The sequence below is a fragment of the Rutidosis leptorrhynchoides genome, chromosome 2 (genome assembly GCF_046630445.1).
Source record: "Rutidosis leptorrhynchoides isolate AG116_Rl617_1_P2 chromosome 2, CSIRO_AGI_Rlap_v1, whole genome shotgun sequence".
Lineage (NCBI taxonomy): Eukaryota > Viridiplantae > Streptophyta > Magnoliopsida > Asterales > Asteraceae > Rutidosis > Rutidosis leptorrhynchoides.
This window is the reverse complement of record NC_092334.1, coordinates 367,316,395-367,460,573: the sequence shown is the minus strand read 5'-3', so window position 1 is coordinate 367,460,573 and position 144,179 is coordinate 367,316,395.

Genomic DNA, 144,179 nt, shown 5'->3' with positions numbered 1-144,179 from the left:
CCAATCCTGTTGATCGTTGTACTTTCTCCGCTGGCTGATTTTCTCTGCGTCAACCATGTTAATGGTTAAGTCGGCCTTTTTCGCTTTGTCAACTTTCTGCCACGCGAAAGTCTTAGACTTCGGAGCCTCTTCTGCGGCCTTTCCCTTGTCCTTTTTAGGTGGTTTTAGATGATCCAATTTGCCTGCGCGAAGCGCTTCCAGAACCCGTTCCATAAAATTATTACACCGATTGGTGTCGTGACCATAATCGTCATGAAATTCACAATACTTTGTTTTGTCCCGCTTGCCAAATTCTGTAAGCGGAGTTGGAACCGCGAAGGTGGCGCATACTGGCTCCGTTGCCAAAATTTCCTTGGGCGTTTTGGACAAACTTTTGAGTAGCGCATAGTTCTGATTATTGATGCCGCCCTGATTATTGTTTCGATAATTACCACTTGATTTCCCTTTATCATTCCTGATGGGACCACCGCTAGGATACCTTCCACGAGAGTTGTTACCGCGACCTTGATCACGCGAACGATCATCATCGTCCCTTCTCTCGTTGCGTGAGCTAGCTGTTGGAATGTCATTATCTTCGCCACTCCGCATATAGTCGTGGCATTCATTAAGTGCCTCAGCATAAGTTGTTGGGACTGTATGGCGCAGACGCCTTACCAATTTTGGATGACGTTCTGAGTTTATACCATGTATGAGTCCGGAAATCTGTTGCTCTGGTTTGAGATCTGGTATACGCAGGCACTCATTAGTATACCTTGTGAGAAATTCTCCCAAAGATTCCTTGGGCTTCTGCACGATGTCATGGCATTCAATGTGAGTGCGCTTGCGTGGTCTCTGATTCTGATATTGCAGTAAAAACTTCGTCCGCAGATCCATAAACCCGGCAATACTACCCGCCGGCAACTTATTAAACCACTCACGAGCAATACCCTGTAGTGTCATAGGAAATATCTGACACGCAACCGGATCCACCCAGCCTTGAGTGCGCATTGCGCCTTCGAAACGCTGTAAAAAATCATCTGGATCGGTCAGGCCATTGTAAGTACCCAACGTGCTAGGTATCTTTGGTGCTGATGGAAACGGGTATGCGGATATATGCGGAGGAAACTTGTCAAAGGTAGTCGGTAGCTCGAAGGGTGGTTTAACAGGATCCCCTTTCAAATTTGCAAAGAAACGCTTCATCATGTCCTGAACAAAGTCAGGTTGTGAAAATAAGTGAACCATATCGGGAGGTGCGGCCTGCATGAATTGACTTGCAAGATTTGCCTGCCCTTGAACATTTTGCCAAGGTTGACCCTGCATCTGCGGATATAACCAAGGCTGCTGCGTTGGAAAAGAGGGATAACTTGAAGACGCAGAGTACACAGGTGGCTGTAAAGGAAGCGAAACTTGTGGCGCAGATATCTGCGAAACTTGAGGATACACACTTAAAAGCCCAACTGTATGCGCTGTGCTTTGCTGCTGCGCTGTTATCGGTGCCCAATGAGAGTTTGCATCTGGGATGACCCCAAATCCCCAACTATTAAGTAACGCCTGCGCATCCGCAGGAGTTAAAAATTGTGAAACTGGGCGCGGTGGTTGCCAAGGTTGCAACGGTGTAAATGACGAATTCTGCTGAATGCTCTGCGTATGCAGAGGTATTGAAACAGCGGTACTGTAAATAGGTACCTGGCCGCAGCAAACCACATGCGGCCCCGTTGTTCCACCGCCAGTGCCTGCAAAGATGACCCTTGGATCCACTGACGAAAAGTCCAGCCGCGTGGTTGTGACTGGTGAGTTTGCTCTTGGCGGTGTAACCCCGTCTGAATATATCGGCTTGTACCTCTGAAAGGGTTCGCCGGATATAGGTGGAGGGTATATCGTGTATCCCGCCTGAGTAGCGGCCCCCGTAGTCATAACCGGTGTATGTTGACTACCAGACGGTGCGTTCTGAACATCTGTTTGGGTATGTTCCGATGATTCCTCGGAAGTCATGATACTGTTAAAGAAAAAATTCAAAAATTTTGTAAATAACGAGTCATACAATTCAAAACCTTAAAAGAAAAAGCAATTAAACAGTCTTGAATTAATTCGACTCTCAATGAAAGCACCACTTGATCATGCATATTTTAACCGAGGGGTTTAATATGCCTGCTCAATACGTAAAGAGGGGTTTAAGGATCTTAGAACGTGACTCTCCGGTCCGGCTACCGTGAATAACCCTGGCCGACATGATGATGTCGGCGGGGTGGCCAAGTGATTAAGTCCACCTTCGATAGCGGTCGCTGATCGGAAGGCCCCAAATAAGGTCGTAGGTACTAGCTTACAAAAGACTAACCTGTTAACCTTGAAAAGATGCTGAATGATGCTGCTTTACGTAATGTGTATCGTATGCGATGGTTACGTAATATGGTGTGTCCGGTAAACGATGATCAGGGTTTGTATTTATAGGCAAACCCTAATTCTAGAACCGTCCCAGATCATGATAATCTCATCCATAACTGACTCCCCCGAATCACGGATATAATTATGGAAAAGATATTTACTTGACAGCTAAGCAACCGCCGTACCAGGAACAAAGGCATACGCACGCCGCATACCGCACACAAGAACACGCATACGCACAATAGTGATTGTACGCATACATTCGCGGTGCGCCTGCGGGTTGCGGTATCATTAGATATTGATACACTATGTTTAATCATGATAAATGATAAGTAAACATTTCATTAAGTGTATTAACAATGAACTATATATGTAAAAACAAGACTACTAACTTAATGATTTCAAAACGAGACATACATGTAACGATTATCGTTGTAACAACATTTAACTTTATATATATCATACTAAGATATATTAATATATCATAATATCATGATAATGTAATAATTTAACATCTCATTAGATATAATAAACATTGGGTTAACAACATTTAACATGATCGTTAACTTAAAGGTTTTAAATCAACATTTACATGTAACGACTAACGATGACTTAACGACTCAGTTAAAATGTATATACATGTAGTGTTTTAATATGTATTCATACACTTTTTAAAGACTTCAATACACTTATCAAAATACTTCTACTTAACAAAAATTCTTACAATTACATCCTCGTTCAGTTTCATCAACAATTCTACTCGTATGCACCAGTATTCGTACTCGTACAATACACAGCTTTTAGATGTATGTACTATTGGTATATACACTCCAATTATCAGCTCTTAGCAGCCCATGTGAGTCACCTAACACATGTGGGAACCATCATTTGGCAACTAGCAGGAAATATCTCATAAAATTACAAAAATATTAGTAATCATTCATGACTTATTTACATGTAAACAAAATTACACATCCTTTATATCTAATCCATATACCAACGACCAAAAACCTACAAACATTTTCATTCTTCAATTTTCTTCATCTAAGTGATCTCTCTCAAGTTCTATCTTCAAGTTCTAAGTGTTCTTCATAAATTCTACAAGTTCTAGTTTCATAAAATCAAGAATACTTCCAAGTTTACTAGCTCACTTCCAATCTTGTAAAGTGATCATCCAACCTCAAGAAATCCTTGTTGTTTACAGTAATATATCATTCTAGATTAAGGTAATACTCATACACAAACTTTGATTTAATTCCTATAACTATAACTATCTTAATTCGAGTGATAATCTTACTTGAACTTGTTTTCGTGTCATGATTCTGCTTCAAGAACTTTCAAGCCATCTAAGATCCTTTGAAGCTAGATCATTTCTTGTCACTTCCAGTAGGTTTAACTACTAAACTTGAGGTAGTAATCATGTTCTTAACATCATTCGATTCATATATGTAAAACTACCTTATTCGAAGGTTTAAACTTGAAATCACTAGAACATAGTTTAGTTAATTTAAACTTGTTCGCAAACAAAAGTTAATCCTTCTAACTTGACTTTTAAAATCAACTAAACACATGTTCTATATGTATATGATATGCTAAATTAATGATTTAAAACCGGAAAACATGAAAAACACCGTAAAACTGGATATACGCCGTCGTAGTAACACCGCGGGCTGTTTTGGGTTAGTTAATTAAAAATTATGATAAGCTTTGATTTAAAAGTTGTTCTTCTGGGAAAAGGATTTTTCTTATGAACATGAAACTATATCCAAAAATCATGGTTAAACTCAAAGTAGAAGTATGTTTTCCAAAATGGTCATCTAGATGTCGTTCTTTCGACTGAAATGACTACCTTTACAAAAATGACTTGTAACCTGTATTTCTGACTATAAAATTATACTTTTTCTGTTTAGATTCATAAACTTAAGTTCAATATGAAACCATAGCAACTTGAAACACTCAAAACAGATTTAAAACGAAGAAATTATGGGTAATAAAGATTGGATAATTTTTCTTGTTGTAGCTATGTAAAAATTGGTAACAAATCTATATTAATCATATCCTAGCTAACTTATATTGTATTACATGTATTCTAATATATTATGTAATCTTGGGATACCATAGACACGTATGCAAATGTTTTGACATATCATATCGACCCATGTATATATATTATTTGGAACAACCATAGACACTCTATATGCAGTAATGTTGGAGTTAGCTATACAGGGTTGAGGTTGATTCCAAATATATATATACTTTGAGTTGTGATCTAGCCGGAGACGTGTATACACTGGGTCGTGGATTGATCCAAGATAATATATATCGATTTATTTCTGTACATCTAACTATGGACAACTAGTTGTAGGTTACTAACGAGGACAGCTGACTTAATAAACTTAAAACATTAAAACGTATTAAAAATATTGTAAATATATTTTGAACATACTTTGATATATATGTACATATTTGTTATAGGTTCGTGAATCGACCAGTGGCCAAGTCTTACTTCAGACGAAGTAAAAATCTGTGAAAGTGAGTTATAGTCCCACTTTTAAAATCTATTTTTTTTGGATGAGAATACATGCGAATTTATAAATGTTTTACAAAATAGAGACAAGTAATCAAAAATACTTTCTATGTTGGATTATCGAACTTAATATGCCCCTTTTTAGCTTGGTAGCCTAAGAATTAGGAAAATGGCTCCTAATTGACGCGAATCCTAAAGATAGATCTATTTGGCCCAACAAGCCTCATATGAGTTACGGATGCTTTAGTACTTCGATTTATCATATCCGATGAGAGTCCCGGAATGATGGGGATATTCTATATGCATCTTGTTAAGGTCGGTTACCAGGTGTTCAACATATGAATGATTTTTATCTCTATGCAGTTTGCGAAATGTCTGATATGAGATGTGTTATAAAATTGAAATCTTGTGGTCTATTATTATGATTTGATAATATGTAGGTTAAACCTATAACTCACCAACAATTTTGTTGACGTTTTAAGCATGTTTATTCTCAGGTGATTATTAAGAGCTTTCGCTGTTGCATACTAAATTAAGGACAAGATTTGGAGTCCATGCTTGTATAATATTGTTTAAAAACTGCATTCGAAGACTTATGTTGATATGTAATATTATTTTAAACCATTATGTAATGGTCGTGTGAAAAATGCTATATTTTAGATTATCATTATTTGATAATCGTCGTAATATTTTAAAGGTTATGGTTTGTTCTAAAATCGAATGCAGTCTTTGAAAAACGTCTCATATAGAAGTCAAAACCTCGCAACGAAATCAATTAATATAGAACGTTTATAATCAATATGAACGGGACATTTCAATTACTCCCCGAATAACGAATTTTGCAACCTTGGATATGACTTACATCAAGTATGACTTGCATCAAGTACTATATAACACAAACACAAAATATAAAGTCAACCTTAGAAAAGAAAGAATTCCAAATATCAAAACATGACACTTATAATGTGATGAATGAAGTATATATTACATATTACATATCGGTAACTTGACTTAATTATATATCGGTAACTTGACTTTATTATATTCGAACAATTTAAACGACATACACTATTTATCATCCAGCAAATTTATAGTGCACTGAAGCTATCAGAAGTAAGTATGCATGATTTTTGCACCATTTATCACCTTAATTCTCCTTCACATCTCCTTAGGAATTAGTTGTCCGCCTTTGTAGTATCTAGTGGTTGAGTTGCTTGTATTTTGTTCGGTTTTTCGTAAGCATTTTTGGATAATATAGGATTCCTTGAAGTGCCTATATGAATTTTCCTATCTAGATTGTGCACAAAAGTAGGCCTTGTCAGCTGTCTTTTCCCCAATGATCGACCTTCTTGTAACATCGTAACCACTTTCGACATTGTTGGTCTATCTGAAGCTGGTGACTGGGTGCACAATAAAGCAATCTCAATGATCTTCATGACATGTTCTCGTTCGTGTTGGTTCAGGTCCAATGTCTCATCGATGAGCTTCGAATGTATTTTCTTCTCATACAACTTCCACGCCTATTTATCGAATAGAAGAAGAACAGAGTATAGAAGTTATAAATAAATTTTGTTATGCTTCGAATTCCATTTGGCGTTCTTAGATTAAAATTAAGAAAAACACTAAAAAAAGGGATGGTATTTTTTTTTATTTTTTTTAACGGCAAAAAAAGGATGGTATTAACATGGGATCTTACATTTTCGAGAAGAAAATCAGTAGATTCAGATATCACTTCAGTACTTCGCCGACCACTAACAATTTCAAGAATCACGATTCCGAAACTGTAGGTGTCAACTTTATCGGATAAAAGACCACGAAGTGCATATCATTTATATATTTATTAATACCTATAATCGTATTTGAACAATTTCATATGTTATAACTTGTTATTATATGTTTCATTAGTAATTTAATTAAATGTATTTATTTTATATTCTTTAAATAAATAAAAATGTTAATTTAGTTTAGTTAAGTATATTTATATATGACTAACTTTTATTGTAGTAATGATAATAGTTTTAGTAGAAATATTGATAATAATAAATATACATCTATTTTTGTTTTATAATAATAATAGTGATAACAAAAATGATAGTTTTTATAAAAGTGTTACTTTTAATGATAATGATAAAAATGATAACTTTTAAAAATGTTAATTTTAGTAATAATGAAAATTGATAATAATAACTATACAAATATTGATCTTTCTAATAATAATAATGAAACTAATACTAATATTTAATGAAAATAATAATAACATAATAAAAGGGATAAGTTTAATCGTTCTCATAATACTATCAGTATTCTAAATCTTTCATATACTTCTATGCATTGTGTTATTATTTTTATAACCTTTTATATTCGTATGCTCATATTAGTATAATTATGATCATAACACAATAAATTTCCTTTTTATGCCACTATCATTATACTATACTTAAGGTTCCGATTTATGATAATTTAATAACAATATTAATAACAATACTAATAGTAATAATAATAACAACATTAATAATAATATTAATAATGATAATGATAATAATAATAATAATAATAATAATAGAAATAAGAAAAATAAGAGGTTATACCCTTTGAGAAGCTTTGTAAAAAAAAGATTGCCCATAACGGGGCTCGAACCCGCGACCTCCTGTATAACATTCCATGACTCAAACCATCTGCTCTAGCCCGTATATTCTGATTTATATGCAACCCAAAATTATAAAACTGGTTTTCTATTTCGTTTACTTCTTTTTCCTCCTTCAAAGATTGAATCGGCTAAAGCCCAATTAATCATAACAGATCACAGCCCAAGTAAATGAAACAGATAAAGGATACATGCGTATTTGTTGGCAGTCCCAAAAAAAAAATAGATTAATGTCGACAGGAAGAACTACTCATGCTTGGATTCCCCATCAGGTCATTATCATGTTTTCTTTTTATCACAATCATCGAGTGTTAAAGTCTTAAGCAAATCATCATTCCTTTCTTTATTATTATTCGCATCTCATCTTTCTTTACAGGTTCTTCATCAATTATTATTCCTATCTTACTTCTTTGTTCATAAAATAGAAATAAGAGGGAGTTGCCGCTGCAGTAATAATTGTTGACAGTTGTATGTTGGTTTGTAAATCAGAAAACAGGAAAACCGAAGCAGCCTGGTTCGCTGGTTTGTCGAAGAAGAAAGAAGAAATAAAAGTAATAAACTTATTAAGTTTTTGCAGCGGTTATGGCGAGGGTTTTGAAGGTGGGATTCGTAGGGTTTTTAAATAAGAAGGTAGCAGTAGCAGTTAATTAATTCGAGGGTTTATGTTTTAGGGTATGTTCGAACATGAAGTAAACATAAAAATGTACATAGCAGCAGTATTCGATGGTTTGTTGTTGTGCTTTCGTTTGAAGCAGCAAACACGAATCAAAGGTAGTTTGTGGGTTTTTGTTTGATGGGTTTTGGGTGGTTTGGGTTCAGTTTAAACAGAAAAAAAATATCGAGCAGTAGTAGTATGAATCATGGGATTGTGGTGATTGTATGTGTTTAAAAAAAATAAACAATGTAGGTGGTTATAGAGTTGTAGCAGTCGGTGATGGTGATCGAAGGTTATGAGACTTGGGTGGTGGTTTACTTGCAAGGTGGCTCGTGGTGAGGATTGTCAAAGGTGGTGAGTGTGGCTACGGTGGTTTGAGCAAAATGAGTTTAAGAACAGGGTACTGGGTGAAATTTCATCTTTTTCTGTTTTAATTTCTTTCAATTGCAATACAGATAGCCTACTATATTCTAGTTATCGAATAATTGATGTTAGTACAAGTGATTTAATTGGTTTGTTTGAATTGAGAATTTGAATTCCATTGATTACACCTTTTGCAGACAACAGGTACAATAATGAGAAATAAAAAGTGAAAACGATTGTTAACAGATTTGGCTGTATCTTGTGATTCTCTCTACAATCGTAATCGGATTATTAGAGTCAGTAACCAAACTTCATAATGTTTGATTGGGACATGAAACAGAATACCAAGATATTTGTATATGTAATTTGTATAATAATCTGTATTTTATGTATGTATACGTATTCATATATATCTATAATTGTATATCTTGTTTATATCTCTAAATCTGTATTTTATATGTACACAGCGTATTTATATATATATATATATCTGTATATATTATATATGTAACTGTGTTTATATATTTGTTTTAAATTCTTAATTTTTGAGATTTAACAAGTAAAAAATATATTAATACTATTAATAATACTAATAATAATATTACTAAGAATAATATTATTGAATAAGAAATTAGCAATAATAAATGATAACTATTAATATGATAATATTAATACTAATAAAAATGATGAGTTTTAGTAACAATAATAATAACTAATCATAACAATAATTAAAGTTTTATCTTTAATCATTCTCATAATAATTTTTCTATTTAATATCTTTAATTAGATAGTCATAACTTTTTAATTAGAATTGTAACAATAATAATTAAATTAATATTATTAATTCTGATATTAATGTTAACAGTAATAATGAAAGTAATACCAATATTACTATAATAATTATATTTTTAATTTATAATTGTATTTAATAATAATTATACATAAAAATCATATTGGTTTATTTATAGATTCGAATTTAATTATTTTATATTTTGTTTTACATACTTAGTTTATATTATATTTTACTGTTTCTAATTATTATATGTCTTTACATTTATATAGGATATATACATATTTATTTACAAACAATAGTTCGTGAATCATCGGCATGGTCAATGGTCAAATATATACATGAACACAGTTCGAAGGTTTTGAAACTTTAACATTACAGACTTCGCTTATCGTATCGAACTTATGTAAAGATTAAGTTTAAATTTAGTCAGAAATTTCCGGATCATCACAATAATAATAATAATAATAATAATAATAATAATAATAATAATAATAATAATAATAATAATAATAATAATAATAATAATAATAATAATAATAATAATAATAATAATAATAATAATAATAATGATAATGATAATGATAATGATAATATGTAAAAGAATGATAATAATGATAATAATACTAGTAACTACCTTTAAGGTTTTTCTCAAAAGAATGCCTCAGGCAGGGCTCGAACCCGAGACCTCCCGCTAATGTGACAACACCCTAAACCACTCGTCCGTTTCATCTTTTCTGTTAAAATCCTAGATGCAAATTCAATTAACCCGACACTTCTGTTTTCTATTTCCTCTTATGATCATACTCATATCACCATTTTAATCTACTCATCATCATAGCTATATCTAACATAAAATCATCATCGTAATTGTTCTTCGTTTATTAATAACATCCTATATGTTAATTTACTAAAAGAAAATGGGTAACAAGTTGCAGAAATCAAACGGCATCATCACATTGTTTCGTCATAATCATCACCTCCATTCTTTGACGTAATACAAGTCACGATAACATCATCTTAATCGTTCATTACCCTTTTCGTTTACCATTTTATGTACGTAACCTATCATCTCGTCATCAACATAATAATATCATAGTTATCATTATATAGCATCAATACCATTTCCATCGCTATTTCATCATTACTATAACATCTATCATTCTTAAATCATCTATCTTATTACTCATCTACATCATTATATCGTGTGTCAATATCATCATCATCCTATCAAAATAATTGTTTCATAATCATAATTCTAATCCTATATCATATATTGTACGTATCATCATCTTCATCATTAAACTCTTTGTCGTCCTCGTTCATCATAACCAAATCACTTATCATCTTCATCATTTTCTATATCCAATCGATCATGGGTTTAAAAAAAAATATATATACGAAGCAATGAAACAGATTGATCAGGTAGTAGCTCGACATAATCCTTGTTGGGCCAGAAATATATATAGTTGGGCCTAAGCTAATCTTTGTTGGGCCTTAAATAACTAACGGGCTGAAAGGACATACACTGGACGATGCAGCAGCAGGCCAACAAGATTCTCGGACCAAGTAAATCCAAATGATCAAGAGCTGGCCCAGGACAAAATAAAAAGTCCAACAGAATAATATCCATGAATAATTTAAGAGGGTTCGGTTTATAAAGAGAATACAGAAACGAATATGGATTGAAAAGGTGGATTAAAGGTAACGAATAAAGAACATGGTTGGTGGGGTATGTGTCGGCCAACAAAAGAAGAGAAAGGAAGAAATAACGTGCAACAAGAAATTATTTAGAAACTAATATTAATAAAGAAGTGTTCTTGGATGCTAACGTGTGGCTGGCTTCGTAAGAGACAGAAACAGAAAAAAAATAAGCGTAGCAGGTACAGAATTTGAAGCTGTAGCAGGTAGTTTGATCGAAGAAGAGGAAAGAAAGAAGAGAAGGAGCTGTGGTGGCGTTCTTGGGTTTTGTTCGAGTCAGACGAAGCAGAAAAAAATAGTAGAAACTGTAACAGTGCTTCAGTTTGTTTTGGGTGTCGATTGAAAAGAAAAAAAAAATAATAATCGAAGTAGTTCACAGTTTAGCTAATTACGGTGGTTGTGGTTTGTGTTGTGTTGTATCGAACCAAAAAGATGGTTATGGGTTGATCAAAACAAAAAGTAACCAGGATGGTGTGCAGTAGTGATCGATATAGATTTAATGATTTTGGTTTGGCTTGATTGAAACGGAAAAATAGATGTGATTTTGTAGAAATTTTGTTGCAGATTGATGAATATCGAAGGGTGGTTGTGTGGGTTTGGAAACTATACAAAAACAAAAGTACATACCAAGTGGGTTTAGTGATCTTTGGGCTGCTCCAACAGCAATTATATTCGAGCAGTAAAATAACTTCCACAGTGGTTGGTTAGGGTCGAATAATAATAGGATATGGTAGTATGTAAGTGATCAATCATGGTGTTTTCAAGGTGACAACAATTGTGGCTTCATGAAGAAAGAAAATTTTGAAGGGAGGTAGTGATAGTTGTAGATAATGGTGGTTGCAACACACAATGGCACGCGGCTGTGGTGATCTCCGGGGTGGTGGTGATCCATTGGTGGTTCAAGGTGTTCATGGAGATGGTGTTGTTATAGATTGTAAGGTGTAGTGGTTATATATCTATATCTCATGTATGTAAGTAGTATGTATATAGATAGAGTTAGATAATAGATTGGTCGGAGGAATAAAAAACAATAATAATACTTAATAATAACATAAACATAAAATATTCTAACTCAATCATAGCACAGTAATTTCATTAATCAATTAGGCACAGTAATTTAAAAAGCAATTGAAATTTGAAATAGGTAGCAGCCGTCTTTTTGGAGTCTTCTTCAACAGATACTAATTCACGGGTAAAATGATATGCAAGTGGGTGTTGAAAAGTGAGGCTTAATTTGCTTAGTAGATGATTCTCAAACAGAAAGTGATAGTAGTTGTAGTTTTAAATTGATAAAGGTACATATATAATAAGATGAATAATATCATTAAATCAATAAGGACGTGTGCAAGCTGTCTCATTCGAATTTATTCTACCGACATTTTTAATACGCTTGATATATCGTACTCCGTTGTTAATCAGTGGCGGATAAAAGTCTTTGGAAAATCTCACACTTTTACAATGAATATAGATATTTATTTAGTCATTAAGGTATAAAAATTTGGTCATTAATTAGTTACAATTATTAAATAAATATTAAATTAATTATTAACTCCCAACCCCAAGTAAAAATACTAAATGTTAAAACCAATCTAATAGATTCTAATTATATTTTTAACAAAGCTATGATTCATATAACTTATTTTCGGATCACCGTTTATTTTAAAATCATATTCGCTTGAATTTAAGTTGCTTAATATCATTCGAAACATCAACGAGTATTACAATCAATTAATAAATATATTCAATAAACTTTTATATCTAAATATAGATTCATTTTAAATAATAAATTTTATTGTATCTTATATTATTTTATTTAACAAAATTAATTCTAATAACCAAATGATATAATATTTTAAATTATATTTCGAATTAAAAAAAATATATTTATATTTTAAATATCAATATATCTACTTACAAATAGTTGTTCGTGAATCGTCGGGAATAGTCAAAGGGTAATTGAATGCACAATAAAAGTTCAAGATTTTAAGATTCAATTAAATAGCTTTTGCTCCTCATGTCGAAACCATATAAAATTAAGTTTAAATTTGGTCGGAAATTTCTTGGTCACTACAGTACCTACCCGTTAAAGAAATTTCGTCCTGAAATTTGATTGGGATGGTCATGAATGACAATAAGTATGTTTTCATGACTCATATGAGTTGATAAATAGAGTTTTATCACCATTTAGTAATAAGGATAAAACAATTTGATTTTGTGAAGGGTACGAGTGAAACTATCACCAAAGGGTGAAATGAGTAGATATAGATTTGTCATATCTTTTGACGTAGATATGATTGATTTCTAAGTTCAAGAGATTTGGAGAAAATCTTCGTGATAAGATTTGATTCTTCGGTAATCAAGGAAATTAGGATCCGCTTTTAATGTGATCTTCTGTTTTGATTGCTCTGTCGGATATTTTACTATAAATCCACCCCCATCGTTTCCTTAAAACTCACACCTTCTATTCTTACTCCCTCAACTCATACTTTAAAGCATTCATTAATATGCTCCATCCAGTACTGATTCTTGATATACTCCTAACTTTCATATCTATCATTCTTCTTTTTCATTTACCGCCGGAGGATTTTATTTATTTTTACTATTACCTTGGGGTTATAGTAATTTTAATTCTCCCGTGCCTTTACGTGGCAATACGTATTGATATGCACGGTTTGTAATTTATGTGTTGTTGTCGAGCTTTATATTTTCTTTTATATTCAGGAGTTCCATACTTTTGTCTCCTCTTCCCGACTTCAAGTCAAGCTAATAATGGTCCAGAATTCGTAGGTATGGATTTTGAAATGAACATAGTTAATGTTCTATGAAAGAAATCGTAACGGCACGATCTTGATTTGGTAAATTACTAGAATATCCAGAAAGATAGAACTATCAAGAAGATATGTTCTTAATATGTTTGAAGATTGAATAGAATGCAAGAGTCGTGTAAATGGCACATGATGATGGTACTGAGAATCATCACGTTCCATTAGAAACTCAACATGAATTACTGTAATATAATCACGTTGATCAAGTGTCATTATATTATGCTAACTCATGCATCAGTTCCCAACACTACTTCAAAAACATTCATATTTTAAGTTCAAATTTTTTTCAGAATTTAGAAACTAAAACAGTTTCCTTTCTGATATAACACTGATATCGCGAAAAGATAAATGATTTTAGATAAGAATAGTTATTAAAATTTCTTCAGAAATATGGAGGATATTTATAATGAAAGATACGATGATATCTTAGAATTTCTAATATCGTAAGATGATGAAGAAGGTTTGTTCGCAAGGGTTTGGAGTCAGAAGCAAGGTATTCGCTAAAGATTTCATCAGAAACAGAATCATCAGGATTCTTAATGTACAAGTTTAGTCCTTGTGATTTGTTCACAGTCTCCTTCATAATTTCGCATAATCTTTTGGTACTAAATTTTCTATTGAGCTTTTCCAACACTCCATTCTTTATCATCATACATTCGATTATTAAGGTCGTTTCCAGTTTGCTGCTTCCTCGGCATTCTTGACATTCTGAGTATTAATTCGTAGGCTGGGTGCTTATCAGAATTTCAGAATGGAAGATCATAATTCTAAGAGATAAATGTTATATGTATACATATAACTGTTGATGTAGGTGAAAGGACCCGTTCATATACATTATAAACGATTCACAATAGTTGATTACATTGCGAGGTATTTGACCTATATATGATATATTTTACAAACATTGCATTCGTTTTTAAAAGACAATCTTTCTTTACATCAAAAATTGACAGGCATGCATACCATTTCATAATATCCACTATCCAACTATAAATTGATTTAATAATAATCTTTGATGAACTCAATGACTCGAATGCAACGTTCTTCGAAATATGCTATGAAAGACTCCAAGTAATATCTTTAAAATGAGCAAATGCACAGCGGAAGATTTCTTTAACACCTGAGAATAAACATGCTTTAAAGTGTCAACCAAAAGGTTGGTGAGTTCATTAGTTTATCATAATCATTTATTTCCATCATTTTAATAGACCACAAGAATTTCATTTCCAGTTCTCATAAATATACGTCCCATGCATAGAGACAAAAAATAATCATTCATATGGTGAACACCTGGTGTGAAGACCCGTCCTAATCCATCCGGACGAAGTCCATATCGATTATAAACGATTCACAACAGTTGATTACATCGCGAGGTGCTTGACCTCTATATGATACATTTTACAAACATTGCATTCGTTTTTGAAAAGACAAACTTTCATTACATCGAAAGTTGACAGGCATGCATACCATTTCATAATATATCCAACTATAATTGACTTGATAATAATCTTGATGAACTCGACGACTCGAATGCAACGTCTTTTGAAATATGCCATGAATGACTCCAAGTAATATCTATAAAATGAGCAAATACACAGCGGAAGATTTCTTTCGTACCTGAGAATAAACATGCTTTAAAGTGTCAACCAAAAGGTTGGTGAGTTCATTAGTTTAACTTAAACAATCGTTTCCATCATTTTAATAGACCACAAGATTTCAGATTTCCATTTCTCATAAACATACGTCCCATGCATAGAGACAAAAATATCATTCATATGGATTGAACACCTGGTAACCGACATTAACAATATGCATATATAAGAATATCCCCATCATTCCGGGATCCTCCTTCGGACATGATATAAATTTCGAAGTACTAAAACATCCGGTACTTTGGATGGGGCTTGTTGGGCCCGATAGATCTATCTTTAGGATTCGCGTCAATTAGGGTGTCTGTTCCCTAATTCTTAGATTACCAGACTTAATAAAAAGGGGCATATTCAACTTCGATAATCCAACCATAGAATGTAGTTTCACGTACTTGTGTCAATTTCGTAAAACAGTTATAAAAGTTGCGCATGTATTCTCAGCCCAAAAATATAAAGGGTAAAAAGGCAAATGAAACTCACGATACTGTATTTTGTAGTAAAAATACATATGACGTCATTGAACAATGCAGGGTTGGCCTCGGATTCACGAACCTATATCAATTGTGTATATATTAATACGTATAATGTAAGTTACAAAATTTCATTTATTAATATGTATTATTTATATATTATAGTTTTGTAGAATTTATTCTAACCTTTATTTTAAAACGTATACTTATATTATATTTTAAGTTATATTTTATATATATATCGATTTTATGTATATATCTATAATGATTTACGTTTATATAAATAGTGACATTAATATATTTATATACATATATTTGTGGTTAGTATTGTATTTATGAAATTTTATTAGTTTGTTATGTGAATTATTAATACAATCCTAGTATATACCATAAGTATATATATAGTGTACAAAAGATTTATTTGTTAAAATAATAATTTAGATAATAATGATTTACTAATAATAATAATAATTTTATTAATAATGATAATACTAATAGCAAAAAAAATGAAAATGATAACTGTTAATGATACTAATAATAATAACTCTAAAATAATATTAATACTAATACCATACTTATGTTAATAATAAGGGTTCTAATATTTATAAAATGATAAATGATAATCATAATAATACTAGTAAATATTAATGATGATACTGATAAATATGATATTATTAATTGTAAATGTACTGATGATACTATTATTTATAAACCGGTACAAATTCTAATATTGATGATAATAATATATTTTTATTTCCTTCATAATAATAATAATGATAATCATAATCATAATCCTAATGATGATAAAATACTAAAATGATAAGTTTATTACTAATAATAATATTATTAATACCTATCATAATAATAATAGTAATGTCTATAATACTTTCAAATATGATAACAAGTATGATACTAATAATAACAATAACAATAACAATCAAAACAATCACAATAATAATAATAATACTAATAATAATTAATATATAATAACAATAAAAAAATTAGAAAAGAAAACTACCTCACATGAAAAGAGTTTCAAAAAAAAAAGAAACTACCGTCCTCTGGACTCGATCTCGTGACCACATGCTCACACGCAAACACTCTCGACCATCCCACCAATTCTGATTCTCTGTACTAATATCGAATTTAAATTTTATATATAAACTGTTTTTCTTCTATTCCTCTTCTTCTCCACAAGTCTCATGGATTCAACAAAACATCAATAACCAAAAAAAAATAAAAAATCGGGGTTCCCTTTAAAGCTTCAAAACATTACAGAAAAAAAAATAATTTGGGTTCTAAAATAAAAAAAAAAAAACACTAAGGCCTACTGCAGCGTCGGTTCTTGGAACAAAACAAAAAAAATTGATTTCGTAATAGATAACATTATAGATAATGTTTATAACACGAAATAGTTTTCTAAACATGTATAAAAACTACTGGAATCGTCAATTTGATCAGAAACATATACACGAACGCGAATTTGTCTCAAGAACAATTGTTGACTTTTTTTAAACTAAACTTTGACTTCAAAATTCAAGATCGATATAAAGATTTGAGAGTTGAGATTTTGCAGATAGATTCAAAGAAAGATTTCTAACCTTTCTGCATTTTTAGATTTTGAAACTTTATTCGAAATTGAATTAAGAGAAAAAAAAATTGGAGCGTGCAGAGAAGAAGAAAACAAAAATATCGCTGTGCTCTTTAATCCCATTGGATTTCCTTTTTATTTGATTTGCAATTATACATAATCATGTTGTAATAATAGAGATCGGTTGATAAAAAATGGAGAAAATGTCAACACAGGTTCACGAGTTGGGAGCAGGAAAGAAACAAAAAAAATAATAATAATAGAGATAAAGGATACAGAGGTCAAGCGTATAATATAGATCCCTACTGCTTTTTTTTAATTAATAATAATAATATATAATAACAATACTATTAATATCTAATAATATTAATAAAATTAATAATAATGATAAATATAATATTAATGATAATAATAATTGTAAAAATGATAATAATAATAATAATAATAATAATACCATACTAATTATGATAATATTAATATTTTATCGATAATAATAATATTAGTAATAATAATCTAATTTATACATCCAATTTCATCTTTATATGATATAAAGTGATATTATGAATACAAATATTGATATTTGACGATACAAATAACATTACTACAACAACTATATTTGTATTTAAATTTAATTTATTAATATCATCTATTATTATGTAATATTTAATAATTATGTAATATGTATTGTAACATATACTGAATATTATATATTTATGCATTTTAATAATAATATATTATAATATTTATTTACATACTAATTATATTATGCTTATGTATGTAATTATGAAAAATATAAATGTTTTATATATGTAAGTATTATATATATTTATTAAAATAGTACATTATTTCATCATAGATATATTATAAATTTCTACATATACATAATATAATAATTATGTATAAAATCATATATATATATATACATAAATATAACTATATATAAAATCATGTTTTAAATGTTGAGTAGATGATTAATTATGTATATTAAACAATTAACTACAAAGTATAACATTGTACATTTAATATTTTGATAACGTTGGTAAAATATGTTTGAATCATTTATATACAATATACTATATATATTCAAAATGAAAATCTTTAGTTATTAAATGTTATCTTTTATAATAACAAAATTACTTAATAGTTCATTAATACTAATATAATTAGTTTTATATATAATTATTTATATTTACATTCTTAGTTACAATTAAAGGTTCGTGAATCGTCGGAAATAGTTAAAGGTCAAATGTTATCATGAAATAGTTCAAACATAATGAGACTCGGTTTAATAGACTTTGCTTATCGAGTCGAATCATATAAGATTATGTTTAAATTTGGTCGGAAATTCCCGGGTCATCACAGTACCTACCCGTTAAAGAAATTTCGTCCCGAAATTTGAGTGAGGTCGTCATAGCTAACAATAAATATGTTTTCCTGACGAATATGAGTTGATAACTTGAGTTTTATCATCATTGAGTAATATTGATAAAAATAATTCGATTATTCGAAGAGTGCGAATGAAGCTATTCACAAAAGGATGAAATGAGAAACAAAGATTTGTTTTTAACTTTTGACGTAGTCAGGTTTGAATTTAGAAAATAAGGCGCGTCTTAACTTTTGACATTGCCTTGGTTGAATTCCGGAATTTAAGGGATTTAAAGAAAATCTTGAAGATCTATAAAATCTGATTCTTCGGGATTTATGGAAATTAAGATCTCTTTAATTAAATACGGTGATCTGCCCCGATTACTACGTCTGATATTTCCAGTATAAATTAAGCTCTTCCTTTCCATTATTCTCACCATTCTTATACTTTCTTTCTTAGTTCATACATCCAAAAGATTCTGAAAATGATTAATCCAGTTCTGATCCTTGTCCTCATCCTTACTATCGCAACAATCATTCTCCTTTTCCAACTTCCACCAGAGGAATCTGCTTTCTTCTACTTCGCCCTCGGGATTATAATGTTTTTAATTCTCCCGTGTCTTTATGTTGCGATAAACATTGATATACACGGTTTGTAATTTATGTGTTGTTATCGGACTTTATATTCTCCCTTATATTTCAAAGCTCTATGCTTTTGTTTTCTCTTCCCGACTTCAAGTCAAGCGAATAATGGTCCAGAATTTATAGATATAGAGTTTCGAATGATTATAATGTTCTAAGCATGAAGGAACGTGATAGCACGATTTGATTTTCAAATTTATCAACATCACGGAAGATAGAACCATCAAGAATACATTTTCTTGATTTGTTACGGAGTTAAGTAGGATGAAAGAGTTATGTAACATGGCACATGATGACGTTATGATCTGTGAATCATCACGTTTCATTTAGAAACTCAGCATGACTTACTGTAATATAATCACGTTGATCAAGTGTCATTATATTATACTAACTCATGCATTAGTTCCCATCATTACTACAATAACATTCATATTTTAAGCTTGAAAATTTACAGAATATAGAAACTAACAGTTTCTATATGATGTAATACTGATAGCACGAAAAGATTAATGATTTCAGATAAGAATAGTTATAAAAATATCTCCAGAAATATGGAGGATATTTATAATGAAAGGTACGATAATATCTCAGAATATCTAAGATCATAGGATGATAGAAACTATTGTCTGCAAGGGTTTAGAGTAAGGAGCAAGTTATTCACTATAGACTTTAGCAGACATTGAATTATTTGGATTCTTTGAAGTCAAACTTATTCTTTGTGATTTATCCACGGCTTTCTTCATAGTTTCGCATAATCTGCTTTTCGGTACTATATTTTCTATTGAATGTTTCCAATATATTGATACACAGGAAGCACGAAGAGGTATATAATTTCGGACGAGAATATTTATGAAAATATCCTCAGAAATATCAAAGATATTGATGATGATATTTTGGAATTTCTAAGTTCGACGGTTGATGGAGAAAGATTTTCCGAAAGATTTTAACATGACTTCGGAGCAAGATATTCTCTAAAGATTTCAACGGATCCAGAATTACCTGAATCCTTTGAATATAGGATTTGGTCCTTGTATTTGTCCTTGGTCTCCTTCATGGGTAACTCAATCTGTTTTTCAATACCCAATTTTCTATCGAGCGTTCCTAACACTCCTTTCTTTATCATCAAACTTTTGTCCGTTTAGACCATCTACCATTTTTCTGTTTCCTCTGCATTTAATGCTATGATATCTGAATCATCGGTTATTAATCCGAGGTGGTTTCAGGAGAATTGTGTTTTTAGATGATTAAACGCTGATGGTAATATGATGGAATATGAAAGGTTACCTGGTAACAATAAAAGAGCACGCGTATATATAAACGTTATAATAAGGTTGTTTCGTACGAAAAGTCGAAGTTGACTTGTTGGAGCTGTGACAAAATTGGCTAATTTTGAAAAGGGATCGCAAAGTTGTTTTTGTTAATAAATGCCAAAGGATCTGACGCGGCTACGTGTTGAACTTTTACACAATTGCCGAGAGTTTCTCAGGTGCATAACTATATGCATAAATCTTTCCTTCCGTAGATAAAGTGCGGTTGATTCATCCTATCGATTGAGGTGTTTTCAAGAATCATGAAAGGTTTGAACGCAGAATGTAATCGTGAACATACAAATGAGGTTTAAGACGAAATCAAGTGGCAAACTTGAAGAATTGTTTAATTTCATATGTTATATTCAATATTTTAATTCATTTTAATTGTCCAATGTTATTAGTCCACAGTCGATAGTCCACAGTTGACAGTGCAATCATTCATATATAGTTTAATATATAATATTTGAATTAATTAATACGTATCGTGACCCGTTTACATGTCTCAGACTCGATCACAACTCAAAGTATATATATTATTATAGAATCAACCTCAACCCTGTATAGAGAACTCGATCATTACTGCATATAGAGTGTCTATGGTGATTCCAAATAATATATATAGATGTGTCGATATGATATGTCAAAACCTTGTATACGTGTCCCGATATTTAAAGTGCGTAAAATAAATAACAGAAATTAAATGACGATAAATAAAGTGCGTAAAGTAAATAACAGAAATTAAATGACAATAAATAAAATTGCGAGAATATAAATTGCGATAAAATAAATTGCGATAAATAAATTACGATAAATAAATTGCGATAAATAAAATGTAATACGGAATTAACAGTTAGCTAGGAACAGTTAGCTAGGATTTTGTTAGCGTGGTTTCTTAATAAAATTTAATATTGTTAATTAGTCTGTTTCTAATCAATTTTTATTGTGTCCATTATTTCTTCATTATGCCACTTGTTGGATTCTGATAGGTCAAAATTCAAATATGAAATTGAATTTGAATAAAAATAGTTATTCTTTGGTGAACGGATAAGTATCCCGGTGGTTGTAAATAGGATAGTGAATAACTGTTGAATCAGATTCGAAGAATATACAGTGTAACTTATTAATGTGAAATTTAAATATTCCTCGGGTATTACCTACCCGTTAAAATATTTTTATTATTAACAGTTTGTACAAAAGAATTTTTAATTACAATCTTTATGAAAACATATATACATATATATTTTCTTCAGATGTAATCATGAATTTAATGAGTTAACATGATATTAAACTCATTTAGTTTTCAGTTGGAACTAGAATAAATAATCTCTAAAACATTAGAGATTACATAATCACCATGTCGAACGAAGATAACTGATGTAGAATGTCATGTAGAATGATGATTATACTCGAGGTATAGATTGAGATGTTGAGGCATGTGATATTGAAATTTGGGTTGTTGGTGGTACTGTTGGTGCCGGTGATTTGGATGAAGCTGGTACGTTTTGCACCATATTTTCCAAGACTACAACTTATGCGCGAAGTTCGTTAACTTCTTCTATTACACCGGGATGATTGTCGGTTCGGACGAGCGGATGAATGAGGTTTAGAATCTGAGATAGTATATGATCGTGATGAGATACTTTGGAAATGAGAGAGAAAATGGTGTCTCGAACAGGTTCGCCGGTAAACGTTTTAGGTTCATTGTCAAGAGGTGAATTTGGTTAGTGGAAATGATCGCCTTCTTCGCGTTTCCATTGATTAAGTCGACTACGAACCCATCTCCAATTCATTCAGAATAGATGATGGCTAATTGATCGATTCATTCCGGTTACTCTGCTTTCGGAGCTCGAGTGGAAATCCATATCGAAATAGCTGTCGGAATAACTATCGAAATAGCTATCGAAATCTGATGGACTCGAACTGGTTGAGGGATTCATCTCGTACGATCAGATGAAGGATTTTCGATAAGAAATAGATTATAGGATGTAGATTAGTACCCTGCAATACATAATTTACATATGCATATATAATACTAAAATCCCATAAGCTATGGAGGAATCTACGGAAGCTGTCAGGCAAAGGTAACAATAACAGATACGCTAAGATATGAATTTAACTATACACTGTCTATGCAATAAAGGCAGTAAGACGTGTCTTAGACTTTAAGGATGATAAGCAAATAATTTTTCGACACTAAATGATAAGCAAAACTTTTGACATGTAAACACGGTCGAAGTCCAGACTCATTAATGCATTCTAACGACTATCAGTTAGACTCACTAATGCAAGACCTGGTTCGCTAAGACCACCGCTCTGATACCAACTGTGAAGACCCGTCCTAATCCATCCGGACGAAGTCCATATCGATTATAAACGATTCACAACAGTTGATTACATCGCGAGGTACTTGACCTCTATATGATACATTTTACAAACATTGCATTCGTTTTTGAAAAGACAAACTTTCATTACATCGAAAGTTGACAGGCATGCATACCATTTCATAATATATCCAACTATAATTGACTTGATAATAATCTTGATGAACTCGACGACTCGAATGCAACGTCTTTTGAAATATGCCATGAATGACTCCAAGTAATATCTATAAAATGAGCAAATACACAGCGGAAGATTTCTTTCGTACCTGAGAATAAACATGCTTTAAAGTGTCAACCAAAAGGTTGGTGAGTTCATTAGTTTAACTTAAACAATCGTTTCCATCATTTTAATAGACCACAAGATTTCAGATTTCCATTTCTCATAAACATACGTCCCATGCATAGAGACAAAAATATCATTCATATGGATTGAACACCTGGTAACCGACATTAACAATATGCATATATAAGAATATCCCCATCATTCCGGGATCCTCCTTCGGACATGATATAAATTTCGAAGTACTAAAACATCCGGTACTTTGGATGGGGCTTGTTGGGCCCGATAGATCTATCTTTAGGATTCGCGTCAATTAGGGTGTCTGTTCCCTAATTCTTAGATTACCAGACTTAATAAAAAGGGGCATATTCGACTTCGATAATCCAACCATAGAATGTAGTTTCACGTACTTGTGTCAATTTCGTAAAACAGTTATAAAAGTTGCGCATGTATTCTCAGCCCAAAAATATAAAGGGTAAAAAGGCAAATGAAACTCACGATACTGTATTTTGTAGTAAAAATACATATGACGTCATTGAACAATGCAGGGTTGGCCTCGGATTCACGAACCTATATCAATTGTGTATATATTAATACGTATAATGTAAGTTACAAAATTTCATTTATTAATATGTATTATTTATATATTATAGTTTTGTAGAATTTATTCTAACCTTTATTTTAAAACGTATACTTATATTATATTTTAAGTTATATTTTATATATATATATATCGATTTTATGTATATATCTATAATGATTTACGTTTATATAAATAGTGACATTAATATATTTATATACATATATTTGTGGTTAGTATTGTATTTATGAAATTTTATTAGTTTGTTATGTGAATTATTAATACAATCCTAGTATATACCATAAGTATATATATAGTGTACAAAAGATTTATTTGTTAAAATAATAATTTAGATAATAATGAGTTACTAATAATAATAATAATTTTATTAATAATGATAATACTAATAGCAAAAAAAATGAAAATGATAACTGTTAATGATACTAATAATAATAACTCTAAAATAATATTAATACTAATACCATACTTATGTTAATAATAAGGGTTCTAATATTTATAAAATGATAAATGATAATCATAATAATACTAGTAAATATTAATGATGATACTGATAAATATGATATTATTAATTGTAAATGTACTGATGATACTATTATTTATAAACCGGTACAAATTCTAATATTGATGATAATAATATATTTTTATTTCCTTCATAATAATAATAATGATAATCATAATCATAATCCTAATGATGATAAAATACTAAAATGATAAGTTTATTACTAATAATAATATTATTAATACCTATCATAATAATAATAGTAATGTCTATAATACTTTCAAATATGATAACAAGTATGATACTAATAATAACAATAACAATAACAATCAAAACAATCACAATAATAATAATAATACTAATAATAATTAATATATAATAACAATAAAAAAATTAGAAAAGAAAACTACCTCACATGAAAAGAGTTTCAAAAAAAAAAAGAAACTACCGTCCTCTGGACTCGATCTCGTGACCACATGCTCACACGCAAACACTCTCGACCATCCCACCAATTTTGATTCTCTGTACTAATATCGAATTTAAATTTTATATATAAACTGTTTTTCTTCTATTCCTCTTCTTCTCCACAAGTCTCATGGATTCAACAAAACATCAATAACCAAAAAAAAATAAAAAAATCGGGGTTCCCTTTAAAGCTTCAAAACATTACAGAAAAAAAAATAATTTGGGTTCTAAAATAAAAAAAAAAAAACACTAAGGCCTACTGCAGCGTCGGTTCTTGGAACAAAACAAAAAAAATTGATTTCGTAATAGATAACATTATAGATAATGTTTATAACACGAAATAGTTTTCTAAACATGTATAAAAACTACTGGAATCGTCAATTTGATCAGAAACATATACACGAACGCGAATTTGTCTCAAGAACAATTGTTGACTTTTTTTAAACTAAACTTTGACTTCAAAATTCAAGATCGATATAAAGATTTGAGAGTTGAGATTTTGCAGATAGATTCAAAGAAAGATTTCTAACCTTTCTGCATTTTTAGATTTTGAAACTTTATTCGAAATTGAATTAAGAGAAAAAAAAATTGGAGCGTGCAGAGAAGAAGAAAACAAAAATATCGCTGTGCTCTTTAATCCCATTGGATTTCCTTTTTATTTGATTTGCAATTATACATAATCATGTTGTAATAATAGAGATCGGTTGATAAAAAATGGAGAAAATGTCAACACAGGTTCACGAGTTGGGAGCAGGAAAGAAACAAAAAAAATAATAATAATAGAGATAAAGGATACAGAGGTCAAGCGTATAATATAGATCCCTACTGCTTTTTTTTTAATTAATAATAATAATATATAATAACAATACTATTAATATCTAATAATATTAATAAAATTAATAATAATGATAAATATAATATTAATGATAATAATAATTGTAAAAATGATAATAATAATAATAATAATAATAATACCATACTAATTATGATAATATTAATATTTTATCGATAATAATAATATTAGTAATAATAATCTAATTTATACATCCAATTTCATCTTTATATGATATAAAGTGATATTATGAATACAAATATTGATATTTGACGATACAAATAACATTACTACAACAACTATATTTGTATTTAAATTTAATTTATTAATATCATCTATTATTATGTAATATTTAATAATTATGTAATATGTATTGTAACATATACTGAATATTATATATTTATGCATTTTAATATAAATATATTATAATATTTATTTACATACTAATTATATTATACTTATGTATGTAATTATGAAAAATATAAATGTTTTATATATGTAAGTATTATATATATTTATTAAAATAGTACATTATTTCATCATAGATATATTATAAATTTCTACATATACATAATATAATAATTATGTATAAAATCATATATATATATATATATATATATATATATATATATAGTTATATTTATGTATATATGTATACTACCATATATATAAAATCATGTTTTAAATGTTGAGTAGATGATTAATTATGTATATTAAACAATTAACTACAAAGTATAACATTGTACATTTAATATTTTGATAACGTTGGTAAAATATGTTTGAATCATTTATATACAATATACTATATATATTCAAAATGAAAATCTTTAGTTATTAAATGTTATCTTTTATAATAACAAAATTACTTAATAGTTCATTAATACTAATATAATTAGTTTTATATATAATTATTTATATTTACATTCTTAGTTACAATTAAAGGTTCGTGAATCGTCGGAAATAGTTAAAGGTCAAATGTTATCATGAAATAGTTCAAACATAATGAGACTCGGTTTAATAGACTTTGCTTATCGAGTCGAATCATATAAGATTATGTTTAAATTTGGTCGGAAATTCCCGGGTCATCACACCTGGTAACCGACATTAACTAGATACATATAAGAATATCCCCTATCATTCCGGGATCCTCCTTCGGACATGATATAATTTCGAAGTACTAAAGCATCTGGTACTTTGGATGGGGTTTGTTAGGCCCAATAGATCTATCTTTAGGATTCGCGTCAATTAGGGTGTCTGTTCCCTAATTCTTAGATTACCAGACTTAATAAAAAGGGGCATATTCGATTTCGATAATTCAACCATAGAATGTAGTTTCACGTACTTGTGTCTATTTCGTAAAACATTTATAAAAGTTGCGCATGTATTCTCAGCCCAAAAATATAAAGGGTAAAAAGGCAAATGAAACTCACCATACTGTATTTCGTAGTAAAAATACATATAACGTCATTGAACAAGTGCAAGGTTGGCCTCGGATTCACGAACCTAAATTAATTATATATATTTATGTGTTGGTCAATATTTGTCTAACAAATTAGGTCAAGTCATAGTGTACCACAATCCTAATGCTCGAGACTAATATGCAAAAGTCAACAAAAGTAAATTTGACTCAAAATAATTTCCAAAAATTTATACATGATTAATATATAGTTTAAATATCGTCGTTTTATATTTTTAAATATTTTTAAAAGATTTATTAGAGTAAATAATATAATTTATTTATTAATAAATAAAATTTTATATTATATTTATATAATAAAATATACTTTTATATATATTAAGTAATAAAATTTATAGGGTTCATTTAATATTATAAAGATAATATGATACGTATTATTAAAGTAAGTTATTACACGTAGTAAAATATGTTTGTATCAAATATTTATTTGATAAAATAATATCTATAATGATAGTAAGTAAAAGTTGTATTATTTTGTAATAATAATTATTATTATAAAAATATCAATATTTATAATTACTAAGATGACATTATGATAAAACGATAATTCTAATTATGATAACTTTAATATTTACGATAATTTTTAATAGTATCTTTAAAATAATAATTCTATTTAAAATAATAATAATAATAATGATATTTTATAGTAACAATGACATTTCTATTAAAATGATAATTTTTGTTAAAATGATAGTTTTAATACTAACGATAATTTTAATAATAATAGTAATGATAAAAATAATAAGAACGATAATTTTATCTAAATTAATATCTTATAATATTTTAATTTCATCATGATACTCTTACCCATTATTTCCTAATCGTTTCGTTTAATAGCTTTTAATCATCTTTTATATCGTGTTCGTAATAATGATAATAATAGTAATCAAAATAATTAGGTGTTACAAATATTTGTTTTAATTACACTAATATTAATAATGATAGTTACTATAACATTATTAACGATAATACTAATAATTATCTTAATGATAATATAGTAATAATAATAATAACAATAACAATAACCATTTTTAAATAATGATATATATATTAATAATGATAATAATAATAATAATACCAATAATAATAATAATAATAATAATAATAATAATAATAATAATAATAATAATAATAATAATAATAATAATAATTAGATAATAATAATAATACTAATTATAACTTTAACGATAGTAATAATAAAAAAAATAACAATTTTTAATGATAAATCCTTTTACTAATAAAGATAATAATAATAATAATAATAATAATAATAAGAAAAAACTAGAACGACGATAATAACGACGATAATAATAATCATTTTTAATAATAATACAAAAATTCGATGGACTATAACTTCAAATCCGTTCATCGAAATCATTCGATATCTAAATGAAAAGTTCTTAATTTTTCGCTAGCTTTCCAACGACATGCATATCTTATACCTTATCTCAGTCGCATATATAACTAATTCAGGATTCAACATAACCTAACTAAAGGCAATATCAAAAGTACAAACATGCATAATCCTATATACTCGAGCACTAGTCAGGGATACACTATTAGTATGTAAAAGTTAAATTATGAGTACTCACGTATCAATATTGAGATTCAATATTGCAGGAAAGGTACGGAGACGCAACGGAGATGATAAACACTATATTGACCTCACGAGCATACCCATGAACCATACCAATCACCTCCATAGCTATAACCCATAATTTCCTTAATCCAATCCCACTCGAAAAACAATTTCGAAATCACTCGGACAGCACTCTGACGTAATATTTTATGTATACTAATAATATCTTGAAATAATACGGAGTAAATATATATATGTAAATCGATTGAGAGAGTTTAGAGAAAAATATTTTCAAGTTTCTATGAAATAATGAAACCTGTTGAATTCTATTTATAATAGATTTTTGAATTATTAAAGTGAATTATTAAAGTGAATTATTAAAGTATGAATTATTAAAGTGAATTATTAAAGTATGAATTATTAAAGTATGAATTATTAAAGTGAATTATTAAAGTATGAATTATTAAAGTGAATTATTAAAGTATGAATTATTAAAGTGAATTATTAAAGTATGAATTATTAAAGTGAATTATTAAAGTTAAAGTAAAATAAAAATAAAGTAAAGGTAAAGTTTAAGTATAGTAAAAGTATAAAACTATGTACGTATAATACGCGTATAAATATATATAATATTAATTTAAATCGTTATATATATTTAATAAAATAAAATATAAATATCGTTATCTTTATCATACTGGTTAAGTAATGAGTTGTCAAAAGTGGTTCTAGATATTTATAAAAGTTATATACGTTTTAATAATAAAGTTCTTTTTAAACTGAAAACGTTTTTGTACGTTTGAAACTAAATCAAATAAATATAATAATTTTGTTTTCCAAAACCAAATATATTTTTAAGAATCATTTTGTTTAAAGGTTAAAATAATGGAAATCGTTATATCATAAAATGTTTTAAAAAAGTAGAATCATATATATTCATAATAGGTTTTAAGTTTTTAAATTACAGTTTGTTGGTGAAGCATGGGATAAAGTTCAAAGGTTAAATAAACGTATGAAATCATCTTAATGAAAAATGTCGAGTTACTTAACTTGTCGATATCCAACATCTAAGTTATTTACACTTCACGTTCTTACTTATAAATCACTTTACCATTTTCCGAATGTTGTCAAAAAGAATAGATTTCTTAAATCACAGTGGACCTCATAACATAGACCCGTAATCATATCATAATGTATCTGATAAATCAACAATTTGATATTATCTTCTAATTCCATCGATAAACATATTGAAACAAATACGATCATGTAAAGTATTATACGTTTAATACTTTATTAATATTCTCAAGTTATAATATATATATATACATATATATACATATTTATTTATATATAACGGTTCGTGAATCGTCTGAATTTGGTCGAGGTTATAATGAATGTATGAACACAATTTAAAATTCTTGAGATTTAACTTAACAAACTTTGCTTATCGTGTCGGAATAATATAAAGATAAAGTTTAAATTTGATTGGAAATTTCCGGGTTGTCACAGTACCTACCCGTTAAAGAAATTTCGTCCCGAAATTTGAGTGGAAAGGTCGTGAATGATAATAAGTATGTTTTCATGATGCATACAGGCTGAAAATTAGAGTTTTATCATCAGCGAATAATTTGGATAAACAATCCATTTATATGAAGAGTACGAATGAAGCTAACATAGAAGAGTGAAATGAGTAAGTGTAGATTCATCTTATCATTTGACGTAGATATGATTGATTTCCAGATTTCAAGGGATTTGAAGAAAATCTTTGTAATAAGATTTGATTCTCCGGTAACAAAAGGAATTAGGATCCGCTTTAAATGCGATCGTCCATTTTAATTGTTCTTTCGGAGATTTTCTTATAAATTCACCACCTTCTTTTTCTTACAACTCACACCTTCTGTTGATGCATTTTATGCAAGTCCCTAGACATCTACCCACGTCCATTGCAGGTACAACAGTTTACAGGCCACCATGATCGTTCGTTATTATCCTATTTGTGTTTGTATGTGGTTACAGCAACTGCAGGAACGAGATGTGGATGTTTGACTATGTTAGACTTAGTCAGACGTCCGAGTGAAGCCTCACTCGTACGGATGACAGGCTCATACGCACGGTTGATGCTGAGCTAAGTCACAATTACAATCTAAATGAGAAGACACGAGTGAGTGATCACCCGTACGGCTGATGAAGCCAACTCGTATGTGTGATGGATGAATCGTACGGGTGAGACAACAGCAGGGGTATATAAAGTCTTATGTTCTTCATTTTTAGGTTAAGCCTCTCATTTGTTACACACACTCAGATCTGGTGAGCTCCTCCGATTCTCTCTCAACCCAATCACCCAGGTGGTGAATAATAGCTCTAGGTGTTGATCTAATCACACTTGATTTAGTTGTGGTATGACTAAATTAATCACAAAAAGCTTAACCTATTCACTAGAGGGTTTGATTCACTTATTCTGTCATTGTGTGAGCTAAATCTGTTGATTTCTAAGTTCCTAGTCATGTTTCATCACCTTCTATTCTTTCCCCTTCAACTCATATTTTAAAGTATTCATCAATATGCTCCATCCAGTTCTGATTCTCGATATACTTATAACTTTCATATCAGTCATTCTTCTTTTTCATCTACCGCCGGAAGAATCTATTTACTTCTACTATACTCTTGGGTTTATAGTGTTTCTAGTTCTTCCGTGTCTTTATATTGCTATATGCATCGATATATATGGTTTATAATTTTTGATTTGTCGTTGGGCTTTATATCTTCCCTTATATTTCAAAGTCTCTGTTTCTATCTTCTATAATCATTGTCATCCACAGTTAATGCTCTCTTTTATTTGCTGCAATTTATACCCCAATTTCTATTTCGGAGTTTTGTCCTTTCGTTTCTTCTTCTTGCGATTAAGCACCGCTTGTAATGGTCCAGAATTTACAAATATGATTTTCGGAATGAACATTGTTAATGTTCTAGGAAGGAAATTGTGATGGCACGATCTCGACTTGTCAAATTACTAGAATACCTTGGAAAAGTCCGAATCATCAAGAAATATTTTCTTGATATTTTAGAGGTTAAATAGAATACAAGAGTCGTATAACATGGCACATGATGATGTTATGATCTGTGAATCATCACGTTCCATTTAGAAACTCAGCATGAATTACTGTAATATAATCACGTTGATCAAGTGTCATTATATTATACTAACTCATGCTTCAGTTTCCAACACTACTTCAAAAACATTCATATTTTAAACTCAAAGGTTTACAGAGTATAGGAACTAAACAGTTTCCTTTTTGATGTAATACAGATTGCGCAAAGAGATAAATGATTCCAGATAAGAATAGTTATGGAAATATCTTCAGAAATATGGAGGATATTTATAATGAAAGATACGATGATATCTTAGAATTTCTAATATCAGAGGATGATGAAGAATATTGTCTGTAAGGGTTTAGGGTCAGGAGCAAGGTATTTGTTAATGACTTCAGCAGACACTGAATCATTTGGATTCTTTGAAGGCAGGTTCAGTCTTTGTGATTTGTCCACAGCCTCCTTCATACTTTGCTCAATCCGTTTTCCAGTTCCAAAACTTCTCTATTTCTGAGCTTTGTTAATACACTAATCTTTATCATCAAACTTTTTACTGCTAAGGTCGTTTACAGTTTTTGTTGCTTCATCAGCATTTCGAGAACTAGTTCGCGGTTCAGAGTGTTTTTCAGAAACTTCACATTCGAAGTATGTAAGCCTTGGAAATAGACGTTATGTATAACTGTTGGCGTCAACATGCTGTGAGATTTCAAAATACTGATTGCTAACTCCCAATGATTCGTATGACAATTCTCGTTACAAGAGGCAGATGAGTAAATGATAAGGTTTCGATAAATATAAAGATTCTTCGGAATGCCCAAGATCAGTGAAGTTGTTGGTAAGTTTATTGCTAATGTGGTGGAATATGAAAGGTTCTCCGGTAACAAAAGGGTAATCACATATATCAAAATTATGATAAGGCTACTCCGAATGAAAAAATCGAAGTTGTCTTGCTGGAGCTGTGATATAATTTGCTACTTGCAAAGGAATTGCAAGGTTATTTTTGCTAATAAATGTCAAAAGATCTGACACAGATATGTGTTGAATTATGACTTTGGTTTCGAGAGCTTTTTAAGTACATAACTGTGGTTAATATGTGGTTGGATCATCATCTCGATTGCTCATTATTTGAAGTGTGTTCAGAGATTTTCGAAGGGTTTGAACATAGATTGTAATCGTTTGTATACATTTGATGTTCTAACACACTTTTGAAGTCAAAGTATAGCTTTGAAAGATGTAGGAATCTAAAAGTAATGGTACCGGTTATATCTCGAATTGAATTCTGAGATTTTAAAATCAGAATACGTAATTGGGTTTGAATGAGTATGGTTGTTTTGATTTCTATGAAAGAATGTATATTATTGTGAAAGTAGGAAGTATAATTGATAATTTGCTTAATCTGATTCGAAGAATGTAACATATTAATTGTGAATTTATATATATCTCTCGGGTATTACCTACCCGTTAAAAAAATTTTCACAATTAATATTTTGTACATAAGAATTTTATTACAGTCTTTATGAAAATATATATGTATATATTCTCCTCAGATGTAACATAGATTTTAATGAGTTAATACTAAATTAAACTCATTCGATTTACGGTTGGAACTAGAATTGAATAATTCCTTGAAGGTTTAGAGGTTACATAAGTATTTCTTCAATAATATTGAAATTATGAATCAATACTTCGTTATTTGTTGAGAAGTGATGTTGGTTTTCGTTAAATTCTTGTGAACTTCGCAAAGTACGAATGATGTTATCTGAAAAGTTTCGGTTACATCAATTATGAAGTGTAAAATCAAATATATACTTGATTTATTAGGAATTGGAATTTGTTGAATTGAGACAGAGATTGTAGTTAACGATGGTTAAGTCGCGGGTGAGGGACGTACATTATTGCATATTTGTAATATGAATTAACTGAGTAGTTAAGATTCACACACAATAGCTTAGCACGGAAAGATTTATTTTTTTATTTCAAAAAAAAAAAAAATATATATATATATATATATATATATATATATATAATTTCTTCAGAGAGAATGAGTTAATTCTTCATAACTTGTTGATACAATATACACGTTATTGATTCGTAATGATGTCCACAGTGATTCTTAAACTGACGGAGTTTGTGATGTTATAGGTGTTGTTGATTCAGATGTTGACTGTACTGACGATGCTGGTGACGTTGACGGTACTGTTGATGCTGTTGGTAAAACAAGTTTAACTTGTTAATCACACACCATTTTTGTCAGGGTTTCTACTCTTCTTTCTATCATTTTGGTTCGCTTAACTGATTTATGGTTAGGGCTAGATTAGATAATCTCTAAGACTTTAGAGATTATATAATCGCCGCGGAATGTTTCTCCAATGAAGTTATGAATTAATACTTCGTCAGTTATTGTTGTTGGTACTCCTTGGTATCTATGGTGCGTATGACGTTGATGCTCGTGGGACAGATTGTGAAGTTGAGGTTTACAACGCGGTTGTGGTTGGAGGTGGTAATGGTACTGTTGGCGTTGATGATGGTGGTACTGGTTATGCTGCTGGTGCTGCTGCTGGTGTTTGTAATCTCTGCACCATATTCTCCAAAGCCACTACCCGAGCGCGAAGTTCGTTGACTTCTTCTATTATTCCAGGATGATTGTCGGTCGGAACGAGCGGATAAATAAAATCTAGAATTTGATGTAGTATATAATCGTGACGAGATACCCTGGAAATGAGAGAGAAAATGGTGTCTCGAACAGGTTCGCCGGTAAGTGCTTCAGGTTCTTCGCCAAGAGGGCAATGTGGTGGATGGAAAGGATCGCCTTCTTCTTGTTTCCAATGATTGAGGAGGCTACGAACCCATCCCCAATTCCAGAATAGGTGATGACTGATTGGTTGATCCATTCCGGTCACACTGCTTTCGGAGCTTGAGTGAGATTCCATTTCGGAATCCGAGTGACTTGAACTGATGACAAATTCCATTTCATACGATTGGATAAAGGATTTTCGATATAAAAATGATTTTGCGGCTATCGGGTGGTATTCTATTTACATAGGATATCTATATATAGAGATCAAAAGATTTCATAGATTACGGAGGAATTTGCGGTGTATGTCAGGTAAAGTTTAAAGTAACAGATACGATAAGATATGATTTAGCAGATACGCTAAGATATGAAGTTTGTCTATACACTACTCATGCAATTAATGTAGCAAGACGTGTCTAGACTAATAATGATAAGCAGGTAATTTCCTATGGATGATAAGCAGATGATTTCCGACTAGAAATGATAAGCAAAACTTTTGACATGCAGACACGGTCGAAGTCCAGACTCACTAATGCATCCTAACGACTTATCAGTTAGACACACTAATGCAGACCTGGTTCGCTAAGACCACCGCTCTGATACCAACTGAAAGGACCCGTTCATATACATTATAAACGATTCACAATAGTTGATTACATTGTGAGGTATTTGACCTATATATGATATATTTTACAAACATTGCATTCGTTTTTAAAAGACAATCTTTCTTTACATCAAAAATTGACAGGCATGCATACCATTTCATAATATCCACTATCCAACTATAAATTGATTTAATAATAATCTTTGATGAACTCAATGACTCGAATGCAACGTTCTTCGAAATATGCTATGAAAGACTCCAAGTAATATCTTTAAAATGAGTAAATGCACAGCGGAAGATTTCTTTAACACCTGAGAATAAACATGCTTTAAAGTGTCAACCAAAAGGTTGGTGAGTTCATTAGTTTATCATAATCATTTATTTCCATCATTTTAATAGACCACAAGAATTTCATTTCCAGTTCTCATAAATATACGTCCCATGCATAGAGACAAAAAATAATCATTCATATGGTGAACACCTGGTAACCGACATTAACTAGATACATATAAGAATATCCCCTATCATTCCGGGATCCTCCTTCGGACATGATATAATTTCGAAGTACTAAAGCATCCGGTACTTTGGATGGGGTTTGTTAGGCCCAATAGATCTATCTTTAGGATTCGCGTCAATTAGGGTGTCTGTTCCCTAATTCTTAGATTACCAGACTTAATAAAAAGGGGCATATTCGATTTCGATAATTCAACCATAGAATGTAGTTTCACGTACTTGTGTCTATTTTGTAAAACATTTATAAAAGTTGCGCATGTATTCTCAGCCCAAAAATATAAAGGGTAAAAAGGCAAATGAAACTGTATTTCATAGTAAAAATACATATAACGTCATTGAACAAGTGCAAGGTTGGCCTCGGATTCACGAACCTAAATTAATTATATATATTTATGTGTTGGTCAATATTTGTCTAACAAATTAGGTCAAGTCATAGTGTACCACAATCCTAATGCTCGAGACTAATATGCAAAAGTCAACAAAAGTAAATTTGACTCAAAATAATTTCCAAAAATTTATACATGATTAATATATAGTTTAAATATCGTCGTTTTATATTTTTAAATATTTTTAAAAGATTTATTAGAGTAAATAATATAATTTATTTATTAATAAATAAAATTTTATATTATATTTATATAATAAAATATACTTTTATATATATTAAGTAATAAAATTTATAGGGTTCATTTAATATTATAAAGATAATATGATACGTATTATTAAAGTAAGTTATTACACGTAGTAAAATATGTTTGTATCAAATATTTATTTGATAAAATAATATCTATAATGATAGTAAGTAAAAGTTGTATTATTTTGTAATAATAATTATTATTATAAAAATATCAATATTTATAATTACTAAGATGACATTATGATAAAACGATAATTCTAATTATGATAACTTTAATATTTACGATAATTTTTAATATTATCTTTAAAATAATAATTCTATTTAAAATAATAATAATAATAATGATATTTTATAGTAACAATGACATTTCTATTAAAATGATAATTTTTGTTAAAATGATCGTTTTAATACTAACGATAATTTTAATAATAATAGTAATGATAAAAATAATAAGAACGATAATTTTATCTAAATCAATATCTTATAATATTTTAATTTCATCATGATACTCTTACCCATTATTTCCTAATCGTTTCGTTTAATAGCTTTTAATCATCTTTTATATCGTGTTCGTAATAATGATAATAATAGTAATCAAAATAATTAGGTGTTATAAATATTTGTTTTAATTACACTAATATTAATAATGATAGTTACTATAACATTATTAACGATAATACTAATAATTATCTTAATGATAATATAGTAATAATAATAATAACAATAACAATAACCATTTTTAAATAATGATATATATATTAATAATGATAATAATAATAATAATACCAATAATAATAATAATAATAATAATAATAATAATAATAATAATAATAATAATAATAATAATTGGATAATAATAATAATACTAATTATAACTTTAACGATAGTAATAATAAAAAAAATAACAATTTTTAATGATAAATCCTTTTACTAATAAAGATAATAATAATAATAATAATAATAATAATAATAATAATAATAAGATAAAACTAGAACGACGATAATAACGACGATAATAATAATCATTTTTAATAATAATACAAAAATTCGATGGACTATAACTTCAAATCCGTTCATCGAAATCATTCGATATCTAAATGAAAAGTTCTTAATTTTTCGCTAGCTTTCCAACGACATGCATATCTTATACCTTATCTCAGTCGCATATATAACTAATTCAGGATTCAACATAACCTAACTAAAGGCAATATCAAAAGTACAAACATGCATAATCCTATATACTCGAGCACTAGTCAGGGATACACTATTAGTATGTAAAAGTTAAATTATGAGTACTCACGTATCAATATTGAGATTCAATATTGCAGGAAAGGTACGTAGACGCAACGGAGATGATAAACACTATATTGACCTCACGAGCATACCCATGAACCATACCAATCACCTCCATAGCTATAACCCATAATTTCCTTAATCCAATCCCACTCGAAAAACAATTTCAAAATCACTCGGACAGCACTCTGACGTAATATTTTATGTATACTAATAATATCTTGAAATAATACGGAGTAAATATATATATGTAAATCGATTTAGAGAGTTTAGAGAAAAATATTTTCAAGTTTCTATGAAATAATGAAACCTATTGAATTCTATTTATAATAGATTTTAGAATTATTAAAGTGAATTATTAAAGTGAATTATTAAAGTATGAATTATTAAAGTATGAATTATTAAAGTATGAATTATTAAAGTGAATTATTAAAGTATGAATTATTAAAATGAATTATTAAAGTATGAATTATTAAAGTGAATTATTAAAGTATGAATTATTAAAGTGAATTATTAAAGTTAAAGTAAAATAAAAATAAAGTAAAGGTAAAGTTTAAGTATAGTAAAAGTATAAAACTATGTACGTATAATACGCGTATAAATATATATAATATTAATTTAAATCGTTATATATATTTAATAAAATAAAATATAAATATCGTTATCTTTATCATACTGGTTAAGTAATGAGTTGTCAAAAGTGGTTCTAGATATTTATAAAAGTTATATACGTTTTAATAATAAAGTTCTTTTTAAACTGAAAACGTTTTTGTACGTTTGAAACTAAATCAAATAAATATAATAATTTTGTTTTCCAAAACCAAATATATTTTTAAGAATCATTTTGTTTAAAGGTTAAAATAATGGAAATCGTTATATCATAAAATGTTTTAAAAAAGTAGAATCATATATATTCATAATAGGTTTCAAGTTTTTAAATTACAGTTTGTTGGTGAAGCATGGGATAAAGTTCAAAGGTTAAATAAACGTATGAAATCATCTTAATGAAAAATGTCGAGTTACTTAACTTGTCGATATCCAACATCTAAGTTATTTACACTTCACGTTCTTACTTATAAATCACTTTACCATTTTCCGAATGTTGTCAAAAAGAATAGATTTCTTAAATCACAGTGGACCTCATAACATAGACCCGTAATCATATCATAATGTATCTGATAAATCAACAATTTGATATTATCTTCTAATTCCATCGATAAACATATTGAAACAAATACGATCATGTAAAGTATTATACGTTTAATACTTTATTAATATTCTCAAGTTATAATATATATATATATATACATATATATACATATTTATTTATATATAACGATTCGTGAATCGTCTGAATTTGGTCGAGGTTATAATGAATGTATGAACACAATTTAAAATTCTTGAGATTTAACTTAACAAACTTTGCTTATCGTGTCGGAATAATATAAAGATAAAGTTTAAATTTGATTGGAAATTTCCGGGTTGTCACAGTAGGCATGCTGCGAGTTTTCAAAGTACTGATTGCTGATTCCCAATAATTGGTATGGTAGTTCTCGTTGAAGATGTGGATGAGTATATGATAAGGTTTTAATACACAATTATAAGGGTTATTCAGAGAGACTTAAGCCAATGAGAAATGAAGTTGTTGGTAAGTTTACTAATAATGTGATGGGATGTAAACGGTTTCCCGGTAACGATGATGAAGGGGTAATCTTTATAATAGGGTTTATTCGAATGAAAAACTTGGAGTTGATTTGCTGGAGCTGTCACAAAATTGGCTGATTTGAAAAGAAATTGTGTTGTTATTTTCGAAAATAACAATGCCAAAGAAGCTAGAACAGATACGTGTTAAACATTTATACAGGTTCCGAGAATTTTTCAGGTGCATAACTATATGTGTAAATCTTTTCTTCCGTAGATGAAGTGCGATTGGTTCATCCTCTCGATTGAAGTGTTTTCATGAATCATGAAAGGTTTGAACGCAGATTATAATCGTCAAGATACAAATGAGGTTTAAGATGAAAATCAAGTGGCAATCTTGAAGAATTGTTTAGTTTCATATGAAATGTCCCGTTCTTATTGATTAAAAACGTTCCATATTAATTGATTTCGTTGCGAGGTTTTGACCTCTATATGAGACGTTTTTCAAAGACTGCATTCATTTTTAAAACAAACCATAACCTTTATTTCATAAATAAAGGTTTAAAAAGCTTTACGTAGATTATCAAATAATGATAATCTAAAATATCATGTTTACACACGACCATTACATAATGGTTTACAATACAAATATGTTACATCGAAATCAGTTTCTTGAATGCAGTTTTTACACAATATCATACAAACATGGACTCCAAATCTTGTCCTTATTTTAGTATGCAACAGCGGAAGCTCTTAATATTCACCTGAGAATAAACATGCTTTAAACGTCAACAAAAATGTTGGTGAGTTATAGGTTTAACCTATATATATCAAATCGTAACAATAGACCACAAGATTTCATATTTCAATACACATCCCATACATAGAGATAAAAATCATTCATATGGTGAACACCTGGTAACCGACAATAACAAGATGCATATATAAGAATATCCCCATCATTCCGGGACACCCTTCGGATATGATATAAATTTCGAAGTACTAAAGCATCCGGTACTTTGGATGGGGTTTTTTAGGCCCAATAGATCTATCTTTAGGATTCGCGTCAATTAGGGTGTCTGTTCTCTAATTCTTAGATTACCAGACTTAATAAAAAGGGGCACATTCGATTTCGATAATTCAACCATAGAATGTAGTTTCACGTACTTGTGTCTATTTTGTAAATCATTTATAAAACCTGCATGTATTCTCATCCCAAAAATATTAGATTTTAAAAGTGGGACTATAACTCACTTTCACAGATTTTTACTTCGTCGGGAAGTAAGACTTGGCCACTGGTTGATTCACGAACCTATAACAATATATACATATATATCAAAGTATGTTCAAAATATATTTACAACACTTCTAATATATTTTGATGTTTTAAGTTTATTAAGTCAGCTGTCCTCGTTAGTAACCTACAACTAGTTGTCCACAGTTAGATGTACAGAAATAAATCGATAAATATTATCTTGAATCAATCCACGACCCAGTGTATACGTATCTCAGTATTGATCACAACTCAAACTATATATATTTTGGAATCAACCTCAACCCTGTATAGCTAACTCCAACATTCACATATAGAGTGTCTATGGTTGTTCCGAAATATATATAGATGTGTCGACATGATAGGTCGAAACATTGTATACGTGTCTATGGTATCTCAAGATTACATAATATACAATACAAGTTGATTAAGTTATGGTTGGAATAGATTTGTTACCAATTTTCACGTAGCTAAAATGAGAAAAATTATCCAATCTTGTTTTACCCATAACTTCTTCATTTTAAATCCGTTTTGAGTGAATCAAATTGCTATGGTTTTATATTGAACTCTATTTTATGAATCTAAACAGAAAAAGTATAGGTTTATAGTCGGAAAAATAAGTTACAAGTCGTTTTTGTAAAGGTAGTCATTTCAGTCGAAAGAACGACGTCTAGATGACCATTTTAGAAAACATACTTCCACTTTGAGTTTAACCATAATTTTTGGATATAGTTTCATGTTCATAATAAAAATCATTTTCTCAGAATAACAACTTTTAAATCAAAGTTTATCATAGTTTTTAATTAACTAACCCAAAACAGCCCGCGGTGTTACTACGACGGCGTAAATCCGGTTTTACGGTGTTTTTCGTGTTTCCAGGTTTTAAATCATTAAGTTAGCATATCATATAGATATATAACATGTGTTTAGTTGATTTTAAAAGTCAAGTTAGAAGGATTAACTTTTGTTTACGAACAAGTTTAGAATTAACTAAACTATGTTCTAGTGATTACAAGTTTAAACCTTCGAATAAGATAGCTTTATATGTATGAATCGAATGATGTTATGAACATCATTACTACCTTAATTTCCTTGGATAAACCTACTGGAAAAGAGAAAAATGGATCTAGCTTCAATGGATCCTTGGATGGCTCGAAGTTCTTGAAGCAGAATCATGACACGAAAACAAGTTCAAGTAAGATCATCACTTGAAATAAGATTGTTATAGTTATAGAAATTGAACCAAAGTTTGAATATGATTATTACCTTGTATTAGAATGATAACCTACTGTAAGAAACAAAGATTTCTTGAGGTTAGATGATCACCTTACAAGATTGGAAGTGAGCTAGCAAACTTGAAAGTATTCTTGATTTTATGAAACTAGAACTTTTGGAATTTATGAAGAACACTTAGAACTTGAAGATAGAACTTGAGAGAGATCAATTAGATGAAGAAAATTGAAGAATGAAAGTGTTTGTAGGTGTTTTTGGTCGTTGGTGTATGGATTAGATATAAAGGATATGTAATTTTGTTTTCATGTAAATAAGTCATGAATGATTACTCATATTTTTGTAATTTTATGAGATATTTCATGCTAGTTGCCAAATGATGGTTCCCACATATGTTAGGTGACTCACATGGGCTGCTAAGAGCTGATCATTGGAGTGTATATACCAATAGTACATACATCTAAAAGCTGTGTATTGTACGAGTACGAATACGGGTGCATACGAGTAGAATTGTTGATGAAACTGAACGAGGATGTAATTGTAAGCATTTTTGTTAAGTAGAAGTATTTTGATAAGTGTATTGAAGTCTTTCAAAAGTGTATAAATACATATTAAAACACTACATGTATATACATTTTAACTGAGTCGTTAAGTCATCGTTAGTCGTTACATGTAAGTGTTGTTTTGAAACCTTTAGGTTAACGATCTTGTTAAATGTTGTTAACCCAATGTTTATAATATCAAATGAGATTTTAAATTATTATATTATCATGATATTATCATGTATGAATATCTCTTAATATGATATATATACATTAAATGTCTTTACAACGATAATCGTTACATATATGTCTCGTTTAAAAATCATTAAGTTAGTAGTCTTGTTTTTACATATGTAGTTCATTGTTAATATACTTTATGATATGTTTTCTTATCATAGTATCATGTTAACTATATATATATATCCATATATATGTCATCATATAGTTTTTACAAGTTTTAACGTTCGTGAATCACCGATCAACTTGGGTGGTCAATTGTCTATATGAAACATATTTCAATTAATCAAGTCTTAACAAGTTTGATTGCTTAACATGTTGGAAACATTTAATCATGTAAATATCAATCTCAATTAATATATATAAACATGGAAAAGTTCGGGTCACTACAGTACCTACTCGTTAAATAAATTTCGTCCCGAAATTTTAAGCTGTTGAAGGTGTTGACGAATCTTCTGGAAATAGATGCGGGTATTTCTTCTTCATCTGATCTTCACGCTCCCAGGTGAACTCGGGTCCTCTACGAGCATTCCATCGAACCTTAACAATTGGTATCTTGTTTTGCTTAAGTCTTTTAACCTCACGATCCATTATTTCGACGGGTTCTTCGATGAATTGAAGTTTTTCGTTGATTTGGATTTCATCTAACGGAATAGTGAGATCTTCTTTAGCAAAACATTTCTTCAAATTCGAGACGTGGAAAGTGTTATGTACAGCCGCGAGTTGTTGAGGTAACTCAAGTCGGTAAGCTACTGGTCCGACACGATCAATAATCTTGAATGGTCCAATATACCTTGGATTTAATTTCCCTCGTTTACCAAATCGAACAACGCCTTTCCAAGGTGCAACTTTAAGCATGACCATCTCTCCAATTTCAAATTCTATATCTTTTCTTTTAATGTCAGCGTAGCTCTTTTGTCGACTTTGGGCGGTTTTCAACCGTTGTTGAATTTGGATGATCTTCTCGGTAGTTTCTTGTATAATCTCCGGACCCGTAATCTGTCTATCTCCCACTTCACTCCAACAAATCGGAGTCCTGCACTTTCTACCATAAAGTGCTTCAAACGGCGCCATCTCAATGCTTGAATGGTAGCTGTTGTTGTAGGAAAATTCTGCTAACGGTAGATGTCGATCCCAACTGTTTCCGAAATCAATAACACATGCTCGTAGCATGTCTTCAAGCGTTTGTATCGTCCTTTCGCTCTGCCCATCAGTTTGTGGATGATAGGCAGTACTCATGTCTAGACGAGTTCCTAATGCTTGCTGTAATGTCTGCCAGAATCTTGAAATAAATCTGCCATCCCTATCAGAGATAATAGAGATTGGTATTCCATGTCTGGAGACGACTTCCTTCAAATACAGTCGTGCTAACTTCTCCATCTTGTCATCTTCTCTTATTGGTAAGAAGTGTGCTGATTTGGTGAGACGATCAACTATTACCCAAATAGTATCAAAACCACTTGCAGTCCTTGGCAATTTAGTGATGAAATCCATGGTAATGTTTTCCCATTTCCATTCCGGGATTTCGGGTTGTTGAAGTAGACCTGATGGTTTCTGATGCTCAGCTTTGACCTTAGAACACGTCAAACATTCTCCTACGTATTTAGCAACATCGGCTTTCATACCCGGCCACCAAAAATATTTCCTGAGATCCTTGTACATCTTCCCCGTTCCAGGATGTATTGAGTATCTGGTTTTATGAGCTTCTCTAAGTACCATTTCTCTCATATCTCCAAATTTTGGTACCCAAATCCTTTCAGCCCTATACCGGGTTCCGTCTTCCCGAATATTAAGATGCTTCTCCGATCCTTTGGGTATTTCATCCTTTAAATTTCCCTCTTTTAAAACTCCTTGTTGCGCCTCCTTTATTTGAGTAGTAAGGTTATTATGAATCATTATATTCATAGATTTTACTCGAATGGGTTCTCTGTCCTTCCTGCTCAAGGCATCGGCTACCACATTTGCCTTCCCCGGGTGGTAACGAATCTCAAAGTCGTAATCATTCAATAATTCAATCCACCTACGCTGCCTCATATTCAGTTGTTTCTGGTTAAATATGTGTTGAAGACTTTTGTGGTCGGTATATATAATACTTTTGACCCCATATAAGTAGTGCCTCCAAGTCTTTAATGCAAAAACAACCGCGCCTAATTCCAAATCATGCGTCGTATAATTTTTTTCGTGAATCTTCAATTGTCTAGACGCATAAGCAATCACCTTCGTTCGTTGCATTAATACACAACCGAGACCTTGCTTTGATGCATCACAATAAATCACAAAATCATCATTCCCTTCAGGCAATGACAATATAGGTGCCGTAGTTAGCTTTTTCTTCAATAACTGAAATGCTTTCTCTTGTTTATCATTCCATTCAAATTTCTTCCCTTTATGCGTTAATGCAGTCAAGGGTTTTGCTATTCTGGAAAAGTCTTGGATGAACCTTCTGTAGTAACCAGCTAGTCCTAAAAACTGGCGTATGTGTTTCGGAGTTTTCAGGGTTTCCCACTTTTCAACAGTTTCTATCTTTGCCGGATCCACCTTAATACCTTCTTTGTTCACTATGTGACCGAGGAATTGAACTTCTTCCAACCAAAATGCACACTTTGAAAACTTAGCGTACAATTCTTCCTTCCTCAATACTTCTAACACCTTTCTCAAATGTTCACCGTGTTCTTGGTCATTCTTTGAGTAAATAAGTATGTCATCAATGAAAACAATGACAAACTTGTCAAGGTATGGTCCACACACTCGGTTCATAAGGTCCATGAACACAGCTGGTGCATTAGTTAAACCAAACGGCATGACCATAAACTCGTAATGATCGTAACGTGTTCTGAAAGCAGTCTTTGGAATATCACCTTCTTTCACCCGCATTTGATGATACCCGGAACGTAAGTCAATCTTTGAATAAACAGACGAGCCTTGTAGTTGATCAAATAAGTCGTCGATTCTCGGTAGTGGGTAGCGGTTCTTGATGGTAAGTTTGTTCAACTCTCGGTAGTCGATACACAACCTGAATGTACCATCTTTCTTCTTGACAAACAAAACAGGAGCTCCCCACGGTGATGTGCTTGGTCGAATGAAACCACGCTCTAAAAGTTCTTGTAATTGGCTTTGCAGTTCTTTCATCTCGCTGGGTGCGAGTCTGTAAGGAGCACGAGCTATTGGTGCAGCTCCTGGTACAAGATCTATTTGAAATTCAACGGATCGATGTGGGGGTAATCCCGGTAATTCTTTCGGAAATACATCGGGAAATTCTTTTGCAATGGGAACATCATTGATGCTCTTTTCTTCAGTTTGTACTTTCTCGACGTGTGCTAGAACAGCATAGCAACCTTTTCTTATTAGTTTTTGTGCCTTCAAATTACTAATAAGATGTAGCTTCGTGTTGCCCTTTTCTCCGTACACCATTAAGGGTTTTCCTTTTTCTCGTATAATGCGAATTGCATTTTTGTAACAAACGATCTCCGCTTTCACTTCTTTCAACCAGTCCATACCGATTATTGTAGTGACCCGAACTTTTCCATGTTTATATATATTAATTGAGATTGATGTTTACATGATTAAATGTTTCCAACATGTTAAGCAATCAAACTTGTTAAGACTTGATTAATTGAAATAGGTTTCATATAGACAATTGACCACCCAAGTTGACCGGTGATTCACGAACGTTAAAACTTGTAAAAAAACTATATGATGACATATATATGGTTATATATATAGTTAACATGATATTATGATAAGTAAACATATCATTAATTATATTAACAATGAACTACATATGTAAAAACAAGACTACTAACTTAATGATTTTGAAACGAGACATATATGTAACGTTTATCGTTGTAACGACATTTAATGTATATATATCATATTAAGAGATATTCGTACATCATAATATCATGATAATATAATAATTTAAAATCTCTTTTGTTATTATAAACATTGGGTTAACAACATTTAACAAGATCGTTAACCTAAAGGTTTCAAAACAACACTTACATGTAACGACTAACGATGACTTAACGACTCAGTTAAAATGTATATACATGTAGTGTTTTAATATGTATTTATACACTTTTGAAAGACTTCAATACACTTATCAAAATACTTCTACTTAACAAAAATGCTTACAATTACATTCTCGTTCAGTTTCATCAACAATTCTACTCGTATGCACCCGTATTCGTACTCGTACAATACACAGCTTTTAGATGTATGTACTATTGGTATATACACTCCAATGATCAGCTCTTAGCAGCCCATGTGAGTCACCTAACACATGTGGGAACCATCATTTGGCAACTAGCATGAAATATCTCATAAGATTACAAAAATATGAGTAATCATTCATGACTTATTTACATGAAAACAAAATTACATATCCTTTATATCTAATCCATACACCAACGACCAAAAACACCTACAAACACTTTCATTCTTCAATTTTCTTCATCTAATTGAACTCTCTCAAGTTCTATCTTCAAGTTCTAAGTGTTCTTCATAAATTCCAAAAGTTCTAGTTTCATAAAATCAAGAATACTTTCAAGTTTGCTAGCTCACTTCCAATCTTGTAAGGTGATCATCCAACCTCAAGAAATCTTTGTTTCTTACAGTAGGTTATCATTCTAATACAAGGTAATAATCATATTCAAACTTTGGTTCAATTTCTATAACTATAACAATCTTATTTCAAGTGATGATCTTACTTGAACTTGTTTTCGTGTCATGATTTTGCTTCAAGAACTTTGAGCCATCCAAGGATCCATTGAAGCTAGATCCATTTTTCTCTTTTCCAGTAGGTTCATCCAAGGAACTTAAGGTAGTAATGATGTTCATAACATCATTCGATTCATACATATAAAGCTATCTTATTCGAAGGTTTAAACTTGTAATCACTAGAACATAGTTTAGTTAATTCTAAACTTGTTCGCAAAAAAAAGTTAATCCTTATAACTTGACTTTTAAAATCAACTAAACACATGTTCTATATCTATATGATATGCTAACTTAATGATTTAAAACCTGGAAACACGAAAAACACCGTAAAACCGGATTTACGCCGTCGTAGTAACACCGCGGGCTGTTTTGGGTTAGTTAATTAAAAACTATGATAAACTTTGATTTAAAAGTTGTTATTCTGAGAAAATGATTTTTATTATGAACATGAAACTATATCCAAAAATTATGGTTAAACTCAAAGTGGAAGTATGTTTTCTAAAATGGTCATCTAGACGTCGTTCTTTCGACTGAAATGACTACCTTTACAAAAACGACTTGTAACTTATTTTTCCGACTAGAAACCTATACTTTTTTTGTTTAGATTCATAAAATAGAGTTCAATATGAAACCATAGCAATTTGATTCACTCAAAACGGATTTAAAATGAAGAAGTTATGGGTAAAACAAGATTGGATAATTTTTCTCATTTTAGCTACGTGAAAATTGGTAACAAATCTATTCCAACCATAACTTAATCAACTTGTATTATATATTATGTAATCTTGAGATACCATAGACACGTATACAATGTTTCGACCTATCATGTCGACACATCTATATATATTTCGGAACAACCATAGACACTCTATATGTGAATGTTGGAGTTAGCTATACAGGGTTGAGGTTGATTCCAAAATATATATAGTTTGAGTTGTGATCAATACTGAGATACGTATACACTGGGTCGTGGATTGATTCAAGATAATATTTATCGATTTATTTCTGTACATCTAACTGTGGACAACTAGTTGTAGGTTACTAACGAGGACAGCTGACTTAATAAACTTAAAACATCAAAATATATTAAAAGTGTTGTAAATATATTTTGAACATACTTTGATATATATGTATATATTGTTATAGGTTCGTGAATCAACCAGTGGCCAAGTCTTACTTCCCGACGAAGTAAAAATCTGTGAAAGTGAGTTATAGTCCCACTTTTAAAATCTAATATTTTTGGGATGAGAATACATGCAGGTTTTATAAATGATTTACAAAATAGACACAAGTACGTGAAACTACATTCTATGGTTGAATTATCGAAATCGAATATGCCCCTTTTTATTAAGTCTGGTAATCTAAGAATTAGGGAACAGACACCCTAATTGACGCGAATCCTAAAGATAGATCTATTGGGCCTAACAAACCCCATCCAAAGTACCGGATGCTTTAGTACTTCGAAATTTATATCATATCCGAAGGGTGTCCCGGAATGATGGGGATATTCTTATATATGCATCTTGTTATTGTCGGTTACCAGGTGTTCACCATATGAATGATTTTTATCTCTATGTATGGGATGTGTATTGAAATATGAAATCTTGTGGTCTATTGTTACGATTTGATATATATAGGTTAAACCTATAACTCACCAACATTTTTGTTGACGTTTTAAGCATGTTTATTCTCAGGTGATTATTAAGAGCTTCCGCTGTCGCATACTTAAATAAGGACAAGATTTGGAGTCCATGCTTGTATGATATTGTGTAAAAACTGCATTCAAGAAACTTATTTTGTTGTAACATATTTGTATTGTAAACCATTATGTAATGGTCGTGTGTAAACAGGATATTTTAGATTATCATTATTTGATAATCTACGTAAAGCTTTTTAAACCTTTATTGATGAAATAAAGGTTATGGTTTGTTTAAAAATGAATGCAGTCTTTGAAAAACGTCTCATATAGAGGTCAAAACCTCGCAACGAAATCAATTAATATGGAACGTTTTTAATCAATAAGAACGGGACATTTCAGTTGGTATCTGAGCGTTGGTCTTAGAGAACCAGAAAATTTGCATTAGTGTGTCTTATCGAGTTTGTTAGGATGCATTAGTGAGTCTGGACTTCGACCGTGTTTTCTTTAAAAATGATTGCTTAACATTTTTGTTGGAAACTATATATTTTTAACATATGAATATTATGTGATATATTAATCTCTTAACGTGTTTGATATTATGTGATAGATGTCTACCTCCAGAACAAGTCCCATTGACTCACCTAATAATAATGAAGAGTCAAATGTAAATTGGAATGATTTGTGGACTGATTCACAAGTTCCCGAAGAGGAACCGGAAGAAGAGTCGGAACCGGAAGAAGAATCGGAACCGGAAGAAGAATCGGAACCGGATGAAGAAATAGAACCGGTGGGGGAAATAATAAAACGGTTAAGTAAAAGAAAATCCTCAACCAACCGACCAAAGTTAATTATGGTCAATGGTGTTTCCGCCAAGGAAGCAAAATATTGGGAGGATTACCAATTCTCCGATGAATCGGATTCCGACGAGAATTCCGATGATGTTATAGAAATTACCCCAACTGAATTTAAAAAAGCAAAAGAAAATAATAAGGGAAAGGGCATAAAAATAGAGAAATCTAATTCCAACCCCGATGAACTTTATATGTATCGTCAACCCCCGAAGTCCTTAAGTTGTAACAATGACCCGGGAACCTCTAAACCACCAGGTTTTTCTAAACCAATGTGGACAACGACGGCTCGTATTAGGGGAACATCATATATCCCTAGAAACTTGGCAAAACGAACCAAAACCGAAGAAGAAGAAACGAGCGAGTCGGAATAAGATAGTTGTATTCGTGTGGTGTAATATATGGAATATAGTGTTCTTATGCTTTATGATATATGTAAAAATTGCTTGTATTAATAAGTATTTTTTTTATGAATCTAACTCTTGTCTATTTTACAGTTTAAAAACACAAAATGGATAGACAACCCAATATTTTAAGAGACCTACCCGGAGACATGATTGATGAAATCTTGTCTAGAGTCGGCCAGAATTCTTCGGCACAACTATTTAAGGCGAGATCAGTTTGTAAGACATTCGAAGAACGTTCCAAGAATGTCTTGGTTTATAAGAGACTTTCGTTTGAAAGATGGGGGATATCACATTGGGAAACCCATAAGTTACGATGTGTTTACTTTGACGCATATATTGCGGGGAACCCAAATGCTATTTTACGCAACGGGTTAAGAAATTATTTTGACTCAATATATCCGAATATTGGACTTCGTGATTTAGAAAAAGCGGCTAACATGCAACATAAAGAAGCATGTTATGCTTACGGATTAGTAATGTTCGCTTCTCACCAAAGTGAGAACAAGAACATCGGGCTACAACTATTAAACAAAACGTTTCCACAAGTGACGGAGTCGGTAATTGGGGTAAGAAATGAGGTTTTTAGATTATTACGGGACTGTTGGACATTACGTAACCCTCGTCCCTTTGATGACGTTACAACACGCTGTCTTATCAACGGCCATAACGGTTATGTTGCACAAGACCAAGGATGGGAAGTAGTCCTAGTAAAACCAGAATGCATGACTTGTTTCTGGACGTATGAATTACGTGTCTTTATTGCCTTTGCTGAACGACTTGTGTACTAGCTAGAATTGTCTTCACAACTATCTTGTATCAAAGTTATTGTGTGCTATATTTCATGCTTTATGTAAAATAAGCGGTATTGTAAGTTTGTAAAATATTGTATAAAAGTTTGAACGCGAAATATTATTATAATCAGTTTTTCATATAGAATTGTAGTAGTTGAATTGTATATTAGCTACTAAGTATGAACTTAACGGGTAGGTACTACCCGAATTTAAACTTATAAAACGCTAATATGAAGAAAAAGCTTTTATAAATGAGTTCATATTATGCTACGAAATACTATTAACTACTCTTAATATTCTGTATGATTAACTTGTTCCATTTAACTATTTTGAAGGAAATGGCACCGACTACTCGACACACCGTGAATATGAATGAAGAGGAATTCCGTACTTTTCTAGCTTCAAACATAGCCGCAGTACAGGCTGCGCTACATACCAACAATAACCTTGGATCTAGCAGTACAGGAAATCGTGTAGGATGCACCTACAAAGAATTCACTGCCTGCAAACCTTTGGAATTTTATGGAACCGAAGGACCGATCGGATTGAAACGGTGGACCGAGAAGGTTGAATCGGTGTTTGCCATAAGTAAGTGTACTGAAGAGGACAAAGTGAAGTACGCTACGCATACCTTCACAGGTTCTGCGTTAACATGGTGGAATACCTATCTAGAGCAAGTGGGACAAGATGATGCGTACGCACTACCGTGGTCAGCATTCAAGCACTTGATGAACGAGAAGTACCGTCCCAGAACCGAGGTCAATAAGCTCAAGACAGAACTTAGAGGGTTACGAACCCAAGGATTTGATATTACCACGTACGAAAGACGATTCACAGAATTGTGCCTATTGTGTCCGGGAGCATTCGAAGATGAGGAAGAGAAGATCGACGCGTTTGTGAAAGGATTACCGGAAAGAATCCAAGAAGATATAAGTTCACACGAGCCCGCCTCCATACAACAGGCATGTAGAATGGCTCACAAACTAGTGAACCAGATTGAAGAAAGAATTAAAGAACAGACTGTTGAAGAGGCCAATGTGAAGCAAGTCAAAAGAAAGTGGGAGGAAAACGGTGATAAGAATCACCAATACAACAACAACAGCAATTACAACAATAATCGCAACAATTATCCCAACAATCGCAACATCAATCGTAACTACAACAAACGGCCCAAAAACAACAACAACAACAACAACAGCAACTACAACAATCATCCCAACAACAATAATAACCGCAACAACAACAACAACAATCAGAAGCAACTATGCCAAAGGTGTGAAAAGAATCACTCGGGGTTCTGCACCAAATTTTGCAACAAGTGTAAAAGAAATGGTCATAGCGCGGCGAAGTGTGAGGTCTACGGACCAGGGGTTAATAGAACGAAAGGAACAAATGGTGTCGGAACGAGTAATGGCGGAGCAAGTAGTGTCGGAGCAAGTTATGCCAATGTAGTTTGTTATAAATGTGGAAAACCAGGCCACATTATTAGAAATTGCCCGAACCAGGAGAACACGAATGGACAAGGCCGTGGAAGAGTTTTCAATATTAATGCGGTAGAGGCACAGGAAGACCCGGAGCTTGTTACGGGTACGTTTCTTATTGACAATAAATCTGCTTACGTTTTATTTGATTCGGGTGCGGATAGAAGCTATATGAGTAGAGATTTTTGTGCTAAATTAAGTTGTCCATTGACGCCTTTGGATAGTAAATTTTTACTCGAATTAGCAAATGGTAAATTAATTTCAGCAGATAATATATGTCGGAATCGAGAAATTAAACTGGTTAGCGAAACATTTAAGATTGATTTGATACCAGTAGAGTTAGGGAGTTTTGATGTGATAATCGGTATGGACTGGTTGAAAGAAGTGAAAGCGGAGATCGTTTGTTACAAAAATGCAATTCGCATTATACGAGAAAAAGGAAAACCCTTAATGGTGTACGGAGAAAAGGGCAACACGAAGCTACATCTTATTAGTAATTTGAAGGCACAAAAACTAATAAGAAAAGGTTGCTATGCTGTTCTAGCACACGTCGAGAAAGTACAAACTGAAGAAAAGAGCATCAATGATGTTCCCATTGCAAAAGAATTTCCCGATGTATTTCCGAAAGAATTACCGGGATTACCCCCACATCGATCCGTTGAATTTCAAATAGATCTTGTACCAGGAGCTGCACCAATAGCTCGTGCTCCTTACAGACTCGCACCCAGCGAGATGAAAGAACTGCAAAGCCAATTACAAGAACTTTTAGAGCGTGGTTTCATTCGACCAAGCACATCACCGTGGGGAGCTCCTGTTTTGTTTGTCAAGAAGAAAGATGGTACATTCAGGTTGTGTATCGACTACCGAGAGTTGAACAAACTTACCATCAAGAACCGCTACCCACTACCGAGAATCGACGACTTATTTGATCAACTACAAGGCTCGTCTGTTTATTCAAAGATTGACTTACGTTCCGGGTATCATCAAATGCGGGTGAAAGAAGATGATATTCCAAAGACTGCTTTCAGAACACGTTACGGTCATTACGAGTTTATGGTCATGCCGTTTGGTTTAACTAATGCACCAGCTGTGTTCATGGACCTTATGAACCGAGTGTGTGGACTATACCTTGACAAGTTTGTCATTGTTTTCATTGATGACATACTTATTTACTCAAAGAATGACCAAGAACACGGTGAACATTTGAGAAAGGTGTTAGAAGTATTGAGGAAGGAAGAATTGTACGCTAAGTTTTCAAAGTGTGCATTTTGGTTGGAAGAAGTTCAATTCCTCGGTCACATAGTGAACAAAGAAGGTATTAAGGTGGATCCGGCAAAGATAGAAACTGTTGAAAAGTGGGAAACCCCGAAAACTCCGAAACACATACGCCAGTTTTTAGGACTAGCTGGTTACTACAGAAGGTTCATCCAAGACTTTTCCAGAATAGCAAAACCCTTGACTGCATTAACGCATAAAGGGAAGAAATTTGAATGGAATGATGAACAAGAGAAAGCGTTTCAGTTATTGAAGAAAAAGCTAACTACGGCACCTATATTGTCATTGCCTGAAGGGAATGATGATTTTGTGATTTATTGTGACGCATCAAAGCAAGGTCTCGGTTGTGTATTAATGCAACGAACGAAGGTGATTGCTTATGCGTCTAGACAATTGAAGATTCACGAACAAAATTATACGACACATGATTTGGAATTAGGCGCGGTTGTTTTTGCATTAAAGACTTGGAGGCACTACTTATATGGGGTCAAAAGTATTATATATACCGACCACAAAAGTCTTCAACACATATTTAATCAGAAACAACTGAATATGAGGCAGCGTAGGTGGATTGAATTATTGAATGATTACGATTTTGAGATTCGTTACCACCCGGGGAAGGCAAATGTGGTAGCCGATGCCTTGAGCAGGAAGGATAGAGAACCCATTCGAGTAAAATCTATGAATATAATGATTCATAATAACATTACTACTCAAATAAAGGAGGCGCAACAAGGAGTTTTAAAAGAGGGAAATTTAAAGGATGAAATACCCAAAGGATCGGAGAAGCATCTTAATATTCGGGAAGACGGAACCCGGTATAGGGCTGAAAGGATTTGGGTACCAAAATTTGGAGATATGAGAGAAATGGTACTTAGAGAAGCTCATAAAACCAGATACTCAATACATCCTGGAACGGGGAAGATGTACAAGGATCTCAAGAAACATTTTTGGTGGCCGGGTATGAAAGCCGATGTTGCTAAATACGTAGGAGAATGTTTGACGTGTTCTAAGGTCAAAGTTGAGCATCAGAAACCATCAGGTCTACTTCAACAACCCGAAATCCCGGAATGGAAATGGGAAAACATTACCATGGATTTCATCACTAAATTGCCAAGGACTGCAAGTGGTTTTGATACTATTTGGGTAATAGTTGATCGTCTCACCAAATCAGCACACTTCCTACCAATAAGAGAAGATGACAAGATGGAGAAGTTAGCACGACTGTATTTGAAGGAAGTCATCTCCAGACATGGAATACCAATCTCTATTATCTCTGATAGGGATGGCAGATTTATTTCAAGATTCTGGCAGACATTACAGCAAGCATTAGGAACTCGTCTAGACATGAGTACTGCCTACCATCCACAAACTGATGGGCAGAGCGAAAGGACGATACAAACGCTTGAAGACATGCTACGAGCATGTGTTATTGATTTCGGAAACAGTTGGGATCGACATCTACCGTTAGCAGAATTTTCCTACAACAACAGCTACCATTCAAGCATTGATATGGCGCCGTTTGAAGCACTTTATGGTAGAAAGTGCAGGTCTCCGATTTGTTGGAGTGAGGTGGGGGATAGACAGATTACGGGTCCGGAGATTATACAAGAAACTACCGAGAAGATCATCCAAATTCAACAACGGTTGAAAACCGCCCAAAGTCGACAAAAGAGCTACGCTGACATTAAAAGAAAAGATATAGAATTTGAAATTGGAGAGATGGTCATGCTTAAAGTTTCACCTTGGAAAGGCGTTGTTCGATTTGGTAAACGAGGGAAATTAAATCCAAGGTATATTGGACCATTCAAGATTATTGATCGTGTCGGACCAGTAGCTTACCGACTTGAGTTACCTCAACAACTCGCGGCTGTACATAACACTTTCCACGTCTCGAATTTGAAGAAATGTTTTGCTAAAGAAGATCTCACTATTCCGTTAGATGAAATCCAAATCAACGAAAAACTCCAATTCATCGAAGAACCCGTCGAAATAATGGATCGTGAGGTTAAAAGACTTAAGCAAAACAAGATACCAATTGTTAAGGTTCGATGGAATGCTCGTAGAGGACCCGAGTTCACCTGGGAGCGTGAAGATCAGATGAAGAAGAAATACCCGCATCTATTTCCAGAAGATTCGTCAACACCTTCAACAGCTTAAAATTTCGGGACGAAATTTATTTAACGGGTAGGTACTGTAGTGACCCGAACTTTTCCATGTTTATATATATTAATTGAGATTGATGTTTACATGATTAAATGTTTCCAACATGTTAAGCAATCAAACTTGTTAAGACTTGATTAATTGAAATAGGTTTCATATAGACAATTGACCACCCAAGTTGACCGGTGATTCACGAACGTTAAAACTTGTAAAAAAACTATATGATGACATATATATGGTTATATATATAGTTAACATGATATTATGATAAGTAAACATATCATTAATTATATTAACAATGAACTACATATGTAAAAACAAGACTACTAACTTAATGATTTTGAAACGAGACATATATGTAACGTTTATCGTTGTAACGACATTTAATGTATATATATCATATTAAGAGATATTCGTACATCATAATATCATGATAATATAATAATTTAAAATCTCTTTTGTTATTATAAACATTGGGTTAACAACATTTAACAAGATCGTTAACCTAAAGGTTTCAAAACAACACTTACATGTAACGACTAACGATGACTTAACGACTCAGTTAAAATGTATATACATGTAGTGTTTTAATATGTATTTATACACTTTTGAAAGACTTCAATACACTTATCAAAATACTTCTACTTAACAAAAATGCTTACAATTACATTCTCGTTCAGTTTCATCAACAATTCTACTCGTATGCACCCGTATTCGTACTCGTACAATACACAGCTTTTAGATGTATGTACTATTGGTATATACACTCCAATGATCAGCTCTTAGCAGCCCATGTGAGTCACCTAACACATGTGGGAACCATCATTTGGCAACTAGCATGAAATATCTCATAAGATTACAAAAATATGAGTAATCATTCATGACTTATTTACATGAAAACAAAATTACATATCCTTTATATCTAATCCATACACCAACGACCAAAAACACCTACAAACACTTTCATTCTTCAATTTTCTTCATCTAATTGAACTCTCTCAAGTTCTATCTTCAAGTTCTAAGTGTTCTTCATAAATTCCAAAAGTTCTAGTTTCATAAAATCAAGAATACTTTCAAGTTTGCTAGCTCACTTCCAATCTTGTAAGGTGATCATCCAACCTCAAGAAATCTTTGTTTCTTACAGTAGGTTATCATTCTAATACAAGGTAATAATCATATTCAAACTTTGGTTCAATTTCTATAACTATAACAATCTTATTTCAAGTGATGATCTTACTTGAACTTGTTTTCGTGTCATGATTTTGCTTCAAGAACTTTGAGCCATCCAAGGATCCATTGAAGCTAGATCCATTTTTCTCTTTTCCAGTAGGTTCATCCAAGGAACTTAAGGTAGTAATGATGTTCATAACATCATTCGATTCATACATATAAAGCTATCTTATTCGAAGGTTTAAACTTGTAATCACTAGAACATAGTTTAGTTAATTCTAAACTTGTTCGCAAACAAAAGTTAATCCTTCTAACTTGACTTTTAAAATCAACTAAACACATGTTCTATATCTATATGATATGCTAACTTAATGATTTAAAACCTGGAAACACGAAAAACACCGTAAAACCGGATTTACGCCGTCGTAGTAACACCGCGGGCTGTTTTGGGTTAGTTAATTAAAAACTATGATAAACTTTGATTTAAAAGTTGTTATTCTGAGAAAATGATTTTTATTATGAACATGAAACTATATCCAAAAATTATGGTTAAACTCAAAGTGGAAGTATGTTTTCTAAAATGGTCATCTAGACGTCGTTCTTTCGACTGAAATGACTACCTTTACAAAAACGACTTGTAACTTATTTTTCCGACTAGAAACCTATACTTTTTTTGTTTAGATTCATAAAATAGAGTTCAATATGAAACCATAGCAATTTGATTCACTCAAAACGGATTTAAAATGAAGAAGTTATGGGTAAAACAAGATTGGATACTTTTTCTCATTTTAGCTACGTGAAAATTGGTAACAAATCTATTCCAACCATAACTTAATCAACTTGTATTATATATTATGTAATCTTGAGATACCATAGACACGTATACAATGTTTCGACCTATCATGTCGACACATCTATATATATTTCGGAACAACCATAGACACTCTATATGTGAATGTTGGAGTTAGCTATACAGGGTTGAGGTTGATTCCAAAATATATATAGTTTGAGTTGTGATCAATACTGAGATACGTATACACTGGGTCGTGGATTGATTCAAGATAATATTTATCGATTTATTTCTGTACATCTAACTGTGGACAACTAGTTGTAGGTTACTAACGAGGACAGCTGACTTAATAAACTTAAAACATCAAAATATATTAAAAGTGTTGTAAATATATTTTGAACATACTTTGATATATATGTATATATTGTTATAGGTTCGTGAATCAACCAGTGGCCAAGTCTTACTTCCCGACGAAGTAAAAATCTGTGAAAGTGAGTTATAGTCCCACTTTTAAAATCTAATATTTTTGGGATGAGAATACATGCAGGTTTTATAAATGATTTACAAAATAGACACAAGTACGTGAAACTACATTCTATGGTTGAATTATCGAAATCGAATATGCCCCTTTTTATTAAGTCTGGTAATCTAAGAATTAGGGAACAGACACCCTAATTGACGCGAATCCTAAAGATAGATCTATTGGGCCTAACAAACCCCATCCAAAGTACCGGATGCTTTAGTACTTCTAAATTTATATCATATCCGAAGGGTGTCCCGGAATGATGGGGATATTCTTATATATGCATCTTGTTATTGTCGGTTACCAGGTGTTCACCATATGAATGATTTTTATCTCTATGTATGGGATGTGTATTGAAATATGAAATCTTGTGGTCTATTGTTACGATTTGATATATATAGGTTAAACCTATAACTCACCAACATTTTTGTTGACGTTTTAAGCATGTTTATTCTCAGGTGATTATTAAGAGCTTCCGCTGTCGCATACTTAAATAAGGACAAGATTTGGAGTCCATGCTTGTATGATATTGTGTAAAAACTGCATTCAAGAAACTTATTTTGTTGTAACATATTTGTATTGTAAACCATTATGTAATGGTCGTGTGTAAACAGGATATTTTAGATTATCATTATTTGATAATCTACGTAAAGCTTTTTAAACCTTTATTGATGAAATAAAGGTTATGGTTTGTTTAAAAATGAATGCAGTCTTTGAAAAACGTCTCATATAGAGGTCAAAACCTCGCAACGAAATCAATTAATATGGAACGTTTTTAATCAATAAGAACGGGACATTTCAATTATCACATCAAAACTCCCTAACTCTACTGGTATCAAATCAATCTTAAATGTTTCGCTAACCAGTTTAATTTCTCGATTCCGACATATATTATCTGCTGAAATTAATTTACCATTTGCTAATTCGAGTAAAAATTTACTATCCAAAGGCGTCAATGGACAACTTAATTTAGCACAAAAATCTCTACTCATATAGCTTCTATCCGCACCCGAATCAAATAAAACGTAAGCAGATTTATTGTCAATAAGAAACGTACCCGTAACAAGCTCCGGGTCTTCCTGTGCCTCTACCGCATTAATATTGAAAACTCTTCCACGGCCTTGTCCATTCGTGTTCTCCTGGTTCGGGAAATTTCTAATAATGTGGCCTGGTTTTCCACATTTATAACAAACTACATTGGCATAACTTGCTCCGACACTACTTGCTCCGCCATTACTCGTTCCGACACCATTTGTTCCTTTCGTTCTATTAACCTCTGGTCCGTAGACCTCACACTTCGCCGCGCTATGACCATTTCTTTTACACTTGTTGCAAAATTTGGTGCAGAACCCCGAGTGATTCTTTTCACACCTTTGGCATAGCTGCTTCTGATTGTTGTTGTTGTTGCGGTTATTATTGTTGTTGGGATGATTGTTGTAGTTGCTGTTGTTGTTGTTGTTGTTGTTGTTGGGCCGTTTGTTGTAGTTGCGATTGATGTTGCGATTGTTGGGATAATTGTTGCGATTATTGTTGTAATTGCTGTTGTTGTTGTATTGGTGATTCTTATCACCGTTTTCCTCCCACTTTCTTTTGACTTGCTTCACATTGGCCTCTTCAGCAGTCTGTTCTTTAATTCTTTCTTCAATCTGGTTCACTAGTTTGTGAGCCATTCTACATGCCTGTTGTATGGAGGCGGGCTCGTGTGAACTTATATCTTCTTGGATTCTTTCCGGTAATCCTTTCACAAACGCGTCGATCTTCTCTTCCTCATCTTCGAATGCTCCCGGACACAATAGGCACAATTCTGTGAATCGTCTTTCGTACGTGGTAATATCAAATCATTGGGTTCGTAACCCTCTAAGTTCTGTCTTGAGCTTATTGACCTCGGTTCTGGGACGGTACTTCTCGTTCATCAAGTGCTTGAATGCTGACCACGGTAGTGCGTACGCATCATCTTGTCCCACTTGCTCTAGATAGGTATTCCACCATGTTAACGCAGAACCTGTGAAGGTATGCGTAGCGTACTTCACTTTGTCCTCTTCAGTACACTTACTTATGGCAAACACCGATTCAACCTTCTCGGTCCACCGTTTCAATCCGATCGGTCCTTCGGTTCCATCAAATTCCAAAGGTTTGCAGGCAGTGAATTCTTTGTAGGTGCATCCTACACGATTTCCTGTACTGCTAGATCCAAGGTTATTGTTGGTATGTAGCGCAGCCTGTACTGCGGCTATGTTTGAAGCTAGAAAAGTACGGAATTCCTCTTCATTCATATTCACGGTGTGTCGAGTAGTCGGTGCCATTTCCTTCAAAATAGTTAAATGGAACAAGTTAATCATACAGAATATTAAGAGTAGTTAATAGTATTTCGTAGCATAATATGAACTCATTTATAAAAGCTTTTTCTTCATATTAGCGTTTTATAAGTTTAAATTCGGGTAGTACCTACCCGTTAAGTTCATACTTAGTAGCTAATATACAATTCAACTACTACAATTCTATATGAAAAACTGATTATAATAATATTTCGCGTTCAAACTTTTATACAATATTTTACAAACTTACAATACCGCTTATTTTACATAAAGCATGAAATATAGCACACAATAACTTTGATACAAGATAGTTGTGAAGACAATTCTAGCTAGTACACAAGTCGTTCAGCAAAGGCAATAAAGACACGTAATTCATACGTCTAGAAACAAGTCATGCATTCTGGTTTTACTAGGACTACTTCCCATCCTTGGTCTTGTGCAACATAACCGTTATGGCCGTTGATAAGACAGCGTATTGTAACGTCATCAAAGGGACGAGGGTTACGTAATGTCCAACAGTCCCGTAATAATCTAAAAACCTCATTTCTTACCCCAATTACCGACTCCGTCACTTGTGGAAACGTTTTGTTTAATAGTTGTAGCCCGATGTTCTTGTTCTCACTTTGGTGAGAAGCGAACATTACTAATCCGTAAGCATAACATGCTTCTTTATGTTGCATGTTAGCCGCTTTTTCTAAATCACGAAGTCCAATATTCGGATATATTGAGTCAAAATAATTTCTTAACCCGTTGCGTAAAATAGCATTTGGGTTCCCCGCAATATATGCGTCAAAGTAAACACATCGTAACTTATGGGTTTCCCAATGTGATATCCCCCATCTTTCAAACGAAAGTCTCTTATAAACCAAGACATTCTTGGAACGTTCTTCGAATGTCTTACAAACTGATCTCGCCTAAAATAGTTGTGCCGAAGAATTCTGGCCGACTCTAGACAAGATTTCATCAATCATGTCTCCGGGTAGGTCTCTTAAAATATTGGGTTGTCTATCCATTTTGTGTTTTTAAACTGTAAAATAGACAAGATTTAGATTCATAAAAAAATACTTATTAATACAAGCAATTTTTACATATATCATAAAGCATAAGAACACTATATTACATATATTACACCACACGAATACAACTATCTTATTCCGACTCGCTCGTTTCTTCTTCTTCGGTTTTGGTTCGTTTTGCCAAGTTTCTAGGGATATATGATGTTCCCCTAATACGAGCCGTCGTTGTCCACATTGGTTTAGAAAAACCTGGTGGTTTAGAGGTTCCCGGGTCATTGTTACAACTTAAGGACTTCGGGGGTTGACGATACATATAAAGTTCATCGGGGTTGGAATTAGATTTCTCTATTTTTATGCCCTTTCCCTTATTATTTTCTTTTGCCTTTTTAAATTCAGTTGGGGTAATTTCTATAACATCATCGGAATTCTCGTCGGAATCCGATTCATCGGAGAATTGGTAATCCTCCCAATATTTTGCTTCCTTGGCGGAAACACCATTGACCATAATTAACTTTGGTCGGTTGGTTGAGGATTTTCTTTTACTTAACCGTTTTATTATTTCCCCCACCGGTTCTATTTCTTCATCCGGTTCCGATTCTTCTTCCGGTTCCGATTCTTCTTCCGGTTCCGACTCTTCTTCCGGTTCCTCTTCGGGAACTTGTGAATCAGTCCACAAATCATTCCAATTTACATTTGACTCTTCATTATTATTAAGTGAGTCAATGGGACTTGTTCTAGAGGTAGACATCTATCACATAATATCAAACACGTTAAGAGATTAATATATCACATAATATTCATATGTTAAAAATGTATAGTTTCCAACAAAAATGTTAAGCAATCATTTTTAAAGAAAACACGGTCGAAGTCCAGACTCACTAATGCATCCTAACAAACTCGATAAGACACACTAATGCAAATTTTCTGGTTCTCTAAGACCAACGCTCGGATACCAACTGAAATGTCCCGTTCTTATTGATTAAAAACGTTCCATATTAATTGATTTCGTTGCGAGGTTTTGACCTCTATATGAGACGTTTTTCAAAGACTGCATTCATTTTTAAACAAACCATAACCTTTATTTCATCAATAAAGGTTTAAAAAGCTTTACGTAGATTATCAAATAATGATAATCTAAAATATCCTGTTTACACACGACCATTACATAATGGTTTACAATACAAATATGTTACAACAAAATAAGTTTCTTGAATGCAGTTTTTACACAATATCATACAAGCATGGACTCCAAATCTTGTCCTTATTTAAGTATGCGACAGCGGAAGCTCTTAATAATCACCTGAGAATAAACATGCTTAAAACGTCAACAAAAATGTTGGCGAGTTATAGGTTTAACCTATATATATCAAATCGTAACAATAGACCACAAGATTTCATATTTCAATACACATCCCATACATAGAGATAAAAATCATTCATATGGTGAACACCTGGTAACCGACAATAACAAGATGCATATATAAGAATATCCCCATCATTCCGGGACACCCTTCGGATATGATATAAATTTCGAAGTACTAAAGCATCCGGTACTTTGGATGGGGTTTGTTAGGCCCAATAGATCTATCTTTAGGATTCGCGTCAATTAGGGTGTCTGTTCCCTAATTCTTAGATTACCAGACTTAATAAATAGGGGCATATTCGATTTCGATAATTCAACCATAGAATGTAGTTTCACGTACTTGTGTCTATTTTGTAAATCATTTATAAAACCTGCATGTATTCTCATCCCAAAAATATTAGATTTTAAAAGTGGGACTATAACTCACTTTCACAGATTTTTACTTCGTCGGGAAGTAAGACTTGGCTACTGGTTGATTCACGAACCTATAACAATATATACATATATATCAAAGTATGTTCAAAATATATTTACAACACTTCTAATATATTTTGATGTTTTAAGTTTATTAAGTCAGCTGTCCTCGTTAGTAACCTACAACTAGTTGTCCACAGTTAGATGTACAGAAATAAATCGATAAATATTATCTTGAATCAATCCACGACCCAGTGTATACGTATCTCAGTATTGATCACAACTCAAACTATATATATTTTGGAATCAACCTCAACCCTGTATAGCTAACTCCAACATTCACATATAGAGTGTCTATGGTTGTTCCGAAATATATATAGATGTGTCGACATGATAGGTCGAAACATTGTATACGTGTCTATGGTATCTCAAGATTACATAATATACAATACAAGTTGATTAAGTTATGGTTGGAATAGATTTGTTACCAATTTTCACGTAGCTAAAATGAGAAAAATTATCCAATCTTGTTTTACCCATAACTTCTTCATTTTAAATCCGTTTTGAGTGAATCAAATTGCTATGGTTTTATATTGAACTCTATTTTATGAATCTAAACAGAAAAAGTATAGGTTTATAGTCGGAAAAATAAGTTACAAGTCGTTTTTGTAAAGGTAGTCATTTCAGTCGAAAGAACGACGTCTAGATGACCATTTTAGAAAACATACTTCCACTTTGAGTTTAACCATAATTTTTGGATATAGTTTCATGTTCATAATAAAAATCATTTTCTCAGAATAACAACTTTTAAATCAAAGTTTATCATAGTTTTTAATTAACTAACCCAAAACAGCCCGCGGTGTTACTACGACGGCGTAAATCCGGTTTTACGGTGTTTTTCGTGTTTCCAGGTTTTAAATCATTAAGTTAGCATATCATATAGATATAGAACATGTGTTTAGTTGATTTTAAAAGTCAAGTTAGAAGGATTAACTTTTGTTTGCGAACAAGTTTAGAATTAACTAAACTATGTTCTAGTGATTACAAGTTTAAACCTTCGAATAAGATAGCTTTATATGTATGAATCGAATGATGTTATGAACATCATTACTACCTTAATTTCCTTGGATAAACCTACTTGAAAAGAGAAAAATGGATCTAGCTTCAATGGATCCTTGGATGGCTCGAAGTTCTTGAAGCAGAATCATGACACGAAAACAAGTTCAAGTAAGATCATCACTTGAAATAAGATTGTTATAGTTATAGAAATTGAACCAAAGTTTGAATATGATTATTACCTTGTATTAGAATGATAACCTACTGTAAGAAACAAAGATTTTTTGAGGTTAGATGATCACCTTACAAGATTGGAAGTGAGCTAGCAAACTTGAAAGTATTCTTGATTTTATGAAACTAGAACTTTTGGAATTTATGAAGAACACTTAGAACTTGAAGATAGAACTTGAGAGAGATCAATTAGATGAAGAAAATTGAAGAATGAAAGTGTTTGTAGGTGTTTTTGGTCGTTGGTGTATGGATTAGATATAAAGGATATGTAATTTTGTTTTCATGTAAATAAGTCATGAATGATTACTCATATTTTTGTAATTTTATGAGATATTTCATGCTAGTTGCCAAATGATGGTTCCCACATGTGTTAGGTGACTCACATGGGCTGCTAAGAGCTGATCATTGGAGTGTATATACCAATAGTACATACATCTAAAAGCTGTGTATTGTACGAGTACGAATACGGGTGCATACGAGTAGAATTGTTGATGAAACTGAACGAGGATGTAATTGTAAGCATTTTTGTTAAGTAGAAGTATTTTGATAAGTGTATTGAAGTCTTTCAAAAGTGTATAAATACATATTAAAACACTACATGTATATACATTTTAACTGAGTCGTTAAGTCATCGTTAGTCGTTACATGTAAGTGTTGTTTTGAAACCTTTAGGTTAACGATCTTGTTAAATGTTGTTAACCCAATGTTTATAATATCAAATGAGATTTTAAATTATTATATTATCATGATATTATCATGTATGAATATCTCTTAATATGATATATATACATTAAATGTCTTTACAACGATAATCGTTACATATATGTCTCGTTTAAAAATCATTAAGTTAGTAGTCTTGTTTTTACATATGTAGTTCATTGTTAATATACTTTATGATATGTTTTCTTATCATAGTATCATGTTAACTATATATATATATCCATATATATGTCATCATATAGTTTTTACAAGTTTTAACGTTCGTGAATCACCGATCAACTTGGGTGGTCAATTGTCTATATGAAACATATTTCAATTAATCAAGTCTTAACAAGTTTGATTGCTTAACATGTTGGAAACATTTAATCATGTAAATATCAATCTCAATTAATATATATAAACATGGAAAAGTTCGGGTCACTACATCATATGTTATAATCAATATTTTAATTTGTTTTAATTGTCCACTGTTGGTAGTCCTCAGGTGATTAGTCTACAGTTAGTTAGAAACAGTTAGCTAGGATTTTGTTAGCGTGGATTCTTAACAAAATTTCTCATAGTTAATTTGTTTGTTTCTAACAAATTTTATTCCGTCAAATGTTTTCTTCATTATGCCACTTGTTGGATTCTGATAGGTCAAAATCCGAATATGAAATTGAACTTGGATGAAAATAGTTGTTCTTTGGTGAACGGATACGTATATGTGTGAATTTGAGAAGTGTTGTTGATGACTGCTGAATCTGAATTGAAGAATGTACAGTGTAACTTATTAATGTGAAATTTAAATATTCCTCGGGTATTACCTACCCGTTAAAATGTTTTCATCATTAACAGTTTGTATGAAAGAATTTTTAATCACAATCTTTATGAAAATATATATACATATATATTGTCTTCAGATGTAATTATGGATTTAATGAGTCAATATAATATTAGACTCTTTTATTTTTCGATTTGAGCTAGAATAAGTAATCTCTAAAACTATTAGGATCCACATATTCTTCACAAAATATTAATGAAGTTATGGATCAATACTTCATCGTTCATTATTAGGATCCACATATTCTTCACAGAATATTAATGAAGTTATGGTTCAATACTTCATCATTAATTATTAGGATCCACATATTCTTCGCAGAATATTAATGAAGTTATGGTTCAATACTTCATTGTTCATTGCTTTTGGTACTCCTTGGCATCTATGGTGCGTATGATGTTGATGTTCGTGGGTCAGATTGTGATGTTGAGGTGTGAGTTGCGGATGTTGTTGTTGGTGGTACTGGTACTGTCGATACTATTGTTGGTGGTACCGTTGGTGCTGGTGATGTTGCTGAAGCTGGTAAGTTTTTCACCATATTCTCCAAAGCTACTACTCGAGCACGAAGTTCGTTGACTTCTTCTACTAACCCTGGCTGGATATCAGTGTGAGGTGGAGGTTGGATATCTTATCTAGTTCTATTAATGGTAGCCTCAAGACGAAAAATTTTAGCAAAAAGGGTATAAACAGTGTTGCGAACAGGTTCGCCGGTGAGCGGGTCGAGTACTCCGACATTAGGCGGTAGATTCAGCTCATGATATGGAGTACCTTCTTCCCTTCTCTATAGGGTGAGTATGTTGCGAACCCACCCCCATTTTATCCAATAATCACGGTAGTTGATCGGGTGATGTGCTCCTGTCACGCTGTCTTCGGAGCTGGAGGAACTTGGTCTATTTGAAGAGGCCATCTTACGCGATCACAGAAAAGTTATGAGATTATTCTTGTTATAAATTGAGGGCTGAATACTGGATGATATCTTCGTCTTTTAGGATACATATATATAGCAAAAAAGATTCCGTAATTTACGGAGGAAATTAAGGAAACGTGTACGACAAGATTTAATGTGAAAGAATATGAATTTGTCTGTACACCATCTATGCAATAATTGCAATAAGACGCGTCGAGACTGATAATGATAGGTAGATATATTTTTTTTTACCTATAATGATAGGCAAAACTTTTGACATGCGGACCAGGTTCAAGTCCAGACTTATTAATATAACCTAACAACTATTAGGTCGGAGTCCAGACTCACTAATGCATCCTAACAACTAACTGTTAGACACACTAATGCAGACTCACTAATGCATTCTAACAACTACCTGTTAGACACACTAATGCAGACTCACTAATGCATCTTAACAACTACCTGTTAGACACACTAATGTAGACCTGGTTCGCTAAGACCACCGCTCTGATACCACATGTCATACCCCGTCCAAAATTCTTTCAGAACGAACACAATAACATATGGTACCATTGCGATGAACGAACCTCTAAATGCCATGAACGACTCCATGTAATATGAGCAAATGCACAGCGGAAGATTTCTTTCGTACCTGAGAATAAACATGCTTTAAAGTGTCAACCAAAAGGTTGGTGAGTTCATTAGTTTATCATAAATAAACATTTCTATCATTTTAATAGACCACAAAATTTTCATTTCTCATAAATATACGTCCCATGCATAGAGACAAAAATATCATTCATATGGATTGAACACCTGGTAACCGACATTCACAATATGCATATAAGAATATCCCCATCATTCCGGGATCCTCTTTTGGACATGATATAAATTTCGAAGTACTAAAGCATCCGGTACTTTGGATGGGGCTTGTTGGGCCCGATAGATCTATCTTTAGAGTTCGCGTCAATTAGGATGTCTGTTCCCTAATTCTTAGATTACCAGACTTAATAAAAAAGGGCATATTCGGTTTAATAATCCAGCCATAGAATGTAGTTTTAAGTACTTGTGTCTATTTCGTAAAATAGTTATAAAAGCAGCGCATGTATTCTCAGTCCCAAAAATATATATTGCAAAAGCATTTAAAAAGAGAGCAAATGAAACTCACTCATATAAATATTGTAAAACAGTTAATAAAGCATTTGCATGTATTCTCAGCCCAAAAATGTAATGAGTAAAAAGGGAGCAAATGAAACTCACTCATATAAATATTGTAAAACAGTTAATAAAGCATTTGCATGTATTCTCAGCCCAAAAATGTAATGAGTAAAAAGGGAGCAAATGAAACTCACCTAATGTATTTTGTAGTAAAAATACATAGAACGACATTGAACAAGTATAGGGTTGACCTCGGATTCACGAACCTATATCATTAATGTATATTAACAAATATATTTGTATTCGAACAAATTTATATATATTATATCTTAGTTTATATGTTATATGTATTTAATTTGTATATATTTATAATAAATAATATTTATACTTGTAAATATCTTAATATGTATATTAGTATTTATCAATAATGTGTTATTTGTAATATAAAAAAAATATTAATATGTTTAGTATATAATTATATGTAATATAAGTATAACATTTATTTGTTATAAAAATAGTAATAAAAATGATAATTAAAATAATAATGATAATTAAAATAGTAGGGATAATAATAATGATAGTTTTTAATGATGATAATAATAATAATAATAATAATAATAATAATAATAATAATAATAATAATAATAATAATAATAATAATAATAATAATAATAATAATAATAATAATAATAATAATAATAATAATAATAATAATAATAATAATAATAATAATAATAATAATAAAAATCATTTTTAATGATAATAATAATGATAAAATTAATATTAATGCTAAGGATAGTAATAATTTTGGTTCTAATGTTTATTTTTGTATTAATGATAATCATAATTGTGAAGACCCGTCCTAATTCATCCGGACGAAGTCCATATCAATTATAAACGATTCACAACAGTTGATTACATCGCGAGGTACTAGACCTCTATATGATACATTTACAAACATTGCATTCATTTTTGAAAAGACAATCTTTCATTACATCGAAAGTTGACGGCATGCATACCATTTCATAATACCTCTAACTATAATTGACTTAATAATAATCTTGATGAACTCAATGACTCGAATGCAACATCTTTTGAAATATGCCATGAATGACTCCAAGTAATGTCTCTAATATGAGCTAATGCACAGCGGAAGATTTCTTTCATACCTGAGAATAAACATGCTTTAAAGTGTCAACCAAAAAGTTGGTGAGTTCATTAGTTTAATTTAAACAATCATTTCCATCATTTTAATAGACCACAAGATTTCATATTTCCATTTCTCATAATCATATGTCCCATGCATAGAGACAAAAATATCATTCATATGGATTGAACACCTGGTAACCGACATTCACAATATGCATAAAAGAATATCCCCATTATTCCGGGATTCTCCATCGGACATGATATAAATTTCGAATTACTAAAGCATCCGGTATTTTGGATGGGGCTTGTTGGGCCCTATAGATCTATCTTTAGGATTCGCGTCAATTAGGGTGTCTGTTCCCTAATTCTTAGATTACCAGACTAAAAAGGGGCATATTCGATTTCGATCATTCAACCATATAATGTAGTTTCAGTTACTTGTGTCTATTTCGTAAAACAGTTATAAAAACAGCGCATGTATACTCAGTCCCAAAAATATATATTGCAAAAGCATTTAAAAAGGGAGTAATGAAACTCACGCATATAAATATTGTAAAACAGTTAATAAAGCATTTGCATGTATTCTCAGCCAAAAAATGTAATGAGTAAAAAAGGCAAATGAACTCACCATATTGTATTTGTAGTAAAAATACATATGACAAAACTGAACAATGTAGGGTTGGCCTTGGATTCACGAACCTATATCATTTATATATTTATTAATACCTATAATCGTATTTGAACAATTTCATATGTTATAACTTGTTATTATATGTTTCATTAGTAATTTAATTAAATGTATTTATCTTATATTCTTTAAATAAATAAAAATGTTAATTTAGTTTAGTTAAGTATATTTATATATGACTAACTTTTATTGTAGTAATGATAATAGTTTTAGTAGAAATATTGATAATAATAAATATACATCTATTTTTGTTTTATAATAATAATAGTAATAACAAAAATGATAGTTTTTATAAAAGTGTTACTTTTAATGATAATGATAAAAATGATAACTTTTAAAAATGTTAATTTTAGTAATAATGAAAATTGATAATAATAATAACTATACAAATATTGATCTTTCTAATAATAATAATGAAACTAATACTAATATTTAATGAAAATAATAATAACATAATAAAAGGAATAAGTTTAAATGTTCTCATAATACTATCGGTATTCTAAATCTTTCATATACTTCTATGCATTGTGTTATTATTTTTATAACCTTTTATATTTTATATGCTCATATTAGTATAATTATGATCATAACACAATAAATTTACTTTTTATGCCACTATCATTATACTATACTTAAGGTTCCGATTTATGATAGTTTTAATAACAATATTAATAACAATACTAATACTAATAATAATAATAATAATAACATTAATAATAATATTAATAATAATAATGATAATAATAATAATAATAATAATAATAATAATAATAATAATAATAATAATAATAATAATAATAGAAATAAGAAAAATAAGAGGTTATACCCTTTGAGAAGCTTTGTAAAAAAAAAGATTGCCCATAACGGGGCTCGAACCCGCGACCTCCTGTATAACATTCCATGACTCAAACCATCTGCTCTAGCCCGTATATTCTGATTTATATGCAACCCAAAATTATTAAACTCATTTTCTGTTCCGTTTACTTCTTTTTCCTCCTTCACAGATTTAATCAGCTAAAGCCCAATTAATCATAACAGATCACAGCCCAAGTAAATGAAACAGATAAAGGATACATGCGTATTTGTTGGCAGTCCCAAAAAAAAATAGATTAATATCGACAGGAAGAACCACGCATGCTTGGATTCCCCATCAGGTCATTATCATGTTTTCTTTTTATCACGATCATCGAGTGTTAAAGTCTTAAGCAAATCATCATTCTTTTCTTTATTATTATTCGCATCTCATCTTTCTTTACAGGTTCTTCATCAATTATTATTCCTATCTTACTTCTTCGTTCATAAAATAGAAATAAGAGGGAGTTGCTGCTGCAGTAATAATTGTTGACGGTTGTATGTTGGTTTGTAAATCAGAAAATAGGAAAACTGAAGCAGCCTGGTTCGCTAGTTTGTCGAAGAAGAAAGAAGAAATAAAAGTAATAAACTTATTAAGTTTTTGCAGCGGTTATGGTGAGGGTTTTGAAGGTGGGATTCTTAGGGTTTTTAAATAAGAAGGTAGCAGTAGCAGTTAATTAATTCGAGGGTTTATGTTTTAGGGTATGTTTGAACATGAAGTAAACATAAAAACGTACATAGCAGCAGTATTCGATGGTCTGTTGTTGTGTTTTTGTTTGAAGCAGCAAACACGAATCAAAGGTAGTTTGTGGGTTTTTGTTTGATGGGTTTTGGGTGGTTTGGGTTCGGTTTAAACAGAAAAAAAATATCGAGCAGTAGTAGTATGAATCGTGGGATTGTGGTGATTGTACGTGTTTAAAAAAAATAAACAATGTAGGTGGTTATGGAGTTGTAGCAGCCGGTGATGGTGATCGAAGGTTATGAGGCTTGGGTGGTGGTTTACTTGCAAGGTGGCTCGTGGTGAGGATTGTCAAAGGTGGTGAGTGTGGCTACGGTGGTTTGAGCAAAATGAGTTTAAGAACAGGGTACTGAGTGAAATTTCATCTTTTTCTGTTTTAATTTCTTTCAATTGAAATACAGATAGCCTACTATATTCTAGTTATCGAATAATTGATGTTAGTACAAGTGATTTAATTGGTTTGTTTGTATTGAGAATTTAAATTCCATTGATTACACCTTTTTGCAGACAACAGGTACAATAATGAGAAATAAAAAACGATTGTTAACTGATTTGGCTGTATCTTGTGATTCTCTCTACAATCGTAATCGGATTATTAGAGTCAGTAAACAAACTTCATAAAGTTTGATTGGGACATGAAGCAGAATACCAAGATATCTGTATATATAATTTGTATAATAATCTGTATTTTATGTATGTATACGTATTCATATATATCTATAATTGTATATCTTTTTTATATCTCTAAATCTGTATTTTATATGTACACAGCGTATTTATATATATATATCTGTATATATTATATATATGTAACTGTGTTTATATATTTGTTTTAAATTCTTAATTTTTGAGATTTAACAAGTAAAAAATATATTAATACTATTAATAATACTAATAATAATATTACTAAGAATAATATTATTGAATAAGAAATTAGCAATAATAAATGATAACTATTAATATGATAATATTAATACTAATAAAAATGATGAGTTTTAGTAACAATAATAATAACTAATCATAACAATAATTAAAGTTTTATCTTTAATCATTCTTGTAATAATTTTTCTATTTAATATCTTTAATTAGATAGTCATAACTTTTTAATTAGAATTGTAACAATAATAATTTCATTAATATTATTAATACTGATATTAATGTTAATAGTAATAATGAAAGTAATACCAATATTACTATAATAATTACATTTTTAATTTATAATTGTATTTAATAATAATTATACATAAAAATCATATTGGTTTATTTATAGATTTGAATTTAATTATTTTGTATTTTGTTTTACATACTTAGTTTATATTATATTTTACTGTTTCTAATTATTATATGTCTTTACATTTATATAGGATATATACATATTTATTTACAAACAATAGTTCGTGAATCATCGGCATGGTCAATGGTCAAATATATACATGAACACAGTTCGAAGGTTTTGAGACTTTAACATTACAGACTTCGCTTATCGTGTCGAACTTATGCAAAGATTAAGTTTAAATTTAGTCAGAAATTTCCGGGTCATCACTGTACCTACCCGTTAAAGAAATTTCGTCCCTAAATTTGAGTGAGGTCGTCATGGCTAACAATTAAAATGTTTTCATGACGAATATGAGTTGATAAATAGAGTTTTATCATTATTGATTAATATAGATAAAACAATTCGATTATGTGAAGAGTACGAGTGAAGCTATCACAAAATAGTGAAATGAAGAAATAGAGATTCGTCTTATCTTTTGACGTAGTCACTGTTGAATTTAGAAACTAAGGTGCGTCTTAACTTTTGTTGTTGTCTCGATTGAATTCTGGAATTCAAGGGTTATACAGAAAATCTTCGAAATCTAAAAGATTTAATTCTTCGGAGATTAAGGAATTTAAGATCTCTATAATTAAATACTGTGATCTGCCTCGATTGCTCTGTCTGATATTTCCATTATAAATAAAACTTTTTCCATTCCATTAGCTTCACCATTCCTATACTTTCTTTCTTAGTTCATTTATCCCAAAAGATTGTGAAAATGCTTAATCCAGTTCTAATCCTTGATATTTTTCTAATTATTATTTCTGTCACCCTTCTTTTTAATTTTTCCACCAGAAAAATCTATTTACTTTTACTATTACCTTGGGGTGATACTATTCTTAATTCTACCGTGTCTTTATATTGCTATTCGTATTAATATCCATGATTTGTAACCTCCGTGTTGTTATTGGGATTTATATTTTCTCTTATATTTTGGGACTCTTTGCCTTTTTATTACCTTCTCAATCTCTAGTAAGGCGAGTGACAGTCCAGAATTCGTAAGTATGGAGTTTCGGGTGATCTTAATCTTCTAAGCAAGAAAGGACGTAATCGCGCGATTTGATTCGTCAAATTATCAGAATATCCGAAAAAGATAAAACTATCAAGAAAATATGTTCTTGATATGTTTAGAGATTAAATAGAATGAAAGAGTTATGTAACATGGCACATGATGATGGTATGAACTGTGAATCATCACGTTCCATTAGAAACTCAGCATGACTTACTGTAATATAATCACGTTGATCAAGTGTCATTATATTATACTAACTCATGCATCAGTTCTCAAAATTACTTCAATAACATTCATATTTTAAACTCAAAAGTTTACAGAATATAGAAACTAATAGTTTCTATATGATGTAACACTGATAGCACGAAGAGATTAATGATTTCAGATAAGAATAGTTATGAAAATATCTTCAGAAATATGGAGGATATTTATAATGAAAGATACGATGATATCTTGAAATTTCTAATATCGAAGGATGGTGAAGAAAATTTGTCCGCAAGAGTTTGGAGCCAGAAGCAAGGTACAGAGTCATCAGGATTCTTAATGTACAAGTTTAGTCCTTGTGATTTATTCAGAGACTCCTTCGTAGTTTGCTCAATTAGTTTTTCAGTTTCAAACTTTTTTTTCGAGCTTTGCCAACATACAATTCTTTATCATCAACTTTTGGCTGTTGAGGTTGTTTACAGTTTTTGTTGCTTCATTCAACTTTTCAAAATTCAGAGTATTAATTCACAGACTGTGTGCTTCTCAGAATTTCAGAATGGAAGATCATAGTTCTAATAGATAAATGTTATATGGATACATATAACTGTTGATGTGGAAACGTTGCGAGACTCACAATACAGATTTACTGATTTCTAGTAATTGGTATGACAATTCTTGTTACAAGATGTGGATGAGTACATGATGAGACTTCAATAGATAAATATAGTAATTGGTATGACAATTCTTGTTACAAGATGTGGATGAGTACATGATGAGACTTCAATAGATAAATATAGTGATTTGTCGGAGAGATTTAAACCAAGGAGCGACGAGGTTGCTGATACATCTGCTGGTAATATGGTGGAATATAAAAGGTTCCCCGGTAACAATAAAAGAACATACATATAAATCAAGGTGTTAATATGAAAGGACCCGTTCATATACATTATAAACGATTCACAATAGTTGATTACATCGCGAGGTATTTGACCTCTATATGATACGTTTTACAAACATTGCATTCGTTTTTAAAAGACAAACTTTTTTTACATCAAAAATTGACGGCATGCATACCATTTCATATTACATCCAACTATAATTGACTTAATATTAATCTTGATGAACTCAACGACTCGAATGCAATGTCTTTCAAAGTATGTCTTGAATGACTCCAAGTAATATCCTTAAAATGAGCTAATGCACAGCAGAAGATTTCTTTAATACCTGAGAATAAACATGCTTTAAAGTGTCAACCAAAAGGTTGGTGAGTTCATTAGTTTATCATAATCCATCATTTCCGTAATAGTAATAGACCACAAGATTTCAGTTTCTATAATTATCCGTACACTCGCAAGTGTATAAAAGTATTCTATAAGTTGTAGGCACCCGGTAACAAGCCTTAACGTTCATGTTTTACCCTCTGAAGTACACCAGATCAGGTGTGTTTAAAATAACCTCGAAGTACTAAAGCATCCCATAGTCAGGATGGGGTTTGTCAGACCCAATAGATCTATCTTTAGGATTCGCGCCTACCGTACATAGACAAGTAGTTTAATGTTACCAAGCTAAGGGTATATTTCTGGTTTAAACCCACATAGAATTAGTTTTAGTACTTGTGCCTATTTTGTAAAACATTTATAAATCAGCGCATGTATTCTCAGCCCAAAAATATATATAAAAAGGGAGCAAATGAAACTCACAATACTGTATTTCGTAGCAATTATGTATATGACGGCACTGAACAAGTGCAGGGTTTATCTCGGATTCACGAACGTATCAATATTGTGATTCAATATTGCAGGAAAGTACGTAGACGCAACGAAAATGATAAACGTTAGGTTGACCTCACGAGCAATACCCTCGATCAATACCCATAACCTCCATAGCTATAACCCATAATTTCCTTAGCTCTATCCCGTTTGAAAACTTATTTTGAAATCGTCTGAATATAACTCCGTCGTAGTATTTTATGTATACTAATAATATCTTGAAATAATACAAAGAAAATATATATATGTAATTCGATTGAGAGAGTTTAGAGAAATATATCTTCAAGTTTCTATGAAATAATAAAACCTTTTGAATTCTATTTATAATAGATTTTTGAATTATTAAAGTGAATTATTAAAGTATGAATTATTAAAGTGAATTATTAAAGTATGAATTATTAAAGTGAATTATTACAGTATGAATTATTAAAGTGAATTATTAAAGTATAAATTATTAAAGTGAATTATTAAAGTATGAATTATTAAAGTTAAAGTAAAGTAAAAGTAAAGTAAAGGTAAAGTTAAAGTATAGTAAAAGTATAAAACTATGTACGTATAATACGCGTATAAAAATATATAATATTAATTTAAATCGTTATATATATTTAATAAAATAAAATATAAATATCGTTATCTTTATCTTTATCATACAGGTTAAGTAATGAGTTGTCAAAAAGAATAGATTTCTTAAATTACAGTGGACCTCATAACATAGGCCCGTAATCATATCATAATGTATCTGATAATTCAATCATTTGATATTATCTCTTAATTCTGTTGATAAATATATTGAAACAAATATGTTCATGTAAAGTATCATATATCTAATACTTTGTTAATGTTTTCAGTTAATATTATATATTATATATACATATCTATATACACATAATTGTTCGTGAATCGTCGAACACGGTCAAAGGGTAATTGATTACATGCATGTAGTTCCAAACTTTTTAAGATTCAACATTACAAATTCTGCTTATCGTGTCGGAAACATATAAAGGTTAAGTTTAAATTTGGTCGGAAATTTCCGGGTCATCACAGTACCTACCCGTTAAAGAAATTTCGTCCCGAAATTTGATCGAGGTCGTCATGGCTAACTATAAAAATGTTTTCATGATGAATATGAGTTGATAAATAGAGTTTTATCATCATTGAGTAATATAGATAAAATAATTTGATTACGCGAAGAGTATAAGTGAAGCTATCGCAAGAGAGTGAAATGAGTAAACGTATATTCGTTTTAACCGATGACGTAGTTATGATTGATTTTCGGAATTCATGGGATTTAAAGAAAATCTTTGCAATAAGATTTGGTTCTTCGGCGATTAAGGAAATCAGGATCTTCTTTGATTAAATGCGATAATCTGTCTCGATTTCTCTGTCTGATATTTTACTATAATTCCACCCCCTTCGTTTCTTTATTTCCACATCTCACACCTTCTAGTCTTTCTCCCCAATTCATACTTTAAAGCATTCGTTAATATGCTTCATCTAGTATTAATTCTTGATATACTCTTAACTTTCATATATGTCATTCTTCTTTTTCATCTACCACCGGAGGAAGTTATTTTCTTCTACCATTACCTTGGGGTTATTATGTTTTTCATTCTCCCGTGTCTTTATATTGCTATACGCATTGATATACACGGTTTGTAATTTCGGGGTTGTTATCGGGCTTTATATTCTCCATTATATTTCGGAGCTTCATGCTTTCGTTTTCTCTTTCCGACCTTAAGTCAAGCGGATAATGGTCCAGAATTCGTAGATATGAATTTTTGGATGAACATAGTTAATGTTCCAAGAAGAAAATCGTAATGGCACGATCTTGATTTGGCAAATTACCAGAATATCCAAAAATATAGAGCTATCAAGATGATATGTTCTTAATATGTTTGGAAATTGAGTAGAATGTAAGAGTTGTGTAAATAGTACATGATGACAGTATGTTCTGTGAATCATCACGTTCCATTAGAAACTCAGCATGACTTACTGTAATATAATCACGTTGATCAAGTGTCATTATATTATAATAACTCATGCTTCAGTTCCCAACACTACTTTAAAAACATTCCTATTTTAAATTCGAATTTTTTTTCAGAATTTCGAAACTAACACAGTTTCTTTTTATGTTGTAACGCAGATATTGCGAAGAGATAGAAGATTTTGGATAAGAATAGTTGTGAAAATATCTTCAGGAATATCGAAGATATTTATAATAAAAGATACGATAATATCTTAGAATTCTTAACATAGATGGATGATGAAGAAGATTTGTCTGTGAAGGTTTAGAATAAGAAGTGAGGTGTTTGCTAACGATTTCAGTAGACACTGAATCATTTGGATCCTTTGAAGGCAGGTTTAGTCTTTGCGATTTGTCCACAGCCTCCTTCATGGTCTGCTCAATCCGTTTTCCAGTTTCAAACCTTCTTTTTTTTAGCTTTACCACCATACTATTCTTTATCATCAAACTTTTGACTGTTAAAGTCGTTTACAGTTTTTGCTGCTTTATCAGCATTTTTCCAATTTCGGAGAACTAGTTCATAGTTTGGGATGTTTTTCAGAAAATTCACATTCGAAGTATGTAAGTCTAGGAGATAGACGTTATATGTATAACTTTTGACGTAAAATTGTCGCGAAATTCAAAATACTGATTGCTAATTCCCAGTAGTTGGTGTGACAATTATTGTTACAGGATGTAGGTGAGTACATGATGGGGTTTTAATGAATAAGTATAGTGGCTTTTCGGAGAGGCTTAAGTCGAAGGTTAATGAAGTTGTTGATAAGTTTACTGCTAATGTGGCAAGATATGAAAGGTTCCCCGATAACCATGATGAAGGGTTTATTCGTATAAACAAATGAAGGTGATTTGCTGGAGCTGTGACAAAACTGTCTATTTTGGAAAGAGATTGAAAAATTATATTTGGTAATAAATATCAAAGGATCTGACACGGATACGTGTTTAACTATAACTTTAGTTTCGAGAGCTTTTTAGGTGCATGACAGTGGGTAATGTGTGGTTGGATCATCATCTCGCATGTCTTTAGGAATTTCGAAGTGTTTGAACACATATTGTAATTGTTAATATACATATGATGTTCTAAGATTTTGAATGATACAAATATTTTTGTGAGTTCCATGAATAGAAATGAGGTTCTAGGACAGTTTTGAAGTCAAAATATAGTTTTGAAAGATGTAGGAATCTAAGAGTGACGATTTCGGTTATATCTTGAATCGAATTCTGAGATTTCAAAATCAGAATATGTAATTAGATTTTGAATGAGTATTGTTGTTTTGATTTCTATAAAAGAATATTTATTATTGTGAAAGTAGGGAGTATAATGGATGATTTGCTGAATCAGATTTGAAGAATGTAACATATTAATTGTAAATTTATATATCTCTCTGGTATTACCTACCCGTTAAAAAAAAAATTTACAATTAATATTTTGTACAAAAGAATTTTATTACAGTCTTTATGGAAATATATATGTGTATATTTCTTCAGATGTAATATTGATTTAATGAGTTAATATTAAATTAAACTCATTTGATTTATGGTTAAGGCGAGGATAGATAATTTCTAAACTTTAGAAATTACATAATCGCCATAGAATGTTTCCCCAATGAAGTTATGAATCAATACTTCATCGTTGTGGTATTCCTTGGTATCTACATGGCGTATGACGTCGATGCTCGTGGGACAGATTGTGAAGTTAAGGTTTGCGATGCGGTTGTTGTTGGTGGTGGTAATGGTACTTTTGATGTTGTTGATGGTGGTACTGGTTATGCTGCTGGTGCTGCTGCTGGTGTTTGTAACCTTTGCACCATATTCTCCAAAGTCACTACCCGAGCACGAAGCTCGTTGACTTCTTCTATTACACCGGAGTGATTGTCGGTTCGAACGAGCGGATAAATAAGATCTAGAATTTGGTGTAGTATATAATCATGATGAGATACTCTGGAAATGAGAGAGAAAATGGTATTTCGGACAGGTTCACCGGTAAGTGCTTCAGGTTCATTGCCAAGAGGGCAATGTGGTGGATGAAAGGGATCACCTTCTTCTTGTCTCCAATGGTTAAGTAGATTACGAACCCATCCCCAATTCATCCAGAATAGATGATGGCTAATTGGTTGATTCATTCCGGTCACGCTGCTTTCGGAGCTCATGTGGAAATCCATATCGGCATAGCTGTCGGAATCCGAGGAACTCGAACTGGTTGAGGGATCTATCTTGTATGATCAGGGAAAGAATTTTTTTTTTTTTGTATGAAATAGATTGTAGAATTTAGATTTGGTATTCTTCAATACATAATTTACATATGTATATATAATACCAAAATCCCATAAATTACGGAGGAATCTTTGAAAGATGTCAGTCAAAGTTCACAGTAACAGATATGCTAAGATAAGAATTCGTCTATACACTATTATGCAATAAATGTAGGAAAACGCGTCTAGACTTAAGAATGATAAGCAGGTAATTTCCTAAGGATGGTAAGTAGATGATTTCCGACTAAAAATGATAAGCAAAAATTTTGACATGCAGACACGGTCGAAGTCCAGACTCACTAATGCATCTTAACAATTATCAGTTAGACACACTAATGCAAGACCTGGTTCACTAAGACCACCGCTCTGATACCAACTGAAAGGACCCGTTCATATACATTATAAATGATTCACAATAGTTGATTACATCGCGAGGTATTTGACCTCTATATGATACGTTTTACAAACATTGCATTCGTTTTTAAAAGACAAACTTTCTTTACATCAAAAATTGACGGCATGCATACCATTTCATATTACATCCAACTATAATTGACTTAATATTAATCTTGATGAACTCAATGACTCGAATGCAACGTCTTTCAAAGTATGTCTTGAATGACTCCAAGTAATATCCTTAAAATGAGCTAATGCACAGCGGAAGATTTCTTTAATACCTGAGAATAAACATGCTTTAAAGTGTCAACCAAAAGGTTGGTGAGTTCATTAGTTTATCATAATCCATCATTTCCGTAATAGTAATAGACCACAAGATTTCAGTTTCTATAATTATCCGTACACTCGCAAGTGTATAAAAGTATTCTATAAGTTGTAGGCACCCGGTAACAAGCCTTAACGTTCATGTTTTACCCTCTGAAGTACACCAGATCAGGTGTGTTTAAAATAACCTCGAAGTACTAAAGCATCCCATAGTCACGATGGGGTTTGTCAGACCCAATAGATCTATCTTTAGGATTCGCGCCTACCGTACATAGACAAGTAGTTTAATGTTACCAAGCTAAGGGTATATTTCTGGTTTAAACCCACATAGAATTAGTTTTAGTACTTGTGCCTATTTTGTAAAACATTTATAAATCAGCGCATGTATTCTCAGCCCAAAAATATATATAAAAAGGGAGCAAATGAAACTCACAATACTGTATTTTGTAGCAATTATGTATATGACGGCATTGAACAAGTGCAGGGTTTGTCTCGGATTCACGAACGTATCAATATTGTGATTCAATATTGCAGGAAAGTACGTAGACGCAACGAAAATGATAAACGTTAGGTTGACCTCACGAGCAATACCCTCGATCAATACCCATAACCTCCATAGCTATAACCCATAATTTCCTTAGCTCTATCCCGTTTGAAAACTTATTTTGAAATCATCTGAATATAACTCCGTCGTAGTATTTTATGTATACTAATAATATCTTGTAATAATACAAAGAAAATATATATATGTAATTCGATTGAGAGAGTTTAGAGAAATATATCTTCAAGTTTCTATGAAATAATGAAACCTATTGAATTCTATTTATAATAGATTTTTGAATTATTAAAGTGAATTATTAAAGTATGAATTATTAAAGTGAATTATTAAAGTATGAATTATTAAAGTGAATTATTAAAGTATGAATTATTAAAGTGAATTATTAAAGTATGAATTATTATAGTGAATTATTAAAGTATGAATTATTAAAGTTAAAGTAAAGTAAAAGTAAAGTAAAGGTAAAGTTAAAGTATAGTAAAAGTATAAAACTATGTACGTATAATACGCGTATAAAAATATATAATATTAATTTAAATCGTTATATATATTTAATAAAATAAAATATAAATATCGTTATCTTTATCATACTGGTTAAGTAATGAGTTGTCAAAAAGAATAGATTTCTTAAATCACAGTGGACCTCATAACATAGGCCCGTAATCATATCATAATGTATCTGATAATTCAATCATTTGATATTATCTCTTAATTCTGTCGATAAATATATCGAAACAAATATGTTCATGTAAAGTATCATATATCTAATACTTTGTTAATGTTTTCAGTTAATATTATATATTATGTATACATATCTATATACACATAATTGTTCGTGAATCGTCGAACACGGTCAAAGGGTAATTGATTACATGAATGTAGTTCCAAACTTTTTAAGATTCAACATTACAAATTCTGCTTATCGTGTCGGAAACATATAAAGGTTAAGTTTAAATTTGGTCGGAAATTTCCGGGTCGTCACATAATAAGGTTGTTTCGAACGAAAAGTCGAAGTTGACTTGCTGGAGCTGTGACAAAATTTGCTACTTTGAAAGGAATTAACAAGTTATTTTAGGTAATAATAACACTAAAGGAATTAAAACAGCTATGTGTTAAACGTTTACTCAGTTTTCGAGAGTTTTCAGGTGTATAACTATATGCATCGATCTTTTCTTCAGTAGATGAAGTGCGGTTGGTTCATCCTCTAGATTGTGGTGTTTTCAAGAATCATGAAAGGTTTGATCGCAGATTGTAATCGTCGAGATATAAATGAGGTTTAAGATGAAATCAAGTGGCAAACTTGAAGAATTGTTTAGTTTCATATGTTATAATCAATATTTTAATTCATTTTAATTGTCCAATATTGGTGGTCCTCAATTGATAGTCCACAGTTAGCAATATGTAATTTTCGAATTAATTAATACGTGTCGTGACCCGTATACGTCTCAGACTCGATCACAACTCAAATTATATATATTATTGTAGAATCAACCTCAACCCTGTATAGAGAACTCTTTCTTTACTGCATATAGAGTGTCTATGGTTATTCCAAATAATATATATAAATGCGTCGATATGATATGTCAAAATCTTGTATACGTGTCCCGATATTTAAAGTGCGTAAAATAAATAACAGAAATTAAATAACGATAAATAAAGTGTGTAAAGTAAATAACAGAAATTAAATGACGATAAATAAAATTGCGAGAATGTAAATTGCGATAATTGAATTGCGATAAATAAAATGTAATACGGAATTAACAGTTAGCTAGGAACAGTTAGCTGGAAACAGTTAGCGTGGATTCTTAACAAATTTTTTTCATATTGTTAATTAGTCTGTTTCTAATCAATTTTTATTGTTTCTATTATTTCTTCATTATGCCACTTATGGGATTCTGATAGGTCAAAATCCAAATATGAAATTGAATGAAAATGGTTATTCTGCGGTGAACGGATACGTATAACGGTGGTTGTAAGTAGGATAGTAAATGACTGTTGAATCAGATTCGAAGAATGTACAGTGTAACTTTATTAATGTGGAATCTAAACATTCTCGGGTATTACCTACCCGTTAAAATATTTTCACCATTAACAGTTTGTACAAAAGAATTTTTAATTACAATCTTTATGAAAACATATATACATATATATTTCCTTCATATATAATCATGGATTTAATGAGTTAATGTGATATTAAACTCATTTGCTTTTCGGTTGGAGCTAGAATAAGTAATCTCTAAAACTATTAGGAACCTCATATTCTTTGCAGAATATTTCTTCAATGAAGGTATGGATTAATACTTCATCGTACATTGTTGTTGATACTCCTTGGTATCTATGGTGCGTATGATGTTGATGTTTTAGGAATAGATTGTGATGTCGAGACGTGTGATGCGGATGTTGCTGTTGGTAGTACTGTTGGTGCCAGTGATGTTGCTGAAGCTGGTACGTTTTGCACCATATTTTTCAAGGCTACAACTCGGGCGCGAAGCTCGTTGACTTATTACACCGGAATGATTGTCGGTAGGAATGAGCGAGTGAATAAGGTTTTGAGATAGTATATAATCATGGCGAGATATTCGGGAAATGAGAGAGAAAATGGTATTACGAACAGGTTCGCCGATAAGTGTTTCAGGTTCTTCGTCAAGAGATAAATTCGGTTGGTGGAAGGGATCGCTTTCTTCGCGTCTCCATTGATTAAATCGACTACAAACCCATTAGATGAATTGGGGATGGCTGATTGATTGATTCATTCTGATGACACCACTTTCGGAGCTTAGGTGAATATCCATGTCGGAATAGCTGTCAGAATAACTATCGGAATAGCTATCGAAATCTGAGGGACTCAAGCTGGTTGATGGATTCATCTCGTACGATTAGATGAAGGATTTTCGATAAGAAATAGATTATAGGATGTAGATTAGTACCCTGTAATACATAATTTACATATGCATATATAATCCTAAAATCCCATAAGTTACGAAGAAATCTACGGAAGCTGTCGGGCAAAGGTAACAATAACAGATACGCTAAGATATGAATTTATCTATACACAGTCTATGCAATAGAGGCAGTAAGATGTGTCTAGACTAAGAATGATAAGCAAGTGATTCCCTAAGAATGATAAGCAGGTAATTTTTGACACAAAATGATAAGCAAAACTTTTGACATGCAGACACGGTCGAAGTCCAGACTCACTAATGCATCCTAACGACTATCAGTTAGACATACTAATACAAGACCCGGTTCGCTAAGACCACCGCTCTGATACCAACTATGAAGACCCGTCCTAATCCATCCAGACAAAGTCCATATCGATTATAAACGATTCACAACAGTTGATTACATCGCGAGGTACTTGACCTCTATATGATACATTTACAAACATTGCATTTGTTTTTGAAAAGACAATCTTTCATTACATCGAAAGTTGACGGCATGCATACCATTTCATAATACCTCTAACTATAATTGACTTAATAATAATCTTGATGAACTCAACGACTCGAATGCAACGTCTTTTGAAATATACCATGAATGACTCCAAGTAATGTCTCTAATATGAGCTAATGCACAGCGGAAGATTTCTTTCATACCTGAGAATAAACATGCTTTAAAGTGTCAACCAAAAAGTTGGTGAGTTCATTAGTTTAATTTAAACAATCATTTCCATCATTTTAATAGACCACAAGATTTAATATTTTCATTTCTCATAAACATACGTCCCATGCATAGAGACAAAAATATCATTCATATGGATTGAACACCTGGTAACCGACATTCACAATATGCATAAAAGAATATCCCCATCATTCCGGGATCCTCCATCGGACATGATATAAATTTCGAATTACTAAAGCATCTGGTACTTTGGATGGGGCTTGTTGGGCCCTATAGATCTATATTTAAGATTCGCGTCAATTAGGGTGTCTGTTCCCTAATTCTTAGATTACCAGACTAAAAAGGGGCATATTCAATTTCGATCATTCAACCATATAATGTAGTTTCAGTTACTTGTGTCTATTTCGTAAAACAGTTATAAAAACAGCGCATGTATTCTCAGTCCCAAAAATATATATTGCAAAAGCATTTAAAAAGGGAGTAATGAAACTCACGCATATAAATATTGTAAAACAGTTAATAAAGCATTTGCATGTATTCTCAGCCCAAAATTGTAATGAGTAAAAAAGGCAAATGAACTCACCATATTGTATTTTGTAGTAAAAATACATATGACAAAACTGAGCAGCGTAGGGTTGGCCTTGGATTCACGAACCTATATCATTTATATATTTATTAATACCTATAATCGTATTTGAACAATTTCATATGTTATAACTTGTTATTATATGTTTCATTAGTAATTTAATTAAATGTATTTATTTTATATTCTTTAAATAAATAAAAATGTTAATTTAGTTTAGTTAAGTATATTTATATATGACTAACTTTTATTGTAGTAATGATAATAGTTTTAGTAAAAATATTGATAACAATAAATATACATCTATTTTTGTTTTATAATAATAATAGTAATAACAAAAATGATAGTTTTTATAAAAGTGTTACTTTTAATGATAATGATAAAAATGATAACTTTTAAAAATGTTAATTTTAGTAATAATGAAAATTGATAATAATAACTATACAAATATTGATCTTTCTAATAATAATAATGAAACTAATACTAATATTTAATGAAAATAATAATAACATAATAAAAGGGATAAGTTTAGTCGTTCTCGTAATACTATCGGTATTCTAAATCTTTCATACACTTCTATGCATTGTGTTATTATTTTTATAACCTTTTATATTCATATGCTCATATTAGTATAATTATGATCATAACATAATAAATTTCCTTTTTATGCCACTATCATTATACTATACTTAAGGTTCCGATTTATGATAATTTTTATAACAATATTAATAACAATACTAATAGTAATAATAATAACAACATTAATAATAATATTAATAATAATGATGATAATAATAGAAATAATAATAATAGAAATAAGAAAAATAAGAGGTTATACCCTTTGAGAAGCTTTGTAAAAAAAAGATTGCCCATAACGGGGCTCGAACCCGCGACCTCCTGTATAACATTCCATGACTCAAACCATCTGCTCTAGCCCGTATATTCTGATTTATATGCAACCCAAAATTATAAAACTCGTTTTCTGTTTCGTTTACTTCTTTTTCCTCCTTCACAAATTTAATCGGCTAAAGCCCAATTAATCATAACAGATCACAGCCCAAGTAAATGAAATAGATAAAGGATACATGCGTATTTGTTGGCAGTCCCCAAAAAAAATAGATTAATGTCGACAGGAAGAACCACGCATGCTTGGATTCCCCATCAGGTCATTATCATGTTTTCTTTTTATCACAATCATCGAGTGTTAAAGTCTTAAGCAAAACATCATTCTTTTCTTTATTATTATTCGCATCTCATCTTTCTTTACAGGTTCTTCATCAATTATTATTCCTATCTTACTTCTTCGTTCATAAAATAGAAATAAGAGGGAGTTGCCGCTGCAGTAATAATTGTTGACGGTTGTATGTTGGTTTGTAAATCAGAAAATAGGAAAACCGAAGCAGCCTGGTTCGCTAGTTTGTCGAAGAAGAAAGAAGAAATAAAAGTAATAAACTTATTAAGTTTTTGCAGCGGTTATGGCGAGGGTTTTGAATGTGGGATTAATAGGGTTTTTAAATAAGAAGGTAGCAGTAGCAGTTAATTAATTCGAGGGTTTATGTTTTAGGGTATGTTCGAACATGAAGTAAACATAAAAATGTACATAGCAGCAGTATTCGATGGTCTGTTGTTGTGCTTTTGTTTGAAGCAGCAAACACGAATCAAAGGTAGTTTGTGGGTTTTTGTTTGATGGGTTTTGAGTCGTTTGGGTTCGGTTTAAACAGAAAAAAAATATCGAGCAGTAGTAGTATGAATTGTGGGATTGTGGTGATTGTATGTGTTTAAAAAAAAAATAAACAATGTAGGTGGTTATGGAGTTGTAGCAGCCGGTGATGGTGATCGAAGGTTGTGAGGCTTGGGTGGTGGTTTACTTGCAAGGTGGCTCGTGGTGAGGATTGTCAAAGGTGGTGAGTGTGGCTACGGTGGTTTGAGCAAAATGAGTTTAAGAACAGGGTACTGGGTGAAATTTCATCTTTTTCTGTTTTAATTTCTTTCAATTGCAATACAGATAGCCTACTATATTCTAGTTATCGAATAATTGATATTAGTACAAGTGATTTAATTGGTTTGTTTGTATTGAGAATTTGAATTCCATTGATTACACCTTTTGCAGACAACAGGTACAATAATGAGAAATAAAAAGTGAAAACGATTGTTAACAGATTTGGCTGTATCTTGTGATTCTCTCTACAATCGTAATCGGATTATTAGAGTCGGTAAACAAACTTCATAAAGTTTGATTGGGACATGAAACAGAATACCAAGATATCTGTATATGTAATTTGTATAATAATCTATATTTTATGTATGTATACGTATTCATAGATATCTATAATTGTATATCTTGTTTATATCTCTAAATCTGTATTTTATATGTACACAGCGTATTTTTATATATATATCTGTATATATTATATATATGTAACTGTGTTCATATATTTGTTTTAAATTCTTAATTTTTGAGATTTAACAAGTAAAAAATATATTAATACTATTAATAATACTAATAATAATATTACTAAGAATACTATTATTGAATAAGAAATTAGCAACAATAAATGATAACTATTAATATGATAATATTAATACTAATAAAAATGATGAGTTTTAGTAACAATAATAATAACTAATCATAACAATAATTAAAGTTTTATCTTTAATCATTCTTATAATAATTTTTCTATTTAATATCTTTAATTAGATAGTCATAACTTTTTAATTAGAATTGTAACAATAATAATTACATTAATATTATTAATACTGATATTAATGTTAATAGTAATAATGAAAGTAATACAAATATTACTATAATAATTATATTTTTAATTTATAATTGTATTTAATAATAATTATACATAAAAATCATATTGGTTTATTTATGGATTTGAATTTAATTATTTTGTATTTTGTTTTACATACTTAGTTTATATTATATTTTACTGTTTCTAATTATTATATGTCTTTACATTTATATAGGATATATACATATTTATTACAAACAATAGTTCGTGAATCATCGGCATGGTCAATGGTCAAATATATACATGAACACAGTTCGAAGGTTTTGAGACTTTAACATTACAGACTTCGCTTATCGTGTCGAACTTATGTAAAGATTAAGTTTAAATTTAGTCAGAAATTTCCGGGTCATCACAATAATAATAATAATAATAATAATAATAATAATAATAATAATAATAATAATAATAATAATAATAATAATAATAATAATAATAATAATAATAATAATAATAATAATAATAATAATAATAATAATAATAATAATAATAATAATAATAATAATAATAATAATATGTAAAAGAATGATAATAATGATAATAATACTAGTAACTACCTTTAAGGTTTTTCTCAAAAGAATGCCTCAGGCAGGGCTCGAACCCGAGACCTCCCGCTAATGTGACAACACCCTAAACCACTCGTCCGTTTCATCTTTTCTGTTAAAATCCTAGACGCAAATTCAATTAACCCGACACTTCTGTTTTCTATTTCCTCTTATGATCATACTCATATTACTATTTTAATCTACTCATCATCATAGCTATATCTAACATAAAATCATCATCGTAATTGTTCTTCATTTATTAAAAACATCCTATATGTTAATTTACTAAAAGAAAACGGGTAACAAGTTGCAGAAATCAAACGGCATCATCACATTGTTTCGTCATAATCATCACCTCCATTCTTTGACATAATACAAGTCACGATATCATCATCTTAATCGTTCATTCCCCTTTTCGTTTACCATTTTATGTACGTAACCTATCATCTCGTCATCAACATAATAATATCATAGTTATCATTATATAGCATCAATACCATTTCCATCGCTATTTCATCATTACTATAACATCTATCATTCTTAAATCATCTATCTTATTACTCATCTACATCATTATATCGTGTGTCAATATCATCATCATCCTATCAAAATAATTGTTTCATAATCATAATTCTAATCCTATATCATATATTGTACGTATCATCATCTTCATCATTAAACTCTTTGTCGTCCTCGTTCATCATAACCAAATCACGTATCATCTTCATCATTTTCTATATCCAATCGATCATGGGTTTAAAAAAAATATATATATATATATACAAAGCAATGAAACAGATTGATCAGGTAGTAGCTCGACATAATCCTTGTTGGGCCAGAAATATATATAGTTGGGCCTAAGCTAATCTTTGTTGGGCCTTAAATAACTAACGGGCTGAAAGGACATACACTGGACGATGCAGCAGCAGGCCAACAAGATTCTCGGCCCAAGTAAATCCAAATGATCAAGAGCTGGCCCAGGACAAAATAAAAAGTCCAACGGAATAATATCCATGAATAATTTAAGAGGGTTCGGTTTATAAAGAGAATACAGAAACGAATATGGATTGAAAAGGTGGATTAAAGGTAACGAATAAAGAACATGGTTGGTGGGGTATGTGTCGGCTAACAAAAGAAGAGAAAGGAAGAAATAACGTGCAACAAGAAATTATTTAGAAACTAATATTAATAAAGAAGTGTTCTTGGGTGCTAACGTGTGGCTGGCTTCGTAAGAGACAGAAACAGAAAAAAATAAGCATAGCAGGTACAGAATTTGAAGCTGTAGCAGGTAGTTTGATCGAAGAAGAGGAAAGAAAGAAGAGAAGGAGTTGTGGTGGTGTTCTTGGGTTTTGTTCGAGTCAGACGAAGCAGAAAAAAATAGTAGAAACTGTAACAGTGCTTCAGTTTGTTTTGGGTGTCGACTGAAAAGAAAAAAAAAAATAATCGAAGTAGTTCACAGTTTAGCTAATTACGGCGGTTGTGGTTTGTGTTGTGTTGTATCGAACCAAAAAGATGGTTATGTGTTGATCAAAACAAAAAGTAACCAGGATGGTGTGCAGTAGTGATCGATATAGATTTAATGATTTTGGTTTGGCTTGATTGAAACGGAAAAACAGATGTGATTTTGCAGAAATTTTGTTGCAGATTGATGAATATCGAAGGGTGGTTGTGTGGGTTTGGAAACTATACAGAAACAAAAGTACTTACCAAGTGGGTTTAGTGATCTTTGGGCTGCTCCAACAGCAATTATATTCGAGCAGTAAAATAACTTCCATGGTGGTTGGTTAGGGTCGAATAATAATAGGATATGGTAGTATGCAAGTGATCAATCATGGTGTTTTCAAGGTGACAACAATTGTGGCTTCATGAAGAAAGAAAAATTTGAAGGGAGGTAGTAATAGTTGTAGATAATGGTGGTTGCAACACACAACGGCACGTGGCTGTGGTGATCTCCGGGGTGGTGGTGATCCATTGGTGGTTCAAGGTGTTCATGGAGATGGTGTTGTTATAGATTGTAAGGTGTAGTGGTTATATATCTATATCTCATGTATGTAAGTAGTATGTATATAGATAGAGTTAGATAATAGATTGGTCGGAGGAAGAGAAAACTATAATAATACTTAATAATAACATAAACATAAAATATTCTAACTCAATCATAGCACAGTAATTTCATTAATCAATTAGGCACAGTAATTTAAAAAGTAATTGAAATTTGAAATAGGTAGCAGCCGTCTTTTTGGAGTCTTCTTCAACAGATACTAATTCACGGGTAAAATGATATGCAAATGGGTGTTGAAAAGTGAGGCTTAATTTGCTTAGTAGATGATTCTCAAACAGAAAGTGATACTAGTTGTAGTTTTAAATTGATAAAGGTACATATATAATAAGATGAATAATATCATTAAATCAATAAGGACGTGTGCAAGCTGTCTCATTCGAATTTATTCTACCGACATTTTTAATACGCTTGATATATCGTACTCCGTTGTTAATCAGTGACGGATAAAAGTCTTTGGAAAATCTCACACTTTTACAATGAATATAGATATTTATTTTAGTCATTAAGGTATAAAAATTTGGTCATTAATTAGTTACAATTATTAAATAAATATTAAATTAATTATTAACTCCCAACCCCAAGTAAAAATACTAAATGTTAAAACCAATCTAATAGATTCTAATTATATTTTTAACAAAGCTATGATTCATATAACTTATTTTCGGATCACCGTTTATTTTAAAATCATATTCGCTTGAATTTAACTTGCTTAGTATCATTCGAAACATCAACGAGTATTACAATCAATTAATAAATATATTCAATAAACTTTTATATCTAAATATAGATTCATTTTAAATAATAAATTTTATTGTATCTTATATTATTTTATTTAACAAAATTAATTCTAATAATCAAATGATATAATATTTTAAATTATATTTCGAATTAAAAAAATATATATTTATATTTTTAAATATCAATGTATCTACTTACAAATAGTTGTTCGTGAATCGTCGAGAATAGTCAAAGGGTAATTGAATGCACAATAAAAGTTCAAAATTTTAAGATTCAATTAAATAGCTTTTGCTCCTATGTCGAAACCATATAAAATTAAGTTTAAATTTGGTCGGAAATTTTCGGGTCACTACATAGGCGGCCGAGGAGGCCAAAATGAAACAAGTCAAGAGAAAGTGGGAAGAACCCAGTGACAAGAGTTACAATTTCAACAATCAACACCACAATCACAACCACAATCGCACCATTTTTTGTAACAACAAACGCACCAAAAACCATTCCAACAACAACAACTACAACAATCATCGCAACAATAATACCAACCGCAACAACAAAAATCCCAACAACAATCTCAATAACAACACTGGTAATCAAAATCAGAAAACTCCGTGTCTGAAGTGTGAAGGGTACCATCCAACTACTTTTTGTCCAGCAACATGTACTAAATGTAATAGAAAGGGTCATGATACAACGAAGTGTGAAATTTATGGACCATCGGGTAAAGGAACAAGTAATGCCCACATTATTTGTTTTGGATGCGGGAAGAAGGGTCACTAAAAAACTGCGTGTCCAAACCAGGGAAATAATAATGGGCAAAGCCGTGGGAGAGTTTTTAACATTAATGCAGAAGAAGCGCAGGAAGACCCGGAGCTTGTTACGGGTATGTTTCTTATCGATGAAAAACCTGCTTATGTTTTATTTTTTCGGGTGCGGATTGATGTTATATGAGTAGAGATTTTTGTGCTAAATTAAGTGGTCCATTGACGCCTATGAATAATAAATTTTTACTCGAATTAGCAAACGGTAAATTAATTTCGGCAGATAAAATATGTCGGAATCAAGAAATTAAACTGGTTAGCGAAACGTTTAAGATCAATTTGATACCAGTAGAGTTAGGGAGTTTTGATGTAATAATCGACATCGACTGGTTGAAAAAAGGAGAGAGCGAAAATCGTATGTTACAAAAATGCCATTCGCATTGTACGAGAAAAAGGAAAACCTATAATGGTGTACGGAGAAAAGAGCAACGCGAAGCTAAATCTTATTAGTAATTTGAAGGCGCAAACACTAATAAGAAAATGTTGCTATGCCATTCTAGCACACATCGAAGAAGTCAAACCCGAAGAAAAGAACATCAATGATGTTCCCATCGCAAAAGAATTTCCCAATGTATATCCGAAAGAATTACCGGGACTACCTCCACATTGATCTGTTGAATTTCAAATAGATCTCGTACCAGGAGCTGCACCAATAGCTCGTGCTCCATACAGACTCGCACCCAGTGAAATGAAAGAACTCTAAAGCCAACTAAAAGAACTTTTAGAGCGTGGTTTTATACGACCAAGTACATCACCATGGGGAGCTCCTGTGTTGTTTGTCAAAAAGAAGGATGGTACATTCAGGTTGTGTATCGACTACCGAGAGTTGAACAAACTTACCATCAAGAATCGTTATCCACTACCAAGAATCGACGACTTATTTGATCAACTACAAGGCTAGTCAGTTTATTCGAAGATTGATTTACGTTCTGGGTATCATCAAATGCGGGTGAAGGAGGATAATATTCCAAAGACTGCTTTCAGGACGCGTTACGGTCATTACGAGTTTATGGTTATGCCGTTTGGGTTAACTAACGCACCAGCTGTGTTCATGCACATCATGAACCGAGTGTGTGGACCATACCTTGACAAGTTTGTCATTGTTTTTATCGATGACATACTTATTTACTCAAAGAATGATCAAGAGCACGAAGAACATTTGAGAAAAGTGCTAGAGTTGTTGAGGAAAGAAAAACTGTACGCTAAGTTTTCAAAGTGTGCATTTTGGTTGGAAGAAGTTCAATTCCTCGGTCACATAGTGAACAAAGAAGGTATTCAAGTGGATCCGGCAAAGATTGAAACCGTTGAAAAGTGGGAAACCCCAAAAACTCCGAAGCATATACGCCAATTTTTAGGACTGGCTGGTTACTACAGAAGGTTCATCTAAGATTTTTCCAAAATAGCAAAACCCTTAACTGCATTAACGCATAAAGAGAAGAAATTTGAATGGAAGGATGAGCAGGAGAAAGCGTTTCAATTGTTGAAGAAAAAGTTAACTACGGCACCTATATTGTCATTACCTAAAGGGAATGATGATTTTGTGAAATATTGTGATGCCTCAAAGTAAGGCCTTGGTTGTGTATTAATGCAACGAACGAAGGTAATTGCTTATGCGTCCAGACAATTGAAGATTCACGAGCAAAATTATACGACTCATGATTTAGAATTGGGCGCTGTTGTTTTTACATTAAAGACTTGGAGGCACTACTTATATGGGGTCAAAAGTATCATATATTCCGACCACAAAAGTCTCCAACATATATTTAATCAGAAACAACTGAACATGAGGCAGCGTAGGTGGATTGAGTTATTGAATGATTACGATTTCGAGATTCGTTACCACCCGGGGAAGGAAAATGTGGTAGCCGATGCTTTGAGTAGAAAGGACAGAGAACCAATGCGGGTAAAAGCTATGAATATAATTATTCGTACTAACCTTACTACTCAAATAAAGGAGGCTTAACAGGGAGTTGTAAAAGAAGGAAAGTTGAAGAATGAAATGTAGTGACCCAAACTTTTCCATGTTTATATATATATTAAATGAAATTTTTATTTACATGATTAAGTGTTTCCAACATGTTAAGCAATCAAACTTGTTAAGTCTTGATTAATTGAAATAGGTTTCATATAGACAATTGACCACCCAAGTTGACCGGTGATTCACGAACGTTAAAACTTGTAAAAACTATACGATGATATATATATGGTTATATATATAGTTAACATTATTTTATTATAAGTATGTATCTCATTAGGTATTTTAACAATGTGTTATATACATAAAAATGAGACTATTAATTTAAGAAACTCGAAAACGATATATATAACGATTATCGTTATAACAACGTCTTACTAGGTACATATGAATCATATTAAGATATTGATACACTTGGTTAATTATGTTAAATGATAAGTAAATATATTATTAAGTGTATTAACAATGAAATACATATGTAAAAATAAGACTACTAACTTAATGATTTCGAAACGAGACATATATGTAATGATTATCGTTGTAACGACATTTAACTGTATATATATCATACTAAGATATATTATATATCATAATATCATGATAATATAACAATTTAACATCTCATTTGTTATAATAAACAATGGGTCAACAACATTCAACAAGATCGTTAACCTAAAGGTTTCAAAACAACATTTACATGTAACGACTAACGATGACTTAACGACTCAGTTAAAATGTATATACATGTAGTGTTTTAATATGTATTCATACACTTTTGAAAGACTTCAAGACACTTATCAAAATACTTATACTTAACAAAATTCTTACAATTACATCATCGTTCAGTTTCATCAACAATTCTACTCGTATGCACCCGTATTCGTACTCGTACAATACACAGCTTTTAGATGTATGTACTATTGGTATATACACTCCAATTATCAGCTCTTAGCAGCCCATGTGAGTCACCTAACACATGTGAGAACCATCATTTGGCAACTAGCATGAAATATCTCATAAAATTACAAAAATATGAGTAATTATTCATGACTTATTTACATGAAAACAAAATTACATATCCTTTATATCTAATCCATACACCAACGACCAAAAACACCTACAAACACTTTCATTCTTCAATTTTCTTCATCTAATTGATCTCTCTCAAGTTCTATCTTCAAGTTCTAAGTGTTCTTCATAAATTCCAAAAGTTCTAGTTTCATAAAATCAAGAATACTTCCAAGATTGCAAGTTTACTTCCAAGTTTTCTAAATCCATTCCAAGTAATCATCCAAGATCAAGAAACCTTTGTTACTTACAGTGGGTTATCTTTCTAATACAAGGTAATAATCATATTCAAACTTTAATTCAATTTCTATAACTATAACAATCTTATTTCGAGTGGAAATCTTACTTGAAATTATTTTCGTGTCATGATTTTGCTTCAAGAACTTTCAAGCCATCCAAGGATCCTTTGAAGCTAGATCTATTTTTCTCATTTCTAGTAGGTTTATCCAAGGAACTTTAGGTAGTAATGATGTTCATAACATCATTCAATTCATACATATAAAGCTATCTTATTCGAAGGTTTAAACTTGTAATCACTAGAACATAGTTTAGTTAATTCTAAACTTGTTCGCAAATAAAAGTTAATCCTTCTAACTTGACTTTTAAAATCAACTAAACACATGTTCTATATCTATATTATATGCTAACTTAATTATTTAAAACCTGGAAACACGAAAAACACCGTAAAACCGGATTTACGCCGTCGTAGTAACACCGCGGGCTGTTTTGGGTTAGTTAATTAAAAACTATGATAAACTTTGATTTAAAAGTTTTTATTCTGGGAAAATGATTTTTATTATGAACATGAAACTATATCCAAAAATTATGGTTAAACTCAAAGTGGAAGTACGTTTTCTAAAATGGTCATCTAGACGTCGTTCTTTCGACTGAAATGACTACCTTTACAAAAACGACTTGTAACTTATTTTTCCGACTATAAACCTATACTTTTTATATTTAGTTTCATAAAATAGAGTTCAATATGAAACCATAGCAATTTGGTTCACTCAAAACGGAATTAAAATGAAGAAGTTATGGGTAAAACAAGATTGGATAATTTTTCTCATTTTAGCTACGTGAAAATTGGTAACAAATCTATTCCGACCATAACTTAATCAACTTGTATTGTATATTATGTAATCTTGAGATATCATAGACACGTATACAATGTTTTGACCTATCATATCAACACATCTATATATATTTTGGAACAACCATAGACACTCTATATGTGAATGTTGGAGTTAGCTATACAGGGTTGAGGTTGATTCCAAAATATATATAGTTTGAGTTGTGATCAATACTGAGATACATATACACTGGGTCGTGGATTGATTCAATATAATATTTATCGATTTATTTATGTACATCTAACTGTGGACAACTAGTTGTAGGTTACTAACGAGGACAGCTGACTTAATAAACTTAAAACATCAAAATGTATTAAAAGTGTTGTAAATATATTTTGAACATACTTTGATATATATGTATATATTGTTATAGGTTCGTGATTCAACCAGTGGCCAAGTCTTACTTCCCGACGAAGTAAAAAATCTGTGAAAGTAAGTTATAGTCCCACTTTTAAAATCTAATATTTTTGGGATGAGAATACATAAAGGTTTTATAAATGATTTACAAAATAGACACAAGTACATGAAACTACATTCTATGGTTGAATTATCAAAATCGAATATGCCCCTTTTTATTAAGTCTGGTAATCTAAGAATTAGGGAACAGACACCCTAATTGACGCGAATCCTAAAGATAGATCTATTGGGCCTAACAAACCCCATCCAAAGTACCGGATGCTTTAGTACATCGAAATTTATATCATATCCGAAGGGTGTCCCGGAATGATGGGGATATTCTTATATATGCATCTTGTTAATGTCGGTTACCAGGTGTTCACCATATGAATGATTTTTATCTCTATGTATGGGATGTGTATTGAAATATGAAATCTTGTGGTCTATTGTTACGATTTGATATATATCGGTTAAACCTATAACTCACCAATATTTTTGTTGACGTTTAAAGCATGTCTATTCTCAGGTGAATACTAAGAGCTTATGCTGTTGCATACTAAAATAAGGACAAGATTTGGAGTCCATGTTTGTATGATATTGTATAAAAACTGCATTCAAGAAACTGATTTCGATGTAACATATTTGTATTGTAAACAATTATGTAATGGTCGTGTGTAAACAGGATATTTTAGATTATCATTATTTGATAATCTACGTAAAGCTTTTTAAACCTTTATTTTTGAAATAAGGGTTATGTTTTGTTTTAAAAATGAATGCAGTCTTTGAAAAATGTCTCATATAGAGGTCAAAACCTCGCAACGAAATCAATTAATATGGAACGTTTTTTAATCAATAAGAACAGGACATTTCAGTTGGTATCAGAGCGTTGATCTTAGAGAACCAGAAAATTTGCATTAGTGTGTCTTATCGATTTTGTTAGGATGTATTAGTGAGTCTGGACTTCGACCGTGTTTTCTTTAAAAATGATTGCTTAACATTTTTGTTGAAAACTATATATTATTAACATGTATATATTATGTGATATATTAATCTCTTAACATGTTTGATATTGTGTGATAGATGTCTACCTCTAGCACAAATCCCATTGACTCACCTAATAATAATGAAGAGTCGAATATATATTGGACTGATTCACAAGTTCCCGAAGAGGAATCGGAAGAAGAATCAGAATCGGAAGAAGAATCAGAACCGGAAGAAGAATCAGAACCGGAAGAGGAGGAACCGGAGGAGGAAATAGAACCGGTGGGGGAAATAATAAAACGGTTAAGTAAAAGAAAATCCTCAACCAACCGACCAAGGTTAATTATGGTCAATGGTGTTTCCGCCAAGGAAGCAAAATATTGGGAGGATTACCAATTCTCCGATGAATCGGATTCCGACGAGAATTCCGATGATGTTATAGAAATTACCCCAACTGAATTTAAAAAGGCAAAAGAAAATAATAAGGGAAAGGGCATAAAAATAGACAAATCTAATTCCAACCCCGATGAACTTTATATGTATCGTCAACCCCCGAAGTCCTTAAGTTGTAACAATGACCCAGGAACCTCTAAACCACCAGGTTTTTCTAAACCGTTGTGGAAAACGACAGCTAGTATTAGGGAAACATCATATATCCCTAGAAACTTGGCAAAATGAACCAAAACCGAAGAAGAAGAAACGAGCGAGTCGGAATAAGATAGTTGTATTCGTGTGGTGTAATATATGTAATATAGTGTGCTTATGCTTTATGATGTATGTAAAAATTGCTTGTATTAATAAGTATTTTTTTTATGAATCTAACTCTTGTCTATTTTACAGTATAAAAACACAAAATGGATAGACAACCCAATATTTTAAGAGACCTACCCGGAGACATGATTGATGAAATCTTGTCTAGAGTCGGTCAGAATTCTTCGGCACAACTATTTACGGCAAAATCAGTTTGTAAGACATTCGAAGAACGTTCCAAGAATGTCTTGGTTTATAAGAGACTTTCGTTTGAAAGATGGGGGATATCACATTGGGAAACCCATAAGTTACGATGTGTTTACTTTGACGCATATATTGCGGGGAACCCAAATGCTATTCTACGCAACGGGTTAAGAAATTATTTTGACTCAATGTATCCGAATATAGGACTTCATGATTTAGAAAAAGCGGCTAACGTGCAACATAAAGAAGCATGCTATGCTTACGGGTTAGTAATGTTCGCTTCTCACCAAAGTGAGAAAAAGAACATCGGGCTACAACTATTAAACAAAACGTTCTCACAAGTGACGGAGTCGGTAATTGGGGTAAGAAATGAGGTTTTTAGGTTATTACGAGACTGTTAGTCATTACGTAACCCTCGTCCCTTTGACGACATTACAACACGCTGTCTTATCAACGGCCATAACGGTTATGTTCCACAAGACCAAGGATGGGAAGTAGTCCTAGTAAAACCAGAATGCATGACTTGTTTCTGGACGTATGAATTACGTGTATTTATTGCCTTTGCTGAACGACTTGTGTACTAGCTAGAATTATCTTCACAACTATCTTGTATCAAAGTTATTGTGTGCTATATTTCATGCTTTATGTAAAATAAGCGGTATTGTAAGTTTGTAAAATATTGTATAAAAGTTTGAATGCGAAATATTATTATAATCAGTTTTTCATATAGAATTGTAGTAGTTGAATTGTATATTAGCTACTAAGTATGAACTTAACGGGTAGGTACTACCCGAATTTAAACTTATAAAACGCTAATATGAAGAAAAAGCTTTTATAAATGAGTTCATATTATGCTACGAAATACTATTAACTACTCTTAATATTCTGTATGATTAACTTGTTCCATTTGACTATTTTGAAGGAAATGGCACCGACTACTCGACACACCGTGAATATGAATGAAGAGGAATTCCGTACTTTTCTAGCTTCAAACATAGCCGCAGTAGAGGCTGCGCTAAATACCAACAATAACCTTGGATCTAGCAGTACAGGAAATCGTGTAGGATGCACCTACAAAGAATTCACCGCCTGCAAACCTTTGGAATTTGATGGAACTGAAGGACCGATCGGATTGAAACGGTGGACCGAGAAGGTCGAATCAGTGTTTGCCATAAGTAAGTGTACTGAAGAGGACAAAGTGAAGTACGCTACGCATACCTTCACAGGTTCTGCGTTAACATGGTGGAATACCTATCTAGAGCAAGTGGGACAAGATGATGCGTACGCACTACCGTGGTCAGCATTCAAGCACTTGATGAATGAGAAGTACCGTCCCAGAACCGAGGTTAATAAGCTCAAGACAGAACTTAGAGGGTTACGAACCCAAGGATTTGATATTACCACGTACGAAAGACGATTCACAGAATTGTGCCTATTGTGTCCGGGAGCGTTCGAAGACGAGGAAGAGAAGATCGACGTGTTTGTGAAAGGATTACCGAAAAGAATCCAAGAAGATATAAGTTCACACGAGCCCGCCTCCATACAACAGGCATGTAGAATGGCTCACAAACTAGTGAACCAGATTGAAGAAAGAATTAAAGAACAGACGGCTGAAGAGGCCAATGTGAAGCAAGTCAAAAGAAAGTGGGAGGAAAACGGTGATAAGAATCACCAATACAACAACAACAACAACAACAACAACAACAACAACAACAACAACAACAACAACAACAACAACAACAACAACAACAACAACAACAACAACAGCAATTACAATAATAATCGCAACAATTATCCCAACAATCGCAACATCAATCGCAACTACAACAAACGGCCCAACAACAACAACAACAACAACAACAACAACAACAACAACAACAACAACAGCAACTACAACAATCATCCCAACAACAATAACAACCGCAACAACAACAACAATCAGAAGCAGCTATGCCAAAGGTGTGAAAAGTATCACTCGGGGTTCTGCACCAAATTTTGCAACAAGTGTAAAAGAAATGGTCATAGCGCGGCGAAGTGTGAGGTCTACGGACCAGGGGTTAACAGAACAAAAGGAACAAATGGTGTTGGAACGAGTAACGGCGGAGCAAGTAGTGTCGGAGCAAGTTATGCCAATGTATTTTGTTATAAATGTGAAAAACCGGGCCACATTATTAGAAATTGCCCGAACCAGGAGAACACGAATGGACAAGGCCGCGGAAGAGTTTTCAATATTAATGCAGCAGAGGCACAGGAAGACTCGGAGCTTGTTACGGGTACGTTTCTTATTGACAATTAATCTGCTTACGTTTTATTTGATTCGGGTGCGGATAGAAGCTATATGAGTAGAGATTTTTGTGCTAAATTAAATTGCCCATTGACGCCTTTGGATAGTAAATTTTTACTCCAATTAGCAAATGGTAAATTAATTTCAGCAGATAATATATGTCGGAATCGAGAAATTAAACTAGTTAGCGAAACATTTAAGATTGACTTGATACCAGTAGAGTTAGGGAGTTTTGATGTGATAATCGGTATGGACTGGTTGAGAGAAGTGAAAGCAGAGATCGTTTGTTACAAAAATGCAATTTGCATTATACGAGAAAAAGGAAAACCCTTAATGGTGTACGGAGAAAAGAGCAACGCAAAGTTAAATCTTATTAGTAACCTGAAGGCACAAAAACTAATAAGAAAAGGTTGCTATGCTGTTCTAGCACACGTCGAGAAAGTACAAACTGAAGAAAAGAGCATCAATGATGTTCCCGTCGCAAAAGAATTTCCCGATGTATTTCCGAAAGAATTACCGGGATTACCCCCACATCGATCCGTTGAATTTCAAATAGATCTTGTACCAGGAGCTGAACCAATAGCTCGTGCTCCTTACAGACTTGCACCCAGCGAGATGAAAGAACTGCAAAGCCAATTACAAGAACTTTTAGAGCGTGGTTTCATTCGACCAAGCACATCACCGTGGGGAGCTCCTGTTTTGTTTGTCAAGAAGAAAGATGGTACATTCAGGTTGTGTATCGACTACCGAGAGTTGAACAAATTTACCATTAAGAACCGCTACCCACTACCGAGAATCGATGACTTATTTGATCAACTACAAGGCTCGTCTGTTTATTCAAAGATTGACTTGCGTTTCGGGTATCATCAAATGCGGGTGAAAGAAGATGATATTCCAAAGACTGCTTTCAGAACACGTTACGGTCATTACGAGTTTATGGTCATGCCGTTTTCTTTAACTAATGCACCAGCTGTGTTCATGGACCTTATGAACCGAGTGTGTGGACCATACCTTGACAAGTTTGTCATTGTTTTCATTGATGACATACTTATTTACTCAAAGAATGATCAAGAGCACGAAGAACATTTGAGAAAAGTGCTAGAAGTATTGAGGAAGGAAGAATTGTATGCTAAGTTTTCAAAGTGTGCATTTTGGTTAGAAGAAGTTCAATTCCTCGGTCACATAGTGAACAAAGAGGGTATTAAGGTGGATCCGGCAAAGATAGAAACTGTTGAAAAGTGGGAAACCCTGAAAACTCCGAAACACATACACCAGTTTTTAGGACTAGCTGGTTACTACAGAAGGTTCATCCAAGACTTTTCCAGAATAGAAAAACCCTTGACTGCATTAACGCATAAAGGGAAGAAATTTGAATGGAAGGATGAACAAGAGAAAGCGTTCCAGTTATTGAAGAAAAAGCTAACTACGGCACCTATATTGTCATTGCCTGAAGGGAATGATGATTTTGTGATTTATTGTGACGCATCAAAGCAAGGTCTCGGTTGTGTATTAATGCAACGAACGAAGGTGATTGCTTATGCGTCTAGACAATTGAAGATTCATGAACAAAATTATACGACGCATGATTTGGAATTAGGCGTGGTTGTTTTTGCATTAAAGACTTGGAGGCACTACTTATATGGGGTCAAAAGTATTATATATACCGACCACAAAAGTCTTCAACACATATTTAATCAGAAACAACTGAATATGAGGCAGCGTAGGTGGATTGAATTGTTGAATGATTACGACTTTGAGATTTGTTACCACCCGGGAAAAGCAAATGTGGTAGCCGACGCCTTGAGCAGAAAGGACAGAGAACCCATTCGAGTAAAATCTATGAATATAATGATTCACACTAACCTTACTACTCAAATAAAGGAGGCGCAACAAGGAGTTTTAAAAGAGGGAATTTTAAAGGATGAAATACCCAAAGGATCGGAGAAGCATCTTAATATTCGGAAAGACGAAACCCGGTATAGGGCTGAAAGAATTTGGGTACCAAAATTTGGAGATATGAGAGAAATGGTACTTAGAGAAGCTCATAAAACCAGATACTCAATACATCCTGGAATGGGGAAGATGTACAAGGATCTCAAGAAACATTTTTGGTGGCCGGGTATGAAAGCCGATGTTGCTAAATACATAGGAGAATGTTTGACGTGTTCTAAGGTCAAAGCTGAGCATCAGAAACCATCAGGTCTACTTCAACAACCCGAAATCCCGGAATGGAAATGGGAAAACATTACCATTGATTTCATCACTAAATTGCCAAGGACTGCAAGTGGTTTTAATACTATTTAGGTAATAGTTGATCGTCTCACCAAATCAGCACACTTCCTGCCAATAAGAGAAGATGACAAGATGGAGAAGTTAGCACGACTGTATTTGAAGGAAGTCGTTTCCAGACATGGAATACCAATCTCTATTATCTCTGATAGGGATGGCAGATTTATTTCAAGATTCTGGCAGACATTACAGCAAGCATTAGGAACTCGTCTAGACATGAGTACTGCCTATCATCCACAAACTGATGGGTAGAGCGAAAGGACGATACAAATGCTTGAAGACATGCTACGAGCATGTGTTATTGATTTCGGAAACAGTTGGGATCGACATCTACCGTTAGCAGAATTTTCCTACAACAACAGATACCATTCAAGCATTGAGATGGCGCCGTTTGAAGCACTTTATGGTAGAAAGTGTAGGTCTCCGATTTGTTGGAGTGAAGTGGGGGATAGACAGATTACGGGTCCGGAGATTATACAAGAACTACCGAGAAGATCATCCAAATTCAACAACGGTTGAAAACCGCCCAAAGTCGACAAAAGAGCTACGCTGACATTAAAAGAAAAGATATAGAATTTGAAATTGGAGAGATGGTCATGCTTAAAGTTGCACCTTGGAAAGGCGTTGTTCGATTTGGTAAACGAGGGAAATTAAATCCAAGGTATATTGGACCATTCAAGATTATTGATCGTGTCGGACCAGTAGCTTACCGACTTAAGTTACCTCAACAACTCGCGGCTGTACATAACACTTTCCACGTCTCGAATTTGAAGAAATGTTTTGCTAAAGAAGATCTCACTATTCCGTTAGATGAAATCCAAATCAACGAAAAACTTCAATTTATCGAAGAACCCGTCGAAATAATGGATCGTGAGGTTAAAAGACTTAAGCAAAACAAGATACCAATTGTTAAGGTTCGATGGAATGCTCGTAGAGGAACCGAGTTCACCTGGGAGCGTGAAGATCAGATGAAGAAGAAATACCCGCATTTATTTCCAGAAGATACGTCAACACCTCCAACTGCTTAAAATTTCGGGACGAAATTTATTTAACGAGTACGTACTGTAGTGACCCGAACTTTTCCATGTTTATATATATATAAAATGAAATTGTTATTTACATGATTAAGTGTTTCCAACATGTTAAGCAATCAAACTTGTTAAGACTTGATTAATTGAAATAGGTTTCATATAGACAATTGACCACCCAAGTTGACCGGTGATTCACGAACGTTAAAACTTGTAAAAACTATACGATGACATATATATGGTTATATATATAGTTAACATGATTTTATTATAAGTATGTATCTCATTAGGTATTTTAACAATGAGTTATATACATAAAAATGAGACTATTAATTTAAGAAACTCGAAAACGATATATATAACGATTATCGTTATAACAACGTCTTACTAGGTACATATGAATCATATTAAGATATTGATACACTTGGTTAATTATGTTAAATGATAAGTAAATATATTATTAAGTGTATTAACAATGAAATACATATGTAAAAATATGACTACTAACTTAATGATTTCGAAACGAGACATATATGTAATGATTATCATTGTAACGACATTTAACTGTATATATATCATACTAAGATATATTATATATCATAATATCATGATAATATAACAATTTAACATCTCATTTGTTATAATAAACAATGGGTCAACAACATTCAACAAGATCGTTAACCTAAAGGTTTCAAAACAACATTTACATGTAACGACTAACGATGACTTAACGACTCAGTTAAAATGTATATACATGTAGTGTTTTAATATGTATTCATACACTTTTTAAAGACTTCAAGACACTTATCAAAATACTTCTACTTAACAAAAATTCTTACAATTACATCCTCGTTCAGTTTCATCAACAATTCTACTCGTATGCACCCGTATTCGTACTCGTACAATACACAGCTTTTAGATATATGTACTATTGGTATATACACTCCAATGATCAGCTATTAGCAGCCCATGTGAGTCACCTAACACATGTGGGAACCATCATTTAGCAACTAGCATGAAATATCACATAAAATTACAAAAATATGAGTAATCATTCATGACTTATTTACATGAAAACAAAATTACATATCCTTTATATCTAATCCATACACCATGTAGTGACCCGAAATTTTCCATGTTTATATATATATTAATTAAGATTGATATTTACATGATTAAATGTTTCCAACATGTTAAGCAATCAAACTTGTTAAGACTTGATTAATGGAAATATGTTTCATATAGACAATTGACCACCCAAGTTGACCGGTGATTCACGAACGTTAAAACTTGTAAAAACTATATGATGACATATATATGGATATATATATAGTTAACATGATACTATGATAATTAAACATATCATTAAGTATATTAACAATGAACTACATATGTAAAAACAAGACTACTAACTTAATGATTTTTAAACGAGACATATATGTAACGATTATCGTTGTAAAGACATTTAATGTATATATATATATCATATTAAGATATATTCATACATGATAATATCATGATAATATAATAATTTAAAATCTCATTTGATATTATAAACATTGGGTTAACAACATTTAACAAGATCGTTAACCTAAAGGTTTCAAAACAACACTTACATGTAACGACTAACGATGACTTAACGACTCAGTTAAAATGTATATACATGTAGTGTTTTAATATGTATTTATACACTTTTGAAAGACTTCAATACACTTATCAAAATACTTCTACTTAACAAAAATGCTTACAATTACATCCTCGTTCAGTTTCATCAACAATTCTACTCGTATGCACCCGTATTCGTACTCGTACAATACACAGCTTTTAGATGTATGTACTATTGGTATATACACTCCAATGATCAGCTCTTAGCAGCCCAAGTGAGTCACCTAACACATGTGGGAACCATCATTTGGCAACTAGCATGAAATATCTCATAAAATTACAAAAATATGAGTAATCATTCATGACTTATTTACATGAAAACAAAATTACATATCCTTTATATCTAATCCATACACCAACGACCAAAAACACCTAAAAACACTTTCATTCTTCAATTTTCTTCATCTAATTGATCTCTCTCAAGTTCTATCTTCAAGTTCTAAGTGTTCTTCATATATTCTACAAGTTCTAGTTACATAAAATCAAGAATACTTTCAAGTTTGCTAGCTCACTTCCAATCTTGTAAGGTGATCATCCAACCTCAAGAAATCTTTGTTTCTTACAGTAGGTTATCATTCTAATACAAGGTAATAATCATATTCAAACTTTGGTTCAATTTCTATAACTATAACAATCTTATTTCAAGTGATGATCTTACTTGAACTTGTTTTCGTGTCATGATTTTGCTTCAAGAACTTCGAGCCATCCAAGGATCCGTTGAAGCTAGATCCATTTTTCTCTTTTCCAGTGGGTTTATCCAAGGAACTTAAGGTAGTAATTATGTTCATAACATCATTCGATTCATACATATAAAGCTATCTTATTCGAAGGTTTAAACTTGTAATCACTAGAACATAGTTTAGTTAATTCTAAACTTGTTCGCAAAAAAAAGTTAATCCTTCTAACTTGACTTTTAAAATCAACTAAAAACATGTTCTATATCTATATGATATGCTAACTTAATGATTTAAAACCTGGAAACACGAAAAACACCGTAAAACCGGATTTACGCCGTCGTAGTAACACCGCGAGGTGTTTTGGGTTAGTTAATTAAAAACTATGATAAACTTTGATTTAAAAGTTGTTATTCTGAGAAAATTATTGTTATTATGAACATGAAACTATATCCAAAAATTATGGTTAAACTCAAAGTGGAAGTATGTTTTCTAAAATGGTCATCTAGACGTCGTTCTTTCGACTGAAATGACTACCTTTACAAAAATGACTTGTAACTAATTTTTCTGACTATAAACCTATACTTTTTCTGTTTAGATTCATAAAATAGAGTTCAATATGAAACCATAGCAATTTGATTCACTCAAAACGGATTTAAAATGAAGAAGTTATGGGTAAAACAAGATTGGATAATTTTTCTCATTTTAGCTACGTGAAAATTGGTAACAAATCTATTCCAACCATAACTTAATCAACTTGTATTGTATATTATGTAATCTTGAGATACCATAGACACGTATACAATGTTTCGACCTATCATGTCGACACATCTATATATATTTCGGAACAACCATAGACACTCTATATGTGAATGTTGGAGTTAGCTATACAGGGTTGAGGTTGATTCCAAAATATATATAGTTTGAGTTGTGATCAATACTGAGATACGTATACACTGGGTCATGGATTGATTCAAGATAATATTTATCGATTTATTTCTGTACATCTAACTATGGACAACTAGTTGTAGGTTACTAACGAGGACAGCTGACTTAATAAACTTAAAACATCAAAATATATTAAAAGTGTTGTAAATATATTTTGAACATACTTTAATATATATGTATATATTGTTATAGGTTCGTGAATCAACCAGTGGCCAAGTCTTACTTCCCGACGAAGTAAAAATCTGTGAAAGTGAGTTATAGTCCCACTTTTAAAATCTAATATTTTTGGGATGAGAATACATGCAGGTTTTATAAATGATTTACAAAATAGACACAAGTACGTGAAACTACATTCTATGGTTGAATTATTGAAATCGAATATGCCCCTTTTTATTAAGTCTGGTAATCTAAGAATTAGGGAACAGACACCCTAATTGACGTGAATCCTAAAGATAGATCTATTGGGCCTAACAAACCCCATCCAAAGTACCGGATGCTTTAGTACTTCGAAATTTATATCATATCCGAAGGGTGTCCCGGAATGATGGGGATATTCTTATATATGCATCTTGTTAATTTCGGTTACCAGGTGTTCACCATATGAATGATTTTTATCTCTATGTATGGGATGTGTATTGAAATATGAAATCTTGTGGTCTATTATTATGATTTGATATATATAGGTTAAACCTATAACTTACCAACATTTTTGTTGACGTTTTAAGCATGTTTATTCTCAGGTGATTATTAAGAGCTTCCGCTGTCGCATACTTAAATAAGGACGAGATTTGGAGTCCATGCTTGTATGATATTGTGTAAAAACTGTATTCAAGAAACTTATTTTGTTATAACATATTTGTATTGTAAACCATTATGTAATGGTCGTGTGTAAACAGGATATTTTAGATTATCATTATTTGATAATCTACGTAAAGCTTTTTAAACCTTTATTGATGAAATAAAGGTTATGGTTTGTTTAAAATGAATGCAGTCTTTGAAAAACGTCTCATATAGAGGTCAAAACCTCGCAACGAAATCAATTAATATGGAACGTTTTTAATCAATAAGAACGGAACATTTCAGTTGGTATCCGAGCGTTGGTCTTAGAGAACCAGAATTTTGCATTAGTGTGTCTTATCAAGTTTGTTAGGATGCAATAGTGAGTCTGGACTTCGACCGTGTTTACTTGAAAAATGATTGCTTAACAAATTTTGTTGAAAACTATATATTTTTAACATGTGAATATTATGTGATATATTAATCTCTTAACGCGTTTGATATTATGTGATAGATGTCTACCTCTAGAACAAGTCCCATTGACTCACCTAATAATAATGAAGAGTCAAATGTAAATTGGAATGATTCGTGGACTGATTCACAAGTTCCCGAAGAGGAACCGGAAGAAGAGTCGGAACCGGAAGAAGAGTCGGAACCGGAAGAAGAGTCGGAACCGGAAGAAGAATCGGAACCGGAAGAAGAATCGGAACCGGATGAAGAAATAGAACCGGTGGGGGAAATAATAAAACGGTTAAGTAAAAGAAAATCCTCAACCAACCGACCAAGGTTAATTATGGTCAATGGTGTTTCCGCCAAGGAAGCAAAATATTGGGAGGATTACCAATTCTCCGATGAATCGGATTCCGAAGAGAATTCCGATGATGTTATAGAAATTACCCCAACTGAATTTAAAAAGGCAAAAGAAAATAATAAGGGAAAGGGCATAAAAATAGAGAAATCTAATTCCAACCCCGATGAACTTTATATGTATCGTCAACCCCCGAAGTCCTTAAGTTGTAACAATGACCCGGGAACCTCTAAACCACCAGGTTTTTCTAAACCAATGTGGAAAACGACGGCTCGTATTAGGGGAACATCATATATCCCTAGAAACTTGGAAAAACGAACCAAAACTGAAGAAGAAGAAACAAGCGAGTCAGAATAAGATAGTTGTATTCGTGTGGTGTAATATATGTAATATAGTGTGCTTATGCTTTATGATATATGTAAAAATTGCTTGTATTAATAAGTATTTTTTTTATGAATTTAACTGTTGTTTATTTTACAGTATAAAAACACAAAATGGATAGACAACCCAATATTTTAAGAGACCTACCCGGAGACATGATTGATGAAATCTTGTCTAGAGTCGGTCAGAATTCTTCGGCACAACTATTTAAGGCGAGATCAGTTTGTAAGACATTCGAAGAACGTTCCAAGAATGCCTTGGTTTATAAAAGGCTTTCGTTCGAAAGATGGGGGATATCACATTGGAAAATCCATAAGTTACGATGTGTTTACTTTGACGCATATATTGCAGGGAACCCAAATGCTATTTTACGCAATGGGTTAAGAAATTATTTTGACTCAATATATCCGAATATTAGACTTCGTGATTTAGAAAAAGCGGCTAACATGCAACATAAAGAAGCATGTTATGCTTACGGATTAGTAATGTTCGCTTCTCACCAAAGTGAGAACAAGAACATCGGGCTACAACTATTAAACAAAACGTTTCCACAAGTGACGGAGTCGGTAATTGGGGTAAGAAATGAGGTTTTTAGATTGTTACGGGACTGTTGGACATTACGTAACCCTAGTCCCTTTGACGACGTTACAACACGCTGTCTTATCAACGGCCATAACGGTTATGTTCCACAAGACCAAGGATGGGAAGTAATCCTAGTAAAACCAGAATGCATGACTTGTTTCTGGACGTATGAATTACGTGTCTTTATTGCCTTTGCTGAACGACTTGTGTACTAGCTAGAATTATCTTCACAACCATCTTGTATCAAATTTATTGTGTGCTATATTTCATGCTATATGTAAAATAAGCGGTATTGTAAGTTTGTAAAATATTGTGTAAAAGTTTGAACGCGAAATATTATTATAATCAGTTTTTCATATAGAATTGTAGTAGTTGAATTGTATATTAGCTACTAAGTATGAACTTAACGGGTAGGTACTACCCGAATTTAAACTTATAAAACGCTAATATGAAGAAAAAGCTTTTATAAATGAGTTCATATTATGCTACGAAATACTATTAACTACTCTTAATATTCTGTATGATTAACTTGTTCCATTTGACTATTTTGAAGGAAATGGCACCGACTACTCGAGATACCGTGAATATGAATGAAGAGGAATTTCGTACTTTTCTAGCTTCAAACATAGCTGCAGTACAGGCTGCGCTACATACCAACAATAACCTTGGATCTAGCAGTACAGGAAATCGTGTAGGATTCACCTACAAAGAATTCACTGCCTGCAAACCTTTGGAATTTGATGGAACCGAAGGACCGATCGGATTGAAACGGTGGACCGAGAAGGTCGAATCGGTGTTTGCCATAAGTAAGTGTACTGAAGAGGACAAAGTGAAGTACGCTACGCATACCTTCACAGGTTCTGCGTTAACATGGTGGAATACCTATCTAGAGCAAGTGGGACAAGACGATGCGTACGCACTACCGTGGTCAGCATTCAAGCACTTGATGAACGAGAAGTACCGTCCCAGAACCGAGGTCAATAAGCTCAAGACAGAACTTAGAGGGTTACGAACCCAAGGATTTGATATTACCACGTACGAAAGACGATTCACATAATTGTGCCTATTGTCTCCGGGAGCATTCGAAGATGAGGAAGAGAAGATCGAAGCATTTGTGAAAGGATTACCGGAAAGAATCCAAGAAGATATAAGTTCACACGAGCCCGCCTCCATACAACAGGCATGTAGAATGGCTCACAAACTAATGAACCAGATTGAAGAAAGAATTAAAGAACAGACTGCTGAAGAGGGCAATGTGAAGCAAGTCAAAAGAAAGTGGGAGGAAAACGGTGATAAGAATCACCAATACAACAACCATAGCAATTACAACAATAATCGCAACAATTATCCCAACAATCGCAACATCAATCGCAACTACAACAAATGGCCCAACAACAACAACAACAACAACAGCAACTACAACAATCATCCCAACAACAATAATAACCGCAACAACAACAACAATCAGAAGCAGCTATGCCAAAGGTGTGAAAAGTATCACTCGGGGTTCTGCACTAAATTTTGCAACAAGTGTAAAAGAAATGGTCATAGCGCGGCGAAGTGTGAGGTCTATGGACCAGGGGTTAATAGAACGAAAGGAACAAATGGTGTCGGAACGAGTAATGGAGGAGCAAGTAGTGTCAGAGCAAGTTATGCCAATGTAGTTTGTTATAAATGTGGAAAACTGGGCCACATTATTAGAAATTGCCCGAACTAGGAGAACACGAATGGACAAGGCCGCGGAAGAGTTTTCAATATTAATGCGGCAGAGGCACAGGAAGACCCGGAGCTTGTTACGGGTACATTTCTTATTGACAATAAATCTGCTTACGTTTTATTTGATTCGGGTGCGGATAGAAGCTATATGAGTAGAGATTTTTGTGCTAAATTAAGTTGTCCATTGACGCCTTTGGATAGTAAATTTTTACTCGAATTAGCAAATGGTAAATTAATTTCAGCAGATAATATATGTCGGAATCGAGAAATTAAACTGGTTAGCGAAACATTTAAGATTGAATTGATACCAGTAGAGTTAGGGAATTTTGATGTGATAATCGGTATGGACTGGTTGAAAGAAGTGAAAGCAGAGATCGTTTGTTACAAAAATGCAATTCGCATTATACGAAAAAAAAAAAGGAAAACCCTTAATGGTGTACAGAGAAAAGGGCAACACGAAGCTACATCTTATTATTAATTTGAAGGCACAAAAACTAATAAGAAAAGGTTGCTATGCTGTTCTAGTACACGTCGAGAAAGTACAAACTGAAGAAAAGAGCATCAATGATGTTCCCATTGCAAAAGAATTTCCCGATGTATTTCCGAAAGAATTACCGGGATTACCCCCACATCGATCCGTTGAATTTCAAATAGATCTTGTACCAGGAGATGCACCAATAGCTCATGCTCCTTACAGACTCGCACCCAGCGAGATGAAAGAACTGTAAAGCCAATTACAATAACTTTTAGAGCGTGGTTTCATTCGACCAAGCACATCACCATGGGGAGCTCCTGTTTTGTTTGTCAAGAAGAAAGATGGTACATTCAGGTTGTGTATCGACTACCGAGAGTTGAACAAACTTACCATCAAGAACCGCTACCCACTACCAAGAATCGACGACTTATTTGATCAACTATAAGGCTCGTCTGTTTATTCAAAGATTGACTTACGTTCCAGGTATCATCAAATGCGGGTGAAAGAAGATGATATTCCAAAGACTGCTTTCAGAACACGTTACGGTCATTACGAGTTTATGGTCATGCCGTTTGGTTTAACTAATGCACCAGCTATGTTCATGGACCTTATGAACCGAGTGTATGGACCATACCTTGACAAGTTTGTCATTGTTTTCATTGATGACATACTTATTTACTCAAAGAATGACCAAGAACACGGTGAACATTTGAGAAAGGTGTTAGAAGTATTGAGGAAGGAAGAATTGTACGCTAAGTTTTCAAAGTGTGCATTTTAGTTGGAAGAAGTTCAATTCCTCGGTCACATAGTGAACAAAGAAGGTATTAAGGTGGATCCGGCAAAGATAAAAACTGTTGAAAAGTGGGAAACCCCGAAAACTCCGAAACACATACGCCAGTTTTTAGGACTAGCTGGTTACTACAGAAGGTTCATCCAAGACTTTTCTAGAATAGCAAAACCCTTGACTGCATTAACGTATAAAGGGAAGAAATTTGAATGGAATGATGAACAAGAGAAAGCATTTCAGTTATTGAAGAAAAAGCTAACTACGGCACCTATATTGTCATTGCCTGAAGGGAATGATGATTTTGTGATTTATTGTGACGCATCAAAGCGAGGTCTCGGTTGTGTATTAATGCAACGAACGAAGGTGATTGCTTATGCGTCTAGACAATTGAAGATTCACGAACAAAATTATACGACGCATGATTTGGAATTAGGCGCGGTTGTTTTTGCATTAAAGACTTGGAGGCACTACTTATATGGGGTCAAAAGTATTATATATACCGACCACAAAAGTCTTCAACACATATTTAATCAGAAACAACTGAATATGAGGCAGCGTAGGTGGATTGAATTATTGAATAATTACGACTTTGAGATTTGTTACCACCCGGGGAAGGCAAATGTGGTAGCCGATGCCTTGAGCAGGAAGGACAGGGAACCCATTCGAGTAAAATCTATGAATATAATGATTCATAATAACCTTACTACTCAAATAAAGGAGGCGCAACAAGGAGTTTTAAAAAAGGGAAATTTAAAGGATGAAATACCCAAAGGATCGGAGAAGCATCTTAATATTCGGGAAGACGGAACCCGGTATAGGGCTGAAAGAATTTGGGTACCAAAATTTGGAGATATGAGAGAAATGGTACTTAGAGAAGCTCATAAAACCAAATACTCAATACATCCTGGAACGGGGAAGATGTACAAGGATCTCAAGAAACATTTTTGGTGGCCGAGTATGAAAGTCGATGTTGCTAAATACGTAGGAGAATGTTTGACGTGTTCTAAGGTCAAAGCTGAGCATCAGAAACCATCAGGTCTAATTCAACAACCCGAAATCCCGGAATGGAAATGGAAAAACATTACCATGGATTTCATCACTAAATTACCAAGGACTGCAAGTGGTTTTGATACTATTTGGGTAATAGTTGATCGTCTCACCAAATCAGCACACTTCCTGCCAATAAGAGAAGATGACAAGATGGAGAAGTTAGCACGACTGTATTTGAAGGAAGTCGTCTCCAGACATGGAATACCAATCTCTATTATCTCTGATAGGGATGGCAGATTTATTTCAAGATTCTGGCAGACATTACAGCAAGCATTAGGAACTCGTCTAGACATGAGTACTGCCTATCATCCACAAACTGATGGGCAGAGCGAAAGGACAATACAAATGCTTGAAGACATGCTACGAGCATGTGTTATTGATTTCGGAAACAGTTGGGATCGACATCTACCGTTAGCAGAATTTTCCTACAACAACAGCTACCATTCAAGATTTGAGATGGCGCCGTTTGAAGAACTTTATGGTAGAAAGTGCAGGTCTCCGATTTGTTGGAGGGAAGTGGGGGATAGACAGATTACGGATCCGGAGATTATACAAGAAACTACCGAGAAGATCATCCAAATTCAACAACGGTTGAAAACCGCCCAAAGTCGACAAAAGAGCTACGCTGACATTAAAAGAAAAGATATAGAATTTGAAATTGGAGAGATGGTCATGCTTAAAGTTGCACCTTGGAAAGGCTTTGTTCAATTTGGTAAACGAGGGAAATTAAATCCAAGGTATATTGGACCATTCAAGATTATTGATCGTGTCGGACCAGTAGCTTACCGACTTGAGTTACCTCAACAACTCGCAGCTGTACATAACACTTTCCATGTCTCGAATTTGAAGAAATGTTTTGCTAAAGAAGATCTCACTATTCTGTTAGATGAAATCCAAATCAACGAAAAACTTCAATTCATCGAAGAACCCGTCGAAATAATGGATCGTGAGGTTAAAAGACTTAAGCAAAACAAGATACCAATTGTTAAGGTTTGATGGAATGCTCGTAGAGGACCCGAGTTCACTTGGGAGCATGAAGATCAGATGAAGAAGAAATACCAGCATCTATTTCCAGAAGATTCGTCAACACCTTCAACAGCTTAAAATTTCGGGACAAAATTTATTTAACGGGTAGGTACTGTAGTGACCCGAACTTTTCCATGTTTATATATATTAATTGAGATTGAAATTTACTGATTAAATGTTTCCAACATGTTAAGCAATCAAACTTTTTAAGACTTGATTAATTGAAATATGTTTCATATAGACAATTGACCACCCAAGTTGACCGGTGATTCACGAACGTTAAAACTTGTAAAAATTATATGATGACATATATATGGATATATATATATAGTTAACATGATACTATGATAAGTAAACATATCATTAAGTATATTAACAATGAACTACATATGTAAAAACAAGACTACTAACTTAATGATTTTTAAACGAGACATATATGTAACGATTATCGTTGTAAAGACATTTAATGTATATATATCATATTGATAGTGTTCCAAATGAACATATATTTAGTAGCAATATCGTTCCAATATGTAAAGTTTTTTAATGTAATTTCCTTATTTTTAGTTGTAATAGTTAAATAAATAAGTGCGAAGACGAATGACGCAAATCGCTCGAAAATGAAGATTTAAAGACAAAAACGAAGATTTGAAAGACCAAACGTCCAAAAAGCTCAAATGTACAAGATACAATTCAAAAGGTTCAATTTATTGATGAGAAACGTCTAAAAATGACAAGAGTACAAGTTACAAAACGCAAAGTACACGATATAAAATTGTACGAAAGGACGTTCGAAAATCCGGAACCAGGACATGAGTCAACTCTCAGCGCTCGACGCAACGGTGTAAAAATTACGAGTCAACTATGCACAAGAATAAAATATAATATTTAAATAAATCATAATAAGAATAATATTAAATAATAAAAAGTTGTTAATTGAGCATAGTTCAGGGGTCGTAAATGAAAATTCAATTTATAATTTTGCCTATAAAAGGCTATATTACGTTCGATGAAGAGGAGGAAGAATTTTTTTCCGATCTTTTTTCTTCGATCAATTATCAATATCAATTATCAATATCTATATTCTATATCTCTATCATAATGTTAATGTAATAAGATATAACAATAATCTTAATTTTAAGTTTAAATTATGATAATAATAAGATTTATGATAGAGATCATTTGAGTGTGTAAGTCGAAATTCTGTCCGTGTAACGCTACGCTATTTTTAATCATTGTAAGTTATGTTCAACCTTTTTACATTAATGTCTCGTAGCTAAGTTATTATTATGCTTATTTAAGCCGAAGTAATCGTGATGTTGGGCTAAAATATTAAGACGGGGTTATTGAACTTTGTACCATAATTAAGGTTTGGGCAAAAGACCGACACTTGTGGAAATTGGACTATTGACTATTAATAGATGGGGGGTATTGTCTAATTGAGTGACAACTCATTGGAGTCTGTCGAACCTATCTTCAAATTAATTATCCTAATAATTAATAATGATTATGGTTGTCCTATTTAGTGACGTTCATATGGAATCTATTATAATCATTTAATTAATTATTCGGGTTGGGTAATTGATTATTCAAACTGATCAAGTGGGTAAATTAATATTCATATCTAATCAAAACAGGGGTAGATTACATACAGTGATAACTGGTGTAATTGTTGACAGAAGTGATAACTGCGTCACAGTTTAAATCCTTAATTAGTTGGAATATTTGACTTCGGGTATAAGGGTAATTTGACGAGGACACTCGCACTTTATATTTATGACCGATGGACTATTATGGATAAAAACCAGATAGGTATCAAATAAACCATGACAAAGGACAATTAACCCGAGTAACAATTAATTAAAATCAAAACGTCAAACATCATGATTACGGAAGTTTAAATAAGCATAATTCTTTTATTATATTTCTCATCGTATCTTTATTTACTGTCATTTTATTACTCGCAATTTTATTTACTGTCATTTTATTTATTGTCATTATTTTACGCACTTTAATTATCGTCATTTATCTTTACGCTTAAAATATAGAATCGACAAATCGGTCATTAAACGGTAAAACCCCAATTTTATAATAATATTACTACTTATATAATTATATATATTTTGTATAAATATAGTTGTTAAAAATATAGTAAGTATCACCAGCTCCCTGTGGAACGAACCGGACTTACTAAAAACTACACTACTCTACGATTAGGTACACTGCCTATAGTGTTGTAGCAAGGTTTAGGTATATCCCATCCGTAAATTAATAAAACTTGTGTCATATTTTGTAGTATTTTGTATTAAAAATAATACTATTTCGTACCCTCACGCTACATCATCAAGTTTTTGGCGCCGCTGCCGGGGAGCGCTAAAACGCTATATTTTTAATTATAATAATATTGAAATAAAATATAATAATATAATAATATTGAAATAGAATATAATAATATAAAAATATTGAAATAGAATATAATAATATAAAAATATTTAAGAATCAAAAATTTACGTAAATTTTAAAAAAAGTCGTATTTATTAAATACTTCAGGGGTATATTATGTAACTTATAATTAATAATTGCTATCATGTCGCTTTCATGTGAATAGTAAATTAATTAATTTATTTTCATTTACTATTCATGAATAGTAAATGAATTAAAAAAAAAAAGTTTTAAAAAAAAATTATAATTATAAAAAAATTATTAATTTGTAAAAAAAAATCGTTTTTAAAAAAATTAAAAAAAAAAATTTCGTTTTTAAAAAAAAAAAAAAAAAATTTGTAAAAAAAAAAATCGCATTTTTTAAAGAAAAAAAATTCGTTTTAAAAAAAAAAATTGTAAAAAAAATCGTTTTTTTTAAAAAAAAAAATTTAAAAAAAAAAGTTTTAAAAAAAAAATTATATAAAAAAAAAATTTTAAAAAAAAAAAATTTTAAAATCCTTAAAAAACGAAATATAAAAAAAATTAAAAAAAAAAGTTTTTTTATTACCTTTAGATTTTTAGACTCTAGTTACAATTTTTAGTATTAAGTTTAGTTTTGCCATAGTTATTTTTATTTTTAGAATTTTTAGGTTTGCCGTAAAATCCCTTAAGTGCTTATTCCTTAGACTAAGATTTATGTGCTTTAGAATTTTGCGACGCCGTTTTTCGCGCTACTTTCTTATTTTTATTTTTCGACGCCTATTTTTCGACCTTTTATTTTTCGACGCGTTTTTTTTTTCTTTCTTATTTCTCGCTATTCTAGTTTTAGTATAAGATTTTTATTCTACTTCTTATCTAAATTTCTTAAAATTACGAAAATTTATTTTAAGTGGTTAAATTGATAGGCATCAAAAATTTTCTGGTTCGTAGTAATAGTTGGATTTGTACGTGGACCGGGTTATTGGAGCCAAACAGTACTCAATTATATTGAGACCAAACGAATCCTGCCCCTCTGCTGCATCTTTTGGCTATTCGAAACGTGGGCAAAATCAGAAAAGCCTATTAATTGGATAACTTATATAATTTTTCTTTCCTTTTAAAAACTAATAGGATATTCGGTGAATGCACCGAGTAAAACGTTCACCACCTTTCATACGTTCACCACCTATAACTCGATCAAGACATCTAGCCAATATTGTCGCCGTTGATTTTTCTTTAGAATCATCATCTAGTCGACCAAGAACTCCAACTCAAATTTCCGATAATCCATCTTTTGAACCCGACCTCACAATTGAGAATCCGGAGAATATTCAGGGACAATTCCAAGATCCAGAACCACTAATCATTCCTCCTGAACCACAAACCATTAAATCAGAATCTTCTAGTGATTCGTATTCAACAAATTCAATTATGGAAAATCTGGAACCTCTAAGTATGGAAGACCGAATGAGAGCCACACGCACGGGCCAAGGTCACGCCATTATTAAGCCAGACATTAATGCGCCAGATTATGAAATCAAAGGACAAATCCTACACTTGGTAACTAATCAGTGCCAATATAGTGGTGCGCCGAAGGAAGATCCAAACGAACATCTTCGTACGTTTAATAGGATCTGTACACTATTCAAAATCCGAGAAGTTGAGGATGAACAGATCTATCTCATGTTGTTTCCCTGGACTTTAAAGGGAGAAGCCAAAGATTGGTTAGAATCGTTACCTGAAGGGGCGATTGACACATGGGATGTTTTAGTTGAGAAATTTCTTAAAAGATTCTTTCCGGCATCTAAAGCCGTGAGACTTCAAGGAGAAATTGTTACGTTCACACAAAAGTCAAATGAAACTCTATATGAGGCGTGGACAAGATTTGGAAAGTTGTTGAGAGGATGTCCTCAACACGGTTTAGACACTTATCAAATAGTACAAATATTCTACCAAGGTGTCAACGTTGCTACACGAAAAGACATCGACATAACAGCTGGTGGTTCCATTATGAAGAAAACCGCAACTGAAGCTTACAAAATTATTGATAACACAGCCTCCCACTCTCATGAGTGGCACCAAGAGAAAGATATATATCGTTCATCTAAAGCGGCTAGAGCCGATTCTAGCCATAACTTTGATTCCGTTTCCGCAAAAATAGATGCTTTCGAGAGACGAATGGAAAAGATGAATAAAGATATTCATGCAATACGAATCAGTTGTGAGCAATGCGGTGGACCACACTTAATGAAAGACTGTAATGTTGAACCAACGATGGAACAACGAGAGAATGTTTCTTATATGAACCAAAGGCCGGGAAATGATTATCAAAATAATTATCAACCGCCAAGGCCGAACTTCAATCGAAATCAATATATTCTTTACAATCCAAAAGGACCCGAAAATAACTTGTACAACCAACAAGGTCCGAATAACCAACCAACTCAAAACAACACTTTCAATCAACAAAGACCTAGCTTGTATAAACCACCACAACAACTCGAAGAGAAAAAGTCAAATCTAGAAGAAATGATAGCAAAGCTAATGGAATCTCAAACACAATTTATTACATCTCAAACCCAAACGAATGAGAGGTTTGATCAGTCATTAAGAACTCAACAAGCTTCCATTTTGAATCTAGAAAAACACGTAGGTACTCTTGCTAGCATGATGAGTGAGAGGGAACAAGGAAAGCTACCGAGTAATACTGAAGTAAATCCTCGGAATGAGAATGTTAATATGGTTTCAACGAATTCTGAAAAACCAGCACCAGAAGATGGGAAGGTTTTAGATGAGAGTAACAATGAAGAAGTTACACCACCATCACCCGAGTATGTAAAGCCAGTGGTGGCACCATACAAACCACCCATCCCGTTTCCAAGAAAAGGAGTTGAGTATGAGCAAGTGATAGGTAATAAAGATTGTGATACCTCTGGAAAGAAGAAGAAGAAAAAGAATAAGAAAGTGCAAGAAACAAAAGCCGTAAATATAAACCTGGTGAAGACAGTTCCACCAAAACCTCCACCTAGGGTAGGTGATCCGGGTGAATTTATTGTTCCTTGTCTACTTAGTGATTGTGTCATGTATGATGCACTAGCAGATTTAGGTGCAAGTGTAAGTGTTATGCCTCTTTCCTTATATAAGAGATTAGGTGTAGGTAAGTTAAGTCCAACGGATATGAGTGTTCGACTCTTTGATCAAACCATTAAGCACCCAGTTGGAATTGCTGACAACTTACCCGTTCAAGTAGGCAATTTAACCTTTCTAGTCGAATTTATTGTCATTGACATAGAAGAGGACCCAAACGTTCCTCTAATTTTAGGTCGACCATTCTTAGCGTCCACCGGGGCGTTATTTGATGTAAGAAATGGTAGAATGACACTTAGTAATGATGAAAAATCGATCACCTTTATGATTCGAAAGTCTAAATCTCCACCAACCAAAACCGTTGAACCGGCAAAAACGATTGGTAAGAACCATGTTGTTTTACCAACTCCAACGCTAGTGCTTAGCAATAATAAAACGCCTAAGTGTGGGGAAAATGAAGTAGCACCTAATGATGACTTGATAACAAAGAACCCCGTTCTTGATACGAAATTAAATGACCCCGTTATTAACAGTTCAATGAAGAAACTTTTTAAACGGGCTATTGATGCTAGAACCAAGGGGAACTTTAAGCTATGTAACCGGTTAATATCCAATCTGTCGTCTAAAGAAAAGGCGAAACTAGTTGAAATTGTGGATATTACTGGAGAAGCTAGTCAATGGCTAAAAGAAAAAGTCACAGATATGCAAGTTGACTATGGACCAAGAGAAATTGACAATGAAGTTAATCACAATTTCGACACCACAGCTACCTAAGTGTGGGGAGATTCAAATGTTCTAAGAAAATGTTATCTAGAGTTAGTTGTTCTGTTCTCGTGTAGTTCCGAGAATGGAATCCGATTGGTCTTTTCCGCTAGCAGACACTAAAGAACTAGTTTTCTCCCCCCATTCTGAATTTTTGTTTTTTTTAGGTTTTATATGAAATTAATATGCTTTTAAGTTTTGTGTGATATTTAAAAACAAAATTTACTTTAATTCATTAAGTTGAAAAAATGATTTCTAAAATTCGTCGTGAGTTGAAGACTAGGTCATTAAGTCGAAATTGCTTTACCCGAGGGTGGGACGGCAAATTTTGTTATCATTATTTTTAATTTTATTGATTTAAAGTATGCCAAAAATATTATACTTTATAAATTTTTGAAAAGTGGGGTTATAAACCAAACTTCAAAAATATATATATAAATATGTATATATATGTTTGTATTTTATATTATGTACAAAACAGGGTAGAACAACGCACTTTCAAAGACTAACATTAAGTTCAGCAATAGCTACTGATTTTGACGACAAGAAGCAAAATATCAAATGTGATGTAAAATAATATGCTTACAAACTGGGTATTTTTAATCACTTTTCTACACTAATCACCCTCATGAATTTATAATTATAGTCTGATTTCATGCAAATGAGGGCATTGCATGATCTTAAGTGTGGGGAAGGGTTATAAATTCTCTCAGGTTTATACTTGGTTTATTTGCCAAATTTTGTGAAAATTTGAAAAAATTTTCAATTAAATGAAGTCAAAATTATGTTTATACATATTTATGAACGGTGAAAACTAGGTGTTAATACCGAAATTATCGTTACCTCGAAAAGGACATAAATTGAGAAATACCCTAAAACGCTTGAATTCATTTAAAATGAAATAGAAGAAAATAAAAAGGCAAAGATAGAAACTAAGTGTGGGAAGAATGTACCAAGTTATTCAATTTAAAACATATATAACATATTTTTGTACAAGATTATTGCAGTTACTTTTGCTTTGGACGATACTAATCAGTTTTACCCGGTTTACTGTAATATATTTGAAAGAAAGATGGATCTACACGATGAATCAATTCCATCATTAAAAGGAAGTAAAGTCTTTCAAAAAAAAAAAGATACGCGCTTCTTGATTTAGGTCAAGAAGTTGTCGTCCAGACCAGCTGTAGGTTGACGAAAAATCTAGAAAAGTCATCTCTAAAATCAGCAGGAAATCCACGGACCTCAGCATCAAACAGGGTCGCCAAGTGGTCAGATTTATCCTAACCATGAGAAGGATTTATCTCGTACAATGGGGAGGCACCGTGCAAATTAGCTTGATAAGACTAATGAATCAGATCCCCAGAAAGGATAATCTCCTTAAAGATTAAAAATCAGCTTTTAAGACTGATATTACTCAATCCTTGAGATTGACCTTAAAGATTGAGAATTCAAACTCATGGAATTCAATGATATCTAAACTCGAGCTTGAACGAGAAAATATTTTGATCAAAAATACAAACCGATTTGTTTTCTGAAAATCGATTTTCAATGCGTTCATTACCATTGAACGTAAAATCCTAGGAATTCACCTGGAATTCATTAGGTCACCTGAACCAAATCGGGTGTCAACCGTAAGAACGGTGGTTGCATAGCATGGTCGGAGACAGGACCTTGTGCCAGACCGAAAAATCATAGGATGATCTTTACTATCGCTCCTACCAAGGATAGTTCTAGCATCCGACACGTTAAAAGACCATAATCATCTGCATGTCACGGGACATTGCCTTAACAGTTTCTTGTTCATCGCTTTCCTTTACAACCGGACGGTAGTTTGCCGAAAGGTAATATACGGAACAAGTAAACTGGATGTGTGCTTTCTGATACCGGGATAGCAGTGGATTACACGAACCTAAATGTTTTTAGCCAAAATATTGATCCACAAATATATTTTGCAACACCAATGGTGGATCAAATCAGAAAACTTATCTAGGGTAAAAGCTAGATTGAATTTTCAAAAGATCAAATGTTTTCATAAAGATCCTATTTCCTAAAGGATCTAAATTTTTATAGTCATGTGGGACTGTAAACCGCCTTTCAAATGTGCACTTTGCTTTGGAAACCGAAAGTAAATCGGCTATTTGATTGCAAGTGTCGTTGACCTAAACCCAAGGCAACTGTGGATGACACACCCACCTTTAACCATCATTACTATCATTGTTTATACCGCTATATCAAAATCACTGATGTACAAAATGTGATGAATAAAAAAAGTGATTCATGTATGTTTTTATTTCAAGTTCTGTATTGCTTGAGGACAAGCAACGCTCAAGTGTGGGGATATTTGATAGTGTTCCAAATGAACATATATTTAGTAGCAATATCGTTCCAATATGTAAAGTTTTTTAATGTAATTTCCTTATTTTTAGTTGTAATAGTTAAATAAATAAGTGCGAAGACGAATGACGCAAATCGCTCGAAAATGAAGATTTAAAGACAAAAACGAAGATTTGAAAGACCAAACGTCCAAAAAGCTCAAATGTACAAGATACAATTCAAAAGGTTCAATTTATTGATGAGAAACGTCTAAAAATGACAAGAGTACAAGTTACAAAACGCAAAGTACACGATATAAAATTGTACGAAAGGACGTTCGAAAATCCGGAACCAGGACATGAGTCAACTCTCAGCGCTCGACGCAACGGTGTAAAAATTACGAGTCAACTATGCACAAGAATAAAATATAATATTTAAATAAATCATAATAAGAATAATATTAAATAATAAAAAGTTGTTAATTGAGCATAGTTCAGGGGTCGTAAATGAAAATTCAATTTATAATTTTGCCTATAAAAGGCTATATTACGTTCGATGAAGAGGAGGAAGAATTTTTTTCCGATCTTTTTTCTTCGATCAATTATCAATATCAATTATCAATATCTATATTCTATATCTCTATCATAATGTTAATGTAATAAGATATAACAATAATCTTAATTTTAAGTTTAAATTATGATAATAATAAGATTTATGATAGAGATCATTTGAGTGTGTAAGTCGAAATTCTGTCCGTGTAACGCTACGCTATTTTTAATCATTGTAAGTTATGTTCAACCTTTTTACATTAATGTCTCGTAGCTAAGTTATTATTATGCTTATTTAAGCCGAAGTAATCGTGATGTTGGGCTAAAATATTAAGACGGGGTTATTGAACTTTGTACCATAATTAAGGTTTGGGCAAAAGACCGACACTTGTGGAAATTGGACTATTGACTATTAATAGATGGGGGGTATTGTCTAATTGAGTGACAACTCATTGGAGTCTGTCGAACCTATCTTCAAATTAATTATCCTAATAATTAATAATGATTATGGTTGTCCTATTTAGTGACGTTCATATGGAATCTATTATAATCATTTAATTAATTATTCGGGTTGGGTAATTGATTATTCAAACTGATCAAGTGGGTAAATTAATATTCATATCTAATCAAAACAGGGGTAGATTACATACAGTGATAACTGGTGTAATTGTTGACAGAAGTGATAACTGCGTCACAGTTTAAATCCTTAATTAGTTGGAATATTTGACTTCGGGTATAAGGGTAATTTGACGAGGACACTCGCACTTTATATTTATGACCGATGGACTATTATGGATAAAAACCAGATAGGTATCAAATAAACCATGACAAAGGACAATTAACCCGAGTAACAATTAATTAAAATCAAAACGTCAAACATCATGATTACGGAAGTTTAAATAAGCATAATTCTTTTATTATATTTCTCATCGTATCTTTATTTACTGTCATTTTATTACTCGCAATTTTATTTACTGTCATTTTATTTATTGTCATTATTTTACGCACTTTAATTATCGTCATTTATCTTTACGCTTAAAATATAGAATCGACAAATCGGTCATTAAACGGTAAAACCCCAATTTTATAATAATATTACTACTTATATAATTATATATATTTTGTATAAATATAGTTGTTAAAAATATAGTAAGTATCACCAGCTCCCTGTGGAACGAACCGGACTTACTAAAAACTACACTACTCTACGATTAGGTACACTGCCTATAGTGTTGTAGCAAGGTTTAGGTATATCCCATCCGTAAATTAATAAAACTTGTGTCATATTTTGTAGTATTTTGTATTAAAAATAATACTATTTCGTACCCTCACGCTACATCATCACATATTAAGATATATTCATACATGATAATATCATGATAATATAATAATTTAAAATCTCATTTGATATTATAAACATTGGGTTAACAACATTTAACAAGATCGTTAACCTAAAGGTTTCAAAACAACGCTTACATGTAACGACTAACGATGACTTAACGACTCAGTTAAAATGTATATACATGTAGTGTTTTAATATGTATTTATACACTTTTTAAAGACTTCAATACACTTATCAAAATACTTCTACTTAACAAAAATGCTTACAATTACATCCTCGTTCAGTTTCATCAACAATTCTACTCGTATGCACCCGTATTTGTACTCGTACAATACACAGCTTTTAGATGTATGTACTATTGGTATATACACTCCAATGATCAGCTCTTAGCAGCCCATGTGAGTCACCTAACACATGTGGCAACCATCATTTGGCAACTAGCATGAAATATCTCATAAAATTACAAAAATATGAGTAATCATTCATGACTTATTTACATGAAAACAAAATTACATATCCTTTATATCTAATCCATACACCAACGACCAAAAAAACCTACAAACACTTTCATTCTTCAATTTTCTTCATCTAATTGATCTCTCTCAAGTTCTATCTTCAAGTTCTAAGTGTTCTTCATATATTCTACAAGTTCTAGTTACATAAAATCAAGAATACTTTCAAGTTTGCTAGCTCACTTCCAATCTTGTAAGGTGATCATCCAACCTCAAGAAATCTTTGTTTCTTACAGTAGGTTATCATTCTAATACAAGGTAATAATCATATTCAAACTTTGGTTCAATTTCTATAACTATAACAATCTTATTTCAAGTGATGATCTTACTTGAACTTGTTTTCGTGTCATGATTTTGCTTCAAGAACTTCGAGCCATCCAAGGATCCGTTGAAGCTAGATCTATTTTTCTCTTTTCCAGTGGGTTTATCCAAGGAACTTAAGGTAGTAATGATGTTCATAACATCATTTGATTCATACATATAAAGCTATCTTATTCGAAGGTTTAAACTTGTAATCACTAGAACATAGTTTAGTTAATTCTAAACTTGTTCGCAAAAAAAAGTTAATCCTTCTAACTTGACTTTTAAAATCAACTAAACACATGTTCTATATCTATACGATATGCTAACTTAATGATTTAAAACCTGGAAACACGAAAAACACTGTAAAACCGGATTTACGCCGTCATAGTAACACCGCGAGCTGTTTTGGGTTAGTTAATTAAAAACTATGATAAACTTTGATTTAAAAGTTGTTATTCTGAGAAAATGATTGTTATTATGAACATGAAACTATATCCAAAAATTATGGTTAAACTCAAAGTGGAAGTATGTTTTCTAAAATGGTCATCTAGACGTCATTCTTTCGACTGAAATGACTATCTTTACAAAAATGACTTGTAACTTATTTTACCGACTATAAACCTATACTTTTCTGTTTAGATTCATAAAATAGAGTTCAATATGAAACCATAGCAATTTGATTCACTCAAAACGGATTTAAAATGAAGAAGTTATGGGTAAAACAAGATTGGATAATTTTTCTCATTTTAGCTACGTGAAAATTGGTAACAAATCTATTCCAACCATAACTTAATCAACTTGTATTGTATATTATGTAATCTTGAGATACCATAGACACAGATACAATGTTTCGATCTATCATGTCGACACATCTATATATATTTCGGAACAACCATAGACACTCTATATGTGAATGTTAGAGTTAGCTATACATGGTTGAGGTTGATTCCAAAATATATATAGTTTGAGTTGTGATCAATACTGAGATACGTATACACTGGGTCATGGATTGATTCAAGATAATATTTATCGATTTATTTCTGTACATCTAACTGTGGACAACTAGTTGTAGGTTACTAACGAGGACGGCTGACTTAATAAACTTAAAACATCAAAATATATTAAAAGTGTTGTAAATATATTTTGAACATACTTTGATATATATGTATATATTGTTATAGGTTCGTGAATCAACCAGTGGCCAAGTCTTACTTCCCGACGAAGTAAAAATCTGTGAAAGTGAGTTATAGTCCCACTTTTAAAATCTAATATTGTTGGGATGAGAATACATGCAGGTTTTATAAATGATTTACAAAATAGACACAAGTACGTGAAACTACATTCTATGGTTGAATTATCGAAATCGAATATGCCCCTTTTTATTAAGTCTGGTAATCTAAGAATTAGGGAACAGACACCCTAATTGACGCGAATCCTAAAGATAGATCTATTGGGCCTAACAAACCCCATCCAAAGTACCGGATGCTTTAGTACTTCGAAATTTATATCATATCCGAAGGGTGTCCCGGAATGATGGGGATATTCTTATATATGCATCTTGTTAATGTCGGTTACCAGGTGTTCACCATATGAATGATTTTTATCTCTATGTATGGGATGTGTATTGAAATATGAAATCTTGTGGTCTATTATTATGATTTGATATATATTGGTTAAACCTATAACTTACCAACATTTTTGTTGATGTTTTAAGCATGTTTATTCTCAGGTGATTATTAAGAGCTTCCGCTGTTGCATACTTAAATAAGGACGAGATTTGGAGTCCATGCTTGTATGATATTGTGTAAAAACTGCATTCAAGAAACTTATTTTGTTGTAACATATTTGTATTGTAAACCATTATGTAATGGTCGTGTGTAAACAGGATATTTTAGATTATCATTATTTGATAATCTACGTAAAGCTTTTTAAACCTTTATTGATGAAATAAAGGTTATGGTTTGTTTTAAAAATGAATGCAGTCTTTGAAAAACGTCTCATATAGAGGTCAAAACCTCGCAACGAAATCAATTAATATGGAACGTTTTTAATCAATAAGAACGGGACATTTCACACCAATGACCAAAAACACCTACAAACACTTTCATTCTTCAATTTTCTTCATCTAATTGATCTCTCTCAAGTTCTATCTTCAAGTTCTAATTGTTCTTCATAAATTCCAAAAGTTCTAGTTTCATAAAATCAAGAATACTTCCAAGATTGCAAGTTTACTTCCAAGTTTTCTAAATCCATTCCAAGTAATCATCCAAGATCAAGAAACCTTTGTTACTTACAGTAGGTTATCTTTCTAATACAAGGTAATAATCATATTCAAACTTTAATTCAATTTCTATAACTATAACAATCTTATTTCGAGTGGAAATCTTACTTTGAAATTGTTTTCGTGTCATGATTCTGCTTCAAGAACCTTCAAGCCATCCAAGGATCCTTTGAAGCTAGATCTATTTTTCTCATTTCCAGTAGGTTTATCCAAGGAACTTGAGGTAGTAATGATGTTCATAACATCATTCGATTCATACATATAAAGCTATCTTATTCGAAGGTTTAAACTTGTAATCACTAGAACATAGTTTAGTTAATTCTAAACTTGTTCGCAAATAAAAGTTAATCCTTCTAACTTGACTTTTAAAATCAACTAAACACATGTTCTATATCTATATGATATGCTAACTTAATGATTTAAAACCTGGAAACACGAAAAACACCGTAAAACCGGATTTACGCCGTCGTAGTAACACCGCGGGCTGTTTTGGGTTAGTTATTTAAAAACTATGATAAACTTTGATTTAAAAGTTGTTATTCTGGGAAAATGATTTTTAATATGAACATGAAACTATATCCAAAAATTATGGTTAAACTCAAAGTGGAAGTATGTTTTCTAAAATGGTCATCTAGACGTCGTTCTTTCGACTGAAATGACTACCTCTACAAAAATGACTTGTAACTTATTTTTTCGACTATAAACCTATACTTTTTCTGTTTAGATTCATAAAATAGAGTTCAATATGAAACCATATCAATTTGGTTCACTCAAAACGGAATTAAAATGAAGAAGTTATGGGTAAAACAAGATTGGATAATTTTTCTCATTTTAGCTACGTGAAAATTGGTAACAAATCTATTCCAACCATAACTTAATCAACTTGTATTGTATATTATGTAATATTGAGATACCATAGACACGTATACAATATTTCGACCTATCATGTCGACACATCTATATATATTTCGGAACAACCATAGACACTCTATATGTGAATGTTGGAGTTAGCTATACAGGGTTGAGGTTGATTCCAAAATATATATAGTTTGAGTTGTGATCAATACTGAGATACGTATACACTGGTTCGTGGATTGATTCAAGATAATATTTATCGATTTATTTATGTACATCTAACTGTGGACAACTAGTTGTAGGTTACTAACGAGGACAGCTGACTTAATAAACTTAAAACATCAAAATGTATTAAAAGTTTTGTAAATATATTTTGAACATACTTTGATATATATGTATATATTGTTATAGGTTCGTGAATCAACCAGTGGCCAAGTCTTACTTCCCGATGAAGTAAAAATCTGTGAAAGTGAGTTATAGTCCCACTTTTAAAATCTAATATTTTTGGGATGAGAATACATGCAAGTTTTATAAATGATTTACAAAATAGACACAAGTACGTGAAACTACATTCTATGGTTGATATATATATATATATATATATATATATATATATATATATATATATATATATATATATATATATATATATATATATATATATATATATATATATTTATGCCCCTTTTTATTAAGTCTGGTAATCTAAGAATTAGGGAACAGACACCCTAATTGACGCGAATCCTAAAGATAGATCTATTGGGCCTAACAAACCCCATCCAAAGTACCGGATGCTTTAGTACTTCGAAATTTATATCTTATCCGAAAGGTGTCCCGGAATGATGGGGATATTCTTATATATGCATCTTGTTAATGTCGGTTACCAGGTGTTCACCATATGAATGATTTTTATCTCTATGTATGGGATGTTTATTGAAATATGAAATCTTGTGGTCTATTGTTACGATTTGATATATATAGGTTAAACCTATAACTCACCAACATTTTTGTTGACGTTTAAAGCATGTCTATTCTCAGGTGAATACTAAGAGCTTCCGCTGTTGCATACTAAAATAAGGACAAGATTTGGAGTCCATGTTTGTATGATATTGTGTAAAAACTGCATTCAAGAAACTGATTTCGATGTAACATATTTGTATTGTAAACCATTATGTAATGGTCGTGTGTAAACAGGATATTTTAGATTATCATTATTTGATAATCTACGTAGAGCTTTTAAACCTTTATTTATGAAATAAAGGTTATGGTTTGTTTTAAAAATGAATGCAGTCTTTGAAAAAAGTCTCATATAGAGGTCAAAACCTCGCAAAGAAATCAATTAATATGGAACGTTTTTTAATCAATAAGAACGGGACATTTCATGAAATACCCAAAGGATCGGAGAAACATTTTAATATTCGGGAAGACGGAACCGGGTATAGGGCTGAAAGAATTTGGGTACCAAAGTTTGGAGATGTGAGAGAAAAGGTACTTAAGGAAGCATATAAAACCAGATATTCAATACATCCCGGAGCGGGGAAGATGTACAAAGATCTCAAGAAACACTTTTGGTGGTCGGGTATGAAAGCCGATATTGCTAGATACGTAGGAGAATGTTTGACGTGTTCTAAGGTCAAATCTAAACATCAGAAACCATCAGGTCTACTTCAACAACCCAAAATTCCAGAATGGAAATGGAAAAACATTACCATGGATTTCATTACTAAATTGCCAAGGACTGCAAGTGGTTATGATACTATTTGGGTAATAGTCGATCGTCTCACCAAGTCAGCACACTTTCTGCCAAAGAGAGAAGATGATAAAATGGAGAAGTTAGCGAGATTATACTTGAAGGAAGTTGTCTCTAGACGTGGAATACCAATCTTTATTATCTCTGATAGAGATGGCAGATTTGTTTCAAGGTTTTGGCAGACATTATAACAAGCATTGGGAACTTGTCTAGACATGAGTACTGCCTATCATCCACAAACCGATGGGCAGAGCGAAAGGACGATATAGACTCTTGAAGACATGCTACGAGCATGTGTTATTGATTTTGGAAACGGTTGGGATCGACATCTACCATTAGCAGAATTTTCCTACAACAACAGTTACCACTCGAGTATCGAAATGGCACCGTTCGAAGCACTTTATGGTAGAAAGTGCAGATCTCCAATTTGTTGGAATGAATTGGGGGATAGACAGATTACGGGTCAGGAATAATCCAAGAAACTACAGAGAAAATCATCCAAATTCAACAACGGTTGAAAACTGCTCAGAGTCGACAAAAGAGCTACGCGGACCTTAAAAGTAAAGATATAAAATTTGAAATTGGGGAGATGGTCATGCTTAAGGTTTCGCCTTGGAAAGGTGTTGTTCGATTTGGTAAACGGGGGAAACTAAATCCAAGATACATTGGACCATTCAAGATTTTAGATCGTGTCAGACCAGTAGCCTACCGACTTGAATTACCTCAACAACTCGCCAATGTTCATTTGGATCTTCCTTCTATGCACCACTAAATTGGCATTGATTAGTTACCATGTGTAGAATTTGTCCTTTGATTTCATAATCTGGCGCATTAATGTCTGGATGAGTAATTGCGTGACCTTGGCCAGTGCATTTAGCTCTCATTCAGTCTTCCATACTTAAAGGTTCCAGATTCTTCATAATTGAATTTGTTGAATCTGAATCACTAGAGGATTCTGATTTAATGGTTCATTCCTCAACAATCTCTGTTTGAATGATTTGTGGTTCCGGAGGAAAAATTAATGGTTCAGGATCTATGAATTGTCCCTGAATATTCTCCGGATTCTCAATTGTGAGGTCGGGTTCAAAAAATGGATTATCGAGAATTTGAATTGGAGTACTTGGTCGACTGGATGACGATTCTAAAGAAAAATCAACGGCGGTAATATTTGCTAAATGTCTTGATCTAGTTACAGGTGGTGAACGTATAAAAGGTGGTGAACGTCTTGCTCGGTGCATTCACTGAATATCCTATTAGTTTTTAAAAGGAAAGAAAAATTATATAAGTTATCCAATTAATAGACTTTTCTGATTTTGCCCACGTTTCGAATAGCCAAAAGATGCAGCAGAGGGGCAGGATTCATTTGGTCTCAATATAATTGAGGACTGTTTGGCTCCAATAACCCGGTCCACGTACAAATCCAACTATTACTACGAACCAGAAAATTTTGATGTCTATCAATTTAACCACTTAAAATAAATTTTCGTAATTTTAAGAAATTTAGATAAGAAGTAGAATAAAAATCTATGTCCTAAAACTAGAATGTCGAGAAATAAGAAAGAAAAAGTGCGCGTCGAAAAAGGTCGAAAAAGAAAAGAATTGAAAAATAAAAGGCGTCGAAAAATAAGAAAGAAAAAGAGTGACTTATAAAACTTTAAAATACACGACTAACCCAACCTTATTACTATCACTAACTTAAAATTAAAATTGCAAATTGAGATTACTAATTGAAGTGATAATTGATACATAGGTAAAAGGCATCGAAAAATAAAAATAAGAAAGTAGCGCGTTGAAACTTAAAAAGGAACTAAAAACTAAAAATTAAAAGTTGCATCTAAAAATATTAAAGCTTACAAGTAAAACTATATCTCAAATGGCAATAACTTAAAAAGGTACTAAAACTTAAAAAGGCGTCGCAAAATTCTAAAGCACCTAAATCTTAGTCTAAAGAAAAAACACTTAAGGGATTTTACGGCAAAGCCTAAAATTCTAGAAATAAAAATAATTATGGCAAAAACTATAACTTAAAACTAATTACGAATGAAAAACACAAAAAATTACTCTAAAACAAATAAAAATATACAAAATATAAAAATATACTAAAAGTTGTAAAAAGTACAATTTTTATAAAAAATATTATTTTTATTTAATTTATTTTATAAAACTATTAATTTTATATTAATTAAACTAATTAAAACTAAATAAAATAAGAAAATTAAAACTAAATATTATACTAATAATACCCTAATTAGGGTTTAAAATTAATAATAATAATAATTATCCCGTAATTAATGCTGTTAGGGTTTCTGTGTGGCCCGTGTCAGACGGCTCCGCGACTTGCGGTTGGCCCGGTTCAATATCTCCGCGAGTCGCGGAGGTTACAGGTTCACGTGCACCAGGTTCAAATTTCGACAGGTCAGTTTTTTATTTATATATATATTTTTTTTATTTTTCTGTTTTTAGTATTTATATAAAATATTTATATTAATTAAATAAAATCTTATGTTTTTTAAAAACTAAAATAAAAATAGAAATACATAAAAATCTTAAAACTAGATTTATATGTATATATTTTTTTCGATTTTTTAATTTTTATGTTTTAAATAAAAAAAAAATATGTAAATAAAACTTATATTTTTATAAAATAAAAATAAAGAAACTTTATAAAACTTAAATATTTAATAAACTCTTAAAAATATTTATATTTTTCTTTTTCTTTTTATATTTTTGGATTATTTAAAACGTATTTTTACAAAAACGTATTTTTATAAAAGTAAACTAAAAATAAAAATCTATTTTTTTTTATATTTAGCGTTGCGCTTCCGGCGTTTAAGCTAGATTTTAAGTTCCCCGGCAGCGGCGCCAAAAATACTTGATGGTTAAAGCTAAGGGGTATAAAATACTATTAAATTTTACAAGGAAATACTATTAAATACGAAACAATTTTACACAAGATATTTATTTATTTATAGAATGGATATACTTAAATATTGCTACAACACTTATAGGCAGTGTACCTAATCGTACAGTAGTGTAATTTTTAGTAAGCCCTGTTCGTTCCACAGGGAATCTTTTAGACAAAGCTTAACGCTATATTAGTTTTATTTTATAAAAATACAAATATATATGTAAGTAATATTATTATTATAAAGGGGGGTTTTTACCGTTTAATGACCGGTTTGTCAATTTTAAAAACTTTAGTCGCAGTTAAAACCTAATGTAAAATATTAAATAAATAAAAGACTTAATTTAAAGCGTAAAGTAAATAACGATAATGAAATTGCAATAAATAAAAGTGCGATAATTAGAAGTGCAATTAAATATAAAATAAAGGAAATTAAATATGAAATAAAAGAATTATGCTTATTTAAACTACCGTAATCATGATGTTTGACGTGTTGATTTTAGTTTTATGCCCATGGGTTAATTGTTCTTTGTCCTGGATTATTTAATATGTCCATACGGATTTGTCCATAATAGTCCATCAGTCATAAATATAAAGAGCGAAAGCCTTCGTCAAATTATTCTTATTCCCGAAGTAAAATATTCCAACTAATTGAGGATTCGAATTGTAACAAGGTTTTAATACTTTGTTTAATGAATACACCAGGTTATCGACTGCGTGTAAACCAAGGTTTTACTACTTTGTTAACAATTACACCAATTACCCTTGAATGTAATTCACCCCTGTTTCAACAAGTCTATTAACTATTAATCCAGTTCCGTGTCCGGTAAAATAAATAATATTGGTATTTATAGATATCCCGCCCACCGTACCCAGTCAAGCGTATGTGGTTATATATAAATACGTTGAATTATAAGTTTGTATATTAAATTAACAAGGTATTGTTTAGTTAATATAAAACCCATTAATAGCCCATAGTCTAATTTCCACAAGTGTCGTTCTTTTATCCAAACCCCAATTATGGTACAAAGCCCAATTACCCAATTTTAGTAATTAGCCCAACATCATGATTACTTCAATTTAAATAAGTATAATAATAACTTAGCTACGAGACATTAATGAAAATAATATAAACATAACTTACAATGATTAAAAATAGCGTAGCGTTACAAGGACAGAATTTCGACTTACACCCTTACAACATTCACTAACATACCCTTATTATTAGGATTTAAAATTAAAATTAAAATTAAAATATAAATTATATATATATATTTACGTATATATTGAGAGAGAGATAGATTATTTGGATATTTTTTTACTATCAAACTGCGTTTGCTTTTATAGGCAGTTTTTGAAATTGGGGCTCCGCGAGTCGCGGGATTTTTCTTCTTCAAACTCCGCAAGTCGCGGAGTTCGTAAAACCAGCTCACACCATTTTTTCTTTTAATTTGCCGACGGTTTATATATAATATAATATATATATTAATTTTAAGAATTAATTATATATTATATTATATGCATGTGCATAGTTGACTTGTAATTTTTAGTCCATTGCGTCGAGTGTTGAGAGTTGACTCTGGTCCCGGTTCTGGATTTTCGAACGTCCTTGCGTACAATTTAATATCTTGTACTTTGCGTTTTGAATCTTGTACTCTTGTAATTCTGAGACGTTTCTTATCAATAATTGGAACCTCTTTGATTGTATTTTGTACTTTTGAGCTTTTTGGTCGTTTGCATTTTCAATTCGTCGAATCTGTCTTTTGTCTTCACCTTTTATTATTTAAACGAAAATCACTTGTAAATAGAACAACTGCAACTAAAAGCTTGTCTTTCTTGAGGAATAATGCTATGAAATATATGTTCATTTTTAGCATTATCAAATATTCCCACACTTAAGTGTTGATTGTCCTCAAGCAATATAGTCTTGAAATACTAGAATCACTTCTTTATTCTTCACACTTTGTACATCAGTGATTTCTTTACGGCGGTATTAACAATCGTAGTAACGATATGGTTTACAGTCCCACATGACTATAAAATTTAGATCCTTTAAGGAAATTGGATCGTTATGAAAACATTTGATCTTTTGAAAATTCAATCTAGTTTTTACCCTAGATAAGTTTTCCGGAATAACCCTTCAACGGTGTTTGCAAATTCTTTTTGTGGGTTTAGTGGGTTTCAGATTTGAAAATTTTAGCTCAAAACTTATGGTTTTGTGTCACCCACTTGCTAACCTTGTATTAGGAAAGCAACACGTCCAGTATACTTACTCCGTATATTACCTTTCGGTAAACTACCGTCCGGTTTTAAAGGAAAGCGTTGAACAAGCAACTGTTAAGGCAATGTCCCCTGACATGCTTTTAATTATGGTCTATAACGTGTCGGATGCAATTACTATCCTTGGTAGGAGCAATAGTAAAGCTCATCCTATAATTTTTCGGTCTGGCACAAGGTCCTGTCTTTGACCATGCTATGCAACCACCGTTCTTACGGTTGACACCCGATTTGGTTCAGGTGACCTAATGAATTCCAATGAATTCTCAGGATTTTACGTTCAATGGTAATGAACGCATTAAAAATGGGTTTTCAGAAAACAAATCGGTTTGTAATTTTGATCAAAATATTTTCTCGTTCAAGCTCGAGTTTAGATATCATTGAATTCCATGAGTTTGTAATTCTCAATCTTTAAGGTCAATCTCAAGGATTGAGTAATATCAGGCTTAAAAGCTGATTTTTATTCTTTAAGGAGATTATCCTTTCTGGGGATATGATTCATTAGTCTTATCAAGCTAATTTGCACGGCGCCCTCCCCATTTTACGAGACAGATCCTCTCATGGTTAGGATAAGTCTGACCACTTGGCGACCCTATTTGATGCTGAGGTCCGTAGATTTCCTGCTGATTTTAGAGATGACTTTTCTAGGTTTTTCGTCAACCTACAGCTGGTCTGGGCGACAACTTCATGACCTAAATCAAGAAGCGCGTTTCTTTTTCGGAAGACTTTACTTCCTTTAAATGATGGAATTGATTCATCGTGTAGATCCATCTTTCTTTCAAATATATTACAGTAAATCGGGTAAAAATGATTAGATTAGTCCAAAGCAAAAGTATATTGTATCTTTAAAAATATGTGACATATGTTTAAAATAACTTGGTAATTTTTTCCACACTTGCCTTTTATTTTCTTTTTTATTGTCCTCTATTCTATTTTAAATGAATTTTAACATTTTGGTTTGTTTCTCAATTTATGTCCTTTCCGAGGTAACAAAAATTTCGGTTTTAACACCTAGTTTTATCGTTCATAAATATGTATAAACATGATTTTGAATTCATTTAATTGAAAATTTTGAAAATTTTTACTAGAATTGGGTAGTCAGTATATAAGACTAAGGCTGTTCTTTATTATCAGAGATCACTAGATTCTAATACAACTACTGCTTTACTAGTATTTTTAATGGTAATCAAGTGTTTAAATAAAAATTTTAAAAATCCGAAAGAATTTAACCCCTTCCCACACTTAAGATCTTGCAATGCCCTCATTTGCAAGAAATCAGTAACAATTTAAATTATTGAGGGTGATTAGCGTAGAAAAATGATTAAATTTTACCAAAGTTTCCAAACATATTGGCGTTTGTTTTCTGAATGATAAATGGTGCATATCATTTGTTCATTCCTTCTTGTTGTTACATCACATATATTTTGCATCTTGTCGTCAAAATTAGTTGCTTTTGCTGAACTTAATGCCAGTCTTTGAAAATGCGTTGTTTTACCCTATTGTGTACATAAGATAAACTCCAAACATATATACATATTTTTGAAGTTTGGTATATTACCCCACATTCAAAAATTATTAAAATCTAATAATAAAAGTTAGAAAAAAAAAACTATTACAATATCAACATAAGTGTTAAATGTAGTAACATTACAAAAATAAAATAAATAAAACTAAATAAACTAGGGTTGTTACTGATACCAGTAGGGGTTCCATGCATAACCGTATGTGTTATAAAATGCTTCAGCTGGGTTATAAGTAGGATACGGTGGTTGCATCTCTATAGACCAGGGAGGGAATATGGGCGTTGGAGTAGGAATATAGTTTCTACCTACATGTTGGCAATGAGCTATGATTTGGTTTTGATGAACTTGCCAATCTTCAAATGCTCGATGTCTAGCATTTTCATACTCTTGTGAAGCTATAAACCTTTGCATTTCTGTCATTTCATTTTCCCCTCCCACATTACCTGGCTGTTGATTTCTCTCAACCTGTAGATGTCTTCCATTATAGGCTAATGCGGCGTTATTTCGCCTCTTCAAAACTTTAGCACCATGATATACATTTAAACCAATTGTATCGTGGGGTTCTGGTTCTTCGATTAATAATCCCCCCCCCCCCCCGACTTATATCCACATTGAGATACTCAGCAATTAATGTAATAAATATACCACCTCCTATTATATTGTGCGGTCTCATCCCCTTAACCATAGCTGACAAATAATAACCCACACAATAAGGTATACTTACAGCGCTTTGTGGGTCTCGAATACACATGTGGTAAAACAAATCCTGTTCATTTACCTTTTCCTTATTCTTACCTCGTTATGTAATCGAATTGGCTAAAAACCTGTAAATTACTCTTAATTCAGCTCTATCTATATCCAAATAAGAGTAATTTCCCCCTTTAAATCGGTGATGGCTAGTCATTTGACTCCATACACCATGCGTATCAAAATTTTCATCAATTTTCCTACCATTTAGTATCAACCCTCGACAATCGGCAGATGCTAGCTCCTCAGGCGTATATATACGTAAGGCCTGAGCCATGTCTAGTAGAGACATGTGGCGCATCGAACCTCCTAACAAAAATCTAATAAAAGAACGATCGGTTAAACTAGCTACCCGATCATTTATTTCTATACTACACAATAATTCTTCACACCATACTTTATATACAGGTCTACGCATGTTGAATAATCGTACTCAATCGTTAAAAGTAGAATTACCATACCTCTGTGTAAGTAATTCCCTAATTGGCTCGGCCAATTCTACGACTTCTAATGGTTCCCATTCTATTACCCTAGGTACTTCAACAACTTTAGAATGAAGAGTATGCAAGGCCCTTTGGTATTTTGGATAATCTATCCAACGTCTGTCTAATCTCAAGTTCGGGTGCAAATTCTCCACGTGCATATCTGAAAATGTCATAACTGGATGAGGTATATCTTGTTTGTAATGGTTATCAATATCCTGTTGTTCCGCATTCTCAGGAGGAGCATTGCGAGCTTGGGATGAAGATTCACCCCTTTCAGTCTGCAAAACACATCAAACACAATTTTTGTGCATCCAAATATGCATTAGTGTCAGCAACATCATCAATCAAAATAATTACAATGACATGATCAATTTATATCAAACTTATGCTCATTTTCATATTTTTATCAAATCTACACTTTTTCAAATAAGCATATACGAAAATGTTTGCCAAGTTCATAAGCTTTCAACTCAAATAACATGTCAAAATAATCATTATTAGCAATTAAACAAGTTTCAAATGGCATTATCTCTCAAAAATCAAGTTCATGAATTTTAGATTTGAAAAAGTCCACTTTAATTCTAAAAAATCATGTTTAGACTCAAAGTTTGGATCATTTAACTACCTAAACATGTTACACTACTTAATTTAGCAATAATTCAAGACAAAAATCGGCCATAACCTGTTTATATCAAAAAGCCCCAAATTGCTCAAGAACACAAACACTAGATTACTCAAAATTTGAAGTTTAAGGCTTCTAATCATGTTAAATAGCATCAATCTAGGTTATACAAGCATAATACATAAGCAATTTAAGCATAATTACACTAAAAAGCATCAAAATCGAATTGGGTATAAAATTGCTCAAGAACACTAATTTTCGGATTAAATGGTGTTTAGGTGTAGAAATTTACCGTTTTTCTTGAGTAATTCCTTGATAGCATCCTTCTCAACATGATTTTGTGAAAGATTTGATGAAAAATGGTCAAAAATTGCGAATTTAGTGTGTGTTTTTCGTTGGTTTTTCGCAGTTATTTTGGGTTGTGGTGTGCAAACTGATCTGATCCAGCGTTTTTATTTTTTTCTGGATTTTTTATCCTCCGCGACTTGCGGTGAATTTCTTCTTCAAACTCCGCGAGTCGCGGAGTTCCCCTTTTTTTTTTATAAACTTTAACTTATAAAACAAATATAAAATAAATTTAAAATTTTGTTTCCCTTGTTATTTAGGACGAGGTCGTTTTGGAATAATGTCCTAGTCCGTCCCTCGACAAAATTTTAAAATTTGTCAATTTAAAGCGCGGTTTTTTAAAAGCAAAGATTTTTGGGTTTTTTAATGTTTTTGGCATACTTTAATTCAATAAGATTAAAAATAATGATAATAAAAGTTCTCGTCCCTCCCTCGGGTAAATCAATTTCGGTTCAACGATCTAGTCTTCAACTCACGACGAATTTTAAAAATCATATTTTTAACTTAGCGAAATAAAGTAAATTTTTGTTTTTAAACTCACACCAAACTTAAATTAAAAATGCATAAAATTAAAAATTCATATTTTAAAAAATAAAAATAAAAAAAAAAATATCACACCAAACTTAAATTAAAATGCATAAAATTCAAAATTAATATTAAAAATTCACACCAAACTTAAATTAAATTTTGTTTTTATACATACAAACTTATATTAAAAATATTAATTTTTTCAAATGTTTACAATTTTAAATATATATTAATTTTAAAAACATGGTAAAAATTAAAAATCTTTTTGGCTTTTATCCCATTTTAATCAATCAAATATTATCAAAAATATGCGCCCCTCTTTTCGGTAAAGTAATTTCGGTTCCATGACCTAATTTAACTCATGACGAATTTTTGAAATATTTTGGGTTGATTGATTAAAGATATTTATACCTTAAGAATAAACGTTAAATTTCGCAGTGATGTAATAAATTTTTGAATGATATCAATAATTTCGGTCGCAAGACCTAATTTTATCGAATACCAATTTAATACTTTATAGCGAACAAATTAGCGTTTATTATCAAAAGGTTAAAAATAAAAATAAAAATAAAAACTGTACAAACTTACCTGTGAAATAGATTTCTTAGTGATATGCTCTAGCCCACTCATAAGATAGTCGGACTAATTGGTTTTCCATGGCTACATAGGCGTAACCTCGAGCATTTAATGTTTTTTCTTCTAAACATATGAACGGTCCATCTCTGTATAAAGTAACAAATTCGGTATTTGAATAGGTTTGATTATTTGAACATTTACCTTCGTGTGACCATTTTCCGCATTTGTGACATTTTTCAAGGTGTCGTGCTCTTCTTTTCACTGCGGATTTTGATTTTCCTTTACCAAATTGTAACTTATTATCTTCGCATCTGGATTCTTTTCTTACTCCGTCCAATTTACCTCTGATTAATGATACTATTTCACTCGGAAGTGTGTCATTATTACGTTTAGTGATCAAACCTTGTAGCATTAGACCATGGTTTAGTTCACAGGAAGTCTTCATTTCGTAAAAACCTAAAAAAAAATAAAAATTCAGAATGGGGGGAGAAGACTAGTTCTTTAGGGTCTGCTAGGGAAAGACCATTCGGGTTCCATTTTCGAGAACTACACGAAAACAGAAAATCTAACTCTAACAGAAATACATATTATCCTTTAAAGACTTGATTCTCCCCAAACTTAGTTAGCTGTGGTATCGAAATTGTGATTAACTTCGTTGTCAACTTCTATCGGACCATGTATGTAATGTTTAACTCTGTGACCATTAACTTTAAATTCAATCCCATTTGAATTTATTAATTCTACTGTTCCGTATGGGAAAACTCTTTTGATTATGAATGGTCCAGACCATCTTGATTTCAATTTTCCAGGAAATAGCTTGAATCGTGAATTGAAAAGAAGAACTTTGTCTCCTTCTTTGAATTCTTTTGAACTTCTGATTCTTTTATCATGCCTGATAAGGCTAAAAAGGAACATATATTTCATAGCATTATCCCCCAAGAAAGACAAGATTTTAGTTGCAATTGTTCCATTTTCAAGTAATATTCGTTTATTTTAAATAAGTGCGAAGACAAAAGGCGAAAACGACGAATTGAAGACACAAAGGTCCAAAAAGCTCAAAAGTACAAGATACAATCAAAAAGGTTCAAATTATTGATGAAGAACGTCTAAAAATGACAAGAGTACAAGTTACAAAACGCAAAGTACACGATATAAAATTGTACGAAAAGGCGTTCGAAAATCCGGAACCAAGACATGAACCAACTTTCAACGCTCGACGCAACGGTGTAAAAATTACAAGTCAACTATGCACAAGAATAAAATATAATATTTAAATAATTCATAATAAGAATAATATTAAATAATAAAAAGTTGTTAATTGAGCATAGTTCAGTGGTCGTAAGCGAAAATTCAATTTAACATTTTGCCTATAAAAGGCGACGTATTACGATCAATTAACACACACCTTTTTCTATCTTTTTCTTATTTATCAATATCAATTATCAATATCTATATTCTATATCTCTATCATAATGTTAACTTAATAAGATATAACAATAATCTTAATTTTAATTTTAAATTATGATAATAATAAGATTTATGATAGAGATCGTTTGAGTGTGTAAGTCGAAATTCTGTCCGTGTAACGCTACGCTATTTTTAATCATTGTAAGTTATGTTCAACCTTTTTACATTAATGTATCGTAACTAAGTTATTATTATGCTTATTTGAGCCGAAGTAATCGTAATGTTGGGCTAAAATATTAAGAAGGGGTTATTGAACTTTGGACCATAATTAAGGTTTGGGCAAAAGACCGACACTTGTGGAAATTGAACTATTGACTATTAATAGATGGGGGGTATTGTCTAATTGAGTGACAACTCATTGGAGTCTGTCGAACCTATCTTCAAATTAATTAACCTAATAATTAATAATGATTATGGTTGTCCTATTTAGTGATGTTCATATGGAATCTGTTATAATC